The following is a 144,179-nucleotide window of genomic DNA, read 5'->3' on the forward strand; positions in this document are numbered from 1 at the left end:
CCAAGGTTTAATGACTAAAATAACACAGCAACATGAACAAATGTTTTATTGGCGTGTTCATTGTTGTAAACAGCATCTTGCATGAAAAAGTTTTACCAAAACCTTTTATTGACTTTTATAAATTAGATAGTATTTCAAAGTTTATGTAGAATTGTGTTCTTTAAAGTTGTACTTAGCAAAGCAGGAGCCTGCTGACTCTAGCACACTCTGCAATGAATCATGTGGCACCAAGTCTATGCCAAGGCCCCCGAGAAACTTTATTCCATATGATGGGCAGATGGTTCCCCAAAGTTAAACTACAGAACTACAAATAGACTCTTAAAAATTAGAACGGGACTTTACAAGAATTCTAGAAGACTCAAACTTGAAGCAATTCTTTGAAAAATAAATGTACAGAGAAAAGATCTTGAAGCTACTGAACAGAGAACCCTCATTAACGAGCAAATACATCCTATGGAGTCTCACTGAGAAGTACAGAGACGGATGGCTAAGCTTCAGTGTACACAAATGTACATGACGAATGAGCGGCAAAGAACCTTGGCAAACAGCAGAGCTGCAGCTGGGAGACCTCAACAGGACCATTTTATTTACATGCTGAGTGAAGGAGTGAGACATTCTCTACATCCATAGCGTAAATACAGTTGGTTCTAATCACAAACCTGCAGCAACTGGAGTGCACCTGCTGGGTGAAGCCCAAGGAAAGAGATGTTGGGCTGTTTTGCTAAGGTTCTTAATACTTTGCAAAAACTGAAACAAAACAAGAACACACCTTCTTAATTCCTCTGTGGGCTACGCTGGTTCTAAGAATTCCTTCAGCTCCTCTTTGCTGCTTTCCAAGAACCAACACAGTTGCATTTGCTTCAGAACTGTCAATGAGGTAATGTGTGTATCAATGAAATAAACAGAAGATTCATTCATTCATGGCCTTTGCACAGCTTTTATTATTAAGCTATGAGCATCCTGTTTGAGGCTAGTTTTACTAGCGGCTATGTGCACATTTGTCCGCAATCAATGAATCTACTCGTCCCCCTCCCCTTTCATAGTAGCAGGGTTTGCTTGTTTCTCTTTGCACATCCTTGGCTTTACAGTACATCTGACCATAGTGCACAACATGATTCCAAGTCAAGACAGTGGCCCACTGGGCACTGAGCTTCTGATTGGTGAAGGGCGGTCCAATCAGTGCTGGTGTCATGGGGTTACCCCAACCATGTCCGGCCAAAATGGCACTACCCAGCAGTAGTGAACCATCTACTTAAATGAACCCTCAGGGAAAAGGCTACACTGGCAGTCAGTCTTGAGCCACATCTTTATTTGGCGCCCCATCCAGGTAGATCTTGAGTGCTTTCTCTTTGCGAGGGGAGTACGTTACACGATGTCCAGTCTTCTGCAGTCGGCTGCTTTCCTTTTTCATCAGTTCATTTCTTTGCTCATCTGTCAACTCCATTACTTCTTCTGTTCTATCCCTTTATGTAAAATACAAATACATTAGACCAGTTGTCCACTTATCATGTTCACTTACACCTGAATGCTATAGTGTTCTTTTCTTCCTCTCACACACAAGGATGCACTAGGTAGCTAATGTGAATCACATGTGCAAAGGACTCATTTCTTAAAATGGCATAAAATAATCTCATGTGAGCATCAAAAGTATACAATTAGCATTACTACACATCTAGTTATAACAGATCATAGCTCTAGGAAATAGCTTGGCTTCTCAGCAAAGATAGCACCACCACCATTTTACAGAAAAGAGCTAGGAAAACAAGAAAGCTAGATTTGAACACCTCCAGGTTCTAAAGACTGTTTTCCTTTGTATACGTGCTGTCCAAAATGGTAGCTAGAGAGCACCTGAAGTATGTCTTGTTCACACAGAGCCATGCTGGGAGTGTGATACACAGTACCTCTTAGACATCTGTAAGTGAAAGAATGTCAACTACCCCATAATCATGACAGTGATATGCTGTAGTAGTATTTTGTATGTATTGTATTAAAAGAATTTCTTGCAATTACAATTGATCTCACTGGTTTCCTTTTTGTATTTATTTATTTGCTATGTGCTATTATGAATGGGCATATGGATGTCACGGCATGTGTGTGGAGGTCAGGGGACAAATTGGGGAATCGGTTCCTTTCTTCTCCATGTGAGTTTTGGAGACTAACTCTTTGTATCATTGGTGGTAAGGGCCTTTACCTGCTGAGTAATCTTGTCTGTCCTCCCTCACTTCTTACTGTTTTTTTAGGGGAGGGTTTAAGATAGGGTCTCATGTAGCCCAGGCTGGTTTCAAGTTTATTCTACTTCAGGGACCGGTTCTGAAGCCGATCCTCCTGCCTCTACTTCTCTGTTGCTGGGGTCACAGGTGTATGGCAGCACACTGAGTTCTTTCTCCTATTTTAACTAAGTACTCCAAGCTGCAAGCTGTGACATGCAGCACTCACTGCATTTCCACTGCTCAGTGGTGCTATGTCAAACCACTATAAAGATAAATCAGCACTAGCAGCAACAAAATCATTGCACTTTACCTATAAAATATGACGGCACCATCATCACAGATATAAAGAGGCCAAACATTCAGTGTAGAGACTTTAGGATTCCAGTCCAAATCTTGATGAATATCAAGGACGGAAATATCACAGGGGAAGGTTCCCCTACCCTAAGGAGAAAAAGAATGAGTAGATGAGTCATACTGTGAAATACATCTGTGGGACACCAGCACTGGGGTGCAAACATTCTCAGGCTTTACCTTAGCAAATTCAATGTCTTCCAAAGGAATTCCACTGATTTCACTAAGCTAGAAAAAAAAAAAAAGTCATATGTAAGTTTATTAAAAAATTTCTCAAGAAGTCGTTTTCCTTTTCTTCTATAAAATTAACTGGACTTAAAAACTAATACATATGATATTAAAAATATTTGATATAAAAAGTCTGCTTCTCTGCTACCATGTAAAATTCATGCCCCTAGAACATGCTAGCATGCTTCTTCCAGACTTGACTCTACACATATCATATTCATACATTTCTAAAAGCATAGAGTTCTATTTGGAGCTATCTCTACATCCATTTCACACAGCCATTGTAGAAGCATAGAATCCAGATTAACTTCACGGATCACACTGCTGACATCTGAAAAGCTGACAGCACCTAGACAATCCCTGTCATGCTGAAAACTTACCAGAGGGATACAATCTTGCCCATCATCCCCAAAGCTGGACAAGTCAATTTTCTAAATTTTCAATTTCTAAATCTTCACCAAGTGAAGCACTCAAAAGGATGTTATTTATTTTTTGTCTTTGTTTCTCTTCTGTAAGTTGCCTGCTCATGTCCTTGGCCCACCTTACGATTAAGCTGCTTATGTTCTATTTATTAAGACAGTGGCTGCTTTTAAACTAGGGGCATTAGTTAAGTGTAGCACATGCCTTTGCTCTCAATGCTGGAAGACACTGGCGGGAGATACGTGAGTTCAAGGCCAGCCTGATCTACAGAGTAAGAAGCTCAACTCAACCAAACCAAGTCCTCTACCACAGGGAGGACTGCATCGTGTTCCATGCAGGTTTCAAATAATTTCTTCCTTTCTTGTCTTCTAGCTTTGTTTGTAAGCAGTTCTATTAAATTACACAGTCACACAGAACATTTAAGCTTTTTTTTTTTTAATAGTATATCCAGCTGGCTTTTAGCATTATGATCAGAAGTATTTTCCTCCAAATATTTATCTATCATTTTCCTCTATTTCTTATATAAATTAAAAATTTAGAGTTATTTGGGGAACTAAATCAGGGCCTTGCACATGCCAGGCAACTGCAACTGAGTTACTTCTCAAGTGTGGGAACTACAGGCACGCATGATGGGAATTACAGGTTTTAAAAAATGCCCACGAAGTAGTACCACTGATGGAGGGGGCAATTCCCCCTTCTCCTAGACACCTTAATTACTGTAACTGCAAAGCACATCTTCATTCTCTATTCAATTTTCCCCTTAAGTGCAAACGATGCCCAAGTTTGTTTAGCTTCTGTGATCAGACACCACAGGGTATGTTCAGAGTAGTATGACTTAGGACCTCTCTTCAATTCTCTCTCCTTTGTTCATGTAGCCATACCAGTTTAATAACTTCTAACCAATCTTAAATATTAGGACAAAGTTGGCAATGTAACAAAAATTGAAGGCCCTCCTCTAGACAAAGGAGAACAAAGTAATTGCAAAAAATATAAGAAGCTCCAAGGGACAAAATATAAGAAGCTCTTAGTGGTACAAAGTATGACAAAGACCAAGAAAGACTCCTGCCAAGACATGTATTGGCTCATATTTTTTCAAATGGATTTACCTTCTCTCGCAGTTCATCAACACTATTGCTCTCCAACACAAGCTCCTGGAAGGGATCCAACTTCATCTCTGAAGGCCTCCACCGTCTTGACAAAATGGCAAGCTGTGACATGGACTTCATCTTCTCTACACCTAAGAACATGCAGGATTACACCCAGCAGCCTATTTTCTCTAAGGGTTTATAATCTTACTTTTCCTGTAGTTCCTAACTAAACAAAAAGATGTATTTATTAAAAAAAAAAAAAAGACATTGTGTGTTTGTGTGGGTGTATATGTGATGTAAGTGCTCATGGAGGCTAGAAGGTGACAGAGCCCTCGAAGCTGAAATTAACAGAATTTAATTCTGTTAATGTTGATGTGGGTGATAGGAATCAAACTTATGTCCTCTTCAGCCCCTTTACAAACTTTATGTACTTTTATGTGTATGGGTGTTTTGCAAATATGTGTGTGTAGTACACTGATATAGGTCATTATACATACATACTTATAGATGTACACACACATCATTGCACCTTTCAATCATCTGTGACGCACGTTTCGTGTCCAAGGAGGTCAGAAGAAACATTAGATCCCCAGAACTGAAGTTAAGCATGGTTGAGAGGTACTATTTGAGTGCTAGTAATGGAACTTGGGTCCTCTGCAAGAGCAGCCAGTGCACACAGCCGCTGAGCCTTGCCTCTAGTCCCTGTTCCTTCTTTGAAAGCAGGTGCACACACAACCCTCCACTCTGAGAAGAAACCTCTCCTTAGCCACCATCTGCTCAGAAGTGTTCCTAAATGACACTGCTCTTCCAGTCAACTCTCCCCTTAAGGTCTTCAATCTGTTCCTGCTCCAATCTAAACTGCCATCACACTACCTCACCCAAACTATCATCAATCCCTCTTTCACTGAATCCAAAACTCAGCAGCTCTACAAAATCTACCTGCTACTCACCTCTGATAGCTATATGCGCAATTTCTATTGTGGCTAGTCTCTTAGCAACTCACAACCTAACAGTGACGCACTTGCAGTCCCATTCCTTCTAGACCCTGCATGTGGTAGACAATCTCTAGCTCATTCATGTTTATAGCACCCGAGAGTAGCAGGATCTGGGAAATTATGGCTGCATAAATGCTGCTGGGATTTAATCACATGACTTATCTTATCTTATCCATCTATTTTGATGTTAAAATGTATACCCATGTGATACAATGCAGGTATCCACCACCTGGTATCACTTTTCTGTGGCACTGGTCTATTTCTGTGACCTTCATGATTGTGTCTTAGTCTGCTCAGAAATGACTATTATTCTCTCAGGCCCCAGACACCCCAAGAACACCTGCATGAAGCATTTGCCAGGTGCCCTGGTAGTTCTTTGTCTCCCCTGTTAACTTGTGAAGGAATTGGAAGTTTACCTAGTTACCTGAAGATGATTTAGATTAGAAACAGCCAGTAAGAAGAGCTACTGAATTCTCTAAAAACTGTCATGCCCTTACTGTCTTACTGTCTAGATTGTGGACAAAGACAGAGCTAAATCTTCACCTCATTGTGACCTCTTGGAATTCTCCACCCACTACTCTTTTGAGAAGAGTATTTTGGTGCCAGTGCTAACTGTTTCAGACACAAGTGCTGCTCCAGGTCACTGTCATGAATCCAGCTGCCTGCTCTAACAGACATGGAGTCCAAGTCCCAAATAACTCAATGTAACTTCATTGCAGTTATGGAATCAAATTAAAACAAGGTCATTAGGGAAGACCTCAATTCAGGATGACTAGTGCACTTTAAAAATGGGGAAAAGTTTAGGTACAGTCAAGCCCATGTGAAGACCACCATGTGGAGACGAAAACAAAGTTAGGGTATTATATTTATCTATAAGCCAAAGGCAGCCCACCAAGCTCTGGAAGTGAGGAGAGTGACACAGAAGACACACCTCCCCCATAAGATCGAAAAGAAAAGGGCCAGATCCAGTGACATCTTGACTTCTGACCTCGGTAAAGACTGAGCTTCTGCCATTAAACTCTCCTGCTGATAGTACTCTGATGTGTCAGTGGCCCAGGTCAATAAAACAGAGATTCTCAACATTTTTGACACATTTTCAGTACCACATTCTCAACATAAATATGGGACAATAATAAACTAACAAGCATGTCTCAGAAAATATCAAAAAAATTTTCTGCATAATAAACCAAAAACATTAAAAACTTTAAAAATTACAATTTGTATGTAGGAGAAAATGAGAGAAAAGAAATATTCAAAGGCAAAAGACAGGGGATAACTTCTAAAAACAACTCAAGCAGCTATGTTAGGGACAAGGGAAGAAAGGTCTCAGGGACAGGGCAAGAATCATAGCTCACAAAACCATGGCTTGATGCTGGCAAGGACAACAATACTGCACTATATAATGCACTTGTCACAACTCAACTTGGCATCAGGCACTAATGGATTGGGCTCCTAATAGCTCTACGATATTCCTAATTGATATTTCTCCATAAAACAGTGATAGTACCATCAAGAACTTCCAGAAAAACTTCCCAGTTGCTGGAAATATTAATATCTTCTTCATAAATATGATAATCCAAAAAGACAGTGCCAGGGTTCTTCCACGTTTTCTTCCTTAGACGAAACCTAAAGATACAACAGTACATTTATAATTGCTATAATTTGAAATATTTAACGAAAACATTTACATTAATTAGACACCAGGAATGAACTGTATTCAAGGTACAAAACAAATGGTTACTCATTAAGATTTAGGGAAAGTGATGTAGAAGCCAAGCCTCTAATAAATCACAGTCTGTATGCTCAGGGAAAAAGGAGTCTAGCACTCTGGCCAATACTCCTAACCCTTGGCTCCACAGCCTGGAGGAAAGGCACAGCAGCATGAGAGCAGCTGGTGCTGGGACCTCACTCACCTGTCAATGCTGAGGTCTAAGCCACACTGCTCCCTGAGTTGAGGAATCAGCTCCTCTTTCGACTGCCGCACAGTCATGCCTTTAGCAAACACGGCATCTAGCAGAAACTTGCACGGCTATGAATGTAAACATACGATTAGAGCTTGCATGTCATAGTGAAGCAAGGGTTAGGAAGACATTTTACTTGTGATGGATAGTGTGACAAGGAAGGTCCTAGGTTTAAGAATATGTCTCCTTGTTCCCAGTATTAGTTCTATGATATAGAGCTCAGTGGTTATGACAGCCTTGTTTAAAGACCTATGCCTCAGTTTTCTCTTCTTTAAGTTGAGAGCAATAGCTTCCTTTCAGAGCTATCATGACAATTAACTAGGATAACGCATTCATATTTCCCTGCATTCATATTTCAATGACAATTTTAAAAGTAAAAGGCACCGTTCCATGAATTACAATAAAGGAATATGCACTCAATCTCCTAACATATAACAAAAAATTAAGAAGCAGCATGTAAATGAAAACAGGATGATAAATGATTGAGAAAACACCATTCAATTAATAAAGGCATTGTATACAAAGTTCAAAGCTTCCATGTTTGTCTAGCTCTCTTTATGGTATGTATGATCATCTTGGAAATAACTTATTCTCTGGGCAATTAGGCCTAAGTTTTATGCACAAGATAAACCAAAATACCAATTACTTCCTAAACCAGCCTGCCGAGAGTTTTTACCCAGAATTTGGACTGTGTGACCCTGAGCAGGCTTGCTTAACTTCTCTGTGCCAGGATCTTCATCTACAGATAGGGAATACTAAACAGGACTTACACCACAGAGTAAACTGATGAAGTTTCAATGAGTCTTTGTAGTATGTCATGGAACATACTACAGCGATGCCTTTAAAACCATGATTACCCTGGACACAGAAGGTACTTACATCACACAGGTTAGCTGCCATCTTGTAGTACAGTACCATTCTTGCCAGAAAGCAACCCATAAACACATCTATCTCATTTTCAATGCAGAAAACCCTGCTTCCTCTAGCTGCGTGACAACACGCTACAACAAGCATGATAATGGCCTGAGGGCTAACGCATGGTTGTCTGTTTTTTGTTTTTTTTTTTTTAAATATGACCTTACTGGGTGTACCAGCTGGTTTTTGTCAGCTTGACACAAGCTACAGTCATCAGGGAAGAAGCCTCGGTTGACGAAATGCCTCCATGAGATCCAGCTGCAAGGTTATTTTCTCAATAGTCAGTTGGGGAGGGCACTGTGGGTAGTGCCATCTCTGGACTGGTGGTCCTGGGTTCTATGAGGAAGCAGGCTGAGCAAGCCACAGGAAGGCAGTAAGCGGCACATCTTCTTGACCTGTGTATCAGCTCCCGCTGTATTTGTAATGAACAGCAATATGGAAGTATAAGCCAAATAAACCCTTTCTTCCCCAATGTGCTTTTTCGTCATGGTGTTTTGATACAGGTCAGTCACTCTTGTACTATCCCAGCAGAACTAAGTACTGCAGCAGAGATGAACAACCAGAAGCCACCACTACCCTTAGGGATTGGCACGGTTCTGCCACCTTCAGCGTCACTCACCTCTTGTTCGTTGACTAAGAGCTGGCACACTTTCACTCTGTATTCTCCCTTCTTCAGTGCTCTCCCCAGTCGGATTGTAATCTACAAATCACGAACATTCTTTTAGCTGAACTGCCTCAGCAGAGCAACCTGGGCTCTCTCTGCTGTAGCATGTTTTCCGCATCCTCTATCTCATGGGTTCTTGGAGAACAGGTGCACCGTCACCAGACTCCCAAGCACTAAAACTATAACTGACACACAGTTAACATTTAACCATGCCTGTTGGGTTAACAAGCCAAAACAAAAAACAAACAAACAAACAAACAATAAACACCCAGTAGCCACCAGCCACCCATCCTGTGGGCTACCTACTTCATCCTCACTGAAATGACCAGAAAGTGCTCTCAAACCTAATACTTAAACGGACTAATTCTAGAAGGATTATTGTAATCAACCTTAGTGTCATCTGAAAATGACGAAAGGGTCTCATTCAACCGGACGCTCTCAAACTCTTGATTGCTGGTGTACACTCGAAAAACCTTGAAGTGAGAGGAGAGGACTCCAACAAAGGGCTCTAGATGCTGTTTGAAAGCTGCCAGGGTGATTCTCTTATCAACATGCACCATCAACCCTAAGTATAAAAGCCAAACAAAATAGGAACAAAAATGTAAAAATAGTTTGAGTATTAAGTTAATTAATCACATGTTTTATACTGCAAATAGAAAAAAGTACCTCTTTTTTTGGCTAGATTTTTTGGTAATAAACAACACTGGATAAAACAGCAAAACAAAATATAAACAACCCAGGTGCAGACTGAGGACCTGATAGATTTAATTTACCAAACCTCTAGTGCAGTGGTTCTCAAGCTTCCCAATGCTGTGACCCTTTGACACAGTTCCTCATGTAATAGTGACCCCCAACCATAATTTCAATGCTCCTTCATAACTGTAATTTTCTACTGTCATGAACCGTAATATAAGCGTATGATATGCAGGATATTTGATATCTGTGCCCTGTGAAAAGGTCTCTCAACAACTCCCCATGAGTTGCAACCCACAGGTTGAGAACTGCAAGCTCTAGGCTGTCGCTGAGAACACCGAACATTTCCAGTTTCACACAGTGTTAGTTCTGGCCATCTTGCCTCCTCTGCTCACTAGTCCTAAGACACAGGGAGCCACTGGCTTCCAGCCCCGCTTTGTCAGAGAGAAAATGGAGACTAAAGAACAGTGTTACAGTGCTGTGTGTGAATTCAATGAGCTCACACATTGATGAAGCTTTAACACAGTGCCAGATCTATAGCAGCTGTTGCAAATCCTGTTAGCACTATTGTCTAGAATAATAATTCTTGGCTTTCTACTAGGAAAAACATTTAGACTAGTATATTGAGATGCATGTTTATCATACAGCTGAACTGCAGCAAGACTGTATGTAAAGGATCCATTGTTCCCACCTCCCCCGGGCTTGAACTCACACTTTCTTGGCATCCTGATAGGATTGCCTCTCATAAGCTTTCTCTCTCTCTCTCTCTCTCTTTTTGAGACAGGTCCCACTACTATAGGCCCAGCTACATACTCAGAGATCACAATGGGTTAAAGGTGCCATGTCACCATGCCTGGCCAATAAGTTATTTTTCTATAGTCCTTCCTAATCTCTACCTCATTCGGCCTTCTGTGCCTTGTAAGAATGCATCTAGCTATCCTGGTCTTCATATTCTGGCAAATATGGTTGTGGGCCTAACTTCTCTTTCTTTCTTTTATAATAAGGCAGGTACCAAACTCACAAACAGCCATGCTGTCAGGCTGCCCCTCCCTGGTCAGTAGCTCCTCTTTAACTCAACTTTACAGAAGGCTATAAACACTTCTGCTTTACATTTTCATGCCAGCTGACTCCTGATGGATGAAACATCCTCACTATGTTTTTCAAGTGAATTAATCTTCCCTGACTACTTTCCTGGTCATGACACAGGTATCAGCAGATGTAAGGAATATAAGCTAGGAAAAAATTATGAATAGTGATAAGCTTGAGCTTGGTTTTACTAAGCAGCATTTGAGGCACCTTTTTTCTTTTTTCTTTTTTAAATTGCTTAGATTCCTAACTTCTCAGCTTTATGGGATGTCCCCAAAGGCTAATCACATGGCCAACAGACACTGACGATTCAAAAGAAAGTGTGTAATGGAAATCATAAGTAACAACTTATAAGTAACGATTCAATCTGAGCCTCAGTTTTCCCATAGGAACCCAGAAGCCTACACAAGACTCAACTACAAGGCATTTGATTTCTTTCCTAGCTTTCGGTAATGCTGTGTCATGGGGAGTCACAAATGTTTGTTACTGATCCAATCTAATCTGGAGCTAAGCACCAGGCAGTCTGAAGGCTTGGTCCAATGACTCCCTGACTCTTCTGTAGACTGTGACTAGACCTCTTTGTACTTACAGCCTCAGCAAAGACTCATTATAATTGTTTCAACTGTTTTAGAGAGGACTATCTCACCTCTTCCTTTCTGCTTCTAAAAACTGTAGAAAGGAAGTTTACAAGAAAAAAAGAGTCAGTCTATTCCTAACTCAACTTCAAGTATTTTTAGAATACTAAAGTTATACAGAAAATTTCAAAGCACGCACGCACATGTACTAGGTCCACTTGACTTCCTTGGCTTTCTTGTCCAAATCTAAGTGCTGTGGATGCACACAAGAACTTTTTTTTTAAACAGAGAGGTAATTACTTCCTTAAGTAATTACTAAAGCATACCAGGTGGCTTAGGGATCACCATCTTAAATGCAGTTCAGCTATTCCCTAAGTTAGCTGCCAATACTATGATGCTATGCAGGACATTCTTGGGATATGGAATTCTTGGTCTGCTAGACCTGTGAGTAGGCCAAATTGTCACTCAAGCCACTGTGTCCCCAGCACTCACTTTCAAGTCTGTGACTTAGTCACAGCAGAGACTGCTGAGAAACCTGGCTCAGCAAGAGCCAGCTTCCCTCCCTTCATCCCCAAGTCTTTTCTAAACATCAAGATCAACCTAGAACTTTTCTTTACAGCCTTCTCTAGGAGCCTCAACAGAGTGGTTTCCCCTCATAACCCTATTATTTCAGTGAGCATTAAGAAGCCTACTGCAAAATTCCAAGAGGGTTCAACTGGCCAAGTAACCTACCTTTTAAGTTTATCAAATCTCCTATCAGAGAAATGAGTTAGTCTAAACTCCAAGAGTTTCCACTGAATCCACTGCTGAGGCAGAGACTACTATCTAACTGATTTTAATTATTGTTCTCCGTCAACTAGAAACTTTCAAGTTCTTCCTCTAGAGAAAGTAGCTCTCCTCTTTCCCAGGGCCTTACTGACTGACTGTAGCCAGAAAGCAGCTGCTATTTGCTAGTTTTCTTGTCAGAAAAAGTGGGGCAACTAAATGGTGGTTTACAGAATACCAGAGTGGAATTTTAGCAGCATAACTTACTAGGAATATGATCCCAGACAACTGAAACTGTTTGAACTAGGTATTTCACCAGAGAAAACAGGTTTCACACAGTTGCTGAGATGACTACATGAAATTGTGTAAGCTAATGAGCCTTTTGAGGTAACCCCTGGATGGAAACGTAATCACTAGAACAACTCGGTCACCATTTTGGCCAGCACTGTACATTTTTAAACTTGAGTTTCTACAAGACAAATAATATGGATGCCAAAGGATATTCTGGTGTTAGTTATGTATCATTAGGTAAAAATATATCTATGCACTTTTATTATTGATTTCCTTCCTTTCATTTAAAAGACAGACTTTTCAGACTAGAAGTCATTTCTTTTCTTCTTTTAAGAAAACATTTTCCCATTTATTGACTTTTCTCTGTGTGTGTAAGAGAACAGAGTGCATGTGGTGGTCAGAGGACAACTTGTAGGATTTGGTTCTGTCCTTCTACCATGTGGGATCAAACTCAGGGCATCAAGGCTTAGCAGCAATCATGTTTACCAGAAGTGCTATTTCACTAGGCCAAGTCTCCTCTTTTGGTGTGTGTAGACATGTGTGTAAATGTGCATGCACATGTGTGCTGCTGGCTTGTGGAGGCCAGACAGCACTCTCAGACTCCTTTGGAGCCGGCTATCTAATTTTTTTTTGAGACAGAATCTCACACTGGCCTGGAGCTAACCAAGTAGTCAGTCTGTCTGGCCCAAGAGCCCTAGGGATCTTCCTGTTTCTGTCTTCCCAGAGCTGGGACTACAAGTGTGTGGCACTATACCTACCTGTTTGTTTTCACGTGGGTTTGGGGTACCGAACTCAGATCTTTATGTCTGTAAGCACTTTGCTGATGAGGCTGTCTCTCTTCATATCAACTTTTTTTTTTTTTTTTTTTCATTTCAACTTTTAATAGCTACATAGGGCCTGGCACCTAGGGGTTCTCTTCCAAAGGTAAAGGAACCATGCACATTCAATTAGAAGCCTTACAGGGACTGGAAAGCTGGCTCAGCAGTTAAGAGGCCTAATGCTCTTGCAGAGGACTGGAGTTCAGTTCCTAGCTCCCATCCACCTGTAATTCCAGTTCCAGGTGATCTGATTTCCTCTCTGGCCTCCCTCATATCCCCACCCCTCAGCAGAAGTAGAAAGAAACTCTTAAAAAGAAGCCTTGTTCTCTGTGGCAGTGCTGCTGCTCATGTATCTACATATATTCTCTCTCTCTTGCCAGGCCTCTGTCCTCTGTGAGCTTCAGTTTTAATCTGTTAATGAAGGACACCAGGATTTGCTTTAGTAATTTAGATGCGCTTGGAGAAACGGTTTCTAAAACTAAAAACACAAGGGGAGTATTAATATATGCTTTGTTTGTGGTTTTTGAGACAGAGTCTCACTATGTAGCCAAGGATGGCCTAGAACTCATAGAGATCTTCCTGGTTCTGCCCCCTTAGTGCCAGGATTAAAGGCACATGCCACCAAGCTGGGCTAAAACATGATTTGTTCAAGAGTAATGCTAATAACCATTTCACTTTTCATCTACTTTCTATTCAGAGTTGGGGGAAAAAAGTGACTCTGGTCTTCTTGTTAACTGTCTGGGTAGCTCTAGCCTATGGTTCTGCAAAAGTTCTTTTTACAACTCATACAGTTCTACATTTTGGACATATCTGCTGTTACTGCCTATCTCAAATGATCACACTTGATAAATCTTTCTCTTTTTTGGTTTTTCAAGACAGGGTTTCTCTATGTAGCACTGGCTATCTTGAAGTGCTGAGATTAAAGGCATGCACCACAATGTCCTGGCTACAAGTCTCTCTCGCTCTCTTGAGGTCTCTAACATTTAGAATTGTAGTTTGTCTTTTGCCTACTATCAAATTAACAATATTAAATTAGCAAATTAAAAGGGTTAGAATGGGCTCAGGAGTAAAACACCAAGTTCCATCCCCAAAAACACACAAAATAAAGACCCAAGTAACAAATGAATCTTCACTCCCAAATCTCCTTTCTTTTGCCATTAAATATGGATATTTAAGGATGTGGCAAAGAAGTTGTTTGCTTTGGACACAGAAAAGAGATGTGAAACATTTTTTTTTCCTATGAACTAAATAACATTTTTAAAAAAGCTATCCAAACAATGCAGCCTATTGCCATTGCTCCTGGTTACCCTGTGTAACTTGACAGTAACACCCTACTGCTAAGCGTACCACACACTTGTGACACAGGACATGGAGAAATAAAGCTGGCACTAATCTGGAAGATTCACCTCTGTTGGCGAACTTTCAAAATGCTGGAAGTTAGTTTCTATGCATGCTACTGGGGGACAAAAATAACCAGTGTCCTCCCCAGCTGTCAACCTGGCGAGCTATGATAAGGACAGGCCTGGCAAGATTGGCTCACCGGTGCAATGGGAATAGCTAACTACTTTCTGATTGGACTAAAGTCTGCTCCACAAGACAGAACTCATGTCTGGCATAATTAACCGGGCCAAGAGCCAGGGATGACTACGTCACAGGCCCTAAGGGAGACCCTAGTACTATTTCTCTGCTAAATGGACATATACTGCCTCCAAGCACTTCATTTCCATACTCATGGAGGAGCACTTCCCTCAGTAATGGCAATTAGTAGAGACCCACAACTGGTCACTGAATGAGAATAAAGGACTGTGGCACACTTAACTCTAAGCGGGACAGTTAGAACACACAGACCCTCCAACGCTCAGGAATATTGCAGAAGAGAGGGTATTAAAATTTTAAGAGCCAGAGGTAGAAGATGTCTGTACAAAGACAGTACTTGCCCGATGGGACAAGGCCATTGCCCGCATGAACACATTTTTGCCTTCACACAGTGGGTATCACACACTGGCCATCACACTGTGATCATGCACAAGACCCGCATATATAAACTTCTCAAACAAAATTAAAAAAGCATCTGGCTTCCTTAGCAGTGAGGGTGTACATTAACTTAAATGCATTCCTTGCCTTTCTTAACATAGGCTTTCCTAAGACTGGACACTCTTCTATTTAACTCGACACTTCTGCCTGAAGTCCTGCACTGCAAATCAGAGAAAACTCAACTATCTTATACTCCATGAAGTTACTGTAAGGCGGTCTTAGAGCTAAGCACTGGATTCCTAATCAAAATTTAAGTGAGAAACATATTGGGACTGTCGGAGTCTTTCTCTCAAGTACATACATTTGTGTCCTTCCCCAGAGCCTTCGTCTGTGGCGTACGGCTCAGCTTTGAAGTACATGTACTGCATTTCCCCCCTGCTCTTTCCACTCTCGTCATATTCACTGTCAGTCCCAGAGTCCTCTTCAGCTGTGTCCCATGTCTCCTTTTTCCCTTCATTTGCCTTAGTTCTTCTACTACTTGTGATACTGTGAGAGTCGAGTCCATTGGCCAGCGGGATCTGAGCACTGTCTGCATTGCACAAAGTGTCGCTGCTGTGACTGGAGCTAAGAATATCACTGTCTACTGAACTTGTACTCCGGTCATTATTCACATCTGAGTCTGAACGTTCTTCAGACTGGAAATTTTCTGGGTCAGAAGTTTGAATGTGCTGTTCAAGTTCTGGATTATCCACAGAGGTGGAAGAGCCCCTCTCATTGAGAGGGGATTCAATATTCTCAAAGTCACTTGTCTCAGTGCTTTTGCTGCTGTCTCCATTGTCTCCATCCTGCTGCTGCTGCAGTGACAAGCTTTTGAGTTTTTCAGTGCTTTCTTCTAAAATAGCATCCACAGACTTTAAGTTCCCTGCAGGTCCTTTGACTCTTTCACACTCATCGTCCACATTACCAGAATCACCCCCGGCTTTCTGGTACGCTGTCCTTTTGGAATACGATCCTGGCGATTGTTCAGGCAGCAAAACAAATAACCGGATTGTATTTGCATGTCGATCCAGAAGTTTCCACAAGTGGGAATCTGTGAAGGCTACCTGGTGATCCAGAGTCTCAGAGCTTTCAACAAAGACCTAAACAGTGAGAGAGAAAGTTACAGTCCATATAGCATTAGTAGCATTCTTATTCTTCATAAGAACATCTTATCAATACAAGTCAGGTCACGGCATGATATAAAATTTGTGACATTATGCATAAATCTGACCAGGTATGGTAGTTATCTGTATTGGAACCTCTGTACTTGGAGAACAGAGGCAGCATGATTGTCACAGGCTAGCCTGGTCTACATAGTGAGTTCAAGGCCAGCTAAGGCAAATACAAGACCATGTCTCAAAAAAACAAAGCAAAGCAAAACAAAAATTAACTACAGATTTGGCAATAACAGTATGCTAGGTTAAGCTATTACTACTTAATAAATATTACAGATTAAGACTATTAGTTAATCATTAAGGAAAAAAGCAGAGAAGAAAAGAATTGCTTTGGCAATCTACTAAATTAGCATCGTTTTAGTTTAAACATTTAAAAAATTAAGTTATATTTAAAAAATTTATTGTGCAAACATGAATGTGTATATATGTATGGGTGTGTGGCACACATGCCAAGTTCAGAGAAAAACTTGAGCTGGTCAATTCTCTTTCTCTACCATATATCTCTATGGGATCAAATTTAGGTTATCAGGCTTGGCCACAAGCATCTTTGATCTGAGAGGTGCTCTTGCCAGTCCACAGATGACACTTTAATATCACACACACACACCACACGGAGAAAATGTAGAATTAATAAAATGACATTAAAAGGCAGCAAGCCCTAAACAAGCTTGACAACTCGTCTCCTCCCCAACAGAGATGAGAGCAGGCAAAGGGGATAAGGGTGGGAGGGTCTCACAAGGCAAACCTCTGACTTGGTATGAAGAACTGCCTTACCATGTAACTCAAGGATGGAAATTACGAAGACAGTCACCGAGGAGGGAGACTCAAACACAAAGGCTCAGAAAGGCATGACAAATCAGAGCTTGAAAACTAAAGAAGGGCAGGGAATCAGGAAAACGATTCCCAGGCAGAGGGCACAGAGCAGAGGTAAAAGAAGCAGCAGCAAGGCTGAGTCAGGCAGAGAAAGAAGCCTGACTGCAGAGAGAGGAAGGAAATTTTGGAAGGCTACATGCGTTCAAGGAGACCTACCTTGTTACTTCTAAAGAAGCCCTCAGCCTTCAGGGTCTTGCTGGGCACACTGAGGAGGCGCAGGTCATTGTAGCAGCGCTCCAGCACTATCCTCATGGATTCTGCAGGTAAGTGTGTGGCCTGCAATGAGAGTGTCAGTAAAAAGTGTGCTGGATTCTGCCTGGACTTAAGACACTCAGAGGAGAAGACAGTGCTGAGTTCTTCAAAGCTCATGAGAGCAGCCCCAGGTGCCAACCCTAGTATCCACCCTGAGCCCTCAAAAGAAGTGTCAGAGAAAAACAGAGACTTAACAATTTTTGGTGACCCAAAGGAAACATTTTTAAATCACCTACATATTACTTATGCTGTAAACTGGAACAAAGAAACACTTTCTAACTTCCAAGGCTTTTGCTTATGCCAAAACTTTGTGACTGTATTTGTTACTTAAATATTTCTGCAACGAGGCCATTAGTTTTACCAGAGAGTGGGCTAGCAAATTGGCTTGTCCTCCTCCTCATTCTTTTTTAAAATACGATCTCAGTGCTTATATTTTGTATTGGACTGAAAATGTTTGCACGTGGCACTTATTTTAAATGTATAGTGCCATACGATCACATGGTATGCATGTGCACACAAGTTAGCCTTTCAGGTACTACAGCACGGTATGATTTTGTCTTCTGTTGCTATAACTGGCAGCAGGGAGGAAAGTCTTTCAGATATTACTGTGTTTGAAGGAACAGCTACCAAACCTGGCAGACTTCACAAGACCTCTCACTAGCAGAACACTTATTTACTGATGGTCATGACAATGCTATTAACAGGGATTAAAATCCCTAGATAGCAAGCTATAAGACAAGTCACTGGACAGTAAGGAAGGCTGCAAAACTGTTTTGTGTGCTCAAGGTACACACGATCACTGTGTACCTTGAGAACAGTAATTCATCTCACAAGGTCCAGTGTATTTGTCCAAAGAGATCCAAATGTTTTCATCATTTCATTCCAGCTCAAACATTCCTGGCCTATGTTCTTAGCCACTATTTAATCTGTCACCTTCCTGTTAAGTGTGCTTTCCCATTTCACTGTTGCTGTTAATATGTCACTAAGCCTGAGTGCATGCACACACAGCACAAAACAAATTAATGGAATAAAAAACATTTTAGGACTGAGTGTGGTGGTGCGTATCTTTAATCCTAGCACCCAGGAGGTGGAGGCAGGCAGATAGACTAGCCTGGTCTACATAATGAGTTCCAGGCCAGCCAAGAGTACACAGTGAGACTTGGCCTACAAAATAATCAACAACTCACTGTATTTCTGACTTCTTTTGAAACATAGCAACCACAGGCCTGGCAGTGTCTGCTTACAGTCATATTCTTACACTCCACTTCCCCTCAACTCTTGGCCATATGCCTTTACCTGAATGATTTAAGGAGCTTCCTCAGTGCCATCCCAAACTCAGCCTTCATGCACCTTGAACCCCAGTTTAGTGTCACTAGACTTAACATTCTGCAGCACAGATCTGATGTACCACAATACCTGATTAGAAAACAAAGGATCTACTCACTGCTGCACCAGTGAGAGCCCAGTTAGTGTTTGAAACCTTCTGGAAACACACTGAATTCACACCTTAGCGTGTGTTTCACAGAGTGCCAGTCCAAACTACAGTCCAGATTGGTGCTACTGCCCATGTGCTAAAGTTCTCAGTCTGTTTTTTCTACCTCAGCTGTGTTCTGCCTTTAAAATATTGCCCCTTTAAGGTAGAACCTGTAACTTGCAACTACCACAGTAAGCCACACATGCAGCAAGAACTCAGAAATAGCCAGGGTCTAATTTTACCACTTACCTTTGAGATCAGCTGTTTGAACTCTGTAACTGTCTGATTTAAATAAGCACGTACTGTTACGGGAGCAGCTACAGTCTCTGCCTTCAGATCGACAACATGCACTTTCACCATCACTTCTATTGCATTGAAAAACATAAAAATGTAGTTGGAGGTTATTTTTTTTAAACACATTCTAAATTTGTTTCTAATAGATGGCAAAAAGAATAAGCTCTCATTAACAATATAGTAGGTTTATATTACATATAGCAATGTTTGTTAAAAAGCATTCTTTTTGACCTATGTTAAAAAAATCCAAATATAATTTAAAAATGTCTCGTTTCCTTCTAAAATATAACACCATCTTCAAATTTATTAACTTTATTAAAAACACAACCCAGCTGCTTCCTGGTCTTTTGCTTAGGATTAAATGTAAAATACATATGAAAAAGATTCAAAGAGAAACCAGACCACAGCATCAGACATAAACATGGAAGTAGACTGCAAAAAAAATGCTGATGGGGACAGATAGAGCCCCAAACTGTCTATAAACAACCACCATTAGGCCATTCATAACCCTGTTGCTCTCCTCAAAAACATAGTTCAAATTCCACAGAAAATTCTATGCACAAACTGGTCTGGTACGTCTGATCCTCTTTCGTTTTTAGATCATATTTATAGCTAAATTTTGGTCACTTGAAAAACAAATAGCCATCAAGCATTGCATTTAGCAGTTCTTTTGTTTTACTATCAATTCTCAGTTTTCCCCTTATGCTGTTCATGTAAATGACAAAATATTCTAAGATCTTTTAAATTAATGAATAACAGAAATGACTCCATAAATATTACTACACATCATAACTAAAGTCCATTTAAAATCTTTTTTTAACATTTATTTTGTATTGAGGTATTTTCTGTCTCCCTTAAATACACACACATGCGCGCATATGAGAACACTGGGAGTTGGTTCTCTCCCTGCACTAAGTTGCCTTGAGGACGCATCACATTTTAAAAATTGGTTTTATTATTGATTACTGTAATTCTTTAATTATTGTATCTTTTTATATTTCACTCAGAAAAGTCTCTCTCTCAGTTTTTCAAGACAGGGTTTCTCTGTGTAATCTTGGCTGTCCTGGAACTAATTATGTAGTCCAGGCTGAACTCAAAAATCAAGAAATCTGTCTGTCTCTGCCTCCCAAGTGCAGGTATTAAAGGAGAGTGCTACCACCGCCTGGGCAGAAAAATATCTCTCTTTAAAACAAAACAAAACAAAAAAACCCAACAATTTATTTATTTTGTATCCTGGTTGTAGGCCCCTCCCACATCTCTTCCTGGTCCCTTACTAGGGTATCCACACAGAGACTGAGCTACCTATTGGCTACATCTGAGTGTGTATGTGGGGTCTAGGTCCTCTCTATGCTGATCTTTGGTTGGTACATCAGTCTCTGCAGGGGCCCCTGGGTCCAGATTTGTTGGCTTTGTTGAGGCATCATGTGTCAGATAGGACTGAGAAAAAAGATTGGAACCCCACTGGGAATAGCTTTACCTCTAGACTCAGCTATACCACTCCTGGGCATATATCTGAAAGATGCACAACCATACAACAAGGACATTTGCTCAAGTATGTTTACGGCAGCTTTATCTGTAATAGCCAGAATCTGGAAACAACTTAGATGTCCCTCAATGGAAGAACGGATAAAAAAACTGTGACACCTTTACACAATAGAACACCACTGAACTATTAAAAACAAGGATACCTAAGTTTTAACCAAGTACATGGTGGAAACATCAACAGTGTGCGTGTTTTAAATGGAAGAGTCCCCAGTGCTGCCTTTGATTAGCTGCGTGTACAATGGGCTTCAGAACAGATATTTGATTTAAAAAGTGATAATATCTTTAATGCATCATTTATAGTGCATTAACGAACAATCTGTTTACACTCAATCATTGTCAACTGATCAAATGAAGTTCTCAGAGACAGAAACACACACACACACCACAAGGAAACCATGAAATTTGCAGGCAAATGGTGGAAACTAGAAAAGATCATCCTGAGTGAGGTAATCCAGACCAAGAAAGACATGCATGGTATATAGTCACTAATAAGTGGAGATTAGCCACTTAAAATAAGTGGATATAATATTGGATAACTATACTAAAAATCTACAGACCTAAAGATGTTAAACAAAACAAGGAGGACCCTAGGGAAGAGGCTGAAACCTCATTCAGAAGAGCAAACAGGACAGACACCAAAAGTGGTGGAATAGAGGGAACAGAACAAGAGCCTACCATAGAGGTCCTCAGAAAAATCTCTTAAAGGGAATCTATACAAAGCGCAGAGTCTGGCTAACACAAGTATCACTAAGTTTTCAGAAATGAGAGACAGGCCAGCTTCTTGGGAGAAGAGTGTACTTAATATACTTTGGACAGCAGAGTCGTGCAAAGCATGGAATTGTATGGTTTCCATAAGGAATAGGAAAGGGAAGGGGAGAAAGAGGATAGGGAAAGATGGTGGCAGAGATACCCTTGGGAGTTAAACTGGTAACTACAGCATTTCACATCACCTTGACAGCACTACATCATTAAAGAAGGTTTTCTTGTTGCTGTGGCTCATTACTTAAATTCTGTGCAGAGACAAGAGACAGCAAATGTGCCCACTTGAACTTGTGATGTGCCTCTCTCAGCCTTCTGCTGAAAACACAGTTCGTGCCAGCAAGCCCAGCAGAAGCTGGAACTTACCTTCACACTCCTTGCTGACTACCTCTCAACCTGCCAAAATTATATTCATCTTAAGAACATATAAATCTAAGTCATTCACTTCTATGAATAAAACATTTGATCACAACAATTTAAAGCCCATTATAACTAAAGAGTATAAAATTGCTTACCTCCAGGTTTGTAAGACTGAAAAACTTGATCAGGCTTTCTTGTCTCCAACAGCAGATCAAACATATATGTGGACTTGACTCCTCCTAGCAGCAGCCCCATTGGTGTATCTTCTTCTCCCTCATATGATCGTTCCAGGTAATCATGAAACTCATCATATTTTACCAGGCGACAGCAATCCAGGGGAATCACATCTTCTAAATCCATCATCTAACATAACACAATCAAAAAACATAGAGTGTTTTAGGCTAGTGTCCAGCAATCCTACCAAGAAATCCTTATAAACAATAAAATCTATAATTTCTATCAGAGTAATAGAGATCTTTGATTTTTTTTTTTTTTTAGAAAGAGCCACACAAGAAAGGCTAGCTATGAATTCACTATGCAAAAAAAAAAAAAAGAGAGATGACCTTGAATACTTGATCTTCCTGTCTCTATCCTGAGCATCCATAGCTGGCTTAAATATATTTAATTACTACCTTCCATTATTCCTAAAATAGCATAAACTACACATTGTTGTGTCCTTATCACGGTTACAGTTATAGGATAAATTATTTTAATACACTACTACTTTAGTACTTTATAACATCAAAAAAAAAAATAATCGCAAATCATCAAAACCCCTTTTTTTCTAATGGACTATAAATTCCATGGGGCCAAGATTATGTCATCCCCTCTGGTATCTCTAATGGTTCATACAGAAGGCACAGAAAGCACAAGTAAATGTGTTTCTAATTCTAATTTCAGGATCTAATAAGATTAACTGGCCTTTCAGATGCTTTCAAAATCAACTGAGTATACTCCAAAGAACAGCTGGAAGCTGGTGGGAGTTTAACAGTAACATTCAAAGTACTCAGATCATCTATCTCAACTATAAAACTTGGATGCTATCAAAACCAAGGCCTTCCCAAGCATTAAACATACCTTATATGCCATTTCTACTGCCTCCTTTAATGTCTTATCTTTATGAACCTCCAACTTGTTTTCCATCATTACTTGCTTCACAGGATGTAAACAGAATAATTTTATCTACAAAACAGAAAATACCATCATCAACTCGCTAGGTCAAGTGTCCCAGCTACATTCTTCAATAGATAGCACTTTTCTTCACTGTCAAAACAATGTAATTAAAAAAACAACAAAAAAACCTCGTTGGGACTCTTCTTTCTTACTGTCCATATTTCTAATTGACACTATGTCTATATCTTAAAAACACTCATTTGGAAAACACTGATTAATATGCTTCTAGTCAAGATTTTTATAATATCTGCAATTATTTCACAAGGTTATCTTTGTGAGATAAATTATCTCTAAGAATATTAATTTTGAATATACTTAAATTTTTTTTGATGTGTACAGATACTTTGCTTGTATACATGCATGTATCATGTATGTGCCAGAAAAGGTGTCAGATCCCTTGGAACCGGAATTACAGATGGTTGTAAGCTGCCATGTTCATGCTGGGAATTGAACCCAGGTCCTCTAAAAGAACAGCCAGTGCTTTAAACTGCTTCACACCTCCCCAGTCCTATTTAAGGATTTCAGAGGGAGAAGAGTGAGGGCATGGGACTGTAACTAAAGTGTGACCTCCCTTTCTATGTGTTTCCCAGTCCCCCCTCCCCAGGACATGGAATGCACACCTGGTACAGCTGCCCAAGCACTGAGCACCATTCTACACATCCCTATAATTCAGTTTCAAATTATGCTCATCCTCGAGGTAAGGCCACACTACCTAGTGACCACATGGGCAGAAGTGTCCCTAGAACTGACCCTGAGTTATAATGAGAACTACAGTGGTCAGCAGAACAAACCTGAACAGCATTTATCAACCACAAACAGGGAATCAAACCTTGCATGTATTACGCTCGATTTCTCGTTGCCTCTTTTCCTGTTCTTCCAATTCTCTCTCCTTCTGCACCAGGTTCTTAATGTGTTCTGGGTACTCGTCCACGTCTAGAAATTCTAGGGACATGAAAAAGTATCACTCAGAGCGGGATTCCTGTACCATTTTTGTTCTACTGTGCTTCCATGGAAACATACCCCCTTCTCTCAATATTCCAGGCAATAGAGAAGAGGTATTGATAGTGAAATGAAATTCAGACCTACTAAATGGCTCAAATCCTAGAATTCAACAATATTTTCAAAAATTTAAAAAGCCTTGGGAAACTTAAAATAAAGTCATTTTTTTAATTTCAATTTGTGCTATCACCATGGAACTCTGAGGCCTTGGGCAACTTTACTTCAGACCTCAGCTCTTTTAGCTTTTTAAGAGCACCTGGCCCGAAAGTTATTGCCTAGAAGGTAATACAAATGAATAAATGTTATACCACTACCTATGCGATTGTTACTCTATTCTTGATAGCATTACTACCTTCCCTTCCGCCCCAAACGCAGCCCTTCAGCTGCTTTCTATCCAGGAAGACAGAGTCACAACACTCGTAACTCCACGGTTACATGTGACTTAAAAGCATATAAGAAACAATATGAAATTAGGACCCTTGAACAAAGCCAATGACTATTTGACTTTAAGAAGAACAATAATTAGCAATATCAATCAATAAGGACCCATGAATAGTAAAAATGCAATTGTTTCCAGAAACCAGCTCCTCTCTTAAAAAAACAGAATCAAAAACTATCCCTTACTGGCTGAATGGCCATCTTCCTGCAATCAACCAGCTAAAAAGCACTTCCAATCAGGCCACACAGTGCCCCCTGGTGTTTATCACAGAACTAGAGTAAGCCAAGAAGAGGTAAAGCACAAGGTCCATTACTACCCTGGCTTTGCCTACAACAAATCTACAGGTCCTGAAACATTTGTGGAAACAATGACTGTGTTCTAAGCCTTGCATCGATGAGTTCACAATTTAACTTTTATTCACAAAAAAGTGAACAAAAAATATAATGGTTGAATATACTAAGCATATCAGATCCTAAAAATATGTTGAGATCAAAGTTAGTGATTACTTCTGTAAAATTATAAAAAGAATATGAGGAAACTCATAATCTGTGCATACATCTACAGATAAACATATACACATCCTAACATGTTTGCAACACTGTGAATCAGAATTAGCAAGAAAAAAACTCAAGAACTAAAAATGACCCCCGCCACCCTGAGGGAGGAGCAGCCTTGCTAGGCCACAGAAGAGGACATTGCAACCAGTCCTGAAGAGACTTGATAAGCTAGGCTCAGATGCAAGGGGAGGAGGTCCTCCCCTATTAGTGGGCTTGGAAAGGGGCAGGGAGAAGATGAGGGAGGGAGGGTGGGATTGGGAAGGAATGAGGAAGGGGGCTATGGCTGGGATACAAAGTAAATAACCTGTGATTAATATAAAAAATAAATAAAAAAATTCCTCGCTGAGAGGTACAGTGCAGGGGAGAAAAAGAACTAAAAATGAAAAATACAAATAGAAAGGACACACATACTTTACACTAAGGATTATTTTTGGGAGGTCAGAGAGCAGCTTTGAAGGTTCTGGGCATTGAAATTAGGCCATCAGGCTTGGCAACAAATATCTTTTACCAGCTGAGCCTTCTTGCTGGCCCCCTGGTATTCTTAATAAAATATAACAAAATATTTTTTAATATTCACAAAAAATTGTTCTTCAACCAAATAAGCAAAGATAACTCTGTATTAAATGATTTCTGAAGTATTTCAGGCCATCTGGAGCCCTTTCACAAACTATGTAGATGCTAACAAACCCAAAAGCTTGACCCTGAAAAAAGCAGTACGTAGTTTGAGCTTTCGCTGCATACTAGCTATGCTGCAAGACACTGAAGTGTTGTTTCATTCACGTATTACAAACCTATCAGGTGTCGTCATTTCCATCTACATGGCTGCAAAGACTCAGAAAGGTCAGTTGGTAAGCTGTGAGCAATAGTAAACATCTAATTTGTTTTACAAAGAGAAAGTGTATTACAAAGTATTCTAACCCCCTTTGTCTGTGTGTGGGTGTGCTTGTGTGTGAGTGCATGCCTGCCTATGTGTAGTACTAGCTATCAGAAGTCTAGAACTTGTGAATGCTAACCAAGAACTCTATCACTAAGCTGTAGCCTCAGCTTTTTAAAAATTACTGTCTTGAGACAAGGTCCTGTTAAATTGTCAGTAGGCCTCAGAATTATAATCTTTCTGCTTCACTCAGCCTACCAAGTAACTAGAGTTACAAGCACAAATCAGTATACCTATCAGTACAGATTTTTGTCAAAAATGTTTTTATCACTTAGTATTACTTCATGACAGTGTTTACAGCTCACTCTCCCAGGCATTAAAAAGTCCTGTTAATTGATGTATCACATAAAAGCAGTTATCTAAGTTTATAAGACCTACAAAGGAAATTATGATGGGCTAACATACTTGCATTTCTTGTTGGATCCTTCAGTCTGTATATTAGCATATATGCATTTGTTGAGCTAGAGGAAATGTAAAAACCACATTAGTCCTTCAAAGTAGATAGTAAATTCCATTTATAAGCACCAAATCTTTATTTGAAATATTAGTGTCTTTTTCTTTCAAATAATCAGAAAACCATTCCAACATTCACAGAAACATTAACATTAACACATTCCAGGAAGAAGGAAAATCCCTCCTTGTTAACGGTACACATATGGAAAGGTTAAAACAGCCCCTTTTGGTAACAAGGTGAAGTCATAAAGAAAGTTGTGTGCCACAATGCCTACTACAGCTAAATCAGATCTGGGCAAACTGTTTTGCTGAAAGAAGCAAGAAAAAACCCTCAGTCTTGCAGGGCAGTGTTGGTGCATCCCTTTAATCCCAGTACTCAGGCAGGCAGATCTCTGTAAGTTCAAGGCCATACTGATCTACAGAGCGAGTTCCAGGACAGCTAAAGCTACACAGAGAAATCCTGCCTCGAAAAACCAACCCACCCCACCCCACCCCCAGACTTTGCAGGTCAGATGGTCTGTGCCTCAACTTAAGCTGTTATAGTGGGAAAGCATGAGCCAGCACTTATGAACAGATGCCCAGAGCTTGAAGTCTGCTGACCCTTGGGTAAGGCTACAGCTCACTCTAGTGGACCAACACTGAACTTCATGCTATTCCTTACCTTGCAAAAGCACTGGAGTAGTATCCTCTGCTTCCTGAAGACCCACCGTGTGTCTTCTTAATGTCTTCTTGTGTTATCTAAAAAGTTGTAAAGTTACTCTTTTGTAAAAATCAATAACAACACTACATTAACATCATCATGTAAATATGTAACCCAATATTCTAGTTCCCTTCCCCCACCCCCCAGACAGGTTCTTAATCTGTAGCCTGGGCTGGGCTTGAACTCTTGGCAATTCTCTGTCTCAGCTGTCCCAGTGCTAGAAACTGCAGGTGTAAACCACCAAGCCCAACTCTAATCCAACCTTCTAGGCTCCAAGTAAGATGGGGCAGTCTATCTTGGAAGTATGTAACAAGCTCTAACAAAGCAGAACAAGGACACTGCAAACAGCAAAAGAATGGTTCAAAAGGAACCTGAGACACACCATCATAGGCACCTCTCCTCTGAATAAACCCCCTGCCACTGAGTAACTTCTTTACATCAGGAGCCTTACCCTGCTCACATGTTGGTCATTGAAACTGTACCACTGCTCATCACTGAAAGACTTTATGCAAGCATAATAGTGACCTCCAGCAGCACTCCCTGAATGCACCATCACCGAGAAGAGCTCATACATCAGGGAGTTCTAAGGAAAGAAGAAAAAGAAGTTTGGTAGAGAAGACTATAAAACCCTTATTTAAAGCTCCCTACTTCCTATGGATACAGAGTGAAGTAACATGACAGCTATCTTAAGTAAGCTAATTTGCCCCTTAGGGAATTACAAGTCATCAAAAATCTTAGTATGTGACAGTTTATTCCTTCACATTTTAAATTATGCTGCCTTGTGATCTTTGGACTACATATGACTATAAACTCATGCTTTATTATTTATGAAAAATAAGTCTGAAATTTTGTGACATAGTACTAAATAAATAGAAGGATGTTTTAATTTGCATAGCCAAGTATCAAGAAATTACCAGCCAGCTGGTGGTGACACACACTGCCTTTCATTCCAATACTTGGGAGGCAGAGGCAGGTGGATCTCTGAGTTTGAGGCTAGCCAGGTCTGCAGAATGAGCTCTAGGACAGTCAAGGCTACAATGAAAATCCCTATCTCAAAAAAACAAAACAAAACAAAGCAAAGACAGGCAAAAAAGAAATCACCAACACACTGCTTTTTTCCTTTAAATAAAATTCTGTTTCTGACAGTAACCTGAAGTATCTTCTAACGTACTCATGTAGTATTTTTGACAAGTAACATTAATTTGGCAGCTATTATTTCTATTAATAATGAATCCTAGCCTGGCATAGTGACTTATACTTTCTATTACAGCACCTGGGAGGCAGAAGCAGATATAATAATGTGTGTTCACACAGTGACTTTAGGACAGCCAAGGCCATAGACGAGGCACTGTCAACATACCCACCCACATCTACAACCCTACACCCAAATCTAGAACTGTTATTTCTGTAATAAATCAGTTTATGGTCATTCCACTCTGAACATGCCTAATGTTTCCTATAATAAACTAAGAACCTTTTCTCTGTTCTTTTCTTTGGCTATATGCCTGCTCCTCTTTGTAATTTTTCACTTTGAGATACAGTCTAAGTTGCCCAGGTAGTTTTGAAGTATGTTGCCCACTAAGTTGTCAAACTTATGACTGTTCTAGACCAGCCTTCCAAGTGCTAGGATTATAGGACATGTGCTAGGTCACTAGGTTGAATTATCTTTTCTTTTAGAAGCCTTGGCACTTCACAGCCCCTTAAACAATTAGCAATACTAGAGAGCCTGGCAACCAGTATTTCCATCTCTACAATCAATAAGGAACAGCCAAATATTGTAGCTCAGGCCTGTAATCCTAAAGGCTAAAGCAGGACAATGGCTGTGAATTCAAGGCCAGCCTGGGCTACACAGTGGGAATGGACTATAAAGTGAGGCGACCCTAAACAAACAAATACTGCATGACAGAGAGGAAGTTTTAACAGTACAGAAGGCTTATATGAAACCACAAGAGAGACAGGTGAGAGGTTAGAGAGCACTTGTGGCTCTTGCAGAGGATCCAGGGTTGGTTCTCGCATCCACACTATATCTCACAACCACCCTTTTCTGGGTGGTACCAAGTATGCACATGCATGCATACACACATACATATGCACACATTGGTATATACATATATACATGTGTACACACACACACACAGAGTGGTGGTTTGAATGAAAATGGCCTCCATAGGCCTATAGAGAGTGGTACTATTAGGAGGTGTAGCTTTGTTGGAGGAAGTGTGGTATAGTGGGTAGGCTTACAGGTCTCGAATGCTCAAGATGGGCCTAGTGTGACTATCTTTTCCTGCTGCCTGCAGATCCAGATATAGAACTCTAAGATGCCTCCCCACCACCATCTCTGCCTGCGTGCTGACATGCTTCCCGCCATGATGACATTGGACTAAACCTTTGAACTGTAAGCCAGCCCCAGTTAAATGTTTTCCTTTATAAGAATTGCTGTGGTCATGGTGTCTCCTCACAGCAATAGATGTGCTAATTAAGACATACACATATTTTTAATCTTAAAAACTCCACAACCACAAGAATGTTATCAACTCAGAGGCTCACGTTACACAAACAGTAGCAACCAGGTGCCGAGAGGGGAGACTCTTAAAAGTAGTTACCCATGCTGGAGTGGGCTTTATGGTGACAGAAACTGCCCAAGAGTCACGATGCTCCATTAAAGAAGTGCAATAAACTCACTGGTTCACCAAGATGGACATGGAAGGACCCTTTCTTTGGTTTGTCTTTGACCTCTCTACCTGGAGTGAATGAAAGTAAGAGTTCCCAGGGCTGGAGATGGCTTGATTATTACGAGCACTAGCTGCTTTTCCAGAAGAACCCAAGTTCAGTACCCAGTACTCACACAGCAGCTCACAACTGTCTGTAATTCTAGACATCTTCAAGCCCTGAGGGTACCAGATATACACATGGTGTACAGACATGTAGGCCAAACACCCATACATATCAAATAAAGTAACTTTTAAAAGAAAAAGAAATAGAGTGTCCAGGAAAGGTTATGACATAGGTTAGAAAGACCAGTTTGTCATAAGTAGATTCTCCAAATGGACAAGCAAAGGTTTGTCTGTTTTTTAGTTTGCTTTGAGAGGGTCTCACTTTGCTACCCTTTCTAGACTGGAACAAGCTATGTTAGATCAGGATAGCCACAAACTTGGAGCCAGTTCTCTGCCTTTTATCCTACACTGGGTTCACAGGTGCACTACTACACAGGCCTGTTAATCTCTTTCACTTTTCTGCAGGAGTTTTCCTTTCTATCTTCATTTTGCAGCACTAGGGAACAAACGCAGGACCTGAGGCATGGTAGGTAAGTACACTTCCATTGTCCTTTCCTCTTAATTCTTTGATTAAAAAGTACTTGGATGTTTCAAAATCAAGTATCAGTACATCTAACTTTGCTGTAAATAACTTTAAACTTAACTATACTTATTATATCATGAAGCGTCTAAAACAAATTCTGAAAACTTGAGTTTTTCAAATTTTATTGCCAAAATTAAAATTAATCAAAGTAGTGATAGGCAGGTTTCAAAATTTACCTGTGATCTAGAATTTGTACTGAGAATATTATTATTTTTTGAAACAGGGCTCATTCTGTAGTCACTGCTGGCTGGAATCTATTACTCAAAGAGATCCTCCTGCCTCTGCCATCCAAGTGCTGGGATTCTGGGCATGTATCAACTGGTTACTAGTAACATTTTAAAGTTTTATTGTAATCAGCAAACGCCCACCCCAATTATGTTCTCAAAAACTTCTGAAGTTGCAAGTTCAAGACAAGTATGGTGATGTATTTGTTGCCCTGAATTACTTTCAAAACTAGAATTACAGGTATCATGTTACAAGTAAACGGCAACTCAGCCTATACACAGAGTAAGGGTTCTCAGGTACAATATTTTACTAACAGTTATACTGAACACATTTTCCTAAAAGAGGAGAAAAAGGCAAGGACACTGTCTTACATTCTATTCAGTACTGAACTAGACATCTTACCTAGGGCACTAGGACAGGAAGAAGAAAAGGTACCATATCACAATAGAGAAACTAAATTGTCATTATTAACAGGTAACACAATCACCTACACACAGAAACAGACAAGATGGAGCTACACGGGGCTCCTGGTAATCTGACGGTCTCACATGGAGTTGTGATGTACCTGCTGCATTATTCACTGCAATCCCCACTCACCTCTCTTCCCTGAAAGGGGAGTAACTTTAAAAGTCAAGGATAGTGGTTATGGTGGTGAGAAGAGCAGCCTTGACTCAGAACACATTTATACTGTAATATCCATTCTTAAATATTGCCCCAAATCTTCATATCCAATCACTCTGCGACTTAAAAAGTTAATTTATTACCTACACTATGCTCCAGATTTTTTTATACGAAACTATCCACTCAATAAAGCATGTTACACGGCCGTAAAAGAGTGGCTAGATAAAAACCATAAAATCACTGATATGGTGAAAGAAAATCCTACCCTAGACATTATCCAGTTCTTTTGTTTCCAGATCATAATTTAAAGAAGAGCATCATTTTCTAGAATTTCTAAGGACTGTTATAGAGAAGAGAGAAAAGCCAGCCAAGGATTTGGTTTTCCCTGACTCAAGGCCAGCTCTATTGTTAACTGTTTCAGAAGCTTACCATTGTCAGAATCCCTAAAATTCAGCAAATCAAGTCCCAGTACTCTTATTCTTCTATGATCAAACTCAGTGAAGACAAAGGATGTGAAGACTCAGGGCTAAGGGCAGAAGCAGCACCCATTCTAACATTATCCAACTCTCAAAAGAGCACACTCTCCTAAGAATTAGCATCCCATCTGTAAGTAGTGTTTCCCAAAATATAATTATGATCATACCCGTTAAAACAATTTTAAAAAATCTTCATTTCAAAAACAAAGAACAAAATAATGTAAGTTTAGGAATTATTATCTTCATTAAAACATGCAGGAACATGCAGGAATAGCTCTCTTGGGGACCACTGGCTTACTTAGCATGCTTAGCAGCTAATACCAATACACTTTGTAAAAGGTACCTTTTCCAAGCCAGGTTTTGAAATCTTCTCAGTCCCACTACTGCTCTCCAGGCATATCCCTTCATCAACAGCATCGTCGGTGGAGAAATCATTGCTCATCTGGTCGCTGTGGCAACTGCCTTCATTTTCTGCTCCACTATCAGTGCAACTTTCAGTTTGAGGAGATTTCTAATAAGACACAGTTTTATTAAAATCTTAAGCCAAATGAAGGAAAAGATACTCAAACTTGTACTTATGTTTTCTACCATGCTCACATAGTTTAACATGTTCTCATTAAGAGAAGCATTAATTTCATTTTAAGTTTTTTATTAAAATTCACATCTTAAGTTAAATAACTAAAATAGTACTCCCTAAAAGTATTTCCATTGTCCATAAAATTTTACTACTGCAAATTGTGATTCTAAGTTATATTAAACTCCGTTTATGATTAGTATTGAAAGTAACAATACAAAATTACTATATCCTGCAGTAACATTTGTGATAGCAACTACTCTAAGTTTCAAACTGAATCATTTGTTCCCAATCTCTCCCGCCCCCCCCCCCCAAAAGTTCTGTCTAAGGTATTACAATAAAAAGAGAACTAAGCCATCTATCTGTCCCTGGGAACGTCACCGTTTACTCAGGGCAGGCATGCCATACTTCCATGTCTGACTGCTTTCAGTTCACTGCCACCCAGCTGAAGAGTTCCACTTGATAGAAACCCCAAAGAACCCTCTCTTCTGCTTTCTTTTACCACTGTATTCACATACCTACAATATAAGGTTAAGATTTCTCTAAGATGGAAGCCTTTGATGTGCATTAGGCATTGCATGTAAGTTCTTGAAACCAACAAGTGTATATACAACAAGAATAACTTGTTGCTAATAACTTTTTTCTAAGTATTGCACCTAGTTCACAGTACAGTCTTCCTCCTTTGAGGAGGGTCTGAATCATTGTGGGTTGTGCCACCCCCGGCTGGTGGTCCTGGGTTCTATAAGAAAGCAGCAGGCTGAGCAAGCCATGAGGAGCCAGTAAGCAGCACCCCTCCATGGCTTCTGCATCAGCTCCTGCCTCCAGGTTTCTGCTGTTTGAGTTCCTGTCCTGATTTCCTTCAACAATGTACAATGTTGAAGTAAAAACCAAATAAACCCTTTCCTGCCAAAATTGCTTTTATTGCTGCATCACAGTAACAGTAACCCTAAGACAAATACTAAATGAAACCTGATAACCATTTACACTTGAGCTTTTGCAGGAAGATAGATTTTACAACTAGTAATCAGTTTCAATCAGAAAAACACACAAAACTCTTACAACAGTAAGAATTTATCACCCTATAATAACTACCTTCCTGATTGTAAATGTTTCACACAATGCAATCAGGAGAACATCGAAAACAATCAAACAGGATATTACATATACAATACTAATATATTATAGATTATTAATACACACACACACACACACATACACACACACAGTAATAAAGCTAGAAAATCTTTGGAGGTCAATGAGTAGAAAGAGACTGATGAGCTTTTCTGTATTCACCAAAATCCTATGTTTAAACTATTTTAAGTTTCAAGTTAAAACAAAAACAAAATTAAAAAGAGTAATAGACAAAACCTCTTGAATGTTTGTCTCTCTAACTTGGTTAATTTAAGAGCTCGCAAACCTTGTATGGGAGTAACCAAGTACCTTCATTTTTGAAAAGGGGATTAGCACAAGTGCAAGACATTAAGGTCATATACTACTTTGTTTGTTCATTTACTCACATATATTTGCTCCATGTCTAGTAAAGATCAGAAACCCAGCTGTAACACACAGTTTAATAATAAAGAAACTATGAAACATGATTACTGCCCAAATTCTAGAGAGGTGAAACCCATAAGCTTTTAAAAAGCTTATGCTATTCTGACCAAATAAAATACTTGAAATGTACAATGTCATGAAAAGCTTTTTAGCCACAGCATTAGTCTCCTCATGTAATACAGCATTGAAAGGTGAGGAAGGAGAAAGTGTCTGTCAAGAGGACACTTTAAGTATTATCAGTCTTAACTCATTTCACAAAACTCTTTTCAAAATATAAAGGAGCTAGAAAGATGGTTTAGTGGTAAGAGCACTGGCTGCTTTTCCCAGAGGGCCTGGGTTTAATTCACAGGCCCCACATAGTGGCTCACAAGTGTCTCTAACTCTAATTTCAAAGGATATAATACCCTCTTCTGGCCCATGAGGGCACAAGGAACACATGTGACATACAGACATACCTCTAGGCAAAACACCCATACACATAAAGTAATTTTAAAAACTAAAAATACATAAATGTATAAAGACAAGCATAGCAAGAAAATGTAATAAATATTTACCTCATCTTCAATATCAATAAATGTGCTCATATCCAGCTCCTCTGGAAATGACATTCGATCATTCAGTTTAATTCTATGCATGGTTGTATAATCAAAATCAAACCTTTTCAACTGTAAGGTCAGCAGATAGGGGAAATGCAGAAACCGAAGGCCCTAAAGAGAAGCAAGCGTGGTTAGGGGACAAGTGGACCGAATACTGAGTATCACCTCAGACAACTACATAACAACATTTACATGCCTCTTACCTTGCGAGCATCACACTTCTTCTTACAACGTTCACAAAAATATTGATTTGGGCCATCCAAGATTTCTGGTTGAATAAATGCATGCAATGCTTCTTCCTAGTTAGAAAAAGTGTCACTGTTTTACAATTACTTAAAATACTATTCAATGGCAAAACCTTAAATATGAAACACTGAAATCACCAAAACTGCTATGAATCAAATGCTTAGAACACAATTAACAGCAAAATATTATAATTATAGTTTAAAGTTATAACATAATTATATTATTTCACTTTATAAGAAAGAATTGCTTTGGTCAGTATTTTATATCCCAACCACTTCTAGCTAGTTTCTTACTCTTACACTGTGGTGTTTGACTGGATGATATAGAAAGGAAAGCCCCTGACCTTTAGAAAGCACCTGCATGAATCTTAGACATGTGTTTATACATATGGGCTCAGCCTTCTGTACAGGCACTTGACAACTCTTCTCACTTGATCCATATCTTTAAAACTCAGAGTCATCCTTAATCATTACAGTCATGTCATCCTGCACTAGTTATAACTGAAACCCTTTCATTGCCATGCACTACTGCTCTGCTGTCAAAGGCATGCAGAGAGTCATGTGCTTTTTCTCTTCTCAGTACAGTCTTAAGACAGAAGCATGAAACTCAACAGAGACAAAGAGCTGTTGGATATAAAAACTTTAATCACTAGTATTTCAAATTAAAACAATAACCAATGCAACAAAGTAAGATGGATGTGTGGTCTCAAATTTCATCTGATGGCATCTTTTCTACACATATGGTCCAAGCAGAACTACTGATAACACATCACATACAAAGAAAAGGATTAACGAATCACTAAGGCAAAGCAGCTTCATTAGTTTTTCTGTGGAAACAGAACAAATTGTTCCTCAAAAGATAAAGAAGCTCAAGCTTGCAAAACCGACTGAATTGTAAATTAGTTGTGAGGAAAGAACAAATCTCCACATACCGCTGGACACAGCTTACTCTGGGACAAAATACAAGACTGAAAATATCTAAGTACTTGTCATCTCATCCCATCTCTTATTCCTTCTCATCTTACAAGGAAGCACCAAGAAGGGAGAAGGAGTAGCAAAGTTGTTTTTAATATATCCCCAAGTGTTTAACTGGCAACCGTAGGCAAGAACTCACTTAGAAAACATTTCTTTTTCTCTCTGAAGCCTATTCTAAAAATGAAAAATTCCTTTTAAAACATAAAGAAAAAGAAGTTTTAAAAAATTATAGCCATGGCTTACCACCGACTTAAGTCAAGTTTGAAAAGTTTCCAAATAAAATTTGAACTAGTCAAGTGGTGTCTAAAGTAAAGAGTGTCTCAGGCAGGCAGATCTGTCTGAGTTCCAGGCTAGCCAGACTACATAGTGAGACCCTGTCTCAAAAAATAAAATAAGGGGCTGGGTGATGGTGGCATATACTTTTAATCCTAGCATCCAGCACTTGGGAGGCAGAGGCAGGCAGGTGGATCTGTGAGTTTGAGGCCAGCTTGGTCTACAGAGCCAAGCTAGTTCAGCCAAGGCTATACAAAGAAACCCTGTCTCAATAAAGAAACAAAACAAAGAAAAAATTAAAAAACAAAGTAAATAAAAGGGAACAAATAAGACTTTGTTAAACTGTGTCTGATGGTTCATAGCAGAGATTTTTGAGGCAGGATCTTTCTATTATGTATCTTTGGCTGTCCTGGAACTTACATTGACCAGACTGGCCTCTGATTCCTAAATGCTAGGATTAAAGGCATGCACCAAAACATCTGTTTGAACATTTATAAAATTACTTACAAAATATAAATTATTTATAAAATAATTTATAAAATAAATTTAGACTTAAGTGTTTTTTTTTTTTTTAATGTTTTGCTAGCCCTGGTATTATGGACTTTTCCCAAATCATGTGTTTAAATTCACTCTTAATACCTGAGTGGAAATTCTATACATAAAAAGTATAGTTAGCAAACTTAGAAAAATTTAATATTTATAAAGTACTTTTGCCAGTTCATGTACCAATTCTAGCAATTACTAGAATATGCCCAGAGTCCCAGAATAAACTCGGTTGTGTGTTAAAACCTCTTTAACCTGTAGAACTTTCAGAAACCAGCTATCTCATGACACATTCTGCAGCCTGGGCTGTCTGAAGTTCAGATCACTTTCTATATTACTTGCTAGTAATACAGAGTCCTTTTAAGGGGCTCCTAGTCACATACTATGCGGAGTCCCATTAACTGTCTAGTCAAGATGTGGTCCATGTCTCCACTACAGAACTTATATCTTCCTCTTGAAGCTCAGAAGCAATTTGTAGGAAGATTCATGGTGAACATGCTAAAATTCGAGGTCTTATCAACCTTCTACCTCTCGTTTGAGCATTCACTAGCAGTTTCTTGGCTACCTTAGAACTCTTCAACAAGGCAACACATGCCTATTTGTATCCATGTTTGGCATGATGGACATGTGGCTTCATCTTGATCCCTACCATACAACTTCTGTGTGTGCTAACTTTATTACGTCCTTTAGTTGTTTCTTCCCCATCACTATAGCATGTGACCTTTCTTTACTTCAGCCCTCTCCCTTTCCTTGGCTGTAAAGTGGATATTCTTTGTACTTTAAGTACATGTAATATGTCATGCCATTGTTCAACTCATGCTCCCACCTTGTTTTGTTCTGTCTTTAACATATTCTAATACTAGGCAGAAAGAGTCTTCCTGATCTTTTGGGTACAGCACTATTTAGTTTGAGCATACCTTCCTTATCAGTTTAGTAAAGTTTGGTTTCTTGGAAACAGGGAGAAACAGGGAGAGCATGGTCTCCTCTCATTTTTGTAGGAGGCTTCCTCCTTCTTTCCTTGTTTTCTCACTGCTGATCCTGAAGCAAGTCTTCTTTATGCATTTCAGAGGCTGTGATTCCTAACCCTGCTCACCATAAAACCCCTTCCCTATAGCTAGTGCCATTGATTACCAAGCCCCAGTCTATGCTCACTCACTGGGCATGCGTACTACCTGTGTGTGCTTTTCCCCTTTTTATTTTGTTTTCTTACATACTCCACTCATATGCTCCAGATACACAGGCTGGCAGCAGCAATGGAAAACCTGTTCAAACTCCATGTCGATTACCCTCCATCTCCCAGATGCTGTGATACATGGCTTTTACTTCCATTACAGCCAGTGTTTGGGCTTTAGGAAGGGTACATAGAGATATTCCAGAAACCAGAAAGATGAATTAATATAGCATGAGCACTGTAATGGTTTGTCAACCTTAATCATAAAATAAAATTAACTAGTTACAAAGATTAGTGTCATTTCCTCTATGCATTTGAAAAATCATGTAAATGATGGGCTAAAATGGTTAAAGAGGATCTGCCCTTGCTGTGACGTAATAATTAAAATCCACACTGTACTGTATCTTATTATGGGGATCAAAAAAGTAGGTAGGTCCTGGGCTATGAGGGGAACAAAATGCTATCAACACCGTGCTGCTGTTAGCACACAGAACAGAAAAGGACTGCTTCCAGCAAGCTATAGTTTTGTATGTTAAGCTATTAAATTATGCTTCTAAATTAGCTCCAAATTGTGACTTTATCATCCTAGACTGACAATTTTTGGCTTACTTTACCTCCCTCGCATATTATGAAAAAGTTAGCTGCACATATAGTTGCAGATTGTACTTTTCAGAATTTGAAGTAGAACAAGAAGAGTTCTTACATTCTTAGTGTAGCAAGTAAGAAGACAGATGATTATAGTCATCTGTCAATGCACATAACCTAGGCACAAGTGCAAGAAACACAGTACTGCCCCCATCCTCTCACTGAGCCTATCTGAATTCATCACAAATCTGCCCCCCCCACTATTTAACACTTACTTTGTTTAGAATGGGGAAACCAGTATTGAAATGATTATTTTCTAGATTTTAAAAATAATAAAAACTGGAGCAAAGCACTGAGCACTATCTCCTGCATTGCTGATGCAATGAAAAAAAAAAATCTTGTTAATAACACATAGTAGCAAAGCAAAATATTTCCTTACAGATGATTACATTCAGCCATCTCCCTGAGACATTTTGCTCTGAGTTAGGGAAAGAGCTCTAGGTATCTTTACCTAAGCCATTCATTTATCTTTTTTTTTTCATTTTCGTTTCTAAGATAATTATAAATTTGCATATACTTACAAGAATTAATATTACTCAAAAATACTCTGTATGCATTGCACTGTTTCTTGCAAACTACAGAACATCGCAATGGTGATGGGGCCACTAATATAATCCTCTTTCCTCACTCAAGACATTCTCAGTTTCACTGTTTGCCCCAGTCTGTATATTAAGTTAGTTCTGTGTATATTTATCATCTGTGTTGGGTCTTATATACTACAGGACAGCAAAGGCATTAAATAGTTTCTAAATAAAAACAGGAACTGACCAAATTCAATAGCTCTGGTAATGATCAATCAGTGGTACAGTTCTAAATGTAGTTGTAAAAAACATTTATGCGACCAAGTTTAAATAAATGAAATCAGACAGTATGTCAACTTTCCCCACTGGCTTTCTTTCATCCAGCATCATGTCCTACACATTCATTTAAATTACTGGTTGCATGTAATTTCTTATAGACAACATATTATTGGATTGTATTGTTAAAATCTATCTATGTTTCAATCAATCAAACTATGTTTCTAAGTTGGCATATTTATACAATTTATATGTAACTAAGGCTGCCATATTATTTTCATATTTTTGCATGTTTTTTTGTTATCATTCCTGTTTACTTTCTAGTACCTTCCAAGGGTTACTTAAACATTAAAAAAAAAAAATTCTACTGATATACGCACAGTGTGTTTGAGTCCTTTTCCTTTTTTGATCATTGCCCTAGTTATCAGGTCTATCAACAGGCAGTAAAACTGCCTTAAATATTTCTTCTACCTACACTGAGAATCACATTAAACAACAATATAATCAATATAATTTTGGTTTATCATCAAATATAATTTAGAAGATTTGGCAAGGAAAGAAAATCTACTGTATTAGTTCATGTTTGTCCTAGACCTTAACTTAGTACAGAACTTCCACACTGTGCTCCTCAGAATCCTCATGCACCTTGAAATATTACCAAGTATGCCACAGAGAAATACTAACTAACTAAGATGTTTTAGCTATCTCTAAAGGCTCCCTTGGCACATAAAAATGTTGAATACATGTTTCTGATTGATCATCCTGCCTCAGCCTGTGAAGTGCTGAGATTATAGCCATCATATCAATATGCTTTGGAATTATAAGTACTCAGAATAAGGATGCTTCATAAAAACAAAAACAAGAAAGCCTTTATCCTAAGACCTAGAGGTTATTTTCTCAACTTAAAAAAATGTATAAAACAAATGACTTTTCTATGCCAAAAAGAAAAGGGAAGCTAAAATACCATTTATAAAATAGATTGTTAGAGGTTAAAAAAATAAAGGTGAAATAATCCAATCCCTATTGGGGAAGGCACCATATTCATTCTATTCATTCTTTCTCTTCTGGATGCACCATTAGGATTCACTGAAGGGTCAAAACTCTTCTAGATTTTGCTAAGTAAAGTGAAGAAATGCCTAACAACCAGAAGGTATATTTTGGGATGATATCACTAGACAAGGAGTTATACTACTGTGCAGTTGTGTACTCCGTATAAAAATATCAAGCAGTCAGCTGGAAGGTACATACCACACTAGCAAACGCTTGGCTGGACCCGTAAGGTCGGATGACCAGTGGAATATCAAGATACGTGTCAATTCTCCAGCCTTCATAACCGCACTCCAGACACCTCACATAGTCTTTCAGCTTGCCTTGATACAGCTCATTTATAAGATCAGCCTAAAAATAACATTCATATTTTTAAAGGTGTTCATTATAAGCAATTTTAAGTTATATCTATATACAATGCTTACTTTTTAGAAGAGACACAAAATGATAATGATTTTTACTAATAAACTTTTAAAAAGCCACTATGAGATATATCTAAAATTTTAGAGAATAAAATTTGACGCTTGAATAAAAAAATCACCTTAAAAATTTAATAAAATTAGATTACCACTAATTTAGAACAAAACATGTATAATTGACTATTTCAATGACCCAAATGAATAAAACTCTCAAGTAGTAAAATAGATGGTTATGAGGTCAGTTATCAATTACTCTGTTCTTTTTCCTTAGACTTTATCTCAATCCACACTTCAGGCCATGTTGTTACAGAGCTAAGAAGCTGTCTGTGCTTTGACTGCTTTATGCAAACACCATGAGTCTCAAAGTATATTCTGATTTGTAAAATTCCACTGCTAACTTGGGCAAATAAGTAAATTTTAATAATAAACATAAAACAATTTAAAAAACTTAAGACACAAGATTCAAACAATATTATAAAATTAATCTTCCTGAAAATATCCTCACCTAAAAGACTTTATCTCTCAACCTATTTCCCAAACAGCCAATTGGGGTTCTTTTGACTAAAAGTAGGCAGGGACTTCCCTAAGTAACAACCCTTCATATGACAGTCTTGCCTCAAGATACTTGTACCAAATTTTAGGAAGTTAGTAGGGATGCCCTAGCTGATCTTAATGATGTGCTGACTTACAGAGAGGGATATAACAAGAAGAAAGGGTAACCTCAGACCTATGAAGAAGAAACAGCCCCTAATACCATCTATATAAAATAACTAAATTCCATAGGATTACGTAGAGAAATCACGAGGTTGTTTAAATGGTTTCATCGTTTCTCAAGTAAAAAAAACGGGTGGGTCAGAAAGAAAACACACTAACAGTTTTCTTCTTCATAAATTCACTTTTAAAATGTCCAGGGTGGATCTATACACTTTCAGACTGGATGCACCAGCGCTGCCTACTCTAATACAACTGACTTGATGGATCCTTCTTTGTTTTCCTGCCCTAGTCAGGGCTTCTGCATCTAGGACTTCAAAATGGTTCAAACCAGTGTGCTAAAAAAAAAAAAAAATGAAATCTGGCATTCACCCTCAAACAAAAATTATGCAAATCAACACATAATTATAAAACAATACTTATTCCTATTTATAAATTCTCTTTTTCTATTTATCTTCTGAAAGTTAAGATACAGACTTCTTAAACCTGACTTTATAATATACGAATGGATCCCTACCCCCTAACACTTACTGTTTAATAGATTATCTTCCTTTTTTTCTTTTTTTTACTTTTTTTTTTTTTTTTTTGGTTTTCAGAGACAGGGTATCTCTCTGTAACAGAGCCCTGGTTGTCCTGGACTCAATTTGTAGACCACAGTGGCCTCGAACTCACAGAGAGCATCCTGCCTCTGCCTGGCTCCAGATTCTCTTCCAAGCCACTACATCATTCCCATCAGAGATCAGGTCCTTGTGCTATGTTAGAACCCCATCCTCTTTCATCCCTGGGCTACTCTATTATACTCAATCTATACTCTTCATCCGCACGGAATCTCATAAAGCCAAGCTACTCGGTGAGTTAGGTCAGATAAATAAGGACATGACTAATAAGACAAATAAGCACATGACTGCACTTGACTGGTCAAAATGAAGGTAAAACTTGGTGGATACACTTTATAAAGATTATCATTTATTTAAAGAAAATGAAATAACCACTGAAAATTAGCCCCCTCCTCCAAATTCCTTATTTTGATGAATGTGCAGGTTACTTTTGTGTCACCTTGACACAAGCAAGAGTCATCAGAGAGGAGAACACTCAATTGAGAAAACGCCTCCATAAGATCTAGCTGTGGGCAAGCTTGTAGGGGATTTCTTATGTAGTGATTGATGAGGGATGCTGTCCCTCACTGTGAGTGCCCACTGTGAGTGATGTTGTCCCTGGGATAGTGGTCCTGGGTTCTACAAGGAAGGAAGAGCAAGTTATGGGGAGCAAGTCAGTAAGCAGCGCTCTTCCACAGCCTCTGCGTCAGCTCTTCACCCCAGGTCCCTGCCCTATTGGAGTTCCTGTCCTGACGTCCTTCAATAATAGAGTATGATGTGAAGGTATAAGTCAAATAAATACTTTCCTCTCCAAGCTGCTTTTAGTCATATTTCATGTAAGAAACCCTAACTAGGACAATGAGGAAGCTGAGATCTGGGGTCATTTAATGAAGATGCTTAGGACTCAGTCAACAGCAGATGAGGTCTAGTAATTTCATTTACAAATGTAGCAGACTGATGCCCAAGTCTTAAAACATTCCAATAGAATAAAAGTCATTTTAAGATACTGGCTGCCTTCTTAACACATAGTCTCCTCAGACTGAGGGAGAGAATTTACCTGTTCTGTTTGTTTCCATTTCTGTTCCAAAGCATCAAACATAACGCGGCACAGTTCTTGTACATCATGCTGTTGCCAAGCTATTTAACATAAAATTTCATTAAAAATAGTATCGTTCAACATACATTATACTATTGTTTCAACATAAATAGAAGCAAGTCTACTTTAAAAAATCTTAAGAACACATGAAGACACATTATAGCTACGAAAAGGACAGTCACAGGAAAATAATCAAACCAGTGTTGTACAAGTAACATTGGCTTTTTGGTACTGGAATATTTGTTGGTTTTCATTGTAAAGAAGTATGTTAGACACCCCACAACAAGGGCACTTCTCTGCATCAGACAGAATACCACACCCAAACAAAATGGAGAGCTATGGAGTCCAGTCCTAACAGATATAGCTATACAAACACATTAATGAGAAAATAGTATACAACGGGGTCTCTGTGTGTAGCCCTGGCTGTCCTTGAACTTGCTCTGTATACCAGGCTGATCTTGAACTCACAGAGATCCACCTGCCTCTAACTTTCTAGTACTGTGATTAAAGGTGTGTACCATACTCAGTCAACCATTGCCTGACTAAGAAAAGAGGACACAAATTTTAAAGAGAACAAGAACAGATATATAAGAGGGTTTGAAGGGAAGAAAGAGAACAGAAAAATGATGTATTTACAGTATAGTCTTTAAAAAAAGAAAAGAAATAATATTTTTTAAAAGTTACAAAGTAAAAAAAAAATTGCTCCTTTTCAGTAAAATTTCTTTCAGTATCTTTATCTTGTCAAAAGAAAAATAAATATTTGAAAATAAAAAACTAAATAAAAAAACTATAATTTTTTTATTTAAAGCTCATTAAAAATAGAACATACCAAATTTAACTGCACAAGAATCTTAACTGGTTAAAATTTATCTCTTAGACCTTAACTAATTAAAAATAAATTACTTTGACATCTAAACAAAGAGCAAGGAGATGTTTCAGGTAAATAAAAAAAAGTTACCGATGTGCTGCACAGCACCAGAAGTGGTTACCAGTAAGGAAGTTCTTACCTTCACTGCTGTCCCATCCAAAGCTCCTTGTGACATCTGTGGTCTCAATTGCTCTCTTTTTGCTGGTTTGTAACAAAACAAAAAGCCTTTGAAGCTGGTATGGGATGCTTGTCACAGGATCTTCTTCAGATTCCTCGAATTCCCACCTAGGAGGATGAGATCATGTCAACTACATAAAATGACTTCATTCTTTAAAACATAATTAGTATCAAAATCATCCCACAAGATTTTAATTCTAGGCAATACACAGTTTGAATAGTAACTAAAACTAGCTAATATTTAATCAACAGTCTTTCTCTAATTTACAAATTCAAAACTAAACAAAATGCATAAAGCAGCTCCTGCCTCAAGAATAAAAAGCAACACTCACTTAAGTGTAAGGGTCAAATTTGAATCTGACTATGCAGAATATCCGATGACAAAACATTAAAATCCAAACTGGAAAAACACACAAGATGAGTAACACCAGCATTCAATATATACATTTTCATGGAATTAAAAAGGAGAATAGAAGGAATTAAAAAACAAATTGAATCAATTAAGAATCATACTGATCAAACTGAAGAGAAGGAAGGCTCAGCGAGTAAGAGCACTGGCTGTTCTTCCAAAGAACTCGGCTTCAACTCCCAGCACCCACATGGCAACCCACAACTACCTTTAACTCCAAGATCCAACACCCTCACACAGATATACATGCAAGCAAAAAACGCCAATACACATTTAAAAAAAAAAAAAAGAATCATAGTGGTTAATTACACACATGAGTCTTATTTGGATCTGACTTAAACAAATGGTTCAGAAAGTTATGTGGCCATCACAGGAACTTGAGCACTGACCATTCTATCACAGATGAAATGGAACTGTGCCTGTCAAGTCATTTGGATGGAAGTCTAAACACAAAACAGTGGTTCTCAACCTTCCTAATGCTGTCACCCTTTTCTATAGTTCCTCATGCTCTGGTGACCCTACCATAAAATCATCTTCCTTGCTACTTCATAACTGTAACTTTGCCTCTGTTATGAATCATAATGTGACTATCTGCTATGCACGATATGTGATATGTGACCCCAGTGAAAGGGGTGTTCAATGACCCTAAGGATTCACAACATACAGATTGAGAGCCACTGTGCCATTCAAAGTTGGGTAATGGAAGAAGATGGACTCAGCGTCCTATTTCCTCATTTTTAAATGTTTTAAATATTAAACCAAAAAATATTAAAAAAAAAACTTTTCATGGGGCTGGAGGGATGGCTCAGTGGTTAAGAGCACTGGCTGTTATGCCAGAAGACCATGGTTCAAGTCCCAGCACCCACAAAGCAGGAGAACCGGCACCCTCACACAGAAATATATGCAGGCTAAACAACAATGCACATATAAACACCAAAACACATAAATAAAAATTTTAAAGCTTAAGTAAATAAAGTAAATAAAATAATTCCAGTAGAATTTTTATTTTCAAAAATGCATAAGTGGCCACGTAGCCCTAGCTACAGGGGCTGCCTCAACAAGTGAATTCCCAGATAAAAAACTTAGGATCACACGGATTGGGTAGCCACAGGTGGTCAACACACTCAGGAATTCTTAAGGGGATTCTGTAATAAAACAAGATGCTAAGCCCCAAACATTAAGAATACTATTAATGGTGTCCTGCCTGAAACAGGCAATGCTAAGATCACTCCACTACTCAAAATCTCCTTTTCAGTCTCAAACGAGGCATGACTACTAATTTTCCTATGCTCCCATTTACAAATGGTTTTGGTTAAGCAATCAGTTTCTCTTAGCTTAGGACTGAGAGGTTGTACTTCTGGGGCTCGGCCCTCCAGGCTCTTGGTCCCTTTTCTTGTCTGGCCCATCCCTGAGGTTCACATGTGCTTTAACCCTCCCTGGCTCTATACTCATTCAGCAGCTCTCCTGGTAGTTATCTTCTTGGAAGTCCTTAGAATTGACATTATAGGCTCTAAAATTCTATTATAACCTTAAGAGGTTGCGAATCTTGTTGGGACTTGCAATTTCACTGATTACCTATAGTTAGACATTTTATTGGCACATTTAATTCTTCCCATTCTTTTACTACTAAAAAAGAAGGTTGTCAATAAGACATCTCAGTTTTCACTCAGAAATAGCATTACCACCCACATTCACCTCACGAATCCATGTTTGGTTTAATGACAGGCCCTCCCAAGGATCTCTTTCAAATCACTTTTTCAACCTGCACCACATAGGCTTTCCTAACAATTCACAGAACGTATCACAAGCCTGCAAGTCAACAATGAAGAGTCTATGTAGGCCGCTACACAAAGGATGAATGTGCAGTTTCATCTTTCATTGTGGTACTGTTCCATGCAAGTGCACTGTGGGTCCCAGGTCTATACTCAGTGTACTTAGGCTTGGTTCACTACCTGCTGTAAGCACCCATCTATAGTCTCTAGGCTGAAAGAGCTAGTCCTCCTCTTTGAACCTGTGTTTTAACTCATCTATTCACAGTGGATTTCCCTGACTCCCAAATGCTTCTGTACTTAGAGTTTTCAGGCTCTCATGAAGGCTACTCTCATGGCTGTTTCCCTTCCTCACCCAGCTCAACCTTTCCTCCAGAAGTTACTCTCTCTACTTTGCTTTATTACCTTCCTGGCATACTGGGCTTGTAAAAATGAGCTTATTTACGTATGCTCTTGATGGAAGCTCCGAAGGGGGAACTCCGTCTTATCAACACTGTGTCTAATAGAATTATTGGTATTTAGCTAGTGTCCAAGGAATGCTTTCCACCCTTACTGGGCACCCTGGGCTGCTCTTACTGTCTACAGAGCTTGCAGGCCACCTTCAGAGTATAAGAGTGGTCAGTTAAACAAGCACCTAGAATGCCAGGCAAATTTGCTGTAAGCAGGCAATCATCTTGCAGCACTTAAGCCTTCCTAGCAGGTTCTAGCCCATCCCTTAATCTTGCCTTCCCATGTGCTGACAGTTGTGCACATCTAGGGAGCTCTTCAACCCACTCTATTCCCCGCCAATAACCAAGACTGGATCCTAGCACCTATAGGATGACCTAAGCAGGGTCTGTGCATTTAGTAACTGCTTTTACCAAAACGTGGATAACAACAGCAGGTAATTCACAGCTATTGTCAGAACTGGGTGAGTATATAAAAGTGCTCCCAGCACTCCTAACACGTTATTTAGGGAGCACTAACTACTATTCATTATGACTTCTAAAATTTTCCTTATCTATAGTGTGCTCTTTTTTGTCAACCTGACCAAAATGTAACTATTTTATGGCCTATTTCAAGCCCTATTTATTTCACTATGCCATTCATTTCTTCATGCTTCATTAACATCTCCTCTCTCAGCTCTCGTGGCATTTAGTTGACCCTAAATGTTGCTTAAATAATTTCACAATACATAGGTGGTTATTATAGATAGATCTGCAAATTACTTGAAAACAAAGATCTTACTTTTCCGTCTGCTCTATCCTCCTAAGAGCCTAAAATATAATTACTAATAGGCAACAAATAATAATGAATTAAACATGTCACATCTACAAGCAAATTCGGAGAATAAGCTAACAAGTGAATGTATGGATGAGAGCATGCGTGAGCAATACAACCAACATTACAACTTTATAAAGGATTCAAATACATACTTAGATCATTTCAAAGGCGCCATTCAAAAGGAACAGGGAAAAGAATCAGTTTACTTATACTTTGAAAATCTAAGTTGCTGGGCCTGGTGGTGCACAGCTAATCCCAGGATTTTGGAGATAAGAGGCAGGTGGATTTTTGTGAGTTCAAGGCTAGCCTGGTCTACAGAGTGAATTCCAGGATGCCAGGGCTACACAGAGAAACCCTGTCTTAAAACAAAACAAAACAAAACAAAACAAAACAAAACAAAACAAAACAAATCTAAGTTACACATACCTTAAGTATGCTAGGCAAAAGCATATAAACTGCATTATAAAAAATTCTTAAAAATTAATGGCTGAGTTCAGAGTTTATTAGACATGGACTTCTTCCATAAAGCCTTTTAAAGTATCTGATGCAGTCTTAGAAATCGCATACACATTTAAACAAAAAAGCTATGTTATATTTTAATTAGAGAGCTTATAAATTAAAAAAAATAACACTGAATTCTTAAACCGAGAGAGCGAAGAAAATCAATGGTTGGGTTACATGTATAGATTCTCTCAAAATTAGACACACCTTTCCCTATAAAAGCAATAAAGCTATTAATGGGGACATTCATCAATTTGAATCTTTTCTATCCAATAATTTCTCATTTTCCCTTCTCACGGCTTTCATGTGTCAGCCTTTCAGAAGATTCTTATACATAAGGAAGTCAGCTTATAAAGTAAAAAATACCGCAAATATTACAAGTAAGTCTAAGGAAGCAAATTAAATTTTATTATTTAAAAACTGTACTTTTATTTTTACTTATAAACCATTTTTTAAATACTTACTTATATAATGCATTCCTAAATTCTGGAGTCATAAAAAGTGTTTGCAAAAGGCTATTCAAATAGCATGTCATCGCCTGGTTTACTAATCCGACATAACCTTTAAAGGAAAACACAAATACAGACAAATCAGCACTTGGGCTAAATCAATCAATACATAACAGGGCAAGACTGCTTAGTTGGAAATTATTATTTTTTTCAATGCCATGTAAGAAAGTTCTCTTCTGTGGTATGTATTTTTGAACTTTGTTTCTAAGAAAAAGCCAGGATACTTTGTTACCAAGATAGAAATAGGTATTATATGGTATTTAACACCTTTATTACACTAGTTCTTACTAGAGTACAAATTTATTCCCTAGATCTACACACCAAAAATGAAGTATTTTCACTTTAAACATCATATATCAGAGGAAGACTCAACTAAATTAGTTGGCCCTGTCATCAGTCCTGTGAATCAAATTATATGAAGAACTAATAATGCAGAGAGCAAACTCAGATGCCTATGCTTATAAAAGTGGGTACTACACAGAATACTGTCACTGATTTTTAAATTTTAAAGAGTGAAAGAAGGCATGTTTTATTTGCATAAATAAATAAAAAAACACTTCTAAAAACCATTACCTTAATTTCAATGAATTCACAAGATAAAGAGTTGGACCTAATACACAGCATTCTATAAATGCTTCATAAAAAGGACTCAGTTGTCAGAATGAATAGCAAAAACTATTTCAAGAATCTTGTCTTGTTAAATGTGAAAATTTTCTCAAAGTATCCCAACAATCTCAGAACAATCTTCACAGTACTTATTTAAAACAAAATGAAAAACTTTCTAGCCTGATTCAGGGCAGTTCCACTAGCATTTTGGGAAGTAAACCCTGGAATCTACATTTTAAGCAACTACCTTTATATTATTTTTGAAGAAATAAGTCCTTGTGACTTTACAAGCAATTTTACTATGTGCTATAATTTTAAATGATTCTGAATTCTCTGAATTCTCTTTTTATTCTGGGTGGTATGCAGCCAAAGTTCACTAACATACAATATAAACCAAAGATCCTCACTCTAGTTCCAGAGCAAATAAACTTCACAATGATTAGCAATGAGAAAATCATTCTAATTACAAACTACAGTAAATATAATAACACATATCATATTAAAATAAAGACTTGAATGTAACTCTCTAGCTTTCCTGTTTTTTTAAGATAGGTGTTTACTATAATATTTAAAATCTCTCATATTTTTAAAATGAAAGATTATAAAGCTACACCTAACATTAACTAGCTGCACAAAAGACTACTCTGTACTTGTTTGTACTACTTTCAACATGGAAAAACATTACCTAATAGAAAAGGTGTGTTATAAGATGAAATACATGACAAGTATCTAGATTACATTCATATGCTAATTAACCAATCATATATATATATATACACACACACAAATGTATGTATGTATATATTAATGAAACCTTCATATAAAGTCAGCCTGCTAAGTTGAAATAAAATGTTAATAATCTAGGGCTAGAGAGAGTGCTTAGCAGTTGAGAGCACTGGCTGTTCTTCCAGAGGACCAATGTGGCGACTCCCAACTGTTGGTATTCCAGTCCCAGAGGATCAAACATCCCCTTCTGTCCTCAGTGGGTAATGCACACACTGGTATACAGATACACATGCAAGTCAAATACCTATACATGTTGAATAAACAACAACAACAAAAAACACTTGAAAATAATCTAGGCTTAATCGTATTCAGGAAAAAGCTAACATTATTAAAAAAGATTTATTTCTTTTTATTTTATGTGTATGTGTGTTTTGACTGCAGGTGTATATATGTATGCATTCCACATTTGTGCTTATGGAGATCGTATGACGGCATCAGATCTCCTGGAGTCACAGATGGCTGTGAGCCCCATTAGGTGCTGAGAACTAACCCCGGGTCCTCTTCCAGAGCAGCAAGTACTCTTAACCACTAATTAAGCCACCTCTCTAGACCTAATAAAAAATTTTAAATGACCTAATTTATTTCAAACATAACAATTAAACTGAATGATACAGCAGACCCAATTAAAAAAGTGTGTCTGTCTGCTTCATGGAAGCATATTCCTCACAGCCCATCTTAATCTGAAAAAGAGAAAAGAAGATTTCATTTCCAGAGAAGCTGACTTCAAAAATGTCAGAGTGAGTTCTTGAGGGAAAATTACCAGAATACCTTTTTTCAGAACACAATATCCAGGATCTTTTAGTCTGTAGATAAATAAAGGCAGTAACAATACAGTAAGGATAGCAAGGAGATGAGGGAAGAAACAGTACACAGCCCAGCAGTACCGTCTCTGCTGCTGTTGGCCAATCATTTTGCTCTGGGTTTCAATTCCTACTGATAAAATGAAGAACTTGCTGAGATTATGCTGTATGGAACACAACAATAAATAAGTCTTACCGGTTTCTGACTTGTTCAAAATCGATGAATAGGAGTAGCTTTGGCTGACATACTCACTGGTAGAGGCCACAGAACCTTCCCTTGGAAGTGGACCTATAAACCTGTCATGCACGCTGTCGTCCACATTACTGGAGTCCTCCTAAAAATGCAGCATCACCAGTAGTTACTGATTAGCAATATTGAGAAAAAGTTGAAGCATGCTATGACTGATCCTAGAGGCACCCGAGGAGTGTGCGTCCTGTGTTTCTTGTATGCAGCTCTGAAAAGTCTCATTCAAAGCACTGAGCAATGCTCCTGGCCCCTTCAAAGAACTTAACTGCGGATTTTAAAAGCCCCCTTTCAAATATTTTATTTACAAAAGGAAAGGAAATGTACCACTATGGAGTCCTGAATGAGTACCTAAATATTCACTCTTACATCATACATTAGGTCCAGCAGGTGAGGGACATTCAAGAACTGCTAATGAAATGGAGAACTGCTCAGCCTCTAGTAAGAAACTTCCTGTTAATGTGTAATATGCTGAAAAGGATTAAAGGGCACAAAACCAGAATAAGCAGTTAGGATGGAGCAAGAACAGTGATTAAGCAGTTGTAACCACAACTCTAAAACTGTGAATTGGAGCTCTATAATTATAGCTAATTCAGATTTTAACATCACCGAAGACCATCAAAACCCTGTGATGCCACAAAACAAAAGATAAGCTTCAGGGTGCCCAAAAGGCACATTCGAGTGCTTCATCATGAACACACTCCTATCACCATTTTCTGCTCAAAGGGACATCTCTATTCTCAACACATTTCTAAATGAAGGTCATCAAATAGAACATTTTGTCCTGAGCAAACTTTAGTGAAGAGAAGGGCTCCAAAAAAGTCTATATTCTCTGAGCCTTAGTTTCTTCAGTCTGTAAAACAGCTAGGCAAATCCGACCAGATTTTAAAATTCTTTTACAACAACCTCCTCTGAAATTAAACCATTAAACCACATTTACTTATCATAGTGAGTTTTTGTTTTGAGATTTTATTTTTTAATTTTATGTGTACGAGTGTCTGCATGTATGTATGTGCACTACATGTATGCAATGCCTGAGAAGACCAAAAGAGAGCATTGGATATCCTAGGACCGGAGTCACAGTTACGGGCTGCCATGTGGGTGCTGGGTAGGAATTGAACCTGGGTCCTCTAGAAGAGAAGCCAATGCTCTTAATCTTCAGCCATCTCTCTTGTCCCATAATTTGTAAAGAAATGGTATCTTGAATGTATAGTATTTGTAACTTGTATTTGTACACTTCTTTAAAGTCAACTCTCAGAAAATACCCAATTGGGAATCAATGGGTTGGAAATAAGTCTGAATTGGGGTGACTAAATTAACGGAAGCAGCTGACATACTAGTCAATCCAAAAGAGATGGAGGTGGGAGTGTGTTGGGGAGTGAGAATGGAAATAGTCTCCCATTATTAACAAAAGAACTGATGAGTTTTACAGTGAACCAAAGGAAAGGCCATGGAACTACAGGTCTGTAAGGTATTCTACCCTGAGTCTCCTCCCCTTGGTACAGCAGTAGTCCCAGTGAGGCACTAAACTAAACATAATAGTGCTGTAGACACCTAATGCCATTACACATAACTATCATGTATCATACAATCAGACATCTCTTCTTGCTCTGAAAAACTACATTCCTTTTGCATAAAAATTATGTCTTTCTAAATAAAATAACTCACCAACATCATCTGAGGCTGTTCACCATCTTTATCTGTCAAATGCAGAAAGTTCTTCTTTCCTGGTTCAAAATTAGCATCAAGAAGAGACTTGTCACTGGTGTGATCCAGTGGTGCCTATGGGTACAAAAATGTTAGATTATATAAAAAATGTGGTAATAAATACATAATACATACATATATACATGATATATTGTATGATATATATATATATATTTAGTAATGATTTGGCTAAATTTTTTTTCAGCTAGGTATTGAATGAACCACCTCTATCATGAACAGAACTGCTAAGCCCAATTGACAGAATGTGTGCTAAGGGCATCCCGGAGGCTCACATTTCATCCCCAGCATATAAAACACTGAGCAAAGAAAAGGCTAAGGGACTGATGTTAAATATAATGCTAACCAAAATCAATACAGCTTTTTTCCCCTAAAATATATGCAATGTAATAATAGATTTTCATAAAAAGCTAAAAAAAAGTTCATATAACTAAAAACTACAAAATGTCTGACATATAAGTCTAAGAATTCCCAGATAAGCAGCATATTGAAAATCCAAACCAAAGCAGGCATGGTAGCTCACACCTGTAATCCATAACCATGTGTCTACTGAATAATCCTCCAAACTCTGTGAATGCCAAACAAAACAGAAAACAAAACAAATAAAAAACAAAAATAAAGGTTTAAAAATATGGCAAATAGAAAGAGTAAAATAGAGTACCATGAACATACCAGAAATTCTGAGAAATTTAAAAAAAGATAGAAAACAGTTCTGATTTATGACAAACAAAACCCAGAAGAGAACCAAAGAACAAAGTGCCTACAGGAGACTACTGCGGAGATAAGGGTGGTAGGCAACACTAGGCAAAGGTCAAGAGCTGGGGCCAGGGAACCCGAGTAAACAAATGGGAAAAGGCATTCTGGTGAGTTGGACTCCTCCTTTTCCTCCTTAGACTAAACAAATAGTGGGCAATAGAAAATATTCCCCTTCCCATCCCCACACAAAGCAAAACACAGGCACTACAGCCACCAAAACAGAGCAGAGCACTAGGAAAATGGAAACTGAATACTGCAAATTTAATCAGCCTCCAAGGAGACTCTTGACTACAACTTACAAATAAAACAAGAATCACTACGCCTTTGAGGAGATGCTGCAGAATGAAAGAAATGAGGCAATGCAGCAAATGAAGCAGAAACAGATCACAAAGAAAACAAGTAGTTAACATGACAGAGACTGAGACATAAAACAAACCTCCATACATTTGAGACTGCATACATGAGAAATACCTTTGAGCATGAGAGTTAAAATCAAGAATTTTATAAAGTAACACCTAGGACTACATATGTACATAGAAAAAGATGCCCAGAAAAAGTTACATAAATAAAAGGAAATAAAAGTGATTTTATTCATAATTTTTATTACCCCAGGAAACAACTGAGGACAACTGTTGACTCTAGAACAAAGACAAGGGAGGAGGGACCAGTCACTGCATCTCAGTTACTATGCTCTGATAACCATATAAAGGGAATTATGTCCAGGCTTTCACTTAATCACACTAACAGACACAGTAACCATAGCTATGACATTACTACGATGTCATAATAATGCAGCTTAAGCAGCCTTGGGTCTGAGGGCTTACCGTGTCAGCAGTACTGACTCCATTTCCCCATGCCAAATCAAAGGTTCCATTTATGTAGCCTACTTTGCTGGCCACATCTTCAAAGAGCTTTCTGACTGGGGTAGATGCTGGTAAATTTAAAGTGATCCATTCATTCACTGTCTTTGAGTTAGTAGTATCTTGAATTATACATAAGACTCTAGGTTCTTCAGCAGCATTTTCTATCTGAAATTTGAAAAAGGTGTTACTTCCAATTATTCTTAAAGGAAAACACAATCGTAATTAACTGTAAAATTTTATGAACAGTGTAAAGAACTCACAAGACAGGGTTTCTTCTGTACTGTTTTATTCTGTATGAAACATGCTCCAATAGATCATGTCAAACACAAGCACCATTTTTGTTTTGGGAAAGCAGTCATTCTTGTGGATATCTGCTTTTACCTTTTAAGGTTATAAAGCAACAGAGCCAAGAAGCCATGAAAATTTTAAGTTAAAAATTACAAACCTTGGGGCTGGAGCAATGGCTCAGAGGTTAAGAGAGCTTGTTGCTCTTCTAAAGGACCTGGATTTGGTTCTCAGTATTCATGCTCATACCACCTGTAACTCAGCTCCTAGAGATCCAATCAATGTTCTCTTCTGGTCTCCATGGGCACCAAGCATATGGGTGGTGTACAGACATACATGCAAACACTCATACATATAAAAAAATCTTCAATTAACAAGTTTGATCTTAAAAAATATATCATCACCAAGTCTTTTCGACTATCAATCTAGAAAATGGATTTTAAGCTCTCCTTCCTCCTTTTTATCAGTAATTGTCAAGGCAAAATATTAAAAAAAAAATCTTTCTCAAAAAAAAAAAAAGTTTGCCCTATGCCGTCCCTTAAGCTCTTGAAAATACTGATTTTTCTCTTCCATTTCCCATGGTGTTAGCAGTTACATCTACTGTATCTGAACACACCAGATACCTGAGTGGAAGAAACTCCTTTCTCTTTCATATCTAATGGCCACTTAAACAAGGGTCACCTACATCTACTAAGCTTCTGAAACCAGAACTAAGCTGAGTGGCTTCTAGTTCCAACCCTGCTCTTTACCTATCACTAGCACCAAACCATATCTAGTCTACTTAGCTATCCCTTGTTGCTCTGTTCTCCTGCTACGATCAAAGTATCTTCTATCAAAATTATTGTAACAGCTTCCAAAAGTTTAAACTTTTCAATCTCATATTCATTCAACCCAAAACAGTACTGCCAATACTAGCTCTGCTGATGACTCTCTTGCTGTCTCTGGAGGACCTCTGGCCATCCTCATGAAACACAATCTTCATACTCTGGTGCTCTAAGATTCTTCTCTTTTCTCCTCTTCCTGTGGTACTGGGGACTGACTTTAGTCTCTTATATGTTAGCCGATACTCTACCACTTAGTTTTATAGTTCCATTTCCAAGAATTCCCTTTGTCTTTAACAGGATCAACTTCAGCCTTTTGTTATGTTTGTATTATCCACTTTAAAATAAGAATTACTATCAGTGACTAATACTGAAAGCAGGATAGCCCCAAAGTGTGTCAGTGAAGTAAAGTAAAATCACTGCAATTTGTTTCTGCAATGTCAATTTTGGACTCGTAAGGGATTGTGTGAATTAAGGTTAATCCTATTAGTTTGGAACAGAAATATGTTGCTATAAAACGGATCAACTACCACTACATTTCAGGCAAATAAAAACTTAATTACTAACAATAACATAATATTTAAAAATGAAAATGAGAAACACCTCTATAAAAATTGACTACAAAAAAGGCATTATTAATATAACCATGAAAAGGAAGAAAAGTCTTCAACTGTGTATTTAAGGTGGACGTTAAACACACAGAATGGATTATATTACATACTTGAAATCAAAACTAAGAAACATACACCTGACCTTTAAAAAAGGAGGTTGGTGGTCTGTAGTTTAAAAAAAAATTAAAAAGTGAACTCAAAATAATTTCAACTACGAAACATTTTTTGGGGGGGGTGTTTTATGGCTTTTAATTGTTTGTTTTGAGACAGAATCTGGAAATATAACCTAGTCTAGGCTGGCCTTGAACTTTCCTGCCTTAGGCTTCCAAGTACATTTATAAGAATCTGGATATGTAAAATGCTGTAGCATAGTTATTAACAAGGATGTTATGGCAATATAACAGGGCCATGTATCCCTAGCTCCCAACTTCCTCAAAACGTGTGAGAGTAAAGTACAAGAACTCTAGATTTCTGCTTCCACCTGAACATAGAGAGAGACATTACTATAATAGAACCCATGTGAAGAGCAACTGTGATATAGTAAACACAAAATTTAATCTTGTGTTCCTTTTACTTCTTTTAATGGCAACAATTATCTTCTATACATATAATTATGCTGTCCTTTAAAAACCAGTAAAGGCTGGCAATAAAGGTAGGCATGATGGTGCTACCTTTAATGTCAGCAATCAACAGGCAGATCTCTTGAGTTTAAGGCCAGTTTAAGGTCTACATGTTTTCATGTTTCATGCCTGCCACAGCTGGGCTCTGTTTCTAAATAAAATAAATACATACATAAATAAATGGAAGAGTATAAAGGAGGACACAGAAATAATCTATAATTCAGTATCTCTTTGTTTTCCTATGCACAAACTCAGGCTTCTCAGATACAGACACTGAATCAGAGCAGACATGCTATTCTTTTTCAGTCAGACTGTACTTTATCATTTTCAGCTCATTTAGTATTATTCAGTCATGGATTAATAGTATTTCCTTGTTCTACTTTACTGATTCCTAGGCCAGATTTCACTATGCTTTTTTTGGAGGTAGGGGTAGTGCTGAGGATTGAGCCAGAGCATTGGGTATGGCAGACAAGTGCTAGACTACTGAACTGCACCCCCACACCACAAACTTTTAAAAACGATTATATGATAAAGCTCTGTACCCATTCTCTTGTCTAAAATTTCCAGGCCCATCATATTTTACTGTTGAATTTAATTCTAGTATAATTTAAACAAATCCAATGTTCTTTAAAGGTCTAGACTAGCCCTTTGCAAAACATTACTTTACTTATATACAATTATCTGGTTTGTTATTTACTTCACCTATAATTAAATCTAAAACATGGCTACCAGCCATATATTTCACTAACTTTAGAATCCGTGGAAAAAATTTTTCCTTTCCTTACCTCAAATTTGGGAACTGGTTAAATAAAAAATTTCCCATTGGAAGGTATTATTAAAAAGATATTGTAATTTCATAATAAATAGCTTTTCACAAGCAAAACTCCTCTACAGTATAAACAGTAATTTTCTAAAACATTAAATTTAAAAATACGTTTCATAGACTTGAGGTTCCACCACAGAATTGTGGTACTTAGCCTAAAGAAAGTCAGTGCTATCTTCAGATGAATTGCAAAATGCTAAAACTCTTTACTATTCTTTCTTCTTTTTCCCTCTTCTCATGTAGCCATGTTTAGGACCATCAGAATGTGTGACACTGTGCTACTTAAAGCTGGGCCTTAAGAAACCAGCAGTCTCCACTATGCATCTTGGAACCTCCCCTTTTATAAAGCAGCCCACATGTAAGAGGGTTCAATTACCCCGACATCAGCATGCTGTGTGGAAGCCCTAGCAGTCTACATGGGCAAAAGGGGCTGCTGAGTGGAAGCCCTGAAGTAAGCATGAAGTGAAGTAAGTATACATGAGAATAGCATTCTTGGACTTTCCATTCAAAGCCAACCAGCAGCTGAATGTTGCCAAAACATGATGCCTCAAGGAACAGAGCACAGCTGAGTCATTGCTCAAACTTCATCCCAAAGAACCCTGAGCAAATAAGTTGTTTTTTTAAGCCATTAAATGTTATAGTGGGCTGCTACTAGCAGTAGGTAACAAAAACATAGCACGGTGGTACAGCCAGGCACAGGCAAACGGTTATAGAAAGATGTGACTAATGATGGGGGGGAGGGGCGTGTAGTGGGAACATACCTGAGCATCATGCTTTAGGGTAGGTAGGCAACAAAAATGTTTAGTCCAAAGAGTTCTAAGAATTCAAGACGAGAGAAAGCTACAAAGTTTTAAAAGCCTACAGAAGGTTCCATTTAGGAAGACAATGCACTTAGGATGAAGTATTGGAAAGGCAGTGTTCCCTACATAGAAAATCAACCAGAACGGGAAGATAATAACAATCAAATCTATTTATTTCACACACACACTCACACACACACACACACACACACACACACACACACACACACGTCATCCTAAGTGTTTTATGTGGAGGTGGTATCTAAATTCATTTCACCAACAGCTAATTTCTCAGCCCAGCTAGAAAGGAATACTCAAAAATTAAAAACCAGGACAGAACCTTGATGCAAAAACAAAAAACAAAAAACAAAAACATTAGGATAACCACAGAGTAAATGGTGTTTTCTTCCAGAAACAGCTCTGCTACTAGGAGAATACAGAAGTAGCTTCCATGGGAAATCCTAAGTACACCCTGAGTACACTATCAAGTATATCGCATCTCTTTTTCTTACCATTCTTAACAGTCTATATCTCTCTCAAATCATCTCATCTCCTTTTTTTCCATTCTTAACAGTCAAACTTTGAGGTTGCTGCTGTCAACATTGTGATTTTTGTAACAAGACAGTCCCTACACTAAGCCAGAGCTTACAGTTCTTAATTCTAGCAACTCAAGAGGCTGAGTGGGAAGACTCCAAGTTCCAGGCTCGCCAGCCAACTTAGAGAGGCTGACTCATAATAAAGGAATGTAAAAGGGGCTAAGGATATAGCTCAGCAGTAGGTTTGTCTAGCAGGTGTGAGGTGTGAAGCCCAACATTCAATCACCAACATCAACAATACAAAACCCAGTCAACAAAAACAGTTCTTAGGCGTTTTGTATTAGAAGAAAAACAAAAACAAAAACAAAGTAAGGTTTATAGTTGATGGCATATATAGATAATAAATAACACAATTCAAAGTTATCAACATTTGATTTTTCTGGGAGAAAAAAGTTAGAGAATTAAAACATTGTGAAGAGTCTTCTTTCACTTCCACATTCAACAGTTAACATGATTTTTCTCCAGGGTTTCTTTTTTCCCCCCCTTCAATGGCATTGAACTAAAGCAAATATTGTTGCAAAACTTATGTACATGCATAGTCCCTTTCTCTACTTCTGGGCAAAAGTTGATATGAGGTAAAAAAAAAAAAAAAAAAAAGAAAAAAAAGAAAAAAATCCAGTGTGGGGTTTTCACTGTGGCTATTCACTGTTCATAATTACTATACTGCTACAAATCATAAAAGAGAATTGGAAGTGAATATTTTTGCTAACTGAAATTTATATAATTTCTCAGCTCTGTCCTGTTTAGACTGTTCAATTTTAACTAACAATTCTTCACCTGATGATTAAGTAAAAGATTATTTTATTTTAAAGATTTCCTTTATATTCTATCCAAACCCCTAACCTGCTCAAGTTATCTGTGTGATCTTTTTCTAAGTGGGCTCTTGCAACACTTGGGACACATGGAAACATTAATGAAAAAATTGAGGGGTAAACAGATCTGGGGGAATCAGGAAAGCCAAAGTATGAACTAAGGTTAGAGAGGAATGCACAGGGAAGTTTGGGCTTATTAGGAACACAGATGATCAAGAAGCTAACATTTGATTCTAACTCTTCAGTAAGACTTCTAGGTAGAGGGCCTGCAAGACAGCTCAGTGAGTAAAGACATTTGCTCTCAAGCTGAAGGCCTGAATGTCATTCCTGGAACCCACATGATGGAAGCAGAAAATGGACTTCCCTGACAAGCTGTCCTTCAACTTTCACATGCAGGAATAACAAGCCCCCCTTGGCCCCCGAAAGAAAGAAACAATAAATAAATAAATCTCATCAAAAGCTTCCAAGCAGTAACTTTGTAAGTAATTATTTAATCCCTAGTACTACTAAAAGCGCAGAAAGGAAATATGTCTGTAACAGGTAAACACTACTTCCCAGTGAGAGACAACAGGCTCTGCCACTTTCTATCAGTCCTTTCTCCTTATTCACTTGTTTAATACAAAGGACTGTCCAGATGTAATAATCATTTAAGATCACTTCTATGCTACTAAAATTAGACAAGATTTAAATAGTCAAACAAGCAGAAAACTTAACACATGCTTTGTTATTAAACAAAAACACATGCTGTTACTTGCTCTGCTGACTATCACACTAAAGCAGTGGCATCAGCAAGCTACCTGTAAAAATTTCTTCTTCATTTCATCAAAGATATTTTGTCTGCATCTCCAAAACACATCCTAAGGCATATAAGAACAAAATAAATTATTTCCATAAAATAAAGGCACAAGTGAAATGAAAGCAAGACATCTATGATAATTACAGTATTATAGAGCATCTAGAATTTAATTCATAATTTATACTGCAATCTTAATGATGGGTCTCAGTCTTGTATGTATACTGAAAACCCATGGTACACCGATGGTAAGACTAACATGGAAACTGGAACATTTTTACATAAGGAACCTTTAAGAGCTTGTTATAGGTCCCCCGCCCTTTTTTTTTTTTTTTTAGGATTTATTTATATAGCATTCTGCCTGTATAAATAGAGGGCACCAGATCTCACTATAGATGGTTATGAGTCACTATGTGGTTGCTGAGAATTGAACTCAGGACCTTTAAAAGAACAGCCAGTGTTTTTAACCTCTAAGCCATCTCTCCTGCCCCATACATCTTATTTTTAATAACTAAGAAAACAGACACACATTTGTATGCAGAAAGAAATAAAAGTTACCAGTATTCAAGAAGCAATTTCTTGAAACCCCGAGTCTATTTCTTCCACACACATTTATCTCTTGTTCCCTCCTTTATTAAGAGAACATACTAAATTAAAGGTCATTTTGCCTTTACAATAGGAATATAATCCTAATAGCAGTAATCATTTTCTTTTCTCCCTCTCTTTCCTATTTTATTTTTTATTTTTTGGTTTATCGAGAAAGGGTTTCTCTGTGTAGCCTTGGCTGTCCTCGAACTCACTGCTATCCACCTGCCTCTGCCTCCATGAGTGGAGATTAAAGGCATACACTACACTGGCTAGCAGCAATTATTGTCAAACAGTAACCCTAGGGCTAGGTTTGTTGTAGGAGGATCAAAGTTCATGGTATCCTCAGGTACATAATGAATTCAAGGGCAGCCTTGTCTACAGGAGACAAAGGGAAATAAAAACAATTCTAAAACAACAATGGTAGCAAATTCAATATACACCTTACCAAAACCTTTTCTATCCTACAGTGACTTGGTTTCTAACCAACAGGATCATTCTGTTTGGCACAATCTGAATCCTGCTTCTTTTCTTTCAATACTCACTTTCTCGTGCCAGAACAGTTAATTTAAAAACTTCAGTTTGAGCCAGGCAGTGATGCCACACGCCTTTAGTCCCAGCACTCAGGAGTCAGAGATCTCTGTGAGTTCGAGGCCAGCCTGGTCTAAGAGAGAGCTCCAGGATAGTGAGGGCTGGGCTGTTACAGAGAGAAACCCTGTCTCAAAAAACCAAAAAGAAAAGAAAAACAAAACAAAACAAGCAAGCAAACAAACAAACTTCAGTTTGGTAAAAATGTTGACTATATGTTTCACAAAATAATACTGAGCTGCATTACTTAGAATGTAACAGTGAATGGAGCTCTTATCCCCTGGAGGAAGGAGTCATTCATTACTTGGTAGAAAGCAGGCCACAAACAAACATGAGCAGTCAGGCAAGCTGAGTCTTAGCATTTCTATCCATGGTACCCAGACTGCTTTTCCCTTGAGTCTTTGGCTCAAGTTTCACTATGGCAATTTCAAAACAAGTGCATCAATTCTTTGACATGACTCTTGGCTAATGTAGAAATCTAATGTCACGCCCTTTGCAACATGGGTGGGCCTCAGTGATTTCCATAGTATACAATATGACTTCCAAGGCTGAATTAGAAAGGACATTAGACTCCTGGCTCACTCTCAAGATACAAGCCCTTATAATGAAGCTACTGGGCTGGAAGGAAGCTAAACAGCCAAAAGAAAAGGTCACGTGTAGACATGCTACTCCTAGGCCCAGTGAGATCCAAGCTGACAACCAGCATCCACATCACAGTCTGAGAACTCCTTCAGAGGCTGCCAGCCCTACACTTGCCTGGTTGATGGCACACAGCCGCCTGTCTTGCCTGGGCTGTTATTGTGAGGAAGAAATAGTTTAAAGATCAGTAGTTACACAGCTCAAGATAATCAGAACAGCTCATCCCTCCCCCTCTTACCATTGTTAATCTTCTTGCTATCCCTCATCTCCTTTCCTCTCAAACTTCTCCACAGCTCCTGTAGCCACCTGATTGATAGTTAATACTTATTGTCTTCATCTCCAAAAATCTTCTACTTTGAGACAAGACAAAATAGACAGGATTCTTCCTACTAGCACGTAACAACAACAACAAAAAAACTAGATGTTCCATTAAAATTGTTACTCATTGCTTAATCTTGGTCAGAAAGTTCTTTATAAGGTATGAAATACAAAACCAAATAAGTAACTATAAAAATGAACTGATATCCAAAATCAGTAGCACAGAGCAGCAAGTTCAAAGACAGTCTAATTTACATAATGAGTTCCAGGGCAGCTTGGACTATATAAGACAAACCTGTCTCAAAAAAGTTTTTTAAATTTTAAATGAACTCAATAGATGGAAGACCTAAATATAAGAGCTAAAACTACAGGAACCAGACATACCTGGGAATTTAACTAAATAAAAGATAAACTTTTCAGCCAAGAGTGTTGGTGCCTTTAACTCAGCACCCACGGCAGATGAGGCAGGTGGATGTTTGTAAGTCCTAGGACAGTCTGGTCTACATAGAATTTCAGGTCAGCTAAGGCTACGTAGTAAGATACTATCTTAAAAAGTAAAATAAAATACTTTTTTGTGAATGGTTCCAGGATAAGTAGCCATTCATAGTAGGGGAGAAATATATCAAAATTTAATGTATATTTTAATGTCCTACATGAAAACAAATCCATTTTGGGCACATTAAAGACTAAATAGCAATGCCAAAATTCTAAATCCTTTAAGAAATTTTATAGAATATCTTTAAAATCTTAAGCTTGGAAAAATTTAAGTATGCTAAAAAGCACAAAAATGAACAGAAAAAGGATGGTTAATGTTAATTAAAAATGAAGAGCAGAGCTAACGAAACAGGAAGGGAAAAAAGATTAGAGTTGGGAAAGAATGTTCACAGTAAAGACAACTAAAAGGACTGCTTCCTGAGCCACAGCCAACAAGGAGCCAGCAGAGGACAGGGCAGCTCCCAAAGAAATGCTGAAATGTGTAAAATTATTAATCAACAAAAAGACACTTAAAAAGCTACACCTCAAGATGCCTCAATCTTGGTGTGAATGTAAACTGACCTCCTCCAGGAAAGTTTGACATTATATTACCTGTAAAACAAAAAATGTTTACCCTACAACTTACCACTCTCACCATTAAAAATACCCACCTGCCTGCCTACTGCCTATCTATGGATCCATCCACCCACTCATCTTCGGATCATCTCCTAGGGAAGCTCCCAAGTTACAGCAGACACACATTCAAATGTACAACTACCATTGCTTAAAATAGTACAAAACTATGATATCCCAAAATGTGATTCAATGGATTCTCTAAGAGGAAGTACCATTAAAATATGAACAAAGCTATGTATTTCTGGTACTGTATAAGCACTTATTTTTATAATTTAAATCTTTTAAAAAAACTTGGCGAATTTAACTAATATGTAAAAAAATAAAAAATTAAAGTACTATCCTCTCATTCTTCTTCACAGTCATGAGATAAAAATAATTAGCCAAGATAAGGGAACAAAAGCAACTTGCTTTGACATCAGAACCCATGACAATGATCTAGGAAAATGTGTAGGAATGTGTTTTTATTGTAAACAAACAGAAAATCAATATGCCTACAGAAAATACATTCAAGAGTACAAAAAGAAAAAGCAGCTAACATGTTAAGATCATGTAATATTAGTAGACATCAACATACACATTACAAGCAATTTGTACATGGCATGTAAGAAAATTACAGGAAGGAATCAAGGACACCCTAATAGAGTGTTATGAAAAATCCCAGCTTCTGAGATTCCTAGATATATTTCAAATCTATTACAAGAAAATGCTCAGAAGGAAGAGAAGCCTCTTATAAGTTAAAACAAAACAGCATTTATTTAGATAGTGGCTAAAGAATTATTATAATACTTTTCAACACACATACAATAATTCAATCTTTAATATTTGATACTTTTAAATCAGATAAGCAAAGTTTTACATAGACTAAAATGGGAGGAAGGAGAAAAAGAAAAAAGGAAGGGAGGGAGGGAAGCAGGCAGGCAGGCAGGCAAGAAGCAGAGGGGCTAGGAGCAATGGTGGTGCAGTCCCTGGAATTGTGGCTCAGTCATCCCATGTGAATGAGTACAGACCAAAAACTCTGAGAACAGCTCTGGAAAGGGGCAGTATCAGTACACAGGAAACTTAATGACCATACTACAACAGCCAATCACCAAAGAACAAAACCGACCCTGCCCCCCACCCCCACCACTGCCAAGAGAGACACTCAAAAGTGTCCACCAGTCCCTAATCAGGCAGGCAGGTGTTCAAGAAGGCAGTGTAGACAGACTAGAGCATCCTCTTCACTTCTGTATCACCAAAAGCCGGTCGGGAGGAACCAAGTATGCCTGTCTTTTCCTTCTGAGCAGGAGTCAGCAAGGGAAGGGGAACCTGAATTTAATCACCACCCAACAGTAGTAGCAAGGCTCTTGGCCAACAGCTGAAGGTTAGTTGGTAAAACTGCCTATAGATTCTCTGGGCTCAGCCTAGGTTACAGTGACACAGCTGAATGTACCAAGAAGGTTGGGATCATCAGTAAATCCTAGACCCACTGTAGTGCCACCCTTTGGAAAAGGGTCAGAAAGCTGCAATCCACCAGCACTCCAAATACAATTAATTGCTCCTTCTGTAGCAAGACCAAGATGAAGAGATAGGCAGCTGGCATTTGGTACTATGGTTCCCCCACAAAAACAGTGCCTGATGGGGCCTGAACCTGATATACTTGTGCTGTCACAGTCCAGTCTGTTGTCAGAAGACTGAAGGAACTGGAAGACCAGTAGAAGCAATACATGTGAGACATACGAGCCTACAATAAATGGGTTCGTTTATGTAACAGCAACAAACATACATTAAAACAACAACAAACGTGTCTACAGATCTGGAAATTCTAATTCTAGGCATAGCTACAATAACAAAAACTGAAGCAAGCTACCCAATACATACTTATACACTCATGTTCACAACTGCATATTAACAACAACCCAAAAGTGGAAGAAGCCTAAGTGAACACCACTGAGAAGGCTTGGTGGGAAAAGGTGCTTGTTGCCAAGCCTAACTAATAAACTGAGTTTGATCCCTGGAATCTATACGGTGTACAGAGAAGACAAGTTGCCCTCTGATTTCCATGTGCATACTATGGCATGTGTACACCCACACACAAATATAACAATCTGTTTATTATGGAAACTTGGGGACATAAAACACAGATTTTACTCTACAAATGCTCGCATGCGTGTATTTATATGGTTGCTTCCACTGAGGAAGCAATGGCATGTTTCTAAGAGCAGATATAGCCAGTGTTTATGGTTTGGGTTTCTAGGCACCATTTTCCACAACAAAAACAGGATCCTGAAGTCTTGGTAGAAATGTCTGAGAACATAAAAAACAAAAACTAAGTACTCAAAGAAGAACTCAAGATATATCAAGAGAACACAATCCCTTCTAAGGTTGTTCCCAATGACCAATTATGGGTAATTCAAACTTAAGAAAATAACTCACTTCGTTAACATTAAAGCCTTTAATCCCAGCACTCAAGGAGGCAGAGGCAGTCTGATCGCTGTGAGGCTGGGGCCAGCCTGGTCTACAAAGTAAGTCCAGGACATCCAGGATTACACAGAGAAACTATCTTGACCCTCCACCCCCCCCAAAGTTAACATTAATAAGATTGTTTATGATACAGAATGGGAAACACATTGAAATGTATTTGCTAACATTCTAAAAATTAAAGCAAACATGTACCACACCAAAAATAATACTGATGATCAGCAGTAAGAATTATAGAGCAACTATTATTGGCCTAGTTGAAAATGAAGATTCCTTGAGAACCTTTTAGTAAAATGTATTTCAACAGCCAGCTGTGATGGCTCACACCTTTAATCCCAACAGAGGCAGAGGCAGGTGGATCTCTGTATTTGAGGTCAGCCTGGTCTGAAGTTCCAGGACAGCCAGCAACAACTGAGAAACCCTATTAAAAAAAAAAAAAAAGTTTTGAAAAAATTTAAGACCAATTTTGAAAAAAAAAAAAATAGTGAAATAAAGGCTTTTACTATTTTGGTGATAACTATATCCCTGCTTTAATTTGCCTTCTTCACGTATAGAATTTTCTTAAAAACAAACAAAACTCACTTTGTGCCTATTCTAAAAGCTTATTCAGAGTGTAAAGAAATTATGAGTAGAGTCTGTGATAAATGAACTTGTACTACTTTATTGTTCAATATATTATGGTATAGATTTATTGGTATTTAAATAAACATGTTATAAATTATGTCAACATAGGACATTTATTTCCAAATTATATAACATAAAACTATTAAGTAATAAAATACAGGCTGGCTTGGATAAAGTATGAAAATATTTTTGACATAAATATTCTGACATAAACTTCCAGAACTCATATTAATCAGAAATGCTTTTAATTTTATGTAGCTTATTTTCAGTTACTACAATGAATTATTCAAATTATAGGAAAGTGTCAGAACTTTAAAGACTAGGGACTTAGTGTTACCACTGCTGTGATGAAACACCATGACCAAAGCAACTTTGGGAGGAAAAGGTTTGACTTATGCTTACATGTCTCTGCTCATTATTGAAGGAGGTCAGGACAGGAACTCTAACAGAGCAAGAACCTGGAGGCAGGAGATGATGCCGGGGGGAGTGCTGCCTACTGGCTTGCTGAGACAGCTTTCTTACAGAACTCGGGACCACTTGCCCAGGGACAGCACCACTCACAATGGACTGGGTCCTCCCCCATCCATAATCCCTAAGAAAATGCTCCACAGTTTTGCTGACAGCCTGCTCTTATGGAGGCATTTTCTCAATTGAGGTTCCTTCCTCTCTGATGACTGTATCTTATATCACATTGACATAAACTTTTTATGATGACGTATTTTGACAACTAAAGTCCAACCAATCAAATGGCTCAACACACATGATATAAATAATATTCAAAGCTGGATGACGATTGGATCATCCGACCAGGTGTGTTATTTTATACTAATAAAGGAGCAAGAGGTCCTTACATGTCCTAATGTCAATCTTTCTGCCACATGAAAACTACAGCATTATTTCTTCTCTGCCAGTGGTCTTCCCATTGCTGCCTGCTGCTAATTCTAGTGTTGGTCATGGTTACCTGCTAAAAATACACTAACAAGTGTCAAACTTTACAACTAACATTATTTTCAGGAGGTGAAACAGCAAGTCTTTCACTATTCCTGTTATTTGAGCTTAGATTCCTCAGTGAGTAGACTGCTGCTGATAAGCAATAACCCAGCTTGTAAATGTTTCAATATTCTAAAGCTTGTTTATTTATCTATTGTCTATTATGCTATATTTATTTTGTGGTACTGAGGATTGAACTCAGGTCCTTGTGTATTTGTGGCAAGCATAAGCTATAACCCCAGCCCATGAAAAAATTTACTGCAAAAAACATAGATAATAATTTTAATACAAGAGTCTTAACAATGCTCTGATTAAGATGTTTCATTTTAGAAATGTTAAACTTTTAAAACTGAAAGCTGTCCATTCCAATGGCCTGGCCTTTGGCATGAGAGCATCATGCCGAAATCAGAGCACTTGACTAGAGTCCTTAGGGTGATTACTACTTTTGGATGGGTAACCCCTACACAATTCTACCCCACTACGACTCAGGGTCTTCAAGGTCAAGATATTAGAAATAAAACTTTCTGACAGCGTATAGCTTGTAATAGTGCATCATAATGCCACAAGAGTCAGGCATAATTATGGAACTACAAGTTATTCTTCTCAGGATAATCCTAATCCTTCACTATAATACAATTTATACTATACTATGCGAAAATGCAAAGGATTATCTGTAAGGAAAAAGTAGGAATTTTATCATGTTAGGAAAAATCAGAAAAGGTCTTTTGCTTTCATTTATATGAACTTTCACAAAGGCTAAAAACCTATCTGGCAACCAAGTTTTATATAGATATGTAATTTCTTTATTTTAAAATTTTAAAGAATTTTATGTGCATTGGTGTTTTGCCTGCATGTATGTCTGTGTGAGAGTGTCAGATCCCCTGGAGCTGGAGGTAGACAGTTGTGAGCTGCCACTGTGGGTGCTGGGAATTGAACTCAGGTCCTCTGGAAGAGCAACCAGTGTTCTTAACCACTGAGCCATACCTCCAACCCCTAGATATGTAATTTAGTTAGAGAGACAACCCTTATAGCTTACGCGATCACACTCCCTCATGAGACAGTTCAAAAAGAAAAGACCTAGAGGGGAGTAGTAACCCATGCCTTTAATCCCAGCACTTGGGAGGAAGAGGCAGGAGGATCTCTGTGAGTGTCAGGCCAGCAAGGTCTATACAGTGTGTTCCAAGACAACCAGGGGTATGCAGAGAAACCCTGTGTCAACAAAACACAACAAACAAACAAAAAGGACCCAGATAGGTCTACATAAAACTACTGGCTTATTTTTTTTTTTTTCTGATTCTCTAGCCGTTATCTTTTTCACCAAAATAGGTACTATGCAAATTCCTTTTTTCAAAAAACCTAGTAAAAGTAGGGTCAATCAATAGTCACAAATACTACTAAGAGCAGTCAGTCTTTCATTCTCCTTTCTTGGTATGATCAAGCTCATCACTTGCACACGGTGTGCAGGATTAGGTTTACTAAAAACCCAAATCAAGCTCATGCAAAGTTGCACTATGCTATGAGTCATCAGAGAAAATCAAAATCACTGACACACTACTTCATAATAAGAGCTAAAATATGGACTTAACAAAACAAGCAGCAGACAACAAGGCCCTGATACTGCCACGTAGCAACAAGCATGCTGGGCACCTGGGCCTCTCACACTTCCCTATCTAGAACTCAACACCATACATGCATTTCAAATGGGTTTGGCAGTTTCTTATAAAGTTAAACAGACACTTTCCATAGAAAAAGTATGTCTTAGTCAATCTCATTTCCCCACCCACTGGATCATAAACTGGGAGTTATTCAGAATCATTAAAACGATAGCAAGAGCCTGGCATGATGGCGCATGCCTGTAATCCCAGTACTTGGGAGGCAGAAATAGACTGATTTCTTGGAGTTTGGGGCCAGCCCGGTCTACATACTAAGTTCCAGATAATGGAGAGCTACTATGTAAGACCCTGTCTCAAAAACAAAACAAACAACAACAACCCCCCCAAAAAAGTCAAATGTCTATTAGATGGTAAATATATATAAAAAACTGTATCATTCAACAACAACAACAAAAGAGACTGCTAATACAAGTAGCAACATAAATCAATCTCCAAAGCTTCACACACTATGTGATTCCACTTAAATGATATATGAGGAAAGGAACAAAACAATGGGACAGCAACCAGATCAGGGGCGACTAGCTAGGATATGTCTGGGGCAGGAAGCTGAATGGGACAGAATTTTTCTAAGGAGGCAGGATCATCCTATATTTGACTTGATGGTAGTTATACAACTGTATAAAGCTGTATGTCTCCACAGAGTATATTTTACTCTATGTAAAATACACCTCAGACACCTGACGACTACTCAAGCTCTTCAACTGATACCTTTCTTCACCTAGAAAGGCTGTACCATCCAACTACTGCCCTCTTTATAGTGTTAAAATCAGACTGCACTTGCAGAAACATGCTCTGTCGTGTCTATTTCTCTTAGCACTCTTAAATAAATTGTATTGTACTGCATTAGTGGTAAATAGCACACTGACAAATATTTCTAGACGTGTGAATTTAAAATGTCAAAGCTAATATTTCCCAGATGTCTTTTATTAGAGGGGTGGCTACAGGTATCTAATTTTTCACCAATTCCCTTTCATTTCCACAAACTACTACAAATAAACAAAGAAATGACACCATATGTTATAAACTCCAATTAAAACATTAAACATTTTAATGTTAATAAAATAGAAAGGCTGTATGCAAACTCAGCTTATTAGTATTTCCTAAAGCACTGCATTCTATTTTAGATGAGCCATACAAAAACTTGACTTTTTAATGCGGTCTGGAAATGGGGCTGCAGTCAAAGTTCCTCTAAGTAGTAAAGTCCTAACTTTACTCAGAGCATTGAGATGCCCTTAGGAATAGTTCATTCATCCCCAATTTAAAACATTCCTGAGGGGGTGCCCAGGAATCACTCCATTGTTGCTACACTAAAGTCACTCTCTAGCCCAGAAAGAAGTAGGTATCAGAGTTAGTAGGGAGGACTCTGTATTAGGCTGTCAATCTCTTGGATCTAGAGGTACAGAAAGTTGAGAGCCTACGTGGGTGCTGGAAACAGAATTCAAGCACCGCAAGGGCAATGCCTGCTCCTAATTCCTGAGCCACCGCTCCAACCCTGGCCCCCTCTATCTTATATGTTAAATCTCTTTATATTGAGCCCAAGGCTCACAAAGAGCTTGGAGGAGAACACTCAAGAAACAACAGCTGCAGAAGTGTCCGTGAACATGCTCCAACACAGAAGGCTAAGGAAAAACCACGCCATCTTGGTTTGTGTGTGGCTCTCAGTGAGAAATCAGAAGCTATTTTTAGAACACTAACTTCTCACTTGTAAACTTCCTTACAGTGCTAAGTGAGAAACTGCTGAGGATTCTGCACACCCCCACCAACAAACTACAGCTGGTGGCATTTTCTAGAGGCAAGAGAGACCTACCTAATGAGCATACTCAAGATGCTAAGCGTGTCATCTATATTAATAAACCCAAGGACATTCTGCCAAATAACTCACATGTAGAATATACACTAAAATGCACTATTATGGGAAACATTTCATTAAGAAACAAATATATATATATATAATTACCATATTTCAAATGAAAAAGAAAGGTAAGACATTAGTAAGTATTCTTTTAATTTTCACTTATGTGCAAATATTTTACAATGTGAAGGACATAAAAATTTGGGTAAAAATTGTTTCCATAAGCAAGTTTCCATAACTAAACTGTATAAAAATTAAGGCAATCTGTGAACCTCTAGAAAACAAACATACATGTCTTGGTCCTTAATGTCTGCACAATAAAAATGTAAAATTTCTCTGGATAACCAAAGCCTCGGGACCTTTGGACTCAGCCTGCCAGAACTATGGACCTATACTCAACTGGCCCAAGCCCTGACCACAGTGCAATTGTCTGCCACTTCTTAAAACCTATCACAACCTTTTCTGTTTTAAATGTTGTTCTCTGTAACTGAGAGCTCTTCTCCGCCTCTGTACACTCACCATTCTCTGAGGTCCAGCTCAAATGTTATATTCTCAGAGAATCCCCCCAGTAAAGCCAGCTGCTGCTGCCTTTTTTAATCACTGGAGCACACATTTGTCTGATTACGTCAGTCTCTCCTTTAGGCTAGACTGGAATCTAGAATGAGGCCATTTATTATTTTTGCAACTCTTCTTTCTTGACTGGTGTTAAACTCCATACTGGAACTGAATGAATTCCTTAAAATCAAAAGCAACAAAGATCTTCACTAAGGAAAATGAAAGTATATATATATAATTAAATAAGTATCACTTGAAACAAAGGGATTTATTAGTCAAACTACTTAAGTCCTAAATGAGACTGTTACATTTTTGGATCTGAACTATCCCCCAAAGCTCATGGGTCAAAGGCTTGGTCCACAAGGCAGCACTGGTCAGATGACTGGGTCATGGGTTGATGGGGATGAACCCCATCACTGGGTTTATCCATGGATAGATTTTCACTACTGGCAAGTGTAAGAAACCAGGAAGTCCATACAATGGTATGCACTCTTACCTTCTTGAGCCCTTAACCTCAAAATTAAACTTTTTTTATAAGTTGTTTTGGTCATGTTGTTTTGTCATGGCAATAGAAAAGTAACTAAGACACCTATTAATCAAGTAAGTTATTTTAACAACTACTTAAATATATCAGAAAACATTTTCTCAGGACTTCATAGCTTAAAAAACTCTTTCTCTACTTTTCACTATCTGTACTCTGTTACACATTCCAGCTCTCAACTGAGGCAATAAAAATATGTCTCAATTGATCATACAAGAGAATCTGTCAAATCTAATAATTAGCACCATGGATATAAAAATATTTAACTGATGAGTAGTATTCAGAACTCTGCCTTTAAATCTCCCCAACAAACATTTACTGTACAATGCAGCACACAGGATGTTGTTCCATGGGAGTAAGCATGGAGGTGATGACAAAAGGTAGCAGTTGCAAGACACTCCTTACTGAGTAACACTTTCCCACACTAGCAGGCCCTACTCCTATTTCCTTACAGAAATTTAAGTAACTTGCCAGTGTATTCTGCCCTTGATATTTTGAAATAGCAATTCTGTCCTGTCTGAGGACAAAAGGATGGACATAAAAAAAAATTTACAATAAGGCACACACGTTTAAATTTTTAAAAGGTATAATGCTGGGTCTTCAGAGCTAGAAAACACAATCAGGCTGAGACAGAACAATCAAGAAGGGTCCACCTTGCTGGCCGGGAAGGACTTTCCACCCTTCTACACTATAGAAAATGAGTCAGCTAGTTGGACTAGGGATTATCTTTAAGAATCCTGATGAGCCAAGGAGGGCTCAAAGGAGGATGCTTGAATCTCATGAAGAACAGGAAATAAAACAGTAATCTGAAGTAGATGGAGGCAGGGAGTCTGTGTGGGAGAGGGGGTGAGGAGGGTAAGGAGGACAGAGATCAGATGGGGGAGTGAGAGGGAAAGGACCTGGAGAGAGAACAGAAATTGGTGGAGGAGCATCTCTGGAACAGGAGAGATCCCTGGGAGTCAATGGGGATGACCCTAGCTGAGATCCCTAACAGCAGGGGACATGGAGCTTGAACTCACTACCTCCTGTAGCCAGGTGGGAATCCCAGTGGAGGGAGGGGGACACCCACACACCCATGAAACCTTCGACCCAAATTCTGTCTTGCCTACAAGAAGTGTAGGGATAAAGACGGAGCAGAGATTGAGGAAATGACAAACCAATGACTGGCTCAACTTGAGCGTCACCCCATTGGAGAGAGCCAACCCTGTCACTATTAATGATATTCTGCTGTGCTTGCAAACAGGAGCCTAGCATAACTTCCTTGTAAGAGGCTTCATCCATCAGCTAATAGGAACAGATGCAGAGACCCACAGCCAAACAATAAGCCAAGCTCAGGGAGTTTTGTGGAAGAGGGGGAAGAATGACTGAGGGAGCCAGAGGGGTCAAGGACACCACAAGAAGACCTACAGAGCAAACTAACCTGGGCCCATAGGGGCTCACAGAGACTGACCCACCAACCAAAGAGCCTGCATGGACTGGACAGAGACTCACTACACATATGCAGCAGATGAGCAGCACAGTCATCATGTGGGTCCCCTAACAATGGGAGCAAGGGCAGCTATCTCTGACTCTGTTACCTGTGTTGGGATCCCTTTCCCCTAGCTGGGCTGCCTTGTATGGGTTCAGTGGGAGAACATGCGCTTAGATCTGCTGTGACTTGAGGTGCCAGGATGGGTCGGTACCCTTTAGGGGACTCCTTTTCTCTGAGATGGAGAGGGGGAAATGAGAGAGGAGAGCATGAGGGCAGGACTGGGAGGAGAGAAAGGAGGGGGCTGGGATCATGTTGTAAAGTGACTAAATAAAATAAAATAATTTAAAAAAGAATACTGATGAAAACAATCACACCATTTTTATCAATCATTTGCCAACACTGCTAATCAACAGGGAACTGCCTTAGATTTTACACCACCAATACCCAGAAACATTCAACTATGTAATGAACCTCACAGAACCATGCCTCTGCACATGACATCAAAGCTTGCTGACTGAAGATCCTTAAATAATACAGAATTTTTAAGTGGAAGATGTTTTCTGAAGCTTTAGTTTCTTCTAAATATTTAGCCATATTAATGCTGTCTTTTAGTTCTTTGTTTTGGCAACTATTTTCAATAGAATCCGTCTTTCTAATGTGGCAATCATATAGCACTGGAAATGTTTGAACCTCCTCCCTCCTATCATGTCTTCCCCCCAAATTATAGTATCTAGACACGAGACATGAAAGGGTCACACCACTAATCCAACAGGAGAGAAAGTAAAATTTAAAAAGTTATCAGGAATTCTAGGAAAACACTTAAAATACTGACTTTCATTAAACAACCAATTTCCCCATTTAAAGTTCCTTAAACTTGGTAACTAAAATAAATACTTCATAACATTCACTCAGGACTAGGCAAAGAGTGACTGACACAAATAATGGGGCATCTGGAAATAGCAAGTGGGGGAATGGAATGAGAGTCAAATAAAACTGATCGACTACAGAGGACCAGACACTAAGTTAGGGACTTCTGGTTAAAAAGAATATAGACTGGATGCATGCAATTACATCAAGCTTTGCCAACTATATCTAAAACAAGAGAAAAGAGAAAACACTGCAAAAGTACAAGCCCGCAAGAAACAGAAGCAAGAGTTTAGGAGCTAGAAAGCAAGGCAAGAAAGAGGTAGTGACTATGGCAGACAACTGAGAAGCTGCTGCATGCTAGCTTAGCACCAAGCCAGGCACCTTGGATACCTTATTCATTTTAAGCAAAGGAAGGTCCTTCAGGAAGTGGTCAAGTCCAGAGCTGGGGTGGGGGTAACGGAAGATGAACACAAGCAGCACTGTACAGTACAGAGTTAGGAAGTACTCACAGAGTAAGGGCACTGAACACAAAGAGCTCCCCTTGGCCAAAAATGGAACAGTTTAATCAGCAAAACAGATAACTGTACTGAGTTAGAACCAAAGAATCAAATGAGTAAATAAATGTGCAAGGAAAGGGGCAATTCCTCCTCACAGAAGAATAGTGGGAAACGGGAAAATACTAAAGGGATAACAATGATGATTGCAATCTACAAGATCCATACATACATGCTAAAATTAATGTGCAAAAATTCAACAAAGGGGCAAAAGAGATGATTCAGCGGTTATGAACACTGGCTGCTTTTATAAAGGATCTAGGTTTGATTCCCGGCACCCACATGGCTGCTTACAACTATATATAACTCTAGTTCAGGGGACCTGATAATAATCTCTTCTGGCCTCCGAGAGTATCAATATCCATTGTGCATAGACATACACGCAGGCAAAAAAACCCGCATATAAATAAAATAAATAAATCTAAGACAAATGAGATGTTCTCATCTCATAAAAAATTAACAAAGAAGCAGCTAGTTGTGTGGTCTGGAGCATCTGGGTACCTGTTATAGGGCAGTAGAAAAGACAGTCAGCTTACCTGAGAGATCCCACCCAGCATCCTCCAGTCCTTGTTCAATGCACAAAGGACACACCGTGTCTGTTGATATTCTTCTACTTGATACATAAGCTCAATCTACTCATGACAAAGCACCAGACAAAGCCAAATGAAGGCTAATCCACAAAAATAACTGACTGGCATTCTTCAGTGATCAAGGTTATGAAATAGAAGGAAAGACTAGGAAAAAAAAAGAAGACTAAAGAGACACAACAATGGTGCATTGAGGCTGATCTCTGAATAAAAAAGGACATTAGTGGAAATTCTGGTAAAAATTTGAATATTTTTTCTATTTTGGTAACTTATTTGTACTAAGGTTTATTCTAACTTGAGAACTGTTATACAGTCATGGAAATGCTAAGATAAAAATCTAGAGGAAAGGTACACATGAACTTTGTATTCTTTCCACAATTCTTCCATAAAGACTTTTAAAAGGGGGGGGCTCAAAAACTGGCCATTTCAGGTATCCTAAGAGAGCTAACTGTAATCTAAGAAACAGAACTCCCAGGTTCCCTCTTTGCCTCAACCCTTCCTGACAAAAGAATGAATAATCCTTGAAAAGCATAACCAGGTATATATGAAGGATGTGTGTGCTATTCCGAAAACTGAATGAAATCTCATCTGCATACACTTCCCTATTACATATTCATAAGCTTGGGCAAAAAGTGTTTTCTGTGCAAGTCACTCAATACAAAAGAAACTGATGTGCTTCTAGGAGCTATGGTCTAAAGCAGTGGTTCTCTACCTTCCTCATGCTTCAACCCTTTAGTACGGTGCCTCATGTTGCTGTAACCCCCAACCATAAAACTATTTTGTTGCTACTTCATAACTATAATTTTGCTATTATAAATTGTAATGTAAATATCTGAAATGCAGGTTATCTGATATGAGAACCCCAGAGGGGCTGCAACCCACAGGTTGAGAACTGATGTTCTAAAGGTTTTCCCACTCACACCCTCACTTACTCATACATTGAACCCTAATCACTAATATGATGTTTGGAGATGAGGCCTTTGGAAGTCTATTAGCTCAGAGGGGCACAGACCTTGCTAAAAAGAAAGTCTTTATAAAAGATGTCCCAGAGACCTGCCTCATTCTCATCCACCGTGAGACACTGTAAGAAATACTGGTTTGAACAAAGAGACACCTCACACCTCGGTCTTGGACTTCCTTGCCTCTGAAACTTTATGAAGCAAATTTCTGTTCTTTACAAATTACTCAGCTTATTATATTTGTTGCAGCAGCTCTAACAGAATAAGATTTGGACTCTGGTAAGAAAATATCCAGACATGTCACCATACAGGGAAAGCATAAACACTGGCCGGCAGTGTTTGCATTCTGCTTTTAAGGACCCCTCTTAAGTTAGCACAGACCCCCAAAGATCTTGAAAGGAAAACATCTATATGACAGACAAAACTGAACACCAGCAAACAAATGAATTCAGAGGAAAAAAAGTATTCAGAAAAGAAAATTACCAGCATTTCCAAAGACAGATAAGATATTACACACATAAAACAGATACACGGCATGATTTTTTAAACACTGGGGGAGGTGTAACTTGGAAATAATACATACTACAGCAAAACTAAAACAATAAAAATAAATTGGTTTTCCCTTTTATTTTAGAGACTGGTTGGCTGGGCAGAGAATCATTACCCAGAAAATTCTGAAGAAGGCATTCCTCTTGTGATGTTGAACATAACAGCTTCTTCTATTTTGAAGGGTCCCACCTTGATCGTGCCACACCTTCCCCCATTATAACTAACATGTTATATAATTGGGGTGGGGGTTTTCTCCTTTATTTTCTATTATTTTTTTCCTTTCTTGTAGAAACTCTCTTTTCCAAGTTTTTCTTTGGATTCTTCTTTTGTCTGACACAGTGTTTCACCTTGGCTAAAGCCAACCTGCAACTTGCTATCTGTGTGATCAGGCTAGCCTCCTGCTCACAGAAAGGCTGGAGCATGAGCTGTTCAGCTGGAGCAGGTGCAGTTTCTTACAATGACAAAAATGGTAGGTCTGAACCTAAGAGGACATGTGTACTTGCCAGAGTCTTGCCAGTATGACAGCTTCTCAGCAGTAGCCCTATTTACACAGCTACAAGTTGTTTGGTTAGGGTTTTTCTGTTTTTGTTTGTTTGTTCAGAGATAGGATCTCTCCGTGTACCTGTGACTGTCCTAGAACCCTCAACACAGACCAAGTCACAGAAGTCCACTTGACTCTGCCTCCCAGGGTGCTGGGATTAAAGGAATGTACTACCAGGCCTGATTTACAGAACTCTTTGTTAAGGAGGCTGTCCTGGCCCTAGAAAGACCTTTGGCAGCATACTCAGTTTCCACCCACTAGATGTCAGCAGCACATTCCCTGTTCTTTTCTGTGCATCTTCCCTCCCCCAATATTGCCAAATATAACCCCTACCACCCATTAAGAACCAATTGGCTAAACTAATAATGTAGAAAAATATGGAAAAATTTTTGAAAAAATATGAACTTAACCTGGTTGTGGTGAGGGACACCTTTAATGTTAGCACTTTGGAAGAAAGTTGTCTCTACAACTAAAATGTCCTTACAAAATACTATTAAAATCCTAGTTTAAAATATGGAGGTAAGAGGGCTGAAGAGATGGCTCTGCAGTTAAGAGCACTGGCCACTCTTCCAGAAGACCTGAGTTCAATTCCCAGCTCCTGCATGGCAGCTCACAACTGTCTGTAACTCTAGTTTCAAGGGATCCAACACTCTCACACAGCCACGCATGCAGGAAAAATACCAATGTGCATAAAATAAAAATAAACTATTTTTAAAAATATGGAGGTAAGTATCTGCCATCAAAGGTAATAGGCAGAAACTTTAAAGATCCTAAGTCATATTCTCCTCTGCTTAGAAAGTAACTCTAGTACGTTACTGAGAGGATGGCTAGGGTCAGCCAGCTTGGAAGCAGAGCAGCTACTTGGAAGAACATTTGAGTGATAAAATAATTACAGAGGCAGAGCTACAAGATGGTAAAGGTACAAGAGACAGTTCCTAAATGAAGGACTATACATGAGAAAAATGGGGGGAAATAAAAACTATATTCTAGCTTAAGCAAACAAACATAAGTCAGAAGTACAGAGTTCAGATGTGACACCTACAAATGTGTAAATCACAATCAAAAGCTGAAACTGTACAAGTAACTGCTCTTACTCTAGAGAAATACTCAGAGGAGGAAGGCAGAAGAAATACAAACCATGATCATGAAACAGGACAGTACAGTATGACATCAATAATTACCTAAACAACAACAAACAAACCTGCAAAGCTACAGTCAAACAGCTTAATCATCCCCACACACAGAAATGTCAACTACCAATGCTGAAGTAGCCCCTCCTGCTCCTGCACTGGAGAGAATCTAGATGTTCACTGTTTCTTGACAGAACTGGACTCAGTCTGTATTCAGTCTTCTTGCACTGCATTAAGTGATAATTTTCAGAATGAGCCAACTTCTGTTAATACTCTAGTTTAAGACAGTGATGGGTATTATCTTAGAAGCCTCTCATGGGCAAGAATCAACAAATAAAAATGACCAATATGGAACTGCAGCAATTCCAAGTAGTTTAACTGAGAGAGATAAAATTAAAAGAATACTCATTTGATACGTTCTTTAGTAGACAGTGATGAAAAGATTTATTCTACAAGAAATATGAGAGCAGAGAAACCAATAGTTGTTGAGGATCTCTTCTATATAGCTGTGAAGCTGCTGCTCTTGGATGAGTTTATATACACAAAGCATGTGTGACATTATCTGGTATCTCAATAAAATGTTGGTTATCATCATCATCATTAGGTGCCAAACCCCAGTTCCTAATGTAAGGAGTGGTGACAGCACGGAAAAAATCCTAATAAGTTGTGCAATTTACATGTCCACTTATTTTTTTTCTGTATTTTAATGTTCTGTGTGCTAAAAGTATAATGTTTCTTTAGTGCTGGGTGTGGTGGTGCACTCCTTTAATCGCAGCACTCAGAGGTAAGAGAAGCTCTGTAAGTTCAAGGGTAGCCTGATCTACATAGGGAGCTCCAGGTTAGGCAGGACTACATAGAGAGATCCTGTCTCAAAAAACAAAAACCACCAAAATATTAATAAATATGTATCTTGCTGTTTATACGATACTGGAGGTGTCCATTCTAACTTTCTCCTACATGGCAAAGTACTCATACATTTTATGTCCCAAACCCTCTATAAGAAAACAGAAAGAAACAGCCACCAGGAAATAAAAGTGGAAATACTAAAAGCAAGCATTCTTAACACCAAAATCAATATACTACAATAAAAGACACATGGCAGAGTAAAACAGTGATATTTTCCCCAATGAACACCACCCTCTCCTTTTGCTCTTTTTGAGGTTCAATTTAGAAGTCCTAAAATGCTGGATCATGTCCAAATGAACAAGCAAGAAGTAGTTGAAGAACTGAGGAATGCAGACTCCAGAACAGAAAAGATGAGCTCTGCTGTCCTTCAGCCATGGCTCTATCTTCAGCCATGAGAAAAGCTCTCCTATGGAAATGTTGACCAGTGACAACTATCAAAAGATGACATAAAAAAAAAAAAAAAAAGAAAAGGATGACACTAGAGACTAGATTTCTCTCAATGTAAAAACTTAAGATAAGAGTTCTCCTAAGAAGAAAAAGATGTTATAGGGGTAAGTCATGGATGTGGAAACAGCTTGCCAATTATACTGTTGAAAATCTCCAAGCAGAGGACAGCCAGTTAGAATTCAAAGCCTCCTTACATCTTTACAACCATAAAAATGAATATTTACTAATCTATGCTCGAGCAAACACACTCCCCTAGACTTGTAATACATATAGAAAAACATAAGGGAGAAACACACAACTCTGTTGAGGAATTCCCAATGAACATCATAAAATGTGCATTGCAGCTGGGAACCAGAATAGATGTACCAAAGCACTGTTTATGAACTGCTAAGCGCTCTCTACTCATATGCAAAAGCCTTCTAAGGAGAAATTCTTAAGGTTAAAATACCCAAGACTTTTTAGAAGAAAGGAGGTTTATGGAGTGTGTATGGAGGCTTTGAACAGGTGAAGTAAGTATGAAAGAGGGCCAGTACAAACATAAGTATAAAGCAAGCTGGAAAGAGAAACCTGTTTGTCTACATTAAAAACCTGTTCCATGGGAAGAGAGATAAGCTAGGAACGGGAAGGTTGTGCGGAGCATTGAATACCAAGCTGCACAGCAGCCACTCAACACTGCTGCCACCACTGAAAGCTGTGTCCTAATGATGAAATTCCCAGGACAACAATGTTCTTCTTTTGATGTTTTAATTCAGCAAACTTAAAAATCACTCATAACTCAAACAAAAACAGGCTGGGCTACAGTTTCTCAATCTCTATACATAAAGTCTAGGGCAGTTCTAAGGGACATTTGCCCTAGAGTTTCAGGACCAAAATAATCTCAACTCACTTAACTGAATGAATTTATATATCCAATCAAAAGCCACATCCATAAGGGTCAGAACTTCTCTAAAGCATACAAACAAAATTCTCTAGGATTGTTAATATAGCCTACTGGAGTAGATGTAGGAAAGCTTTTAATTCTGAAATTTATTTCCACTTACTAAACACAAGCACCTGAAGAATTATGAACTATTCTTAGAGCCCCAGGATAACATGGAGTGAACTTAAGAGGACAAGGAAGAAATGATGGAAGACCCAAGCTCTAGTACTCTCCACCTGTCACTGAATCCTCAAGTGTGAGAGTCACTCTCAACCTGATAGCTGTACTTCTCAGCCCTGTGAAAAGTAAAGTGGTTTAAATTACTAGCTGATCACTATGATTTTCTCTCAGATTTAGCATTGTATGAATCAACTACTATTTCAATAACAAAAATTAATAAAACTGATTATTAAAAGCACAAACAGGAGAAAAGCTTTGGGTAAATGAATGGGAAGACACAACTTTGTTATGTCTGAAATATCTAATGCTGCAAACACAAACAAACAAATAAATAAATGAAGAAGAGGGAAGAAAGCTCAGGTATTTGGTTTAAGGGATCACTGGCTTCGTTTTGGAACACAGTCCTGGTAATTCAGAAGCAGCAACCTCATGGATGAAGAATGAGTATGGCCATCAAATATGAAAACACTCTCTAGCTACCAAAACAAAACCAAACCAAACACACACCCCCCAAAAAAAACACCCCCAAAAAACAAAAATCAAGTTTGCATCTCAAGCAGTACTGTGCATGATCCCAGGAGGCAGGAACCATGAATAAAATACTTAAGGCCAATGAACAGGAAATAAAGTATAAAATCCAGAAGAAAAAAAAAAGTTAGGCTCATCAGATAAACAAGATCTCAAATCTCCTCAAATAAGGGAGAGTTCAGACGTACAAAAGGTAAAACAAGCAATGCAATATTTTAAGACAACAGATAAGTTCCTGCAGAGCAGGATATGTGCATATCTCTATTAAGACTTCTACAAACCTAACTGTCAATATAATCTTATGCAGGGTTCCACCTATGTTCTATTTTCTAACTGTTGGAAATTAAGGATTTTGTCTCTTAGAACACAAACTAGCACCAAAGGAAATGAAGGTTACCTTTCTCTTAAAGCCTATTTCTTCCTTCCTGCTGTTTAGTACAAAGTACGAGGTTGCACAGGGGACTCACGTTCCCCCACCTCCCACCTTAGGTGTTGAAAGTGTTCCAAAGGCAAGATCTCTAAGTCAGGTTTATCTGCCGTACAGAGTTAGTGATGCTTGACAGAGAAATACTGACACATAACTCGCCCTTAAAAACCAAAAAAGACAACCTGCTGAGCTTGATAGCACATACTTTGAATCCCAGCACTAGGGAGGCAGAGGTAGGCAAATCTCTACGAGTTCCAGGCCGGCCTTGTGTACAGAGTCAGTTTCAAGTCAGCCATGGATATACAGTAAGATTCTATCTTAAAACAGCAAAACAAAACCCTAAAAATCAACTTACTGTCCATCAGGTACAAAATAATAAAGTCTCTTTTGCACTGTGCACGGTGTTGCTACTATATAAAAAAGCCTTAAACATTCAGGAACGCACAGATATCAAGATCCTTACCTTGCTAATTTCAACTTAACAGTTGTCATCTATTTAAGGTATATGAGACATAAAAATCCAAAGCATTAAGCCTGATGATCAGCAGTTAAAAATACATGTTTGAGTGTGCTGTGGATATTTATAAAGCCAACAGACTATTAATATGTCGAAATCCACTGGCTAGTGCAGGATTCTACCTTTAATCTTCTACTACTTACTGTTCAAGGGAAGCCAAGAAGTCCGGGAGTCTTATGTCACTTGCTTTCAAGAATTTAAGTCACCCAAACTGGCAACACCAGCAAAAGAATAAAATCCAAATAAAAAAAAAAAATCATCTCTCCATATGGTAAAATTAACTCGGCTATCTCCTACCTTCCCGTTCCAAGCCCCACTTAACTACTTTTTCAACGATCTTGGTAGGCCCCATGTAGGCAGGCCAATAGTACTACGAAGTAACAGGAGTTGGGGGAAAAGAAAAACAACAAAAAACCCCACAACTCTTTAACAGTTAAGTCTGCCCTCCCACAGAGCTCAACTTGGCTTGTAGATTTCACAAGCCCTGTAAGCGATACACTGTCAAACCCCAGAAGTAGCACCGTCACCCCATCCTGCCCACGGGCAACTGTTCCAGAATGTTTTCTTTGAAATGATCTCTAACTCTCTAGGCTCGACGTGTGAAGTGTGGACTTGAAAGGCCACTTCTTCTCCGCAATCCCCGGCCGGAGCAGGACCCAGACTCCTCCGGTTCAGTCTCTGACGCCTTCGCCCCTCGCAGTCGGGGGGGTCTCCCCCGGCTACGCGGCCCCGGGAGCCAGTGGTCTCCAACTGCCCGCCGCGCCCCCCGTGCCCCCGGCCGCACGCCGGCTCTGCCCCTGCCCGCCCCCCGCCCCGGGCCTGCGCGACTTCCCAGCAGACCGCAGGCTTCGGGCCTAGCCTGGCCCTCCGGCCCCTCACCTCCTTCGGGACCAGTTGGTTCTCCTCGCCGGGCACCATCGCTCAGACTCCGACCGCTCGTCTCCGCCCTGCCTGCGGGGGACGGGTGGAGGTGGCGGCGGCTCTGCGTCTCAGGAGAGAGTGGCAGCGGCAGTCATCGTCCCAGCCGCCTGCGCTCCGGCAACCGCGGAGGCCTCAGCTCAGGCCTTCAGACACCAGCGCGCAGACACCGACCCAGGGCGCCGCCGCCGCCGTCGCCGCCGCCGCTGCCGCCGCCGCCGCCGCCGCCGCCGCCACCGCTGCCCCTCCCCCGGCCCGCGGCAATCAATGGAAAAATGGCGGCTGTCGCTCTCGCGAGAATTCGGCGCGGTGGGCGCGCGGCCGGGCGCCTGGCGCCGGAGGTGCGCGGGTGGCCGTCGCGAGCTCGGGAGCTTCTCACCTCTTGCTCTAGCCCTGGAGAACGGGAGGCTACCCTGGTTGAGGGCCGCTGCAAACGCTTTTCACGACCGCGAAGCCGGGCCCTCCGTCCTCCGGCTCCCTCTGTCGGCGGAGGGAGGGACCAGGCCCGGAGTCATCCACAGGCTCCAGTTCAAAGCCCCCTTTTCCACGCTTCCGTCCGACTCTTCCCTCTTCCCGAGCGCGGGGACTGCGGCCCCTCCGAATGGTAAACGACGCGACTGGTAGAGAAATCACCCTTCTGGCCTTCGCCCTCGGGGCTCCAGCCCTCCTCGTCACGCATCTCCTGTAGCCCCACTCTCCTAGGGGACCTCGATGGCCATCAGCTAGCCCCTTAAAGAGCAGTCGTTACACTGAGAGGCGCTTCCCCAGCCCTTCTGGGTGTCTTGCTGTCATCATCCTACAGGCTCAAGTCTGAGGGAGCCTCTGAGAGCAGGGCTAAAGTGCGCTTCAACCTGTGCTGTTCTCTGGAACGTGTTTTTGGAGAAGTTTAATCTCCTCTGACAGTAAATACCATGTGTTGTGCTATCCACATTTTCTATTAGTCATTTTCCGTAATCCCACTCCTTCCCTTATGAAGACCCGGCGAGACGTCCTTCTGAAGACTTCCAGCAAACTAGTGATCTTACTGCCTGCTGAGCTAAGTCCATCCTGCCAGGTACCCAACATCCACAGTGCCAACTCCCTTACCTGTGTTCTTGGCTCTCCAAACTTTCTATTGTACACCTTCAACCCCAAGGAAAGCTCTCCATACAGTTATGTAAGATTTATTACAACTCTGCTATTTATGGCATTGTAAAACACCTATAAAATATAAAAAGTATAGCAAAGACGAACATTTAAAATAAATGAGTTTTTAAATAGTAATGATATTAAAAAAGCCATTAACCCCACTGAAAATATTTAGTGAACTTACTATGATTGACTTGGTTTAAAAAAGCTGATTCTTTGCGAAACACTTATTAACATATCTGATTCAGTGTTCAGCTTATTTCTGTACTTGGTTTTAATAGCTGTTGTAAGCTGAAAAAGGTAACCTGCAAAGATTTTGATCCTAATGGAAGAAGTGCGTTTTCAGCTGCTTTTACCAATACAATGCTCATTTTTATGTTTTATCCTCCAGCCATACAAAGGGTTTTGTTGAAATTCAGCTACTAATTTTCCATCTTCCCCAGTGCCAACCAGAATGTTTATGTTTTAACCGGCTCGGGCTGTGGACATAGCTAAGTGGTAAAGGACTTTCCTAGTATGCAGGGGTCTCTGGATTCAATCCCTAGTACCTTCTCCCAAAATAGTCAAATACCTCCTCCCCAAACAAACAACAAAATAAAAACAAAAATGCAGATAAACAAAAAATGCTTTAAATACGCTGCTCAGATTTCTGAAGAGGTCAAAAAATGCTTTTGTGGTTAAGTGTATGAGTTTGGGAAGAGTGTTTAAACTGTTTTAAAAAATATTTTCTTTCTTACGTATATCTGAGAGGACATGCACCACAGTCATGCAGTGCACAGAAGCTGGAAGAGGTACCAGATCCTCTGGAATTGGTGTCTGGACAGTTCCGAGTGACCTGGGTTCTCTGCAAGAGCAACAAGAGTTCTCAACCACTGAGCCATCTCTCTAGCCCCAAGATTTAAATGTTTGAAACTTCATTCATCATGGAATTTTTAAGAAATACTGCATCAAGATTCTCTTGACTATTGAAATATTGGTGCTTCTATAACTTTGTTCTAAAGGTGAATAACTCAACTTGCTTACCCATAGTCCCCCTTGCTAAACTAACATGTATCATTTTGGACCAAATCACAAAGTGGAAGTATTTCCAAACCTGTTTCAAGCATGCCACTCCCATTACGTCAGTGAGCTGGATTCTCTAGAAGCCTTGTTAGACGTTAGATGCCAGCTCAGTTGCCCTCTTTTTCGTTCATGCATATACCATTACCTCCAACCCACGACATCTTTCTTGAAATCCTTTGTGGATTCTTTCATCTTGTTAAGAATTGATTTAATGAAATAATAATTATAACAAGTGTCTTAATCAGGGTTACTATTGCAGTAATGAAGCACCATGACCAAAGCAACTTTGGAGAAAAGGGTTTTATCTGGCTTACACTTCCACAGCCACATCACAGTCCTTCCTTGAAGGAAGTCTGGGCAAGAACTCAAACAGGGCAGGAACCCTGAGGCAGGAGCTGATGCAGAGGCCATGGAGGAGTGCTGCCTACTGGCTTGCTTTCATGGCTTGCTCAGCCCGCCATGTAGAACCAAGACCACTAAGCCAGGGATGACACAAAGCACAGTGGGCTGGGCCTTCCCCCATCAGTCACCAATCAAGTCCAGTCTTATGGAGGCATTTTCCCAATGCCTCATTTCAGATGCCTCTAGCTTGTGTCAAGTTAACAAAACTAACAAACACGTGAGTGAATCTGCTTAGCTCACTGGAGTAAATTCCAATGTACCAAGAAGCAATGAAGTAAAGACGCCTCTCAATTGTTATCCACATTGCAGAGTGCATATTTCCCCTGAAGAACAGTGAGAAGCTAATGTTGCCGTATGAAATAAATATTGATAAGGCTTACTTTTTTTCTGGTTTTATTTACTTAATTTTTTGAAATGGATGTCTTGTGTAGCCCAGTCTGGCTTGAACTAATTATGTGGTTGAAAATGACCTTGAAGGAGGAGGCTGCTCTAATAATTTCTTTGGTAATAGATTATTTTTTCCTTCACTTTAAAATGTTCACAGTGTAATGCCACTCAAATTGAAAATTCATATAAACCCAGGTTAAGAAGGCATTTTTCTAAGGATTTCTACTCGTTATTCCTGAAGACAGTTAAGGTCATGAAAAAAAAAATGAAAAACAGAGAAACTGGAGATTTTGTTTGGATGAACGTTTTTTATATTTTGGCTCCTTGGGTAAAAAGGAAAAATGCTACACACCAAAGTAGATGGGCATTTGACAACTAAATCTGCTACAGTAGTGTGTATCCTACAATAGAAAGGAGACTTTCATGAAAACAAAAACAAAAAGTGAATTTCAGTTCTACTTTCCTTTGATGAATCTTTCTTTCTCCTTCCCTCCTTCCCTCCCTCCTTCCTTCCTTCCTTCCTTCCTTCCTTCCTTTCTTTTTCTTTCTTTCTTTCTTTCTTTCTTTCTTTCTTTCTCTCTTTCTTCATTTATTTATTCATTCCTTCAGTAACGTTTTGAATTCACTAAGCATCTTAACTGTAACAGGGAAATAGTCCTATTTTACAAGGCTGTGGTAAACAATAGAATAATAACCCCAATGGTACTATAGTTAAAATTAGACAAAAATCTCTACCAGGCCTCATCCTAGGAGCTTCACATATACTGTTTCCATAATTACATTCCTAAGTACTATTGTTATCCCACCTAAAAGCAAGAAAACTGGTATAAAATGTAGACAGTTTGATATGCTGCCTGGCACACAGAAAGCAAGCAGCATGTGTTGGCCACTGTTATTTCTGCTCTGGGCAGCTCCAATAGGAAGACACATCTTTGATACTGCATTTGAGTAGGTGGCCTTAGATGCTTCTGGAACTAATCAGTAAAACAGGCACTTAGTAGAACACAAATCTTTATGATTACCCAACATCTAGACTGTCTTTGTGTCACATTCTTGACTATTTTCCACATAGGTGCTATCTCCATGAAAATGATTCAAGTATTCTATATGGGAAAAGCCTCATCTAGAGTTTTGCAAGCGCTCAGCTTTCAAGATGAAAGAATAAAGAGGCATTTAATAAAGTTGGTGGCGTGGTGCTAATCTTTCTGAAATGATTTCATAAGATCTTGGGGATAGAATAATGGTTATAAGTTTGACATTTGAAGAGATCTCAGTATTGCTTGAGGATATTAAGGATGAAGTTATAATAATTACTTGATAGCATTGTAAGAATTATAGGTAATATATATAGAAAGAGGAATACTTTATAATAATACTCTGGAACAAAAAAATAAAAGAAAAATATAAAGAAAATGTGGTTTATTTATTTTTAAATTAACTTATTGATTATAACATGTATATTATATAACATATTAGTACTAAATAGTAATATATTATAATAAAATTAAAATATTAAGTTTAACTTCCATGTAGAAATATATTAATATAAATTAAAAACAAAATAGCAGTTAAAAATTGACAACAATAAAAGTGTTAAATTTTTAATATAAAGTTTCTTATAAATCAATAAGAAAACTATGAATAGCTCAATAAAAATGTTTAAAATGTTTTATTTTTTTATTTTATTTTTTTTTCAATGCAGTTTATTCAGGAACATTGAACAATCCTCGGACCCCGGGGAAAGCCAGCCCACAGCTTAAATAGCCTCTGGGTAGCCAACCCAGGCGTGCCACGGGGGCAATGCAGATAGGTCCACATACATGGAAGCAAGCCAGATCCTCGGCCTTAGCCAAATGTGGAGTTGTTCGTGACAGAGAGCACTCACCATCGGGAAGGTGGAAGGCGGAAACCAGCTCCATCTTTAAGGCATAGCATTCCGCAGCTCTCTATAGTTCCCCCTTTTTGTTTTAGACGCATCAGGCAAGAGTAGAGGTCTGATCTCTGATATTAGAAATAAATTGGGACTTTGTACAGATGTTCATTTAGGTGTCATCCACCCAAAGAGCATCAGACCCGTCCAATACCTTTTTCTCAGAGGCGGGACCTGGGGCATCAACCCGCATGCAATCAGACATCTGAAGGAATGGGAGTGTTAGCAGGCCTTCTGGTGTTGGTCTCCTTGGTTTGCCTGTGGTATATATGCAAGATTAGAGTCTCACAACAGTGTGATGCAGCCATGATCATTCAGGCCTTTACAGCCATTGAAGCAGGACATTCTCCCCAAGCATGGTTGGATACCATAAAAAGCTAAAATGATACGCTCAGGATGCGAGGCTAAGCACTGCACTCAGGGTCAGCCGCTTTGGACCCAGAGAAGAGCATGTCTAAAATGTTTTATTAAAGATGAACTACAAGTCACCAATAACGTCTGAAAAGATGCTCAGCTTTACTCATATTTCAATGAAATGCGAATGAAAACAAATAGCATTTTTAATTTCAGAGTTAAAACATTTGTAGGAAAACAGGATCTCTCTCTTGCTCTCCCTCTTGCTTTCTCTCTTTCCTTTCCCTCTTTTCTATCTCCTACCCCACCTCTGCTCCTTATCACTCTTACTTCTTTATCAAATAGGGCAATTGTTAAGTCTCTGGACCGTCTTTCTTTTTATTTTCAGCTATTTGATGCTTGGTTGTCTATATCTTAAGAAGTTCACACAGTTTTTAGTTGTTTGAGTTTCACCAGATAAGATGGCCCATTCCTCATCAGTCTTTATAAATATCGTTACTTAATTCTTATGGTCTTTCTAGAAGATGATCAGTTTCTTTCCCTAAAAGCGAAAATTTTTCTTAAAACAAAGCAAAACAACTGTTAGCTACTATTTCTTTTTTTATTTTTTTCCTTCTCTCTTCTTTTTTATGGAACGAGGGTTTTTTTGCATTATGTCATCTAAGGTTGTCACTCAAGGTCTTTCACAAAACAATACAAGTCATTGTATTTCACAGGGTAATACAAGTGAGTAAATAAATGTTATGGATTCAGGAGTAGCTGCACACTGACCACTCTAATACCAGACTCAGATTGATGGAAGTTTATCCAACACTGAACAAATACTGACAGGACAGGGCCATAATCTGTGCTTGGGCGCTAGACTATAACACTAGTCTGTTTCTAAGGCAGGTTTTTTTTTTTATGTGAAAAACCAGAACTAGGTAACAACCAGGTAGGAAGCCCGGGGGGAGGGCGGACACAGCATTAAATCATTTTGACTAGCTAAACATAATCAATTTTGCTCCAAGTGTTTTGTATATAAGTAGCTAGACAAAGCATTTTAAGCTGATTGGCTAGAATATAGGCATTGGGACTTTCTAGTTCCCCATCATTCCGGGAGTAAGGAACATAGCAGGATGTTTTGGTCTTAATTCTAATAGAACATACATTTATCTTTAACTGAAGCAGAACATGCATTTTTCATTATTGTTTTATTCTAAGCAGCAAGCATTGAACTATTGACTTGTACCCTGGTCTCAGGCACGTAGGTCCTGAGAACTTGAACTTATTTCACCTTAATGATCAAAATGGAGACTTGGAGGAAAATGGCTTCTGCCATGCTAAAGGTGACAGCAGTGTTATCAAAGTAGTTACAGTTATGCTAAGAACTAAAATAAAGAAGGTCTCAACACGGGGGCTACAGAGTTTAAGTAGGTTATAGCATAAATATCAATTTATATAAATTTTCTTGTTGAAAAAAATTAATATTTAGATGCTAGCCATTGATAGAATTTTATATATGCATAGAAAATTAGTTCATTCCAGAAACTTTGTCATCTGTTTCTAAGCTGTTGACAGAGTGGTGAATCTGAAACTCAGCTCTCATCACTATTTGGCACACAGTGAATGTTTATGGAAGTCCTCCTGTTTCCATTGCACCATTTTCTATGAGATGTCATAAATCCCACAGTGTCTCATTTGATTCAGTTACAGAAGCCTTAACGTTTATTATGCATTTGAACACTGCAAACATAAGGCTCTTTAAAAGATAAAAATACAGTAAGGAGGGCTGGAGAGATAGCTCAGAGGTTAGGAACACTTGCTATTTTTCCAAAGGTCCTGAGTTCAATTCCCAACAATCACATGGTGGCTCATAACCATCTATAGTAAGATCTGGTTTGCATGCAGAATGTTGTATAAATAATAAATAAATCTTAAAAAAATTAGTAAATAAAACTTAGTTGGTAGTGACTTTTTTTGTTTTTGTTTTTTTCCTTTTCAGTAATTAAAAATTTATTGTAAAGAACTTACAAATAAAGAGCATCACACAGCAGGCTTAGGCAAAACCAAAGTCTTCATATGTCAAAGGACTTTAGAAAAGTTAAACAGCTGTCAAAAGCTGGGGCTTCTCATTGCATTCTATACTTCCACTATGAATTATATTTTTATATACTTATCTATCCTCCCACACTCCACAACAGAGTTAAAACTAGAAAAAGAATTAGCTTTATACCCTCTTTCATGACTTGTGTGTCCTTTACTTGCATTCTGTCTTTCCTTATCACCTAATATTTACCTTTTTTTGCTACCATTTCTCCATATTATACTATATTCACATGTACATTTGAATATATTTGTATATTTATACATATATATACATACTAATGTGTGTGTGTACATTAGGAGCCTCCTGTGAGGGAGGACAGTGGTGTTTTTCTTTCTGAGATTGTGTGACCTCATTTAATACACATTCTAAGTCTAAACATTTTCCTGAAAGCTTTGAGACTTCATTTTTATTTAGAGCTAAATAGTATTCCATTTTATATGTCTACCAGATTTTTTTATCAACAGCCATCTGTTGATGGACAACCAGGTTGGTTCCATTTCCTTGCTGTACATGGAGTACAAAAGCTTTCTTAGTTAATTTTCTATTGCTGTGACAAATCAACACAACCAAGTCAGCTCATAAAAGAAAGAGTTTAATATGGCTTATGATTTCAGAGGGTTAGAGTTTGTGATGGCAGAGTGAGGGAACAGCTGAGAGTATACATCTTGATCCACAACCACAAGGCAGAAAGATCACCCGGAACTGCATGAGCTTACTCCAGTGACAAACTTTCTCCAACAGAGCCATGCCTCCTAATCCTTCTCAAACAGTTCCATCAGCTGGGGATCAAGTATTCATATTCATATATATGCATTCTTATTCAAACTATCAAATCCCTCTCCCTGGCCCTTCTAAGTTCATGGCTCTATCATAATGTAAAATGCACTTAGTCCAACCTAAAAGTCTCTGTAGTCTTTCACAGTCTAAACACAATTTAAAAATCTAAAATTTCTTCTGAGATTCAAGGCAATCTCAGAATTATAATTGTAACCCCCTGGAAAATAAAAGCACAGGTGTTGTGCATGCTGTCACAACTGCCATGAGTTCACATGTGCAGCTGTCCTGCTCTGTCTAGAAACACTGCTTCCTTGTAGCCATACTGCCTCTGGCTCTTGCAGTCTTTCATTTCCTCCTCTGAGATGAACCCTGAGCCTTGGGAGGGAGTGAGATGTCGATGTCCTATTTAGGGCTGATCATTCCACAGACTCTGAAAGAAGGTTGATCTTCAGGTTGGATTAGAGAACACGGAGTGTCTGAGAGCTCACTTGCAGAATGCCTACCAAGCATGTGTGAATCCCCAGCACTGCCCTAACATAAGCATGGCAGGCATACCCATTTAGGAAGTATAAGAGAACCAAAAGTTCAAGGTTATCCACAGCTACATAGTAAGGGGGGGGGGGGGGAAGAGACACAGAGAGGAACAAAGTTCATTTATTATGGTCAGTTTCTAGTATGTATTTCTAAGGCATTAGTCATTGTGCTATAGGATTAAAAGAGTGTAAAGGTAGAGAACTGACTGATTTTCTGCACCATTGAATAAACTAGATGAAAAATGTTGAAGGATGTCAGAATTCTGTGTCTGAAACTGAATTTAACAGATATTTGTTGAGTTTTTCTGATGAAGCATGCTACCAGGAACTGTGTCAGATAGGTGACTAAGAATGTTCTCCACTCTCAGGCAGCTCACACTAACTCAGCACTAGACAATGTGTATATCTGGAGATCCACATCAGGGCATACAGTTTGATGAGAAGAGCCTGGTCCGATGCAAGCTTCCGTTTGCTCATAGCCAGACCTCTGTATGCATAGCATAACTACCATGGTCACACATAGCAGCCCCAGCTGTAACTAAGGCAACCCACCAAGATGAAAAGGTCTAGTTGTGGACTTGAACCTGAGTATAGGTGAAAAGGAACTGTCAGATCATGGCCCCAGATGATTGGTAGAACTTTCTGTGAGAAAAGGGTGCTCTTTACCTGTCTGTGATGGACTCAGTCTGGGTCGTTTGTGTGAAGCAGTGGCCAGGATTAAGCTGAGTGCTAACAGCTCTGATAGATACACAGTGAGGAGGTTTTCCTGGAGGCAGAAGCTGCTTGGGAGACTGAGGAGGAGAAGATCATAAGCATTACCCAAAGTCTTCACTACCATGTTGAGGTCGTAGGCACTTTTTGGCCATAAGAATATTTGAATAGTTTTTTAAAAAAATGTTCTATAGTAGTTTAGGAAATTCTAAAATTAAATCTACAAGTAGAAAGCAGCAGTTTTATCGTAAAACTGTTAATCACACAGACTCTCATTTCCCAGGAAGAACTGACAACCAAAATTTTGAAGCATTAGATTTGGAGCTCTGACAGAAAGTTAACTAAGTGCCACACAAGTCCTTGATACTGATGGGATTATATCAAGATTGCTTCTCCTGCTAAGAATCTTTGTAAATTGCTTTCTTATTTGGGAGGACAAACTAGTTAAAACCCGATAATGTAATCTGTAAATCTACCTCACTGAACTCTCAGTGACTCTTCTCTTTGCTGAAGAAGAGCCATTCTCTACTTCCCCAAGGGAACCTGGGCCATCAGACAGGTGTGCCAAGTGGGTGTACTAATGTTGTTCCATTCCGGTAAATCTTAATGTTACTTTTTTTTAAATGAAAAGTAAATATATGTGTGCATTATGTCCACATGTATTCATGCATGTACACTAAATATATGAGTATATGCCCTTACATGTATATTTGTATGTGTAAGTTTGCATGCATATGTAAGTACATACATATAAATATGCACATTTATAGACTTACAAGTATATATTTTTACCCATACATCCATTTGTCTGTGTATATGCATGCATAGATTTTAATGAATATATTTGTAAGTCCATGCATATGTATATGTACATAATTTGTACACATATACATATCAACATATCTATGTATTTTATAGGTACACAAACATGTACAAGGCATATATATATATATCCTTTAATGGATTTTTTGTATTTTTTTGTGATCTACTCAATTACTTTTGTTTTGTTTTGTTTTGTTTCACCATGTAGTCTTGGCTGGCCTGTTGCAGAGATCCGCCTGTCTTTGACTCCAAGTGCTGGAATTAAAGGTGTGTACCACAACGCCTGGCTAATGTACTTAATCACTTTGGAGGCCCCATGTGCTTACAAATCTACTGGTGAGATCTCCAGACTGCCTGAGCCTTGGGTAAGAGAAACACAGGGACAGCCAAAGGCAGGTAGAGCAAAGGGAAGCTGGCCAGAGCCGGAGTGTCAGGTAGCTGTAGGCAGAATCCTGCCGTGAAGGCTCTTTCTGCACATGTCTGTGAGGGCCTGAGTCTTAGATACAGTGTGTTCCAGAAGTACAGATCCACTTGGCAAGGATGCAGTAACTGGCAGCACTCTAGGCCAGCACTCTGCTAAGGACGCTGACACTAGAGGTCATTTGTTCAAGGAGTTTATGTTCTGACAGAAATGACTAACACCAACAAATTCCTTCAGTTAGAGTTATTTTTATATGTGTAAATATATAAATATACCTACAATTCATGCACAGCAGCATTGCTCCAAATACAGAAGTCTTCAGAGAAAAGCTTTCCTGGCCAAGGGAGATGGTGCTTGAGAGAAGAAAAGATGGTGTATTGAGAAGAAAAATTGTTTGCTTAGCTGAATGTTAAACAAACAAAAACCTTTCTTGAAGTGCTTGTTCAAATGTCATAAATGTAGATAGAGCAGCTGCAGACATGAGTGTGTAAGTTCCAAGAGGATTTTGTGGATTCTTGTTCACTGCCATGTGCCTGATGCCTACAATAATGATCGATACATAATTCTCTTTGTTAACACAGAGTGATTAAAGAGACTGCATGTGTAATGTTAGGTGGGAGTCTTTATAGTTTGCTTTTGAGTCAGAAGGAGCATTACAGTGACACTGGGATTAATCTAGTGCCAATTCCAGAGCTGAAAACCACGGCCCAAACAGACCAAGGGACCAACTGGAGGCAGTCAGGAATCCAGGCTAGACCTGGAGCGGGACTCCTGTTTCTTGACTCCTAGCCCAGTGCTTTCGTCACGATCCAATGGCTGCTCCTCAAAAGTACCAGATGGCCACAGTCCATCTTCTGTACTCAGACCTTCTCCAGAGCCAGAAATGAATCCCACTCCAGAACGCCGCAGGAAACAAGACAGCGATTCTTCATTCCAGCTGCTGTCTGTGCTGTGTTCGGCTCCACTTGAAACCAGCGGTTCCAGTGGCTCTCAGTCCCCCTTTTCTTTGAAATGAGAAGCATTATGTCCACAGGAGCCACATAACTTACGTAATATAAACACAAGCTCAAACCATTTCACTTCACAAGCAAACCAGCCAGGACAAGAGTAGCCCAGTCTCAAGCACCAGCATTTAACAGGAAGATGACAGACATCTCAGACTTTACCATTTTCTCTCTCTCTCTCGTGTGTGTGTGTGTGTGTGTGTGTGTGTGTGTGTGTGTGTGTGTGCATGCTGCCAAGGATGAATATGTGTGTGTGTGTGTGTGTGTGTGTGTGTGTGTGCATGCTGCCAAGGATGAATATTAAACCTAGTGCCTTCTGCTCTCTACTACTGAGTTATAGCTCCAGTTCTGTTATTTGTTTCATTTTGAGTCAGGATCTCTCTAAAATTGCCCAAACTGACCTTGAATTTGCTCTGTAGCCCATGCAAGCCTCTAACTCTTGCCTCAGTCTCCTGAGTAGCTGGTACTAGAGGCCTTTGCTGCCACTCCCAGATGCTATAGTTCTGAAGGACATGCTTTGAAAAATCATAATAAATATATGCTGGACCATAAATTCAAATTTAATGTAAATATACATGAAGTGAATGTACATTCTCTTAACCATTGCATTTTATATAAAGCTGTGTGAGGCATCAAGAACCTAGAATCCCATGCTTACATTTATACATAAACCAGGCCTCTCCCTAAGACAATATTATTGTCTCAAAAATTGCTCTGCCACTCATTTAAAATAGAGAAATTCTTGAATTTGTCCAGTTATTTCCACCCTTCAAACTGAACTTCATATCTAACACTTTGAATGTTCAAGCGTTACTTTTGGCATTCTGACCTATAAACTTAGCTCAGTCCAGTTTCTTTTTTGGTTTTATCAGCACAAGTTAGGCCCAGCATACTACCATCCCTCATTAGGACTGAGAAGGAGTTTCCTGTCCTCCAAACACTATCCATATAGCAGTTAGAATAACTTTTTTTTTTGTAAGAAAAAAATTTTGAGTCTGAACAAATGGTTCAGTGGTTAAGAGTATGTACTATTCTTGCAACAAACCTGAATTTGGATCTCAGCAAACCACATTGGGCCACTTATAACCACTTGTATCCATCTCCTGGGGAAACCAATACCTCAGGCCTATTCAGGCACTTGCACTCACATGCAGTACCCATATACAGGCACATATACATACTTTTTTAAGTTAAGAAGAAGAAAGAAAAACATCATGTATTAGTTACTCTTCTCAATACTGTGATCAAATACTTGAGGAAGGAAGGGCTTATTTGGGCTTATGGTTTGAAGGGATACAGTCTGCCATGGTGGGGAAGCCATGGCAGCAGAGGTTGAGGCAGCTGCTCACCACTACAGTCAGGAAGCTGCCAGAGCACAGGAAGCAGGGCTGACCTTACCAACACCAATGCTTGCCCCTAATGACCCACTTCATCTACCAACACAGCCCCCAAAACAGTTCCACCAGCTGGGGATAAATGTTGAAACACTTGAGCCTGTGTGTGTGCTGGGGCCGCATTTCACATTCCAACCACAGCCAGTCTTTTCATATCACCATCTTTCAAACATTTCTGTGCCTCATCTGGTAAAGACCAAAGCCTCTAGCATGGCCAACAGCTGTCTGCATGACCTGTCCCCGCCCTGTTTCTCTGCTTCCTCAAGGATACCCATCTACTTTATATTTACATTCAGCTCCATTCTCCAGTTCTCCCGACAGCTAGCTTTTTGCCTTCACTAGGGTTTCTGCACACTTGTTTCTGCTTCCTGCATTGTTTCCTCTGAGGCTTTTACTGTCACTCCACTCATCTTTCCAGAGTTTTCTTTCTTTAAAAAATGGTACATATGATCTATATTACAATTCTTATGAAGTGCTAGTTCCACTAGGACATTTTTAGACACACATAAGTTGTAGTTTGATTATATTCACACACCCCACTCCCAACCCCCATTATCATCTCTGGTCCCCACCCCTTTCTACCTCGTGGCCCTCACCTTCTTCCCAGCAAATTTCTTCTCAGCTCAGTCTGCGAGATCTCAAGGAGGCCTTTCTCCCACTTTAGAGGAGGTCAAGTGCCTTGTTGCATCCTCTCTGATGAACCCGTTTTTCTCCTTCTAAACACATAACACAACTGTAATCAAATACCTAAGATATTCGTTGTTCAATGTTTGTCCGCCCCAACAGAATGGAAGCTTTGTGAGAAAGGCTTTATTCACCCTCTCCCTGCATTAGCAGTAACAAATACTTGTTTGAATGAATAACAAAGAACACTTTTTAAAATTTGTATTTTTAAAATAATTTATTTTTATTTTATGTGCATTGGTGTTTTGCCTGCATGTATGTCTGTGTGAGGGTGTCAGATCCTGGAACTAACAGGATCCTAGCAGTTGTGAGTTGTGGGGTTGGGCCCTCGGAAAGAACAGTCAGTTCTCTTAAGCACTGAACCATCTCTCCAGCCCCACTTTAAAAAAACAGTCTCTCTCTCTCTCATTCTCTCTTGTGAGTGTTTGTGTGTGTTGGATGGCAAACTAAGACAATTTCTGAGAGTTCTTCCACCAAGTAGGCACCAGAAAAGTCTAACTTAGGTCATCAGGCTTGCAGCAAGCTTCTTTACCCACTAAGCAATCTCACTAGGTCCAAACAAGGATTAGGGGCTGAAGAGATGGCTTCATGGTTCAGATCCTAGCACCCATTTTGGGTGGCTCACAACAACCTGTAACTCAAGGGGGTCTGATGCCCTCTTCTGGCCCCCCCAAAACACTGCATTACCACTCTGCATAACCACTCACAGATATACATACACTCTTACACTTTTTAAAGTAAAACACTCATACATTTTAAAGTAAAAATAAATACTTAAAAAAGAATAATTTTAAAATAAAAATGTTACAAATATGAACTCATAAAAGGAATAGTCGAACATACAAAGGGGCATAATATATACTGTGAAACAGGACCAAGCATTGTTCCCAAATAAAGTGCACACGCACCATTCAGTTTGCACTTCTCCCCAAAAGAGAGAAGAACTGTACAGCTGCAATGAGAAACAGAGGAAGCAGAGATGCTTTAGAACAGATAATTGGGGCACTTGAGGGGCCTAGCTGTCAACCGAATAAGACACAGCCTTATTCCAGTCAGGAACACTGGCTTCTCTTCTGTGGGGTAGACTCTACATTGCCTGTCAGAGAGAGGAGTAAGAGAGACTGTAGATATGCATGGGGAAGGGGTAGAGGAAGGAAATTTGGGCTTCTGGAGGCAGGGTTGGCAGCACTGGGTCCTGGAGGAGGAGGGGCCTGGGTGCCGTAGAACAACACATAGGATACTCTGGTGCTCAGCATCTGGGGACAGAGCAAGTCAGGTGATGAGTCCTGCTTCTTGAGTTTTGTATAGTTCACCAAGTAGTTGGTTGGATGGGAGTACCTAGGATCAAACTCTTGTCATACTCTTAGAGTCCTGGTGTTTACAGTGTCGCACCCAGGGTGGTAGCTTGTGAAGCTCATTCTGATTCTGTGGGAAGTACACATGTTTCTGTGAAAGGTTAATCTGTTAACATATTGCTGTGTTCTAAGTTTTCATTATATATTGGAATTCATTGCCTAGAGGATGTTAGAGATGACACAGCACAAAAGCATATAAACAACTATTACAAATCCACATTAAAGAAAATACCAACTCTCTATCATATTGTGGGCTTAAAGCCATTTCTTTTAAACCTGCAGCTGAAGTGGGAGCCATAGGATAGTATTACTCAGAAATTAACTTTGGTTGACACTGAATATTCAACTTGATGCTTCTGTTGTCAGAACAATTACATACAAGAAAAGATGGATAACAAAAAAGATGTTTAACCAAAGGCAAGTATTCACAGGGTAAGGGTACGTGGCTTCAAAACTCACCATGTGTGAATTAAAAAGACCATCCAAGGATGTTCCTGTCAGTTGATTCACTCAGAGCAGTCTTCATTTTTCTCTCTTCACCATGTCCTAGTTTCTGTGCATGGAGGCAGCAGGGTGCTGAGCTGCTAGGAGCAAGGAACTGATAAGCTCTCCCTGGGGGGCTCAGTACGGAAGGCAGAAGGAGGTGGAAGTGAACTAGTGTAAGGAGAAGTCAAAGCAGATGCCCTTTGGGAAGTTACAAAATAATTGTGAAAGTTTTGCTGAGATAGCTAGTACAAAAAAGGAAAGACAAGACCAGATCAAGAAATATATCCTGGGATCTGTAGGTTTGTGTGTGTGTGTGTGTGTGTGTGTGTGTGTGTGTGTGTTTTGCATGTATGTATACCTTTTTAAGTATAGAAGCATTGGGTCTGTTGGAGGTGGATTTACAGGCAGTTGTGAGCCACCCACTGTGGGTGCTGGAATCAACACACAGGTCCTCTGGAAAGGCAGACAATGCTCTTAAACACTGAACCCCCTCTCCAGCTATGTTTTTCATTCTTTAATTTTTATTTTAAACTGGAATAACCACACAGGGATAAGCTAGCTAAATTCTATTTCTTACTAATCATGGGAAGGCTTATGGGATCTCCGCGTCTGTCTGTCAGTGTGATGTTTCTGTCTGGGATGTTTAAGAATGTATTTAAAATAATAGCTCCGACTGATGGAGTGGGACAGCACGTATGCATGTTGTTTCTCCCTGGACTAATCCGGTGGGTGTTTGTAAGGTCCGTGTCTCACAGCCAACGATAACCTGGGGCTTGGGAGAGCTCAAGTCAATGAAGTCAAAGCAAGCAAGGGTGGCCACCACCCCTAGCTGTTCCCACGCTGCTGTTCCTCTACGCCACCAAGCAGACATAAAGAGCAGTATTTCCCAAAGCTAGGTTAATCATATTTCCTGATGGATTATCTCATACATAGTCATGGTCTATACTAATCTGTGGACTTCTGGGGCGGAGAGAGCCACCTCATTTTTTCAGGCCCACTCCTTGGCACAGTTCAAAAATTTTATGCGTATAATAACATAATGCTTTCAGTAACTTCAGAAGACAGTCATGATGACTTTCATTCTACAGATAGAGAGATGGAGCCACAAGGATGAAGGAATGCTTTCTGAGATGTCTTCAGGGTGTTCACCTTTCCCTGCGTTGTTTCCTCATGCGTATGCTGGAGACTCTTTCCTACCCTCTCACCGTTAGGTGGCCTCATGACTAGTGGTAGACAAGGGGGTGTGAGCAGAAGTGACTGACATGTGAGCATGTCTATGCGGAGGGTCACTCTTTGCTGGGGCATTTAATCACTACTGTGAGCATCTCAGGTGCTCAAAAGGGATGAAGTGTATCTATGGTCACTACATGCTAGAGTCACCCTCACCCTAGATTCCTGAATAACTGTGTGGAGTAAAACTCCATCTTTCATCATGATGGAAATGAGCATGAATAAGAAATGCTGCAGCATTGCCATAGTTATCCTAACTCATTTTGGCTAACACACAGTCAGAAAGGCTAGTAGGGATGGCAGAAAGATTTAAATTGAGAGAATTTGGATGAAAAGCCCATGCCTTAACTCACTAGGTTATAAATGACTTGTGAATGCTGAGAGTTTAAGGGAATGATAAACAGCCTGAGGCCTGTTACCCACTCACACTTAGCCATCTGGACCCAGAGTCTGTGAAGGGCAAATAGTCTTTCTAAGACTACCATCTCATTTTCATCCAAGGCATTAGATAATCTTAACTTTAAAAAAGATATAATATTCTTTTCTTTTTCAGCTTTTAGAAACTTTATTTTCCTTCTACTTTTTCCCCCTTTGCTCAGCTGTCTGCAGAGGAGCTCAGGACCACTCAGTGGTGGCTCCAATCCACTCGGTGGCCTGTGCTGTGGGAGCTGCTGACCAGTCCTCGGTGGCTGGCTGGACACTCCAGTCTTCAGTAGGGAACTGCTGGATGGGTACAGAGGGCACCGGCACACCCTCGGACCAGTCTGCCACCTCGGGCTGAGCGGCAGTGAATTCAGGAGCTGGCACAGTCCATTCGCCCTGGAATTCCTCCTTGGTTTCAGCCTTCTCAGCACCAGTCTCCTCCTCTTTCCCTGGATCTCCCCTGGGTCTCTGTAGAAGTAAAGATCTTCTACAGAGTGGCATAACCTCCCACGGGTGCTCATGGGAGATAGTGCCACACATGAGGAGTATTTCCTGGGCCAGCATCCCCCACATCAGGCCCACTGAGTGAGCTCCCTTGTTGTTGCATGGATGGCAAGGCCCACATAGCGCAGAGGAGAATCTGTGTTGCACAGAGTGATGGTGGGCAGGTTGACCTAAGAGGCCTCTGTGAGGGGCTGGTAGTCAGCCCTGGGACCAGTAACCACTAGAAGCCGTGGCTCCCTGAAGGCTGCTTGGATCTGGTTAGTGAAGGAATTGGGTGTAAAGTTGTCAGCAGTTGGAGTGGCTCCAGTGGCAGCAGCAAACTTCAGCACAGCTTGCTGGCCAATGTTCCTGGAGGAGATGACGCTGACATTAGCAGGGTCCTCAATGGCAACAACACTGGCCACAAGCAACCACCTCTCCTAGGTCATATTCGTGTTTATGATGTAGATACCATCACTCTTCCTTTTGCAAATATATTGCTCCGTCTGAAAGTCAAGGTGGGTTCTTTCAGCAAGGAATTTGAGGGCATCTTCCTCCTTCATCTGCAGGACATCAAGGGCTCCGGACATTGTATACGTTTCCCTTTAAGTTACAACAGGAATCAAGAACACCATATTGACCTGTCCCTGGGCAGAGCGGAAAGGCTATTATAATATTCTTAATCATATATGTGTGTGTGTGTGTGTGTGTGTCTGTGTGTCTGTGTATGGGTGTGTGCACATGAGTAACTGCAGGTGTCTGTTAGATCAGAGGCTTTAAATCCTTCTAGAAGTGGAGTCACAGGTGGGTTGTGAGCCAGCTGACATGGGTGCTGGGAATTGCACCAGGTCCTCTGCTAGAGCAACCAGCTCTCAAAACTGTTGAGCTATCTCTAGCCCTCCCCCCGACAATTTTGATGTTTGTAGACAGATGAGTATATCCAGGTGCCACAATACTTTTCTTGTGCACGAGTTCTCTGAAGACATATGATTAAATTAGAGCTTTCAGATTTCATCAAAATTGAAACATTTTGTTGGTTTGATTTAGTCATTTTTGATTCTGAATATTTAAAATGACAGTATGAACAGTTAAGTGAAACTTTAATCCAAATTGGACTCTTTAATAACAAATAAAAGACACAGTTGGCTAGTGAAAGACAATTTTCCCTACTGAAGATACCCAAAGGTGCTTTGAATTTATTTTAAAGATTTAGAAGAAGATCAACTTACAACATTCAGAAAAGAAAGATGTCAGGAAAGTGAGTCATACTTCAGCCATGTATTATAATTATTTTTGATTTACGTTACTCTTTAAATGTTTGTCACTTTAATTTGTTACTTAAAACCCAAATACTTTTGCAGTTCCCCAAAGCAACAATCCACTGTTACGTAGACAATGCATCAACATTTATCAGTCTCCTATTGGTGTACAATTAGATTCAATACAATTTATAAAGGAAAACTTGACTTTACTGTATCATTCTGAATCTTATTTATTATTATTGTTTTGTGGTTTATAAGACATTCACAAGCCAGGTAGAGTGATGCATACCTTTAATTTCAATATTTATAATGCAGAGGCAGGTGGAACTCTGAGTTCAAGGCCAGCTTGATCTACATAATGAGTTCAGGCCAGTCAGGGCTACATAGTGAGATCCTGAACCCAAACAACAACAACAAACCCAAATTAAAACAAAACAAAAACATATGTACAAATAATAATTAGCTTCTACTGTCATTTATGTTGATAAGACTTGAAAGAAAATGGAAAGCTGGTGTCATCAGTTTTCCTGATACCTAACTGAACTGTGTGTTCGCACATTTTAATGGTGACAATGGGTTTTGTCCAAGTGTGCTGGTTTGCTGCTAACCACTTGTCCCAGTATGAGTGGTGTAAACAACACAGATCTACATGCTCACAGTTCAAACCATCATAGGTCCAACTTGTAATGAGCTTGGGAATAGCAGCGCACTGGCTGGTTCTGTGTTGTCAACCTGACACAAGCTAGAGTCCTCAGAAAGGAAGGAGCCTCAGTTGAGAAAAATGACTGCATGATATCCAGCTGCAAGGCACTTTTTCAGTTGGTGATCAATGGGGGAGGGCACAGCCAATGGTGGGTGGGACCACTCCTGTGCTGGTGGCCCTGGGTTCTGTAAGAAAGCAGGCTGAGCAAGCCACGAGGAGCAAGCCAGTAAGCAGCACCCCTCCATGGCCTCTGCAGCAGCTCCTGCCTCCAGGTTCGAGCCCTGCTTAAACTCCTGTCCTGGCTTCCTCCAAGGATAGATTATGATGAGAAAGTATTAGCCAAATTAACCCTTTCCTCTCCAACTTGCTTTTTGGTCATGGTGTTTCATTGCAGCAATAGAAACCTCATTTATCATTACTGTACTTGTCTGTTTTAGTCAGTCAACTCTTCTCTGTCATCTCTCTTCTCTCCTCCTCCTTTCCCCTCAACCTGGAGAAGAGCTCAAGTAGACTAAAAATAAATAAATAAATAAACAGACAACAATTCTGGTAGTTACCTGCTTCAGGGGCACTTCACATACTGTCAGTTTAGAATGATTTCTTCTGGACCCTAATCGTATTTGGGAGCCAAGAAAATGGCCCAAAATACTGCATTGCTATAGGGAGCTGGATGTATTCTCCTTGTAAGAGATAGCACCATGTGAGTGCTGATTTTATTTTTCCTAATATTTAAATAATTTTAAAGACTTGGTTTTTAAAATACTCCCTGAATGAGAGATTGACATGAAAAATAATTAATTTGCCAAAAGATAAAGTTGAACAAAATTAAATTATGAAGTTCTGAAAACACTGGATGATAATAGAAATTTCTCCTAAACGTGACTGAGTGGTTAAAACTCGGGGCAACATTTATGGTGAGCTATGCCACAGCTAACAGCTTCTGCACTTGCTTCTGGAAGCTCAGCAAAATCTTAGGCTACTAACAGAATCTGTATTCATGGAAAACACACCTCAGTTTTAAAGATCCCCAGCACGTAAAAAGGCCATTTTCTCTGTTTTATGTTATTTGTGTATTTATTGGTCTGTAATCATAACCATGACCTCCAAAGGTTCGTTGGTTGCTGGGAGCTAATGGCGTGGCTAGTAGATACTCAAAGTTCACACAGCAGCTATTAATCAGCCTACGAGCCCTGAACCTGAGGTCAGCATTCTCTCCCTTCAGTCACCATGACTCAGGTCCACCAGGCCAGAGCCTGAAATCTGGAATGTGTGCACAGGGCGTCAGCTTCCCCAAATAACACAGCACACTTCATCACGGGAGTGGAAACTAGCTCCAGAAACTCTATGCTGCAAAGGGTAACTGTCCTATGGCTGTTTCCTTCTAAGGCCTCAAGCCTTTGTCTCAAAGGATTCGCGTATGGAGTAGATTACCATAAACTCTTCTGGGAGCTATTGCTCACAGAATTTTAAAGTATTTTTGTTTAAACCAGACCTATTGAATGCGTTTTGGAAATAATGTGAAAGCTACAAATTGTAAAATCACAAACAAGCAAAAGATTCCGCTTATTCTTTGTTTCATCTTATTAACAACTACTTAATGTGAAATGTCTCCCATAGGCTCCTGTATTTGAACACTTGGTTCCCGGCTGGGGGCACTGTTTGGAAAGGCTGTAGAACCTTTAGAATGTGGGCCCTTGCTGCAGGAAGTGTGCTATTAGGGGTAGGCCTCAAGATCTAGATTTCCTGTCCGTTCTCTGCCTCCTGACTTGGATGCAACGCCACCAGCTGCCACAGTCCCCCGCTACCCTGCATTCTGTACCCAGCTCAAGCGATTTCAGAGAGTAACAGTATGGGGGACTGGGCATGAGGTTATTTGTGTGATATTTTGACAAAAAAAAAATCTTGCTGCTTTCTGCTTGTGTCCTAAGAAATTGCCAGAGATAACGGACTAATTTTTTTGATGGAGGAGATTTTATAACAGCTAAGTCTGTGGCATGGTTGTTACTGAGAGCAGTAATGCAGGTCTACAATGAGAAAAAATAAGCAACTGAGACAAAAATTAAACATGCACTATTTGTAGAGAGAAAGGGTACTAGGAAACTTAATGCCACAGCTAAGCCATGTGCTGAAAGAGAGGCTGTAATTGTTAGGTGGGTTAGCACTGGTAAGGGAAGGTCTTACCCTGCACTAGAGCTAAGGGAAGGGTATCCTTAGGGCAAGACCTCAGCCAGCTAAGCTAATCTGTAACTGGAGAAAGCCCAAGGCAGTGGTTCTCAACCTTCCTAATGCTGAGACCCCTTAATACAGTTCCTCATATGTGGTGACCCCCAACCATAAAGTGACTTTTGTTGCTTCTTCATAACTGTAATTTTGGTACTCTTATGAATCACAATGTAAATATTTGATATGCAGATGACCTTAGGTGGCCCTTGTGAAAGGTGGCCCAAGGGGTTGTGATTCACAGACTGACAACCATTAACCTAAGGGATACCTGCTGCTAGAAAGCAATTGCTGCTTGTGGTCACCCCAAGTTGGCAGCTGAACTTGGCAATATTGACCGTGTGGTACTGGTTTTGGAAGCATGAAAGATGCAAGAGTGACGGGGTTATCAATTCTCCCTCCATGGTTTCAGAGAGCTGGGGCCAGGCAGTATGTAGCAGGAGAGTCCTTGCAAGGAGGCTATGAGAGGACATTGCATGAACTTGTGGAAGCAAAGCCTGGGTGTGGTGGAGAAATTGGAGATGTCAGAGCCATGAGACATCTGCCCAGGAGAGCTGTAACCAGGGAGTGGAGCCAGACCAAGTGAGAGCTGTATGTTGCAGACAACAAAGCTGGAGGGCCAAAGACATCTAAAATATTTAAAACTAAAACCCCAACCACTGGACCAGCTACAGGACTTAGCATTTTCCCTGCTGAGCTTCAGTCTTGCTTTGGTCTAGTATTTCCTGTGTCCCCATTCCCCCCTTTTGGAATGGAAATGCATATTTTGTGCCTCTGTATGTTGGAGGTATGCAATCTGTCACAGTTAACAGATTACCTTAAGGCTGAGTAGTGATGTACACTCAGCACTCAGGAGGCAGAGGTGGGCAGATCTCTGAGTTCAAGGCTAGCGAGGTTTACAGAGCAAGTTCTAGGACAGCCAGGAATATACTGAGAAACTTCTTTTTTAGTGTTTTTTTTTTAACTTTTATTAATGACACTTTATTCACTTTGTATCCCCCCATAAACCCTCCCTCCTCCCCTCCCAATCCCACCTTCCCTCTCCCTTCTTCACAATGCCCCTCCCCAAGTCTACTGATAGGGGAGGTCCCCCTCTCCTTCCTTCTGATCTTAGTCTATCAGATCTCATCAGGAGTGGCTGCATTGTTATCCTCTGTGGCCTGGTAAGGCTGCTCCCCCCTCAGGGGGAGGTGATCAAAGAGCAGGCCAATCAGTTTATGTCAGAGGCAGTCCCTCTTCCCATTACTATGGAAGCCACTTGGACACTGAACTGCCATGGGCTATGTCTAGGTTATCTCCATGCATGGTACTTGGTTGGAGTATGAGACTCTGGAAAGACCCCTGTGTTCAAATTTTCTGGTTCTGTTGCTCTTCTTGTGGAGTTCCTGTCCTCTCCAGATCTTACTATTTCCCACTTCTTTCATAAGATTCCATGCACTCTGCCCAACAGTTGGCCATAAGTCTCAGCATCTGCTTTGTTAGTCTGCAGGGCAGAGCCTGAGAAACTTTATCTTTAAAACCAAAGAGACAAAGAGAGAAAGCGAGTGTGTGTATGCGAGATAGATAGATAGATAGATAGAGAGAGAGAGAGAGAGAGAGAGAGAGGCTCTCTGCTGAGGAATTTCCTAAGAAACAAATTAATAAGCTATGGCCCTAAAAAAGCCTGCATGCAGGCTAGGGAGATTACTTAGTCATAGAGTACTTGCCTTAATCCAAGGATCTGAGTTCTACCGCCAGAACCCATGTAAGAAGCTGGGTGTGGTGACTCATGCTTAGGACCAAGGCTGGAGAAGACAGTAACAAGTGGATCCCTGGAGCTTGCTGGCCTACCAGCCTAACTGAGTCAGAAAACCCCAGGTCCCAGTGAGAGGCCCTGTCTTAAAACCATGGTGGATAGTTAGTTCCTGAGGAGTAACAACAGAGGTTGTTCCTTGGCCTCTACGTGGGCATACATGTACCTACATGCCCACGGACATGTGCACCTGTACATGCACATGCACACATGTGCACATGAGTGCGCGCGCCCACACACACCACACACACCACACACACTCATGCATACCAAGTCCCCATGCTGTTTTTAACCTTTTGGCTCACCCCTCCTGTAACCTGAAATTGCACAGGGATGTTGGACTGATGCCAGCCAGCCATTTTAAAGGAGCCCAATAGGCACAGCCTACGGTTGGGAAAATGTATTAGTTACTTTTGTTGCTATGATAAAACACAAAACAAAATTGCCTCATAGAAAAAAAACAGCATATTTTGACTTACAATTCCAGAGGTAAAGTCAAGAATGGTGGAAGAGGAATGACAGCTGATGATATCCAGAGCAGGAAGCCGAGCGATCACATCTCAGTCACACCTATGAAGCAGAGAGTGAACTGGAAGGGGAACAAGACTGTAAATCCTCAAAACTCACCCTCACTGCTGAACTCCAGCAAGGCCACTCCGCCCAAAGGTTCCACAACCTCCCCCAAACAGCACTGCCAACAGGGGGCCAAGTGTTCAAATATCTAAAGCTATGGGGGATATTTTGCATTCAAACTACCACATTCTCCTCCCTGGGACCCATTGCCACAGCCACCTCATGATGCAAAATGCATTTAACCAAACTTCTAAAGTCTCCATAATCTTTAGCAGTCTCAACACTGCTCAAAAATCCTAAATCCAAAGTCTCTTCCGAGACTCAAGGTAATCTCTCTCTCTCTCCATCTCCCTCTCTGTCTCTCTCTGTGTATATTTGAAATTTAATTTCAGAATAATAGAATGGAAAGCATCACTTCCATAACAACAAAGCTCTCTTTCTCGTGGGTGTGGCTCGTGCTGCCTTGGTTCTTTCTGCAGTAGACAGAGGCTTCTATTCCATGTTTATGCTTCTCCCGCAGCCATGCAGTCCACTCTAGAGACACTTTTGAAGAGGGACTTTGTTGAACTGCTATGTGTTTAAGAGCAGATGACCAAGATAACGAGGAGACTATAAGTCATGTCATCTGAGCAGTTGGGCATATTTAGTTCAGGGACATAGTACACTTTAGGGAGGTGACAGCTGGCTTCAAACAAAATGAAAGGCTTCCAGGAGGAGAAAGGCTTGACTGGTATGAGGAGAAGCTACGGGGGGCTAATTTTGGCTAGCATGGCAGAACATTCTAATGATTAGAACAATCCAGAAAAGGAAGACGCTGCCCCAGGGGACCTTGCTTTACAATCAGCAGAGGTGAGTCAGAGTCCAAATCCCCTGCAGGGCAGGGGGATGAGGAATGGGAATCAGTGGGGTGCTTTATTATAAGATAATTGACGCATGAAGTGAAAAACTAGGGGGGACAATCTCTAAATTCACTTCCAGACATTCTAATTCTATGCAATAAATTCTGGTTAAGAACATCTGACCTCAACTGACTCGTACTGAAGATCTCACATGTTTCTGAGGCCTAAGGACGAGGGAGTGTGAATGGATAAGGGGAACTAGAGCAAGAGTGATTAGGGTGTGAGGTCTCTCTATGATAGGTTCATTTGTTTGCATGCTTGGTCATTGGCTGACCATGCCATTTAAGAGGTTGGGGGAACTTCAAGAAGTAAGAGCTACCCAGAGGAGGGCATGAGAATTCTATGTCCTGTTCTCTCTGGCCACAGGTCCCTGTCTCTTCCTCTGCTCCCCCATGCCCTCCCCAGCATGACAGACTGACATCTCTGAAGCTGTGAGCTGAGCTAAATCCTTCATTCCTTAGTTTGTTTCTGCTAGGCATCTTCTGGAAGGAGCAGCAGCAGCAGCAGCAACAACTACCTAATACAGGAAGGTGGAGGCAATTGAGAAGAGCTAGAAAAAGGAGGCTGGCTTAGCTCCTTCACTTCCCAGATCTGTTGGTGGATTGGTCAGTTTGTTTGTTTCTCTGGGATAGTTCTATTTACCTTTGCATGAAGAGGTCCTAGGTGTCTCAGTGGCGATGCTGCTGTAAGGCTTTCCTCTCTCTTCTTTCTACTTGGTCCTTTCTGCAAATGTTGCTCAGCGTATCTAGTACGAGACATGATGAGACCAAACGGCAGATTTGAAGATAAAATGAAATGCGATTGGAATTAGCCAGTGGAATCCAGACTGAAGTTCTATTTTTATTCCTTCCCTGTTGAGGCCAGTGGTTGAAAGTTTGATTCAAATGCCTGATGTGTTTCTCCTGCCTTGCCTTTAATTAGTTTTGTCGGCTTCATTTGATTTTGTTTTGATTGGAGTCCTGCTGCATAGTCTGGGCTTTCTCTTCACATAATGTGATGTGCCAAAGATGGAGTTATCCTGACTGCAGTTGCTGCCTAATGGGCCAGACAGTCCCTCCCCCGTTTCAATTTACCTCAGAGCCACATCTGGCAGACTGTATAACATCCCATTTTACTTATTGCAATGGGGGATGTGAAAGCATTTTGAAAACAGAAAAAAACACTATACAAATGTGAAGCGTAAATGGATAATAATACAGTTCTTAGGGAGAGTTTATGGACCTATTTGCTGGTAAGTTAGCAGCAGAATCTGGGTTTTGTTGCTTTGTAGGGTGTGTAATTAGATGGCTATTGCTGTCATTGTAAAATGGCACCTCTAGTTTTTGGTGGCTTGATGTGTCTGTAGTTTTAATATGGTTCTTCCTTGGTACATAGTCCCAAATGAAGATCTATCTTAGATTTTCTGTTTTCCTACTTAAAACACCCCATGCCACTTTAATCAACTCTGTGTAGCAGAAATAATCCTTTTATTTTATTTTTTAAGTGCTACTAAGTTGACAGGTTGGAAACAAACTTTTTGTGTGTTCTGTTTAAAGATAAGATGCCCACCTGTGCTTTGAGGGCACAGATGTTCTAAAGCCCGTCAGGGCACTGCTGTTCCAACTGAAGTCTCACATGCATAGGGTATGGGGAATGCCCTGCTTGCATTGCAACCAAATTATTGCCTCCTCTATAATCCTACTGAAAGACTATTTGGGCCATCGAGATGGTACACTGGGTAAAAGCAAGTTGCCACATAAGCCTGGTGACCCAAATTTGATCCCCAAGAACCCATGGTGAAAGGAGAGAACTGACTCTGCAACCTTGCCCTTTGGGCTCCACATGACTATTGCACTCACATATGGACACACACCCGGCAGCACGTATCAGAAATTAATAAAATAAGCTTTAGAAAGCACGCTACAGGTTCACACTTAGATGGAATGCTGAGGTTTGACCACTGATTCTGTGCTTGCTTATGGAGTGGTTTTTTTTTTTAAGATATGTATATCTATTTTTTCAATCAAATTCCTTCAGATCTGACCTTAAGAAAACCATGAGCCAACTATCAACAAAGCAAGGCTAAAGCCAGAAAACTATGTAGGTAATAAGTAGCCTGTAGTTATATAGGAAGATATGAGGATGAGATACAGTCAGAAAACCCCATATTCTGCAAAATATCTTTAAGTATGTCTTTGACTTCATGTTTTATTAAAGCAATAAAATTTCTAAAATCTAACATACTAAACACCACAGAAAGGATGTAGAAAAAAATATCAAAACAACTAAAAATTTTATCTGGGTCCATTTTTTTCTTTAATCTTTGTTCTTATCTTTTTGAGAAAGAAGGAAAGAAGAGAGAGGCACACTGAGTCCTCATCAAGAACCATTGTTAGATGAAATTAGAAAAGAATTCAGAAGAGCTGGAGAGGTAGATCATCAGTTATAGCCTTTGCTGGCATGCAGAGACCCCAGCTTTGGTCCTCAGCAAACCCCTCCTCCCACAACACACACAACATTTTACAGAAATCCTATTTCCCATGTCTTACAAGAAAAGTAAAAACCAGAGAAAGCCAAAGGAGCAATGTGAATGTTTATAACTGCTTATGTGTGTGGATGAAGACAGTGCGCCCAGAGAGCCAGTGCCTCTAGAGATAATTACAACAGAGACCTGGAAATGGCTGCCTGTGGCTCTGGGGTGAGATCTTGGCTGCTTGAAGAAGTGGGAAAGGGCACACAAGGAGACCATTGTTGGCCTTGTATTAGGAGTTTCCATCTCGGGATCAAACAGCTGTGATCACAGATAGAGTCGTCTTTGTCATCCCATCCATCTGCACTCAGATTGAAAACATGTAACTCACAAGATGAGTTTTGGGTGCTGAGCTGTAAAGAGGGGAAGGCTTCCTAAGCTGGCACAGTGAGTGCCTGACAAAGCAGTCAAAGGACTTGAGTATAATCGAGTGATTTTCTAACTCAGATGCCTTAAAAAACAAAACAGGACACAACAATTTTTATTTTTATTTTATTTTATCTCTAGCTACTTTTAAACATGTCAGGGTTGAAAGTGGAGAGGACCTGTTTCTGGAAGTTTGTAGAAGTTGGAATCCTCAAATGTTTCAATAATACAGCTGTCTCTTTAGAGACCCTTTAGATCCTTCGGCAAAGTCTGAAGGCATGCAGACATCCAGGCATGTCACACACACACACACACACACACACACACACACACACACACACACACACACAGCTGAGACAGCTGGGGGGGCGTGGGGGTCCGGGGAGGAGACAGACAGACAGAGACAGACAGACAGAGAACATGCACAAAGCCTGTGAAAGCCTGGATGAATAGCCCATGGGTATAAGTTTGCCTGGAAAAACTAGGTCATGGCTAAAAAGGAGCTAAGTGTGTGTTTTGAAACACACTGTATGCTGGCAATGGAACTTGTGTCACTCCTGAAAGTGTTTTGGAGACTATGAGTCTTACGGAGGACAATAATGGAGACCTTACAAGATGCTTCCTAGTCCTCCCTGATGCCAGCTGGAGGGAAACGGTGTCTGGACTAAGCTGGGATACAGTTGAGAGAACATATATCCAGAGAAGATTAATTCTAAACTTAAAAGACAAGAAAAACAATATCCTTAAACAGTCTTTAGTGAAATCAAAAACCATCACAAAGAAAAAGAGCTTAAGCGTAGGCATGATTCAGAGATAGAAGTAAATCCAAACATGAAAGCAGGCTTTGCCAATTTCTATGTTCAAATGCCATTTGGTATCAGGAAAGGAAGAAGTCTTAGCATGATATACATAGGTATATCATGCATGTATGTACATATATGTATATACACATGCATATATGTATACGTACACACATAATTGTGAATTACAGAATATATTTTTTGAGGTAGAATTTAGGGGAAATCAGGTGTTTCTTTCCAATATGCTTTATTAAGGTGTGATTGACCTGTTTAATGCACATAACTCAATGAGTTGGAGCTAAATGTCCACATTGGGTCAACAGCACCGTTAAGGTCATAGACACATCACTTCCCAAGCTTGTTCTTACCCTTTTATTGTGGTTGTTTTATTCTTACGGTAGTGTAAATGGATTTAACGCGAACACTGGGCTTAAGTTACAGCGCACTGCTGTTAGCTATGAGAGCATGCAGTATGGAAAAAAAAACTTCCCCTTCCTAAGAGCTGAAACTTTGTGACAATCTGACCATCTTCTCTTCCTTTGTCACCTTCTTCCAGCCCCTGGCAGATTCTACTGTCTGAGTTTACCTTTTGCACTTCATCTGTTTTGTTTTGTTTTGTTTTGTTTTTTTGATTTGTGGTCTTGCTGTGTTGTCCAAGCTGGCCTTAGACACCAGACTCAAATAATTCTCCTGCCTCAGCCTCCCAAGTAGCTAAGGATGGCAGGTGCATGTCCACTGTAAATGGTTTAAGGTTGATTACTTCAGATTCTAAGCGGAATCATAAAATATTTATCTTTCTGTCTGACTTATTTCATTTTACTGCAATTGGCCAAATAATATCCCATTATTTGGGATACTATTAAGACCAAATAGTATCCCATTGTACATACACAGCACATTTCTCCTTCCATCCATTTTTTAAAACTTTTTAAATTTTTTTATTTTTATTTTTTATTAATTACAGTTTATTCACTTTGTATTCCAGCTGTAGCCCCTTCCCTCATCCCCTCCCAATCTCACCCTTCCACTCTCATCTCCTTCCTGCCCCTCTCCAAGTTCACTGATAAGGGAGGTCCTATTCCCCTTCCATCTGACCCTAGTCTATCAGGTCTCACCAGGACTGGCTGCATTGTCCTCCTCTGTGGCCTGGTAAGGCTTCATGCCTCTCAGGGGTGGTGGTGGTGATCAAAGACCCAGCCACTGAGTTTATGCCAGAGACAGCCCCTGTTCCCCTTACTAGGGAACCCACTTGGAGACTGAGCTACCATGGGCTACATCTGTACAGGATTCTAGGTAGTTATCTCCATGCGTGGTCCCTGATTGGAGTATCAGTCTAAGAAAAGACCCCTGTGCCCACAATTTTTTCCTCTCCTTGTAGAGCTCCTGTCCCCTCCAGGTCTTTCTATCTCCCCCTTCTTTCATAAGGTTCCCTGCACTCTGTCTATGAGTCTCAGCATCTGCTTTGATACCCTGCTGGGTAGAGTCTCTCAGAGGCCCTCTGTGGTGGGCTCCTGTCCTGTTCCCTGTGTTCTCCCTCTTCCGATGTCCGTCCTGTTTGCCTTTCTGAGTGAGGATCATCTTACCCAGGTACCTCCTTCTTGCTTAGCTTCTTTAGGTGTACAGATTTTAGTATGTTTATCTTATATTATATGTCTAATAGCCACTTATGAGTGAGTATATACCATGTATGTCTTTCTGCTTCTGGGATACCTCACTCAGGATGATCTTTTCTAGATCCCACCATTTGCCTGCAAATTTCATGATTTACTTGTTTTTAACTACTGAGTAGTATTCCATTGTGTAAATCTACCACAATTTCTGTATCCATTCCTCCGTTGAGGGACATCTGGGTTGTTTCCAGGTTCTTGCTATTACTAATAAAGCTGCTACAAACTTGGTTGAGCCAATGACCTTGTTGTGTACTTGAGCATATTTTGGATATCTGCCTAGGAATGGTAAAGGTGGATCTTGAGAAAGCACTATTCCTAATTGTCTGAGAAGGCAATTGATAGATTTCTAAAGTGGTTGTACAAGTTTACATTCCCACCAGCAATGGTGGAGGGTTCCCCTACCTCCAAATCCTCTCCAGCATGTGTTGTCACTTGAGTTTTTGATCTTAGCCATTCTAATGGGTGTAAGGTGAAATCTCAGGGTCATTTTGATTTGCATTTTCCTGATAACTAAGGATGTTGAGCATTTCTTTAACTTTTTCTCTGCCATTCAATATTCTTCTACAGAGAATTCTCTGCTTAGCTCTGTACCCCATTTTTTAATTGGATTACTTGATTTGTTGCTTTTTAACTTCTTGAGTTGTTTATATATTCTGGATATTAGTCCTGTGTTGGCTGTAGGGTTGGTGAAGATCCTTTCCCAATCTGTAGGCTGTTGTTTTGTTCTGACGACAGTGTCCTTTGCTTTACAGAAGCTTTTCAGTTTCATGAGGTCCCCTTTATTGATTGTTGATCTTAGAGCATGTGCTGTTGGTATTCTGCTTAGGAAGTTGTCTCCTGTGCCAATGAGTTCAAGGCTCTTCCCTACTTTTTCTTCTAACAGATTTAGTGTGTCCAGTTTTATATTGAGGTCTTTGATCCACTTGGACTTTTTTATGCAGAGTGATAAATAAAAATAAATAAATGCAAATAAAAATTTGCATTTTTCTACATGTAGACATCCAATTAGACCAGCGCCATTTGCTGAAGATGCTGTCTTTTTTCCATTGTATGGTTTTAGCTTCTTTGTAAAAAATCAAGTTTCCATAGGTGTGAGGGTTTATTTCTGGGTCTTCTATTTGATTCCATTGATTCTGTTTCTATGCCAGTACCAAGCAGTTTTTATTACTATTGCTCTGTAGTAAAGCTTGAGATCAGGGCTGGAGATACTTCCAGACAATCTGTTGTTGTATAGGATTGTTTTACCAATTCTGTTTTTTTTTTTCCATATGAAATTGAGAATTGTTCTTTCAAGGTCTGTAAAGAATTGTGTTGGTATTTTGATGGGGATTGCATTGAATCTGTAGATTGCTTTTGGCAGGATGGCCATTTTCACTATTTTAATCCTACCGATCCATGAGCATGGGAGATCTTTCCATCTTCTGATATCTTCTTCAATTTCTTTCTTCAGAGACTTGAAGTTTTTTTCAAACAGGTCTTTCACTTGCTTGGTTAGGGTCACACTAAGGTACTTTATGTTATCAGTGGCTATTGTGAAGGGAGTAGTTTCCCTAATTTTTTTCTCAGCCCTTTTGTGTTTCATATACAGGAGTGCCACTGATTTTTTGAGTTAATTTTGTATCCAGCCACTTGGCTGAAGGTGTTTGTTAGCTGAAGGAGTTCTCTAGTTGAATTTTTGGGGTCACTTACGTATACTATCATATCATCTGCAAATAGTGATACTTTGACTTCTTCCTTTCCGATTTGTATCCCCTTGATCTCCTTTATTTTTCTTACTGCTCTAGCTAGGACTTCAAGTACTATGTTGAAGAGATACAGAGAGAGTGGGCAGCCTTGTCTTGTTCCTGATTTCATTGGGATTGATTTAAGTTTCTCTCCTTTTAGTTTGATGTTGGCTATAGGCTTGCTGTATATTTTCTTTACTATGTTTAGGTATGTGCCTTGTATCCCTGATCTCTCCAACACTTTAAACATGAGTGGGTGTTGGATTTTGTCAAATGCTTTTTTGGCATCTAAGGAGATGATCATGTGTTTTTTCTATGTCAGTTTATTTATATGGTGGATTACATTGATGGATTTCCATATATTGAACCACACCTATGCCTATGATGAAGCCTACTTGGTCATGGTGGATGATATCTTTGATGTGTTCTTGGATTCGGTTTGCAAGTATTTTATTGAGTATTTTTACATCGATGTTCATAAGAGGGATAGGTCTGAAATTCTCTTTTTTGGAGGACTCTTTGTCTGGTTTAGGTATCAAGGTGACTGACTTCATAGAATGAGTTTGGTAATACTCCTTCTGTTTCTATTTTGTGGAATAGTTTGAAGAGAATTGGAGTTATCTCTTCTTTGAAGGTCTGTAGAATTCTGCACTGAAACCATCTGGCCCTGGGTTTTTTTTTGAAAAGGAGATTTTTTTTAATGACTGCTTCTATTTCCTTGGGGGATATCGGACTATTTAATTTATTTACCTGATCTTCATTTAATTTTGGTAAATGGAATCTATCAAGAAAATTGTCCATTTCATTTAGATTTTCAAATTTTGTGGCATATAGGCTTTTGTAGTAAGACCTAATGATTGTTTGGGTTTCCTCAGTGTCTGTCATCATGCCCCCCTTTTTGTTTCTGATTTTGATGACTTGGACAGTTTCTCTCTGCCTTTTGGTTAGTTTGGTTAAGGGTTTGTCTATTTTGTTCATTTTCTCAAAGAACCAGCTCTTGGTCTCATTGATTCTTTGAATTGTTTCCTTTGTTTCTAATTCATTGATTTCATCTCTGAGTTTGATTATTTCCAATCATCTACTCCTCTTGGGTGTGTCTGTTTTTTTTTTTCTCCTTAGGGCTTTTAGGTATGCCATTAAGTTGCTTGTATGTGATGTCTCAAACTTCTTTCTGGAGGCACTTAGTGCGATGTACTTTCCTCTTAGCACTGCTTTCATTGTGTCCCATAAGTTTGGGTAAGTTGTGCCTTCATTTTCATTGAATTTTAGGAAGTCTCTAATTTCATTTTCATCTCTTTCCTGACCAAGCTGTCATTGAGTAGAGAGTTGTTTAGTTTCCATGTGTATGTAGGCTTTTTGTTATTTCTGTTGTTGAGATCTACATTTTAGGCCATGGTAGTCTGATAGGGTACAAGGGATTATTTCAATCTTCTTGTATCTGGTGAGGCTTGATTTGTGCCTGACTATATGGTCAATTTTTGTAAAGCTTTTGTGAGGTGCTGAAAAGAAGGTATACTATTTTGAGTTTGGGTGAAAAGTTCTGTAGACATCTATTAGGTCCATTTGATTTAGGACCTTTATGTGCCATTATTTCCCTATTTAGCTTCTGTCTAGATGATCTGTCCCTTGCTGAGAGTGGAATGTTGAAGTCTCCCACTATTAAAGTGTTGGGCTCGATGTGTGATTTAAGCTTTAATAACGTTTCATTTACAAATGCAGTTCTCAAGTATTTGGGGCATAGATGTTCAGGACTGTGATGTCCTCCTGGTGGATTTTTTCTTTAATAAGGATGGACTGCCCCTCCTCAACTTTTTTGATCAATTTTGGTTGAAAGTCTATTTTATTAGATATTAGGATAGCTACACCAGCTTGTTTTCTGGGTCCATTTGCTTGAAAAACATTTTTCCAGCCCTTTACTCTGAGATAGTGTTTATCTTTATTGCAGAGCTGTGTTTCTTGAGTGCAGCAGAATATTGGATCCTGTTTCCACAATCATTCTGTTAGTCTGCATCTTTTTATTGGACAGTTAAGTCTGTTAATGTTGATAGATAATAGTGACCAATGAATGTTGGTTCCTTTTGTTGTGGAGTTGGTGGTGTTACTGTGTTTCTATGCTTGTTTTCTTTCTTTATTTATTTTTGTTGTGAAATTATCTATATCCTGTGTTTTCGTGAGTGTAGTTGATTTCGTTGGATTGGAGTTTTCCTTCTAGTATCTTCTGTAGGGCTGGGTTGCTGTATAAATATTGTTTAAGTTTAGTTTTGTCATGGAATGTTTTGTTTTCTCCATCTATGTTGATTGAAAGCTTTGCTGGGTATAGTAGTCTGGGTTGGCATCTGTGGTCTCTTAGAGCTTCATGACATCTGCCCAGGCCCTTCTGGTTTTCATAGTTTCTGTTGAGAAGTCTGGTATGATTCTGATAGGTCTACCTTTATATGTTACTTGGCCTTTTTCCCTTGCTGCTTTTAATATTTTTTTCTTTGTTCTGTAGATTTAATGTTTTAACTCTTATGTGACGTGAGGAGTTTCTTTTCTGGTCTAGTCTATTTGGTGTTCTGTAGGCCTCTTGTATGTTAATGGATATCTCTTTCTTTAAGTTGGGAAAATTTTCTTCTATGATTTTCTTGAAAATATTTTCTGGACCTTTGAGCCTGGAATCTTCTTTTTCATCAATTTCTATTATTCTTGGATTTTGTCTTTTCATGGTGTCCTTGATTTCCTGGATGTTTTGTGTTTGGAACTTTTCCAATTTTACTTTTTCTTTGAGAGGTGTATCAATTTCTGCAATTGTGTCTTCAGCACCTGAGATTCTCTCTTCCATCTCTTGTATTCTATTGGTGATGCTTATCTTTGTGGTTCCTCATCTTTTCTCTAAGTTCTCCAGCTCCAGGGTTTTCTCTGTTTGTCTTTTCTTTGTTGATTCTAATTCTGTTTTCATGTTTTGCACCATTTCCTTCATCTGTTTGAATGTGGATTCCTGTCTTTCCATGATGGACTCTATTTTTTTTTATCCATTTCCTCTTTATGTGCCTGTATTTGAGTGACTACATTTGCGCATATTTCTTTGCAAGCTTTGTTCATTTCCTCTTTATGTGCCTCTGACTCAATAAGCATAGCTTTAAAATCATTTTCTTGTGCTTCCAATGAACTAAAATATCCATTGATTTGGGGGGGTTTGGTGAAGTCATGATGTCCTGATTTTTGTTGGATGTGTTCTTATGCCAACCTCTAGCCATCTGCTGATTGTAACCTTTGCTGTTTGTTCCTGGAGTCTGTATTTCAGACTGGGTCCATTTGTCTCTGGTGTCTGGAGTATTCTTCAGGAAGATGAGAGAGGTCCATTGGTTCAAGAGTGGATGTTGGTGTTTCAACCGTAGCTAAGGGAGGAAGGTCGCAGGTGCATCTGTGCGTGGAAATGTTCCTTGAAGGACAGGGTGCTAGAGTGTGTAGATGCCTGAAAGGGTGGAGCTTAAGTGCAGGAGGGGGTGCTGGTGCTGTTCGCAGGTGCAATGCACATGCCCAGGTGCTCCGAATTCCTCAGTGGCCTACAGGCCTGTCATACTGTCCTCCTGGTATTCAAATCTGTCCGGGCTCCAGGAGTTGTTTTTCTGGATTCCACAGTGGGGATGTGGATGGGAGGAATGTCTGGCTGCTAGGGTAGAGCGACCCTGGACCTAGGGCTATGCATGCAATCACTTGAAGAGGCCCTCACTCACTCCCATGCCTAATCAGATTTGGGCCTGCAGGATCAAAGGAGAGCGTAGGAAATCTGTCAGCTCAGTGGTGTCCACTGTTTGCCCACCAGGCAGGGAGACCCAGACTTCGGTCAGCTGTCTCTGCCATCTCAGCCACAGAACATGGAGGCTCCTGCACGGGGCAGCCACCTCTGCAGTCTCAGTCACTGAGCACAGAGGCTTGTGCTTGGGGCAACCATTGCCACCTCAGCCGAGCAGGGAGGCCTGTCCTTGGGGCAGTGGCCTGTGCTTGGGGCAAGGGGAAGTGCAGGGTGGCTGAATACTCGCCACTCTCAGTCCCCGGAGACATCCATGGGTGAGCTGTCCCCTCTCACCCAGGAAGCCCCAATGTCGATGTTCTGGCTTCAGCTACCCCTCCACTCACCAATGTCAGAGTTTTGGGTCCAGTGCCCTTCAGATGTGGTATGCACTGGTTGTTACCCCTTGGACTCCCTCCCTTCCATCCATTTTCAAATGCACATTTAGGTTTTTATTTATTTATTTATTTAGATGGAACAGGGAATGGCTATTTTTTGAGATGTTAACATTGGATTATCAGAACACAAGGATAAGATGGGGTTAGCTGCTCTCTGTTTTGAGTCAGAGTAGAAAACAGAAGCTAGGCCTAAGTGTGCAGGTCCACAGCATTAGGCACTCTGGAGGCTGAGGGAGCAGGAGGACTTCAAGTGAAAGGTCAGCTGGGGTTGAGTGAGGTCAAAACCAGCCTGGGCAACTTAGTAAGACTTGATCTCAAAACACAGAGACTAAAAAGAGGGCTTTACCACAAAGCCCCGGGATCAGCCTTCAACACTGAAACCACACACACAAAATAACTTTTTAATTTCAGAGTAACAACACCTGTAAGGAAATAGGATATTTCTCTCTCACTCTCTCTAATGAATAACAAACAAGTGAATAAAAGAAAATAGATATGCTAGCCACCCACTTTTTCTGGAAAGGGAAGTCTTTTAAAAATGGAATGCCTTCAGTATATGTGTATTTCTGGGAAATAGTTATGTGACTGAGAAAACAGTTGTGTGCTTATTGAGGGCTTGCGAAAAGATTTAGGAATAGATAAAAAATGACTATGTTTTAATTTTTTTAAAGTTTCAAAATAATGTTTTATTTATGTGTATGTATCTACTTGAGTGCATCGCACGTGTGCAGGTACCTGCAGAGGCCAGAATAGGACACTGGATCTCCTGGAACTGGAATTACAGGCAGGATGAGCTGCCTAGTCTGGGTTCTGGGAACTGAGCCAGGTCCTATGGAAGAGCAGCAGGTGCTCTTACCTGCTGAACACTCTCTCTAGCTCCTTTAAAAAATCTTGGTGTAGTTTTTTTCCCCCTTCTTTTTTTCTACCCTCTTCTTTAAGTGCATGCACTGGTTTAATTATTCCAACACAAACGATGTACTGAGTGCTTGCTGTTATGCTGATCATCCTTCCATTACTGTAATTTAATATTCCGAGAAGCTTAAATAAAAACAGGAAAGGTTAATTTTAGCTTATGTTTTGAGGAGTTCAGTTTATGGCCAGTTGACTAGTTGCTTTTGAACCTGTGAGAGAACAGTATATTGGAGTAGGTACTTGGATACAACTACTAGTTTGTGAAAAGGAGAGAAAGGCTGTATACCTAGAGGAAGGGAGACACGTCTAGAGGCTGAGAGACACAGCTCAGTGCTACAGTGCTTATCTAGCATTCATAAAATCCTGGGCTTGATTTTCCTGGCAAAATGCATACACACACACACACACACACACACACACACACTTACTTCCCAATGACCAGGAAACCTTCACTAGATCCCTTTCTCTTTTTCTCCCTCTCTGCCTCTGTCTGTCTGTCTGTCTGTCAATCTGTCTCTCTTTCTGTATGAGCACATGTGCACACATGTGGGTGCTTATGTGCAAATGTTCATGCAGGTGCATATGTGTGTGTGTGAATGTGTATGTATGTGCATGTAGGTCTATAAGCCAGTGTTCCTCCTGCTATGTGCACCCTTTTGAGACAGGCTCTCTTCCTGGCCTGTAGCTCAGCCAAGTAGACTATGCTCTCTCTGCCTCTCCAGTATTAGGAGTCTAAGAGCAAAACAGCACCTTAGCTTTGTTACAGAGAAACTAGGGTCAAACTCAGGTCCTCCATCTTGTAAGGCACACGTTACCAGTTGCTTGACCTCCAATGCTCTGTCACCTCCTGGCAAGGACTGAACCTTTACCATATTGGCCAGCAGGGCACATGCAAACCAAGAACTCACTGCACCATGGAGACAGTGCCGGGGACATAGTACAACTCTTACCTATATTTCTGCCCCGCACCCATGGTCCACTGGTGTGGAAGAGTCTCACATTGAGATGGCTCTTCTTTCCATTTAGGGACCAGTTGTGTTTGGCCACACGTGGAGGTGCAGGCCTGTGTGGGGTTTGTTGATTTATCCTAAGGAAGGGAAGACGCTGTTTTTCTGAACAGAGAGGATTTGGGTAAGAATCCCAACAACATCTGCAGTGGGAAAGAGGATTTTGGAGCTAATAATTTTCTTAGATTATTTGTCAACCCAAGCCCAAAATGTCTGGGAACACTGTAAACACAGGTGACATTGCTTTGGAAGAGTGCCGCACGATGGTTCTCTGAAGGGTAGGAAGAGCTTACCCGCGCCTCAGTAGGGAGACTCTTACCTGGAGCGCTCACCCACTAGGGCTGTTGCAAAGCTTGCACAAGACCCAGGGAGCTTAGCTCACTCTCCAAAGCTAGTCTTCCCCTCTCTGTGTCCTTCTCTCTCCCCGTCCCTCCTCCTGCCTTCTCGTGTGTGTATGTGCGCGCGCGCGTGTGCACGCAGGTATGTAGATCTGTTTGTGTTCGTAGAGGCCAGAGGTCTGTCAGGTGTCCTCTATCACTGTGCACCATATTTTTTGAGAGAGGGTTATTCACTGAACCTGGATCTCATTGTTTCAGCTAGGGCCACTGGTCAGTGAGCTCAGGATCTGTTATCACCCAGTTCTGGATCTGTAGGCATGTACGACCATATTCGGCTTTTCCGTGTGTGCTGGGGAAGCCAACGCTTACCTACCACACACTTTACCCACCACACACCTAAGCATCTTTCCGGGCTTCTGATGATAGTTTTCACACACTGTGGCTGGGACAGCTTCTTTCCGGTAACTAGTCTTGCCAGCTATCCACACACCTTTGACAAGCAGGGAACATGCCTAGTGTCAGCTCAGGGCCTCTGGTCTTCCTTTCTGACCAGCTTCTTATTGGCTCCTTGCGACCTCGCTGGTCCTCTGCTTGTCCTTCCACACTTGTTTTTGCCCCAGTCTGCACACACTACCGAAGCAGTTCTTCCTTAGGATGTGCACAGTTTGGCTTGCTTGTCAGGGTAAAACCTGAAAACAACCAATCTATGGTAGTGGCCGTGATTACCAATACTGGCCCAGCATTAGGACTGTAAGTTTAAGTGGACAGGTTACGCAAGCCAGCACGGGGACTTGACAGTAATTTGTTGCTCCCAGTGTCAATTGCCATCACACCAGCCCTCTAGCTGTTGTGATTCAATATGGGGATGGGGGAGTTACATACTGAATGTAACTGTTATGCATTTTACCACATTGAGAAAACTCTAATGATGCTAACGTAGGGCGCTTAGAGGGATTATTTCCAAAGGGATGTTCACAGAAACTCATGGTAGTTGCATCTTGCTGCGGTATCTTGATTTTTTTCTTTCCCTGAGTGCCTGCCTAATGACTCCCATCTTAGAAAAGCTAACCATTCAAGTGGCACCTCTTGTTCAGTGATGTACCCTGGCATGTCTTTTGCCACATGTACAGATCTTTCCCATTGCTCTGCACTGCATATCTGTGTTTCTTTTCATTTATGGGCAGGTGGCATTCAACTGGGCTAATGTTGCACCACACTTAGGGTTTAGTGACTACCAGACTCTGAATTCCACAAGGGGATTGTAAGCACTGTCACGGTGACTTATTCAGCCAATATGAAGGAGCAGCACTCTTCTTCAGAAACCGCCCTCTTGGGCATCTCACTGTGTAGCCCTGCATAGCTTAGCACCCTCTCTATAGGCTGTGCTGGCCTCAAATTCATAGAAACCCCGTTGCCTCAACTCTCTAAGTGCTGGGATTAGAGGCATGTGCCAGTATGCCTGATCCACCTTGGGTTTATTCTTGAGACAGGTCTCTCAGTGGGACTAAGGGCTCTTTGGCTCAGCTAGGCCAGTTGGCTGGTGGGTCCTGAGGAACATTTTGGTTTTGCTTCCCCGGGAGTTACAAGTATTGCCACCATGCCTGCCTTTTCATGTGGATACCAGGTATCACGCTCAAAGCAAGTGTGCACTCCACTGACTGAGCGATCTCCCTAGTCCCTTCTGATGACCTCTCAGCCTTGCCTTACTTGTGCCATGTGGGTCATATGGTCACTGTAGCATCTGGGTGTAACTTGTGTTTGGTGTTTCATCTCAAGGGACATGCGCCAGAATCTGGAGCAAGGGGAATATTCCAGTGCCTGACGTGGTTACAGCAACCTTGTTTTCTCGGGGGTCTGCAGGTTAGAAGAGTAAATGCTGCTGTGGAAGGAGGTTCCTCTTTTGAAGACAGTGGGGTAAAGATGGTAAGGTCTTCTAATGGCACATGCCCATTAGAAGTCACTTAGCAGCCCCGAGCGCTGGGCCCGTTCCTCTTTGTTCTGTGTATGCATACAGTGCTGCTGCCACTGTGGACACTAGCTGGCACCCGTCTCCTGGTTAACTATTGCCGAGGACTTCATGAGTAATAAAGTGTCCAAACTCCTGTAAAACCCACTGAGTTCTCTCCTTCGTATCTGGACACGGTGCTGTGAAGCTTTTGAGGCCTGGGGTTTTCATGACAAGAGACATTGTAATAAAGTTCTTGATTTCTCTATCTTTAACATCCTCATTACCCAAGTTCCAAGCATAAGCATGCTTGATTCTTTTCTGGCTTACCCTCTTCGTTTACTCTAGCAAAATGGCCCCCAGCCTGCTCCTCTTCTCAATGCTACTTCTTAAAAAAATTACCATATATATATATTTAAATTATGTGTGTGTATGTGTATGTGCCTTCGTGTATGCCATGTGTATGCTGGTACCTGCAGAGGCCAGAAGATGGCATTGGCTCCCCAGGAGCTGGAGTCCCAGGAGGTTGTGAGTGGCCTGATGTGGGTATTGGGAACTGAATTTGGTCTTCTGGAGGAGCAGCAAGTACTTGCCTCTGAGCTACCTCTTCAGCCCCCACTACTTTTTCTGGATGGAACACTTACAAAACATTCCTGGCTTTCACTTGCCCTCTGCAGCTACAGTGACTGCTTAGCAACTTAAATTAGATGAAGTCACTTCTTTCTTCCACCAGCTTCCCATAAAATCTAGATTCCTAACCTTCTTTACAAGCCATAATGATCTGTCCATTGCTTCTTTCTGCCTTCCTTTTCTCCTTTGTTCTTTTGTTCTGGCTGCCAGGGACAGTTTTGGATTCTTCTAATCCAACAAGGCACTTCTGCTCTGTAGCCCATGTGTCTTCAGCAAATCCAAATGGCGTCTCCTTAGAGAACTTTCTAGACCACTCAGTTCGACAAGAGCCCAAACCCTGGCCATATCACCTTTTAATTGTCAGTAACATTTATCTTTTCATTTTCTTATTTATTTGATATTATCTGTCAAACTAAAAGGCCATTGTCTGTTCTTATATTTTCTGCATAATTTGGCATAACACCCTTGTATCAACTTCATGACAATTGTATGTGGGAGCCTGAGGCATGGGAAAAGAGACTGGGGGTGTGAAGGCCTCATGTGATATCAGATCTGGTGATTTTATCTGCTATTTCCTGAGTTTCTCTGTATTCCAATGCTTTCTCTCTTTCATGAGAGAGATGAGATGACACAGGGTCATCATCTCTACATGGTAACCTCTACAGTTTCCCAACTCCTCCCTTTACCTTTGATTTTGTCCTCCCTAGATCATATTTCTAAAACACAAGTGTGGTGTGAGCCTTCCTGCTTAAAATGTGTGAAAAAGTTCCCAGTCATTTGCAAGATAAAGTCTGTCACCTAACCTGGCTCCCAGGGCAGCTTGCTTCTCCATTGGTTTCCTGTCTCATTATCCAGGAATGTACAGCTGCCCATGGGACTCTATGAATATCTCATTTCCCTTGGAACTGGCTATTCTCCTACTCTCCCTTTGGTTTTAGAATGACTGGCCTTTAGAAGCTATATGCCTTTGGGATATTAGCATCCCTTCTGAACCTTTCTTTCCTAATAATCATACTTTGTCACTGGGCAGCGTAAAGGACAAATACTTCGTATACATACATACAGGCATATACATGTCCTTAATGAATTCTATGTACTTCATCAGCAACTTTAATGCTTATAACTATATTATTAGGTAGTAGATGATGGAGATAATGGACTTCTGCCAGTTTCTAGACTTGCTTGCTTTAAATGGAAAGTAACCAGATCTGATTAAAAATTAAAGTGTCCAACTTTCAATCATTTGCCCTTCTGTTTTCCTTTATTCTCTGTGCTAGCCTTGAGAATGGCACTCTTCCACCTTAGGACTCTCAAATATACAGGGATAAGATAGCAACTTGTTCCCAGACCCCACCCTGTTTATGCTCTAGATGAAGGATCAGTGGGGATTGCCCAGGAGCCTCATGATTTAAGACTTTGGAGTTTCCCCCTAGTCTTTCATAGGATTCTGAACTTTCCTTGAACCCAGATTCTGGGGACACACTGGAGCCTTCTGATGATAGCCTCTGGGCATGGGAGTTGCCCTAGCAACAGAGGTGATGGAATCTGACAAGTGAGAGTTTGGCACCAGTTATCTTTTGTATCACGGTGGAGAGAGGTTCAGGCCTCCACCTAGCATCTTGTAGCCTGGACTATGGAGATAGATAATGGCATGTTTTTACCTTCCAGGGTGTGGTGGGAAATATTAGAAAAGGAATTTGGTGCCGGTGGGACAGCTTAGCCTCGAGTGCTCCCCTCAGGACTGCAGTGTATAGTGACAACCTTTAGCTGGACCATCAAGGGACCTACATGACTTAGGTCACCTGGTGGGTATGGTTGTTTGAATCTCCTTTAAAGGCTTAAGCGCTCTGACCTCTGTGAATTTCAAGTAGTTTGGCAATCAGATTGGCTAATATGTTAATAGAGTCTTTAAAAATTAAGCCAAGAGCTAGGCATTGGTGAGGCATGCCGTTAGTCCCAGTACTTGCAAGGCAGAGGCAGGCGGATCTTTAAATTTGAAGGCAGCCTGGTCTACAGAGCTAGTTCCAGGACAGCCAGAACTACAGTGAAATTCTGTCTCAAACCAACCAACCAACCAACCGACCAAACAACAAAACAAACCAAAAAACAAAACAAAAAAACCTCAGACCTCCCCCCCCCCAAAAAAAAAAAGTAGCTGCCCCACACTAGAGCTTGTATTAAGTGCTTTGGTAAATGACAAGGTGAATCATGGTCCGGCAGAAACTCACATCTAATGGGGATTATAAGACACACTGACAAACAACTGAATCACGGCAGAGAGCCACACTGAGTCACGTGACCACCTGGGAAGGAAGTCCAGAGGAGGGAGAGGCACCCACGGCTGACTCAACACCTGAGGTTAAGTTTTAGAGAGAGACATTTGAACAGAGCTTGATAGAATTAGAGATGCAGTCGGGGTGGGCTGGGGGCTGTTGGTAGAAAGCCTGGGTGTGTGCAGAACTAAGGTGGCCTGAGGTAGCTCTTTGCCTGTGGAAGCAGTTTGAACTAGATTCTTTGTGTATGCTTGTGAGTCCACGCATGTGTGCATGCATGTATGTATGTGTGCATGCATGTATGTGTGCGTGTGTGTGTGTGTGTGTGTGTGTGTAGGCCAGAGAATAACCTTGGGTGTCCTTTATTCAGTGCCACACGCTTTGGACTTTGAGAAAAGATCTCTCACTAGTCTGGAGCTCACCCAGCAGGCTAAGCTAGCTGGCCACCAAGCCCCAGGGAGCTGCCTGTCAATCTCCCCCCTCCCCCAGCGTTAGGGATACAAGCACATGTCACACACCTTGCTTTTTCTCACAGGTCCTGGGGACCAACCTCTGCTCTTCATGACATCTATCTCTCCAAGCCCTGGGCCTGAGCTCAGCAACCTGAGCAGAGGAGTGTTCTAGGAAGGGTTAGGTGTAGGATGGATGAGAGGGGGGATGGGATGTCCAGCATCTATTAGTACTGTTTAGTCAGGAAGATTGGCAAGGAAAAAAAATGTCTTGCAGTAGAGTTAATGCAGCAGATTATGGAACAAGACAGAAGGCAGAAATGAATGAAGTGCACAAAGTTTCCAAGTATGGGTGGCTACATAGACAGAGGAATCACTTGGGAGCACAGAGGCAAAGCATGTTTGGAAGAAGTTCCATCTTGGACAGAAGTTTGTGGTACCCATACCATGTTGGGTAGACGTTCAGAGCTGGGCTGTGGGAGGAAATGGCTATGAGGCAGAGCCCACAGGATCATTTGGACCGAGTTGAGAAAAAGTAGTGGAATTTGATAATACTTCAGCGGGGGAAGGGATTGTGTTGTTTTTGGAGAAACATTGTAAGAGGCACTGAAAAACCAGTTTAATTGCGCAGGTTACTTAACCCTAGCAAACTCAGTTTTCCCATCTGTAAGATGGGGTAGAAAACAACATTTTGTTCCAAGGAGGTTGTGTATATTAAATTAGATACTATTTGAAGAATGCCTGGCTTATAAATGCTTTGGGGACTGACTGGACTCTTGTTGCCTGCTTTTGGATCACTCCCTCCTGGTGGGGCTACTTTGCCAGCCCACAGGGGAAGAGGAAGTGCTCAGTTCTGATTCGTCTTGATGAGCTGGGATGGGTAGGCTGTGGGGGGGATGTCCCTTTTCTGAGGAATAGGGGAGGGGGAATGGGGAAGAGAAAGGGATGGGGCTATGATCGGAATGGAAAGTGAAAAAATTAATTAACGAAACAAACAAACAAAAACCCAGTCATCCAAAATGTTACCACTAGCAATGGAAAAATGTTGTACACAAACGTTGAGGCACCGGCCTTTTCAGGAAAAAGAGGAAGAGGAGTGAGGATGACGGGAGGAAGCAGCGGAGGAGGCTTCTGGGTTGTGAGGCTTCTGGGTTGTGAGGCTGCCGCAGTGGGGTGCAGGTGGCTCCTGCCGTCTTCTGCCCTAAAAGGCTGACATGGCCACGGTTAGAAGAGAACCTGCTTTGGAGCGAGCGCCTGTCAGCTGGCTAGGCTGATAATGGTACCACAGGCTAAACGACTTCAAGGAAAACTGACCTTTCTGAAGTTCTGGAAGCTAGGAACCTGGGTTTAAAGTGTCCCTCGAAGGGAAGGGGGTGGCACGGCCATTCTCCTTGCGCGAGAGGGTCTGCTGCTAATCTCAGGCAATCTTTGGCTGCTGGCTGCATCATCCCAGTAGCCGACTCCCGTCATTTGGTATGTCCCTCATGTGCATGTCTATACAAATTCTCCTCTTTATAAGGTCAACCGTCCTATCAGAGTGGGGGCCCGCTCTATTCCACTGTGACCTCTTCTTCTGTAATTATAACAGAAACCGTTCTATTTCTGAGTGAGATCGCATGCCGGAGGACACGGGTCAACACCCAGCATCTTCCTCAATTGCCCTCCACCTTCTGTTTTTGAGACAGAGTTTCTCATTGAAACTGGCCCTCACCAGTCGGGCCAGGCTTCCTCGCCAGTGAGTTCCAGACATCCTCCTCTCTCTGGCCTTTCCCTCACCTCTCTTACTGCAGTGCTGGGGCCACAGACACATGTTGTCTGCCATGCTTTTATGTGGGTGCTAGGGCTCCTCATGCCCACCCAGCAAGGGCTTTCCAGATGGGCCTTCTCCCCAGAACTTTAATTTTTTTCTCTCTAAATTACATGGGAAATTGGTTTATTTACCCAATTCACTTGTGAACAAAAGGTCATCAAAGAGTTGTCACAGAGAAAAAGAAGGATGCGCAAGCTGCCAAGGTTATATCATAGCATAGTGTTGTAAGAAATGAAGAAACTCTTCCTTAGGACATAATCTGAACCTATATACTTGATTTAGTCTCTATCTATACTTGATCTAGTACATATACAAGATTCCCTTTAAAGATTTTTTCCCAGACAAGATATGTAGCTTAGAGTGAAGAACATTTCCTTTGAGAAAACAATTTAAAGATAGTAATAATCTTAATTAAACAGTCTTTCACATTCAGAAGAGACCAAAATTATAAATGCACATGCAACTTTCAAGCATATGTTCTTTTTAATGATATTAATACATCTCCAGAGATAGTAGGAACGCTTCTTCCTAATTAGGTAGTATTTTATTAAACTCAGTGAAATCTCATGATAGTTTGAGTACCATTTTCAAGAATTAAATAACGCCCAGAGTCTCAAATAAAGAGGATTTTCTTTCTTTTTCTCAGATGTTATTGATGTTGGAAAAAAAAAAACAACAGTTTTAGGATGAGGAGCAATGAATCTGTCTGTTAAATGAGGACAGTCCAAAGTCCCCCAAGATTTGCTCAGCATGAATATATTATTGCAGTTCCTACTTATGCCAAGATAGTTATTTTTAAATAAAAGTTAGAATAGTTTTAATTACATGAAAATTAATTTTCCTCAGCTGACCCATCTTTGAAATCCAGCCAAACTTACAAGCTAAAGAATTTACAAATTCAGCTTTAATCACTCAGAGGTCATGGTAGGGGAGCAGCCTGGGGGATGGGCCTGGAACAGAAAGACTGGAGTTCAAATCCTGTGATTAAAGAATGAAGGAGAATGAAGTTTGTGTGGAAGAGATGGAGGCTAAGGCAATTTTAAGGAATAATATGTGCACTTTATGGGAAAATGCTAGAAAATAGTTGGTGAACTGACACCCTCTCAGAAGGATAAGCTCCAGTGGAAAATGGGAAGGGTTCATTGGCACTTTGGGGTGTTAAATGTGATCACAAAGCTGTGATTAAAGAGACAACAGGGCCAGGCAGTCTTGTATTTTAAGAATAGTAATTTTAATAAATAAAATAGTCTATTCAAGACAGTAGATGTGCACACTAGTAGATGCAGACTCTTTAGACACATTACTAACAGATGATCCTAACAGTGCACCATGGGAGTAGACTAGGGTACTGTTTCTATGGAAACTCACATAGGTTAATAGTAGGGAATCTTTCATTAACTTCATCAGTCAACACACTGAAGGAGAAAACATCAATCCATAAGACACTTGTTTAAACCTAACAACAGTTCCTAATGAGATAAGACAAAGCGAATAGTACATGTTGTCTTAAATGGTAAGGCAGCAAACCTATTTCAGTGTGGACCAACCCTAAAAAGGAATGCTCTCTACTGTCTCAGGAGTGCTTACACATAAAAGAGATAAACTGATAAAAAAAATTCTGAAAAAGAGAAAGATATCAGTTCTTTTAAACACACCCACGCGCGATCACTCATTCACATATAGAGACAGTCCAGGAAGCCACGGTGAATACCTTCTAGCCGGGTATGGTAGCGTACACCCATAGTCCCCACAGGGGAGGCTGTCAGGAGAATCATGAATTCAAGGCTGGAGAGAGGGAGAAAAAAGAGAAGGAGGGAGGGTGGAAGAGTGTTTGAAACTTTTAGAGTCGAAAGAGAATTTGGTTGGGTGTCTGATGGAGGATAAATGTATGAAAATTAGCAATTTAAAAATCTATTAGAAATGCAAATAGCTACAAATGGAGATATTGATGGGTATTTATTTAGTAACAGCAAACAAAATCAGAAATTTGACAACAGAGTCAAAGACTTATACAAAGTAAACAATAACAGACAATGCATTGAAAGTTACATGTATTTTTTTTGTTTACAAAGCCATTCTTTATACTCATTTTATTTTATGAGTGTGAGTGCTTTGCTTCCGTGTATGTCTTTGTATCACATAAGTGCCTGGAGCCCGAGGAGAATTGAAGTAATGGAAGCTTGTGCGCTGCCGTGTGGGTTCTAGGAATAGAACCTGGTTCCTTTGCAAGAACACTCAGTCATTGAGCACTTTAGCACTGACCCATCTCTCCAGCCCTGGATGTCTTTTAAAAGGACATAAAAATGAGATACGAACACATTGCAAAGCCGTGACTGGGTCGTCTTATCGCTTGAGTGTGAAATACGTCTATACTCATGCGTTTGAACATTTGCCCCCCAACTGGCAATGCTGCTTTGGGAACTTGTGAAACCTTCCAGAAGTGGGGCCCAGCTGGAGGAACTTGTGAAACCTTCCAGAAGTGGGGCCCAGCTGGAGGAAGTCGGCTCGGGTTTCGGGAGAATGGTCCTCAATGGCTGTGGCTAGCCCGCATTCCAACCAAGCTTTCTGTCTTTAGGGACAAGTCCCAGCTACACACGCTGCCACCATGAACTCTGCCATGGCTTCCCTGCCACTAAGGGACTGTACCCCTTCACACCCTGACTCAACGCTCACCCTTTCTAGCTTGGGTTGTTTCTGTTAGCTTATTGGTCACAGCAATTAGAAAAGTCGTTTATACGGGTAGGAGTACAATGTTAAGAACTGACAGTTATTTGAAACTTAACGTATAAATGTCACATAACTCCTATGAGCCTCTCTCTGGCTTTAGGATTTGATAAAATGAGCTTAATAAACACCAAAACGATAGCCTTGAAAAAATTATAGAAAGACTAATGTTACAAGAGAACAGAATTACTATAGCTAAGTATCAGATTGGAGACTTAGAAAATTGGGAGTTTAGTTCGGTGGGAAAAGGATGCATTAAAAAAAGAAGTTAAACATAGAAAACTAAAAACTCTAGGACAATTTGGGAGTCTATGCCTCCAGAGTTCATAAAAAATCATGATGATATGGAAAGATTGCTTCCACCCCACAATCTCTCTCATGGACTTTCTGGTGTACAGATGAACCTATTTGCCTTAGGGGAGTCTATAAGATGCCAGGAACTGTATGTGATTCAGTTAGATTTCGTATGTGTATTTGTGCACATTTGGTAATGTGTGCGCATGTATTGGGAGGTCAGAGGACAACCCGGGTGCTTTCCACCTCTTGTTAGACAGCTCCTCTCTCTGGCGTGGAACCTTAGCCAAGCATCCAGCCAGTCAGTGAGCTTCCAGGGATTTGCCTGTCTCTGCCATCTGTCCCGCCACTGCTGGGATTCCAGGTGCATGCTTTCTATGTAGGTTCCTGGGGGGATTGAATTCAGGTCCTCAGGCTTGTGAGACAGGTGCTTTGTGGACCAAGCCACCAACTTGGCTCTCACCGAAAAATTTACAAGACAAACAATGAGAAGGCTTCCTTAATGTGCACACGAGATAAGATACCTATAAACCTAATATACATTCTTGAACAAATTTCTATACGATGTATTTTAGTGATCTTATTTTTTTCCAATTTAAAATTTTATCTTACCAAAGTATATATTTTTGTGAGATAATTTTTTTCTGTGAATATTTTTGACAAAGTAATTTTTGCATCTTTAGCCTGACCTTTGCTATTGTAACACTTTCACATTGAGAGGTTAGCTCTTCAAGTAATAATAACAGTAACGAGCAATTACCTAGCACTTAGCTTGTACTAGGCATGAAGAAAAGTAGTTTGACCATAAATTTTGACCCCAAAGACATTTTTGTTTCCTTTGCGTGTGAGCCCTCACACTTTCAGTTATCTTTTGCCTTGTCCTTTGTGTCCCTAAGACAGGAGATTAACACATCCAACACATGATGAATATTACTTATAGAAACAATCCACATACTGTGAAATAAACATAAGTGCATTAAAGGCGTTCTCGCCTCCCCTCTCCCCATGTGCAGGACTGCTTAGTTCATGCATCTGGGTGTTCTTCTGTGCACACAGACTTTGCACTGCTGTGGGCTCTCTACAATACTTGGAGGAGGGGGCCGGTTAGTAAACGCGGGGTGTGCGGTTTCCTCAACAGATTTCTATGCAGTGCCTTTGAGTGAGTATAAAACTGGGGAGCTCGCTCACATTAAAAGGACACTGGCCACTAAGTTCTCTCACAAAGGAATGCGAGTCCTGTGTTAACGTGCCTGCAGATTTTTCAAAGTATTATTATTATTATTATTATTATTATTATTATTATTTGATGTTTTTAGCACTGGTGAACAATTAAAATTTTATTCAACATGGCAAGAGACAACCCATCTTCAGGATGCATTTTCAAGGTCCCCAATACTGAAAGTAGGCCTGGCGTTGCCCTGGGTTCATTTCTGAAAGGGAGAAGTACGTCAGGGAAGGCCTGAGAAGGAAGCGGCCCGGGTATTTATTTCAGCGCAGGAACCCTTAAAAGAGCCTTAAAACAGCCATCCAGCAGGGGGCAGCACAAGAACAGAGATGGGCCTCCCAGGGCCAATAATACCCACAAGTTTCCCTGGTTTTGCAAGAACAAGGAGAAGAGCAGATGACAACCTTCCAGCTTTGGAGAAAGGAAAATTATTTTACACGGATTTTTGATTTAAAAGTAAACATGAAGCTCCTGATATGTACTAGCTATTAAACTGTGCACGCTCACTCTCAACCACACTTTCCTTATCGTACAGAAAAATTCTTTTTCCATTGCGTTAATTAATGCTCCGCCGCGCTCCGCCCTATTCCCTGGAGACGTTGCTCTCACTGAACCCAGAGCTAAGCGGGCAGTCGCAAAGCTCCTGTTGCCAGCCTCCCACCTCCACCCCCGTGCTGACACGGCAGGCATGCCCTGCCACGCCTGGCTTTCAAGCTGGTGGCCGGCGTTCCGTCTTAGGAGCTCACGCTTGAATAGCAATCTCACCAAGTCATTTTAAAGAGGAAGAGATTGCGTCTTAGAAGGCTTGAAAAAACAGGCGTCTGCGGTTGTTCCACATAGTTTTCTCCTTGCCGTGATCAAGTGTCTGGCAGAAGTAACTTAAGGGAAGAAAGGTTTATCTTGGCCCCCGGCTTAAGGGACTAGGGCATGGGAGTCGGAAGGCAGAGCTGCAAGGGGAGAGGTCACTGATGTTCAGCAGCCCCCCCCCACCCCCCACCCCCCTTCTTATCATTCTGAGCTGTGTGCTCCTGGGATGGTGCTGTTCACCTTCAGGCTAGACCTTCCCTCCTCAGTTCAACCTCCCTGGAGACGCCTTCCCAGACACGCCCGCCTTTTGTCTGCCAGGCCATTCTGAACCTAGTCCAGCCAACAAGGAAGATGAACCATCACGCGCTGTTTCTGAGACAGGGCCAAGTCTGGACCTAGGGATGCTGGTCTCTCCACGAAGTTCACACCTGTGGCTTTAAGCCGTGGCTCACTGCTTCAATTCTGTTAACAGCCAGGGCTGTATGTGTTGAGGGCCCCAGAAAGCGGCACCACAGCGGACGTTCGTCCCTTAGCTTGCAAGGTGTTTGTGCCCCGGAGCTGGTGATTGAGAGAAGATGGATGCTGCTACACAGGATCGCTGTGCTGGCCATCTGGAGAGTGCACGTGGAAGCGGAACGTGCCTTTCCTTGTTAATAGGACAGTTTCCGTGACAAGAACAGATTAGCTCTTCCTAGCTCCCACTGTTCACAATGGTAGCCTAGAAATGAGGGACCTGAAAGATTTAATGTCTCTGCGGTCAATGTGAGGAGTTAATCATCACCCCAGCCCACAGTAACTAAGGATCGGCTGCGTGGCTGCACATTTGCCCAGTTTAGTTGAAGAAAAAAAAAATCATTTTTTAATAAATAGCTTAAATCTCTCAAACAGTTTGCTAGGTAAATTGCTTAGCCGGCAACGGTCTGGAGAAGCAGTGTTAGGTAGAGAGGGGGTTCAGCTCAACTCCTTTCTCTCTTTCTGGGGTTCCACAAGCTTTCTTTTTTTTCCTCACAAGCTCGCAATTAGTGCTGCCAGGACTGCTTCTTCCTCTGCAGAGTTGCAGCTATGGTAGGTTAGAGGAGTCAAGTCCAGGCCAGCTTTAGAGGATGGGGTGATTCTGAGACTCTAGGACAGAATGGGTGTGTGTGTGGCAGAGCAGTGGGATGGCCAGGGCTCTTCCCAGGGCCACTGGTATAGGCTCCTGCTGGGCTTCCTTGAGCTGCAGGGACCGAGGGGCTGGCCAGCTCGGCTTCATTCCAAGTGGGGAATGAATGGCAAAGGCAGGCATCAGAACAGAGACATTTCAGGTGGACAGAAAGTCCATTCTGTTGTGGGCCCTCAGGAGGCAGCCTGGAAAGCAGTGGAAGCAGAAGTTTCCTGGGAGCCAAGTGTGGTCCCAGGTGGGTGTTCCTCATCCCAGGAAATCCGGGTCTGATCTCAGTGATCCGAGCCCACCTCCCGGGCAGGGTGGACAGCACCTGGGCTGACAGCATGCCGAGCCTGGACCCTGGCTTAAACATTGCAGTTGTGAGAACTACAGACAAGCCCAGAGGGAACAAGTCCTCTTTTTCTCTCTTCCTCCCCCCTCTTCTTTCCTTCCTTTTTCTTTCCACCCTTTCCTTTCTCCTTCTTCTATTGTCTCCTTCTTTCTCCCTCCTTCCTCCTGTCCCTTCTGACTTCTCTCCCACCCTTTCTCCTTCTGTCCATCTCTTCCTCTTGTCACTCCCTTCTTTTGCCCAGGTTGGCCTCAGACTTGCTATGTGCCGAGGATGACCTGGAACACCAGATCCTACTGCCTCCACCTCACAGCTGCTAGGATTTCACGCAGATGCCGCAGCATCTGGCTTATGCAGGGTCAGGAACCAAACCCAGGGCTCCACGTGAGCTCAGCTTCGCCAGTGAGCCCCATCGCCAGCCCAGGCACCCTCCTTCTGAACAGAGACCTGGAGCTTGCTGGGACAACCTTTCCCTTCCTGCATCTTTTCAAACGGGGAAGATTTCTGCTGTTTGTCAGGAAGAAGTGTAAATTGTTACAGTCTGTTTAGAGAGCAATTTTGCAACATTATAAAAATGGGAAGGATGTTAATTGCAATATTCTTCATGATAGTGAAAAAGTGGAAATGATCTAAATGCCAGCAACAGAGGGCTGCTCGGGAAAGTGCTAGCACCTCTTCTTACGATGTAGTGCGCGTTAAGCAAAGACGCTGAAGCAAATGCCTCTGTAAGTGAGTGGAGAGGCGACCACATGATGGCAAACGAAGAAAAATTTGTACATTTCAGAAGAGCAGTATGCATATGTGGAAAACAGACCTGTATGCATGTGGTGTTGTGTTTGACAATGCATGGAGCATATCTGGCAGGACTGAAATTCAACTTTATCACACTGTTCTTTGGGTTTTCTGTTTCTTTGGCCATCTCCAGGTTTGGAGCAGTTTGGAGCAAGTTGTATTGACAAAGTGATGTCAAGATGTTTCATAAAGTCTGCAGGATCCCATGCAGAGACTGCCAGGAGATCGAAGCTTCCTCAGGAACAGTCCCTACCTGTGCTGCGGAGAGAAGAGATCCTCCTAGTTGTGCCACTTTGGGGCATTTGAAGGTCATTTGTTATGACTACGGAGATAGCACGTGCATACTTGTCTGGTAACAAGCATCATACTTAGCACTGAACTGGATCTCTTACTAGTGGTGCCACTTTGTGGGGAAATTATGCTCCACATGGCATAGAGTTCTCGACAGGGTGTTACATCTGGGATGGCTGAGGCTGGCCTCCATCCAGGCTGGGATATGTAATAAGGCAATGCTCAGGCACTTACTGTACTGGACGCTGGACTTAACCATGTCTTATGAGGCCTGGGTAAAATCCTATAAGGACTACTGCATCGGAAGCCTTACAGAGCAGTTATTGAGTCCTACCCAAAATAGGACATCATTCCAAACTCTCAGCTGAACATGCTTTCTGAGCCCTATACCAACCAAAAAATGGGCATGAGTGAGCAGCTCCAACATTTGATTCCTGCATCCCCAGCCTTCTCAGCAGACACCTTCCAGAAGAAGAGAACAGTGGAGCTCACTCAGAACTGTCACCCTCTTCCCCTTCTGGAAAGAATGATCAGACCTTGAAAGGGTCTATCTACAGTATAAATTCTGCCACTGGCAATGATACACACACTTCTGCACGTGGGTCCAAGTGGAGATAAACATTTCCTGAGTGGGCGATGGCCAGGCTCACTCGTATAGGATATCAAGCTTTTTTTTAAATTTTTTTGTGGGGTGCTATAGCTATAGTGTGCGGATTCCATATTCTTCTGGTTCACATTCATGTCTGTCTTACTCAATATGAGGCTGTGAAGCAAAAACAAATATCTCACATGACCCCTTAGACCTTTCAAGGAAATTACTGTTTTCTTGATGTACAGACAAAGCCTAGCTGGGATGAGTTGCGAGGGGGCTTCTGGGATGCTCTCACTAGAGCATCCAGACTTGTCTCTGAGCAGGGAAAAAAAAAAGACCTCATTGCATGGCTCTGTGAGAACACTTTCAAATGCACGAGCAGAATATAGAGTCTTCTGAATTTAGGAGCCCCATGGTAAGGGTGACATTTGTGTGTGTGTGTCTACTTGTAGGTTTTTGCACATGCAAAGTTTGTGCGCATGTATGTGGAGGTTAGAGTAACCTTACATATCTTCCCTTTTTGCTCTGCTCACCACCTTGTTTTTTGTGAGTGTCTCTCACTTTTACCTGGAACTCTTCTAATAGGCTGAGCTGGCTGGCCAGCAGGCCCTGCTGATCACCTGTCTCTGCATTCCCCAGAAGTGAGATCATGTCTGCTACCAGGTGGATCTCTGAGTTCGAGGCCAGCCTGATCTACAGAGCTAGTTCCAGGACAGCCAGGACTATATAGCTAAACTCTGTCTTGAAAAAACAAAAATTAAAAGTAAATAAATAAAGAAAAATAATAGCAGAGAAAAATTGGAAATTGCCAAAAACAGAAAACTGAGGTTTAGCTGGTAGTGGTGGCACCTTCTTTTAATCTCAGCACACAGGAGGCAGAGGTAGGCAGATCTCTGAGTTCGAGGCTAACCTGGTTTACAGAGCAAGTTTCAGAATAGCCAGGGACACAGAGAAACCCTGTCTCAAAAAGTAAAAATAAACAAACATCAACAATCACAACAAAGCTGAATGCCTGCCGCCACATTCTGCTTTTTTATGTGGGTTCTGGTGACCAAACTCAGGCTGTCATGCTCAATTAGCCAGCACTTTATCATGTGCCCCCCCCAAGCCCACCTTCACTCCTTTTAACACTAAAATGCAACCGGAGGCATTCAAGACCGTGGCAGTTCCTGCTTAGATCAGGAAAGCTGGTTTTCCCGAGCTAAAGACCAACATTAACACTTCTGTCCAAATTCCTCTCTTGCATCAAGATGAGAGCACTGCTCCATCATGAGATTCTGCTTGTCTAGTTTCTTTTTGTTCCCCGAACATGCCATAAGTATTTACATTTCCTGGCTTCATCTCCTTGAATTCTCTTTTCTAATAGCTTTATTAAAAAATAAAAAGCCAAGGTTAAATTCATGTAGCATAAATCAAATGATTATATAAATGTCTAATCCAGTGACCTTTAGCGCATTTACTAGTTGTGAAACCACCATCTCTATCTTGTTCCAAGACATTTTTGTCATCCTGAAAGAAAACTGCACCTACTAAGCAGCCACTCCTCATTTCTTCCTTCCCGGGTCCCTAGCAACCACGACTCTGCTTTCTGTCTCTATGGATTTACCTATTCTGGATGTTCATATAAATAGAATTGCACAGAGAGTCTTTTGTGCCTGGATTCTTTCACTTAGGGTGTTTCTGAGGCTCACCAGCTCTGTCCAGGAGCAGCTCAGTGTCACTGTGAAGCACAAAGAGAATGTAGTTTTTGGAGTCAGATCTGAACTTGAGCTGCAATTTGGCTACTTGCTGGTTGTGTGTCCTGAGAGGGTTATTTGTCTTCTGAGCTCCAGTTCTCATTCATGAAATGAGAAGATCAATCCCTACCTCATAGCTGTCAGGATGGAGAGATGAACATGGTCTTGTGCCTGGTACACCGCCAAAAGGAGAGGGAGTTTATTGGGGAGCATGAGGCACATCATAAATTGGGTCTGACCTTTGCCCTCATCATGCCTCTTCCGGAGTACTGCACTGCACAGGGATGCTCTTCTCCCCAATTCCTCTCCTTAATCCCTTTCCATAAGCAATTTCTCTTGCGCTGAGCACCCGCATCCCTCATCCCTACTAAGCAGGCACGTTTCTCCTGCTGTGTTCTCCATAGCCTCACGGGATTGCATGTCTTTATAAGGTCAGATGCTAGTTTGCTCTTCTAAAAATGCCAGCTTTTTGAGGATGGTCCCATTTTTAACTACTCTGATATCTACACCTATGATTTTGGAACCCTGGGATGATAGTGTGGCCTCCAAGCTATAACCCCAGGGCAGTTCTGACATACAAATCCAGTTTTGGGTAATAGGATTCCTTTCCATGTCCATGTCGGTTGCTTGGGAATGCTGCATCTGTAGCTTTTCCTCATCCTCATGGAGATGGAAAAGGTGGCCAGAAAGCCTCCATCCTAATTATCTGCTCCTAATGGAAAGGTGCAAGTTGGCATTCTCAGAAAGGTGCTACTTCAAAGGCACTCACAGCAGAAGCTAAAGCCCAAATTAAAATTGATTCACATCCTCACAGAAGCATGGGCTATGAGAGAGCAGGGTTGAAAATGGGCTGTGCTACCAGACAGCGGGGTCAGGGATGGGCAGGGAAAATATCTCTCAGTGTTTCAGCAGAACTCAGAGTTGGAGCTGAATTTATATGCTGGATTTTTACTACAAATAAAATGCAATAACACTCAAAGTGTCTGTTTAATGTTGTTGACCCTGTCCATTTTTTTTTTGTTATATGGGAAATTGGTACTTGGAGAAGGAATAAAAACAGAAACTGGAAGTCAGAAACATTCATGAAGACAACAAATTTTTAGAGGCATTGTTCTTAACCATTTTTTTTAAGGTCATAGAGCCCTTGCAGAACTTGGTCAAAAGTGAAGGCCCCCTGTGGAAGCTGCACAGTTCATAATCACACGTGCAACAACAGATAGAGTTTGGGGGAAGTCTTCAGAGCCCTGAAGCCCATTTAAGCCCACCATGTTAAGATTTCTACTCTTGGACAGGGGTGTTGGGGAGATTAACAGCAGTTAAGAGTGCTTCCTGCTCTTTCAGAAGGCCCAGTGCCCATCCTATGGCTCTAAGCTGCCTATAAGTCCAGCTCTGGTGGAAAATGTCTGCTCTTGGTTCTGAGGAGCTGGCTCAGTTGGTAAGATACTTGTTTTGAATGCATGAGGACCTGAGTTCAATCCCAAGAACCCACCCAAACAAACTGTACAGTGCACGTGCAGGGAAGGTGGACACAGGAATGCTCTGTTGCTCCAGCCCCTTGGGCCACCTAGCCTAGCCCATTTTATGAGCTCTAGGCCAGTGAGAGACCTTGTCTCAAAAATCAAATACCAAATACCAGATACGGACAGTATCTAAGGAGTGCAGCGGAGGTTGTCCTCTGGCTTTCACATGGCCTTTGGTGCTTGCACACACATGGAAAACACAAACACAAACACACACACACACACATACACACACACACACACACACTCACCACTATTTCTATGTATGGAGAGCTACTTGTGTGATAGGTGTCCTATGAAGCATCAAAAGGACAGACACGGCTGTGACATGGCTCGGCTCCTGCATTTGAGAGATTGGGCACAGCCAGGTGGGATCAAACATATCTGGATAATGACAACTTGGCTCGGCAGCCGCAGGCACTTCCTGACTCTGCACCACTGCTCTTCGTGCTCCCTCCTGCCTTTACTGCTATGTTGTTCCCCATTTCTTCTTGGTAGCACTAGCTTGCAAGCTGGTGGCCTGTTGTCATTTTCGTCATCCTTCGTGTGGATAAGCAGTGATCCTTTCTCAGCTCACTTGTAGGAGGGAGGCCTGGACCACTCCTCTCATCAGAGACCTGCTGTGCCGGTTTTCCATCCCCTGCAGGATAAAGGACCAATTCCTTACTCACTCACTCAGGCTCTGTGGTCGGGCGTCATTATCCACTGTCAGGCTGTGTGCTGCGTGGCTCTGTGTGCACCCTGAACTTATCAGAACCGAATCTCTGTTTCCTAAATAGAACTTGCATTCTCAAGCTCCCTGGGCTGGCTTGATCTGCTTCTCGGCCAGAATGCCATTTTCTCTCCTATCCATCTATTAAATCTTTCTTATCCGCAGAGTCCCCATTGAATACATCCTCTATGAAATTCTACCCAGACTGTCAGAAGTAATGAGGGATTTCGGAGCTTGCTCTGCCTCCTGACAGTGTTATCAGCTATGTCGGATTCCTCTGAGGCAGAGATAGAAGCAACGTATCTCTGGGATTCCAAGTCCCCACCAGACGGTGGCCCACTTGAGACGAAGTTCATGCATTTTCTTCTGTACTTAAGGGACAAGATTCAGCAAGCTACCTCTGTTTCCTGAGACTGACATTCAGAAATGGATGAAGCCTTTGGAGGGCCGCCTTTACCAAGACAAAAGTCCTTCTCTAGGAGTGAAGGACCCCAGAAGCCACCCAGACCAATTTGTTTCTGTGGTTGACTCCACAGAGAGAGACACAGAGCTGCCCCTTGGTGTTCAAGAAGGACCGATTCCAGGACCTCTTCTTGGATACCGGAACCACAGAAGCTCCACTCACTCATGAAACACTGGCGTAGCTGCGTCAAGCCACACGATCCTTTTGCGTACCAGTTTAAGCCTCCTCTAGCTTTCGCGTAACACCCACGGCAGTGTAAACAGCATAAAAAGCTGTTGTAAATAGCTGTTTCCCTGTATTGTTAGGGATAATGACAAGACGAAAAAAGTCTGTACATGTTTAGTACAGAAACAAAAATGTTCCCTGAATATTTGTAATCCTTGGCTGGCTGAATCTATGGATGGAGGGCATCAGCATTCTGAGTGAGGCTGGCTGCATCTGCGGGTGTGGAGGATGTGGGTGTGAAGGCCGGGTGCTCTGCGGAAGACTCAGGTCTGGGTTTGGTTTAACGTGGGCCAGAAGATCCTTTTTATTTGTGCCAAGTATAATCCTGGCAGGCTTGCAAGCGCGGATAGCCCACCAGTCTTCGAGATGCATCAGGGTCACTCCATGCTCAAAGGATGCTACAATCTTCATCATAGCCCCCATGCCCACACATTGTGGGACAGCAGAAGAGTTAAATCAATAGCCCTGGGGTTCAGCTGGGCCTTTAGATCAGTGTCCAGTGCAGAGGACATGCTTTAGCATAAGCCCAGCTGTCTTGGGGGCCATGGACTTGACCTAGCCTTTGTGGTTTGATAGCAGCTCCACAGAGAGGACTCCTGTCCAGCCATCACTGCCTCTCCCTGAAGCTGAAACAAAGTTCAGGTGGGCTGAGACATTGAGGTGGTCTGTTTACCACACTCCAGGACAATATTGTTATAGGACTTGTACTCTTACTGGAATACAGCTGGGGGCCTTCAGGCTGGATCCCAAACAGGATGGAGAAATCTCCTGCCACTCTGTAATCTCTGGCATTCAGGGTCTCGTTCAAAGCATGGTCATAATAAACACTACAGAACTGAAATCTGAGTGCTTTGTAGCCCTCTCTGAATATTGATTCTGCTGTACAAACATTGCTTCCCTTTTTCCACAATACCAAACGCCACTGTTTCTGGTCCCTCGCCAAGGTCTCTATCTCTAAGCTCTTAATTAGAAAAAAAAGAAGCAGTAATTATTAAAGTTATTAAAATATGGAATATTGCAAAGGAGCAGATTAGAAGTCTTCATGCTAATCCAAACAAATTGTGCTAATGTTGCTTTGATTCTTGTGAACCCACACCCACAGAGGAAGATAAAAGCCAGGGCTGCCTCTTAAGGGCAGGATTGAGCCCTACTTGCTAAGCCGGGACTCATCACGCATTCACCAGGAGCTGCAGAGGAGAAGAGGAGGCGATGAAAGGAAGAGAGATTTTGTGAACAGTGGGGGAAAAAAACTGAGGCAGGGAGCGGTGGGACCCATGTCAGCACAATTAACCCAGGAGCAATCACTGGTCTAGCTCCTCTGTCTTCTGAGAAATACAACGTACAAAGATAGACAATGCACCATACATACAAAGATACACACATGCACAAATAGAACAGGCAAACATGCACAGTGCACACAAGCATTTCTTTGTGTACTACATGTTGTGCGTGTGTGTGTGTGTGTGCAATTTGCATAAATATGTGTACACGGGAACCAGAGGTCAATGGTGGGTGTTATTATCTCAGGAGATCTGCCTTGAACCTGGCGTTCACCAATCAGCAAGCCCCGTGATCCCCCTGACACTGCCTGCCAGCACTAGGGTTACAGGCATTCTGTAGCACAGCTGGATTTTTATGTGGGCTCTGGGGATCTGAACTAGTGACCGTGCAGTGACTATTTCAGCCATTACATAAGCCTGCCTTCGTTGAGATGAAGTCAGTATGGCT

General features: G+C 40.6%; 1 protein-coding gene and 1 pseudogene across 3 annotated transcripts; both read right to left on the bottom strand.

Moving 5' to 3' along the window:
• Positions 1 to 917: 917 nt before the first annotated feature.
• Usp47 (ubiquitin specific peptidase 47) lies at positions 918 to 84,109 on the bottom strand. 3 transcript variants are annotated; one of them, XM_060367027.1, is made up of 29 exons: positions 83,812 to 84,109; positions 60,423 to 60,482; positions 54,219 to 54,422; positions 52,582 to 52,695; positions 50,866 to 51,004; positions 48,433 to 48,529; positions 43,989 to 44,134; positions 42,943 to 43,022; positions 40,361 to 40,510; positions 34,667 to 34,762; positions 34,422 to 34,574; positions 32,083 to 32,250; positions 27,512 to 27,643; positions 27,022 to 27,098; positions 26,313 to 26,368; positions 23,808 to 23,920; positions 22,883 to 22,987; positions 21,961 to 22,168; positions 19,097 to 19,212; positions 17,278 to 17,397; positions 15,396 to 16,173; positions 9,222 to 9,397; positions 8,788 to 8,868; positions 7,206 to 7,321; positions 6,800 to 6,918; positions 4,316 to 4,446; positions 2,742 to 2,789; positions 2,521 to 2,651; positions 918 to 1,463 (listed from the first exon to the last, which is right to left on the bottom strand). In XM_060367027.1, exons 1-29 carry the CDS (start codon positions 83,848 to 83,850, stop codon positions 1,289 to 1,291), a joined length of 4,128 nt encoding a protein of 1,375 aa, XP_060223010.1. In that variant the 5' UTR covers positions 83,851 to 84,109; the 3' UTR covers positions 918 to 1,288. The 3 variants fall into 3 exon arrangements, with proteins under 3 accessions (XP_060223010.1, XP_021483554.1, XP_021483566.1); XM_021627879.2 differs by lacking the exon at positions 60,423 to 60,482; XM_021627891.2 differs by lacking the exons at positions 54,219 to 54,422; positions 60,423 to 60,482 and having other exon boundaries at positions 83,812 to 84,108.
• Positions 84,110 to 101,234: 17,125 nt separating this feature from the next.
• LOC110540973 (small ribosomal subunit protein uS2-like) lies at positions 101,235 to 102,115 on the bottom strand (annotated as a pseudogene).
• Between the last annotated feature and the right edge of the window lie 42,064 nt (positions 102,116 to 144,179).

Source organism: Meriones unguiculatus, chromosome 14 (genome assembly GCF_030254825.1).
Source record: "Meriones unguiculatus strain TT.TT164.6M chromosome 14, Bangor_MerUng_6.1, whole genome shotgun sequence".
NCBI lineage: Eukaryota > Metazoa > Chordata > Mammalia > Rodentia > Muridae > Meriones > Meriones unguiculatus.

Bases quoted from the DNA above. Each gene is read 5' to 3' on its own strand.
- Usp47 (XM_060367027.1), bottom strand. From the start codon at position 83,850: ATGGTGCCCGGCGAGGAGAACCAACTGGTCCCGAAGGAG. The intron at 40,511-42,942 runs GTAAATTCTCTC...TGTTATTTTTAG, and splicing joins AATGGAAACAAACAGAACAG to GCTGATCTTATAAATGAGCT. The intron at 34,575-34,666 runs GTAAGAGGCATG...GCTTCTCTTTAG, and splicing joins AGAAGTGTGATGCTCGCAAG to GGCCTTCGGTTTCTGCATTT.